Source organism: Triturus cristatus, chromosome 11 (assembly GCF_964204655.1).
Source record: "Triturus cristatus chromosome 11, aTriCri1.1, whole genome shotgun sequence".
Taxonomy (NCBI): Eukaryota; Metazoa; Chordata; class Amphibia; order Caudata; family Salamandridae; genus Triturus; species Triturus cristatus.
In genome coordinates, this window is record NC_140594.1 from 131,352,247 (window position 1) to 131,496,425 (window position 144,179).

Sequence of the window (144,179 nt, forward strand, 5' to 3'; positions counted from 1 at the left end):
CCAGTGAATGGAAGGTGAACAGCATACTAGCAGTCAGCAGAGGTTTTTACTTTCTCTGTCACCTGCCTTTCAAATGGACACAGTGGCGTAGCTAGACAGTTGCCCCACATGGCGGTCCCTGCGGCTGCCAGCCCCGCAGAAGCTGTATGTAAGAGCAGGGGGTGCTGGCGATTCCTGCAACGGCAGCCCCGCGACGGCTGCAGATAAGAGTGGGGAGCTGCCGTCCCCATAACTTGTGCCGCCTGGGACGGCCCCCCCCCCCTGCTATGCCACTAAATGGACAGAGCCCCTCCTGTGAAATTAGCCTGCAGCCCTTATCACATGTTTCAGTGTGCCCCCTGCGGACTCTGCAGGCTGTTGAAAGGCACTCTCCCCCCACCCTCCACTGCACTCCTCTCCCTCAGTCCGCTCTGTCTTTTGTCAATCCCTAACCCACCCTCATCTCCTCTTTTTTTTTGTGTGCATTTGTTTTGCCGCCAACCTTCACTGCCCTCCACCCCCCAGACCCTGCTGCCCTGCATATGGCTGGGAACGCAGGTTGTCTAATGACAGAAAAAGCCAGTTTCCTATTGTAATCTGCTCTCTTTGGTATCAGACATCCTCCAATTTGTGTGGCACTATGCTTATGCTGCTGGAGACTCTGCAAAGTTACAGATTGTGACATAGCACAGTCTCCAGCAGTGACAGAGCACAGGCCTTGCAGTATTTTTGTGGCAGGCACAGTTTTGCCCAAATCAATATTACTGTGAATTTTGCGGTTTTGGGATACACATTTTCCTTTTTTGTGTCTCACAATTTGCCACACAAAGCTGCAAAATCCTGGGGGGTCTGTTCAATGTATATTGAATGAATAAACAACTATTGTGTTCAATCTGAAAAGCAGACAAACAGAGCCACCATGTGGCAGACTGTCATAAGTGCTGGTATTGACAAATAAGTGCTGGCGGCGAGCACCAGAAACCACAGGCTCAAATTAACCACTGCTTTCTATCGGAAGATAAGAGTTGTTTGTTTTTCTTACGAAGACCTCCTGCATTCTACATTTCTAGCACTGCTTATGGGTACAAACTAGAGCCGCTCTCTTATATGCAAACTTGAGAACCAATTCACATAAAGCATGCTAGAAGGATGCTAATTTTAGGGTTTGTTTTAGAGAAGTGCTTATTTTATTTTATTTTATTTAGGCTTGGTTGTGGAAAGTGCCAACTTTAGGCTTGGTTTTGGGAAGTGCTAATTTTAGGTGAAGTTTGTGCCATGGTTTTGGGCAGAATGGGTATTTTATCACCTTTGACCGTGGACAGATCATTATCGAGCTCTGCCATGAACTTTTGTTCTATTTCCCTCTGGCTTTCCTTACAAGTACAGTTGATTCTGGGGCACTTTCCACATTTCAATTGCTTCTTTTGTGGGTTACAGGTACTTGCATTACAAGCTGTTACTGATGATAATGCAGGCTGTAATGCAGCCTGGGTGGAGAACATGCAAAGTGCACATGACTGTTCGGCCGGCCCGAGAGCTGCAGCAGCTGCAGGAAAAAATAAAATGCTAACAACTAGTTATCACCATTTTATTTTTCCTTTATTTACACTGCTTAGTGGAGGAGCCGCCACTGGCTTAAAAGATATCAGTATAGGACCATTACGCCCAGTGAAAGGTTCACTGCACAATGGGCAATGGAACCCTCTTTGGACACGACAGAGACATGTGATGCACTCTCCCGCATCCAGCCCTACCAGACTTATCTAGCGCTGTTTCCAATGCCCTCGCCGGCACTTGCAGAGCAGCGCCTATTGCTGGGAGTGCAACAAGGCTGCTCGGGGAAATTATTGTGGGGAAGAGGCTTGATCAATAGAGGTCAATTTGAAAACGAATCACTAACTTTTGGATATCAGTTTGCTATGTATTTTAGGAAATGTGACAAAATCTCAGTGGAATGAGCAATGCTAGGATCTCAAGATGGAAAATTCAATCTGCAAATGCTAATTGCAGAAATTCACATTAGGAAAAAAGTATGAAATATTGTGTGTTCTTTACTTTAGAAAAACAATCTCCTTTCTTTAAAATAAAAATGGAGGACTTGGCTTCATTTTGAAGTAGAACTTCGACAGTTCTGGGCAAGTCTGATACATTTCAAGTAGTCGACTCACCCCTTCTGGCTGAACCCGCAGAACTGCCTCTGTGTCTTTCTATTTAAAGTTCTTATATCACTCTTGCTTTTGTCAATAGACTAAAAGAAGAAACAAACACCTTCAAAATGTCAAGTGAGTATATCTGCTATCTTTTGTATTTCATTGCATATCTCCTGTGTAAAATGGTAATAGATTTGGGCTTAGGTTACTCTTGAGAGCAGGGCGGTCTCAGACCATCTGCCAAAAATCACAGGAAATGTCCCATATCATATAGAGGTGGGGGAACCCCTTCGTTTCTGATGGTGAAGTCTCAGCTAGTTCTGTTACCATAAACCCTTTCAGAGGTGGCCAGCTGCCACAGGGCCACTGCTGAAAGGCATTGGAAATTTCCCCTATTTACGATGGGGCTTCTGGTGCTGTGTTTTACTACCCGAGACCACTTTGTAGAGCTTTGCAATGCAGGGTGTGGCAGTCCAAAGCAAACAACACACCCAGCGGCGGCTCCTCAACTAGGGCGGAGGAGCGTCGCCCCACTGCTTTCTAGCAGTGCGAAAAGCAGAAACATAAAATGGTAATAACTTTCAGTTATTACCATTTTATGTTTGGTTGCAGGCGGGCTGGGCAGCTCTGAGAGCAGGGGAGGAGCGGTGTGCCTGCCCATTCCCGAGTGTGCAAAGGCTGTTTGTTCAGCCCCCTGGGGTCGTCCAAACTAGTTATTCGCACTCTGCCCTTCTCCATGAAGGCTGCAATGCAACCTACATGGAGAAAAAGGCCTCCCCAAAAGGCCCTGGCTGGGCGGCGTCCCGACCAATTACAACGCTGCTTGCAGCATTGTGATTGGCTATGGGGAGGATGGCTGCCTGCTTCTGCTTCCTGTGCCTGGAGAGCAGAAGAGCAAAGAACATGCGAGACCCCGCTGGCGGAAAGGTAAGTTTAATTAAATATAATTTTTATCAAATGAAGCCCACTGCGAGACCCCCCTCTCCACGTGACCCCACTCCCAGCGTGACTCCCCCCCCCCCCCCCCACCTCCAACCACGAGTCATGCCGGTCGCGACTGAACACACCAACAAAGTCACCAAGGAACTGAGAAAAAATATCCGTCAAATCTTTTCAGAAACAAAGCCCCCACTTCTTTTTTTTTTAAAGGAAAACATGCCGACTGGTTCACCATTCCAGCGTGATACGGCAGAACAGTCAGCAATGGTCATTCTCAAAACCCAGTCCGACCCATTGGGAATCTCTCATACGGTGGATGTGCTGCAGCGTGGCTGGTAGAAAGGAGGACTTCAGCCGTCACAACAGCTCGACGGCAGCCTGCCTGCCTGTCAGCCTGCCTGCCTGCCTGCCTGCCTGCCTGCCTGCCTGCCAGCCTGCCTGCCAGCCTGCCTGCCTGCCTGCCTGCCTGCCTGCCTGCCTGCCTGCCTGCCTGCCTGCCTGCCTGCCTGCCTGCCTGCCTGCCAGGGTCTCAATTCCTCTCTAATAATCCAGGTGCCTCAGATGCCAAACTTGGCTACAGATCTCATTCAGTGCTTAATTTGTAAAAAAACATAAATGCCAGGTCTAGAAGTCAGAGTAGCTTGCACCACCCATTGCCCCTTCCAGCTCTGCCAATGAAAGTGCCAACACAATAATAACCATCGCACTTTTACAAGTCTGATAATTCAGGCTGTGCCAGGCCACAAAGCTATAAGAATGTATTCGGTCGCAGGTATTGGTCATGTTTGATGTGTATTGAATTAATAAACAGCTGTTGTACTCCTCTCTAAATTAGACAGACAGCGCCACGTTGTGGCAGTCTATCAGAAGTGCTGGTGTTTACAATCATGTGCCAGGGCCTGCACCAGAAACCACCGGCTCATATGAAGCACTGATCCCAATGAGAGAACTACAGTGAGAGAAGAGAAGGAAAGCGGATGCAGAGGGAAATAAGCAAAGGAGAGGATGCCTAAGAAAGAGAGGAGGCGAGATAGTGAGATAAAGTTGGTGCAAGAGCGATCTATGGCAAAAGATACGTAGAAGAAAGGTAACTCTCTTGGAGGGCAGAAGATGCTCTCACTCACCTGTCTAGATCATCGAGCGGAGTCCCGCTGCCTCCGTAGCCGCAGAAACAGCCGTAGTCGTTGTAGTCCAGGAGAGGGTTGCTGGAGGGGACGGCGCACTTTATCATGTTCCTGAAATTCAATAGTGAATTCAGGTCTGGGCTGCCATTTTTTGCAGAGGCCACTGCAGAGAAAGAACAGGACTTATGTCAGGTATCTTCCTGTCATCGGCAGCATGAGGAAAGGAAATGTGTAGACCTCAGAGTGCAGCACGAGGAAGGAGGGTGGAGGCCTGGGAGTGCAGCAGAGGTAAGGCCAGATGTAAACCAGTCTAAAGTTGGGGGCCTCACAGTGCAAAGCCAAAGCCATATGAGTCTACAGGTGGATCAAGAAATGGTGGCATGGGCCAGCGCCACTTAAGATCTGGTATGTTTGGGGACAAGTCTGCATGGTCAGCTCCACCCAAACCCTCTTGATCTTCCGGAGGCACTGAGCTGTCAGGAAATACTCTCTTTTTTGTTGTGTAGTTTGCCTCCAGGTGTGAGGAGCACCTCTACAATAAAGTGCTCAATGCGTGGAACATCAGAGGACCCCTCTTTTACAAGAGATCTGCAGGGTTAGTGAGTGTAATTCAGTCTTGCACACAGGGGCACATGTTTTATTAACCCATTTTTACAGGCCTCCATTACACTCAGTTAGCTCATGATGCAAGGGTGTCTGTGTTCGGGCTAGGCAGATATTTTTGGCACCAGAGTAAGGGAAAATACAGGGGTGCGTCATATTCTTGTGAATATAGTGCATCCCTGTGTTTTTTAAATGACACAGCACGGCGCTGCTAAACTGCTTGCGGCACCGTGCTGCACCATTTCTTTGTAAATTTGCCCCACTGTGCTCTGAAACTATAATGGTGTCTCCCTAGTAAGACTGTATTATGAACTAAAACACCTCACTGGTGAGACTATGCCATGAGTTAAGGACACCTCACTGGTGAGACTATGCCACAAGGTAAGGACACCTCACTGGTGAGACTATGCCACAAGCTAAGGACACCTCACTGGTGAGACTATGCCATGAGTTAAAGACACCTCACTGGTGAGACTATGCCACAAGGTAAGGACACCTCACTGGTGAGACTATGCCACAAGCTAAAGACACCTCACTGGTGAGACTATGCCATGAGTTAAAGACACCTCACTGGTGAGACTATGCCATGAGTTAAGGACACCTCACTGGTGAGACTATGCCATGAGCTAAGGACACCTCACTGGTGAGACTATGCCACAAGCTAAGGACACCTCACTGGTGAGACTATGCCATGAGTTAAGGACACCTCACTGGTGAGACTATGCCATAATCTAAGGACACCTCACTGGTGAGACTATGCCACAAGCTAAGGACACCTCACTGGTGAGACTATGCCATAATCTAAGGACACCTCACTGGTGAGACTATGCCACAAGCTAAGGACACCTCACTGGTGAGACTATGCCACAAGCTAAGGACACCTCACTGGTGAGACTATGCCATAAGCTAAGGACACCTCACTGGTGAGACTATGCCATGAGTTAAGGACACCTCACTGGTGAGACTATGCCATAAGCTAAGGACACCTCACTGGTGAGACTATGCCATGAGTTAAGGACACCTCACTGGTGAGACTATGCCACAAGCTAAGGACACCTCACTGGTGAGACTATGCCACAAGCTAAGGACACCTCACTGGTGAGACTATGCCACGAGTTAAGGACACCTCACTGGTGAGACTATGCCATGAGTTAAGGACACCTCACTGGTGAGACTATGCCATGAGCTAAGGACACCTCACTGGTGAGACTATGCCACAAGCTAAGGACACCTCACTGGTGAGACTATGCCATGAGTTAAGGACACCTCACTGGTGAGACTATGCCATAATCTAAGGACACCTCACTGGTGAGACTATGCCACAAGCTAAGGACACCTCACTGGTGAGACTATGCCACAAGCTAAGGACACATCACTGGTGAGACTATGCCATAAGCTAAGGACACCTCACTGGTGAGACTATGCCATGAGTTAAGGACACCTCACTGGTGAGACTACGCCATAAGCTAAGGACACCTCAATGGTGAGACTATGTCACAAGCTAAGGACACCTCACTGGTGAGACTATGCCACAAGCTAAGGACACCTCACTGGTGAGACTATGCCATGAGTTAAGGACACCTCACTGGTGAGACTATGCCATGAGTTAAGGACACCTCACTGGTGAGACTATGCCATGAGCTAAGGACACCTCACTGGTGAGACTATGCCACAAGCTAAGGACACCTCACTGGTGAGACTATGCCATGAGTTAAGGACACCTCACTGGTGAGACTATGCCATAATCTAAGGACACCTCACTGGTGAGACTATGCCACAAGCTAAGGACACCTCACTGGTGAGACTATGCCACAAGCTAAGGACACATCACTGGTGAGACTATGCCATAAGCTAAGGACACCTCACTGGTGAGACTATGCCATGAGTTAAGGACACCTCACTGGTGAGACTACGCCATAAGCTAAGGACACCTCAATGGTGAGACTATGTCACAAGCTAAGGACACCTCACTGGTGAGACTATGCCACAAGCTAAGGACACCTCACTGGTGAGACTATGCCATGAGTTAAGGACACCTCACTGGTGAGACTATGCCATGAGTTAAGGACACCTCACTGGTGAGACTATGCCATGAGCTAAGGACACCTCACTGGTGAGACAATGCCACAAGCTAAGGACACCTCACTGGTGAGACTATGCCATGAGTTAAGGACACCTCACTGGTGAGACTATGCCATATTCTAAGGACACCTCACTGGTGAGACTATGCCACAAGCTAAGGACACCTCACTGGTGAGACTCTGCCATAAACTAAGGACACCTCACTGGTGAGACTATGCCATGAGTTAAGGACACCTCACTGGTGAGACTATGCCATAAGCTAAGGACACCTCACTGGTCAGACTATGCCATGAGTTAAGGACACCTCACTGGTGAGACTATGCCATAAGCTAAGGACACCTCACTGGTGAGACTATGCCATAAGCTAAGGACACCTCATTGCTGAGACTATGCCATGAGTTAAGGACACCTCACTGGTGAGACTATGCCATGAGTTAAGGACACCTCACTGGTGAGACTATGCCATGAGTTAAGGACACCTCACTGGTGAGACTATGCCATGAGTTAAGGACACCTCACTGGTGAGACTATGCCATAAGCTAAGGGCACCTCACTGGTGAGACTATGCCATAAGCAAAGGACACCTCACTGGTGAGACTATGCCATGAGTAAAGGACACCTCACTGGTGAGACTATGCCATGAGTTAAGGACACCTCACTGGTGAGACTATGCCATGAGTTAAGGACACCTCACTGGTGAGACTATGCCATGAGTTAAGGACACCTCACTGGTGAGACTATGCCATAAGTTAAGGACACCTCACTGGTGAGATTGTGCCATGAGTAAAGGACACCTCACTGCTGAGACTATGCCATAAGCTAAGGACACCTCACTGCTGAGACTATGCCATAAGCTAAGGACACCTCACTGGTGAGACTATGCCATGAGTTAAGGACACCTCACTGGTGAGACTATGCCATGAGCTAAGGACACCTCACTGGTGAGATTGTGCCATGAGTTAAGGACACCTCACTGGTGAGACTATGCCACGAGCTAAGGACACCTCACTGCTGAGACTATGCCATAAGCTAAGGACACCTCACTGGTGAGACTATGCCACAAGCTAAGGACACCTCACTGGTGAGACTATGCCACAAGATAAGGACACCTCCCTGGTGAGATTATGCCACAAGCTAAGGACACCTCACTGGTGAGTCTATGCCATGAGTTAAGGACACCTCACTGGTGAGACTATGCCACAAGCTAAGGACACCTCACTGGTGAGACTATGCCATAAGCTAAGGACACCTCACTGGTGAGACTATGCCATGAGTTAAGGACACGTCACTGGTGAGACTATGCCATAAGCTAAGGACACCTCACTGGTGAGACTATGCCATGAGTTAAGGACACCTCACTGGTGAGACTATGCCATAAGCTAAGGACACCTCACTGGTGAGACTATGCCATAAGCTAAGGACACCTCACTGCTGAGACTATGCCATGAGTTAAGGACACCTCACTGGTGAGACTATGCCATGAGTTAAGGACACCTCACTGGTGAGACTATGCCATGAGTTAAGGACACCTCACTGGTGAGACTATGCCATGAGTTAAGGACACCTCACTGGTGAGACTATGCCATGAGTTAAGGACACCTCACTGGTGAGACTATGCCATGAGTTAAGGACACCTCACTGGTGAGACTATGCCATAAATTAAGGACACCTCACTGGTGAGATTGTGCCATGAGTAAAGGACACCTCACTGGTGAGACTATGCCATGAGTTAAGGACACCTCACTGGTGAGACTATGCCATAAGCTAAGGACACCTCACTGCTGAGACTATGCCATAAGCTAAGGACACCTCGCTGGTGAGACTATGCCATGAGTTAAGGACACCTCACTGGTGAGACTATGCCATGAGCTAAGGACACCTCACTGGTGAGACTGTGCCATGAGTTAAGGACACCTCACTGGTGAGACTATGCCATGAGTTAAGGACACCTCACTGGTGAGACTATGCCATAAGTTAAGGACACCTCACTAGTGAGATTGTGCCACGAGTAAAGGACACCTCACTGGTGAGACTATGCCATGAGTTAAGGACACCTCACTGGTGAGACTATGCCATGAGTTAAGGACACCTCACTGGTGAGACTATGCCACAAGCTAAGGACACCTCACTGGTGAGACTGTGCCATGAGTTAAGGACACCTCACTGGTGAGACTATGCCATAAGCTAAGGACACCTCACTGGTGAGACTATGCCATGAGTTAAGGACACCTCACTGGTGAGACTATGCCATAAGCTAAGGACACCTCACTGGTGAGACTATGCCATAAGCAAAGGACACCTCATTTCTGAGACTATGCCATGAGTTAAGGACACCTCACTGGTGAGACTATGCCATGAGTTAAGGACACCTCACTGGTGAGACTATGCCATGAGTTAAGGACACCTCACTGGTGAGACTATGCCAGGAGTTAAGGACACCTCACTGGTGAGACTATGCCATAAGCTAAGGACACCTCACTGGTGAGACTATGCCATAAGCGAAGGACACCTCACTGGTGAGACTATGCCATGAGTTAAGGACACCTCACTGGTGAGACTATGCCATGAGTTAAGGACACCTCACTGGTGAGACTATGCCATGAGTTAAGGACACCTCACTGGTGAGACTATGCCATGAGTTAAGGACACCTCACTGGTGAGACTATGCCATAAGTTAAGGACACCTCACTGGTGAGATTGTGCCATGAGTAAAGGACACCTCACTGGTGAGACCGTGCCATAAGCTAAGGACACCTCACTGCTGAGACTATGCCATAAACTAAGGACACCTCACTGGTGAGACTATGCCATGAGTTAAGGACACCTCACTGGTGAGACTATGCCATGAGCTAAGGACACCTCACTGGTGAGATTGTGCCATGAGTTAAGGACACCTCACTGGTGAGGCTATGCCATAAGCTAAGGACACCTCACTGCTGAGACTATGCCATAAGCTAAGGACACCTCACTGGTGAGACTATGTCACAAGCTAAGGACACCTCACTGGTGAGACTATGCCACAAGCTAAGGACACCTCACTGGTGAGACTATGCCATGAGTTAAGGACACCTCACTGGTGAGACTATGCCACAAGCTAAGGACACCTCACTGGTGAGACTATGCCATAAGCTAAGGACACCTCACTGGTGAGACTATACCATGAGTTAAGGACACCTCACTGGTGAGACTATGCCATAAGCTAAGGACACCTCACTGGTGAGACTATGCGATGAGTTAAGGACACCTCACTGGTGAGACTATGCCATAAGCTAAGGACACCTCACTGCTGAGACTATGCCATGAGTTAAGGACACCTCACTGGTGAGACTATGCCATGAGTTAAGGACACCTCACTGGTGAGACTATGCCATGAGTTAAGGACACCTCACTGGTGAGACTATGCCATAAGCTAAGGACACCTCACTGGTGAGACTATGCCATGAGTTAAGGACACCTCACTGGTGAGACTATGCCATGAGTTAAAGACAACTCACTGGTGAGAGTATGCATGAGACTATGCCATGAGTTAAGGACACCTCACTGGTGAGACTGTGCCATGAGTAAAGGACACCTCACTGGTGAGACTATGCCATGAGTTAAGGACACCTCACTGGTGAGACTATGCCATAAGCTAAGGACACCTCACTGCTGAGACTATGCCATAAGCTAAGGACACCTCACTGGTGAGACTATGCCATGAGTTAAGGACACCTCACTGGTGAGACTATGCCATGAGCTAAGGACACCTCACTGGTGAGATTGTGCCATGAGTTAAGGACACCTCACTGGTGAGACTATGCCATAAGCTAAGGACACCTCACTGCTGAGAGTATGCCATGAGTTAAGGACACCTCACAGGTGAGACTATGCCATGAGTTAAGGACACCTCACTGGTGAGACTATGCCATGAGTTAAGGACACCTCACTGGTGAGACTATGCCATAAGTTAAGGACACCTCACTGGTGAGATTGTGCCATGAGTAAAGGACACCTCACTGGTGAGACTATGCCATGAGTTAAGGACACCTCACTGGTGAGACTATGCAATGAGTTAAGGACACCTCACTGGTGAGACTATGCCATGAGTTAAGGACACCTCACTGGTGAGACTATGCCATAGGTTAAGGACACCTCACTGGTGAGATTGTGCCATGAGTAAAGGACACCTCACTGGTGAGACTATGCCATGAGTTAAGGACACCTCACTGGTGAGACTATGCCATAAGCTAAGGACACCTCACTGCTGAGACTATGCCATAAGCTAAGGACACCTCACTGGTGAGACTATGCCATGAGTTAAGGACACCTCACTGGTGAGACTGTGCCATGAGCTAAGGACACCTCACTGGTGAGATTGTGCCATGAGTAAAGGACACCTCACTGGTGAGACTATGCCATGAGTTAAGGACACCTCACTGGTGAGACTATGCCATGAGTTAAGGACACCTCACTGGTGAAACTATGCCATAAGTTAAGGACACCTCCCTAGTGAGATTGTGCCACGAGTAAAGGACACCTCACTGGTGAGACTATGCCATGAGTTAAGGACACCTCACTGGTGAGACTATGCCATGAGTTAAGGACACCTCACTGGTGAGACTATGCCATAAGTTAAGGACACCTCACTGGTGAGATTGTGCCATGAGTAAAGGACACCTCACTGGTGAGACTATGCCATGAGTTACGGACACCTCACTGGTGAGACTATGCCATGAGTTAAGGACACCTCACTGGTGAGACTATGCCATGAGCTAAGGACACCTCACTGGTGAGATTGTGCCATGAGTTAAGGACACCTCACTGGTGAGACTATGCCATAAGCTAAGGACACCTCACTGCTGAGACTTTGCCATATGCTAAGGACACCTCACTGGTGAGACTATGCCATGAGTTAAGGACACCTCACTGGTGAGACTATGTCATGAGCTAAGGACACCTCACTGGTGAGATTGTGCCATGAGTAAAGGTCACCTCACTGGTAAGACTATGCCATGAGTTAAGGACACCTGACTGGTGAGACTATGCCATGAGTTAAGGACACCTCACTGGTGAGACTATGCCATAAGCTAAGGACACCTCACTGGTGAGACTATGCCATGAGTTAAGGACACCTCACTGGTGAGATTGTGCCATGCACTGTGAACATGTCACTGGCAAGACAGTGAAATGAGCTAATGAACGAATGAGCTGAGAGCTGCACCCTGGAGAGGCCGTGCTTCTAATCTATAAGAGCAGCTTCCTGAGAGTCTGTGTCGAAAGTGAAGGCGCCTCCTCCTTCATGAACTAGGTGCACCTCGCTTATGAGACCGCGGCATGACCTAAAGGAATCTCCCTGGTGACGCTGCACCTTCCTCATGATGAAGGATGGTCTGTGGACCCTGCTCAATGGCTGTAGCAGCCTTTGCTTGTTTGACCATGGGAGGTGGGCGATGCCTTGGGCTGCCTCAACCCTTCTGTGCCGTGAAACCAGCAGATCCATAAACTCATCCACTTTCCAACTAAGTGGTCTTCTGTACCAGAGGCTTCTGCAGCCTGACTGACACTTCTGCTAGTAAACTCAAGAGTCAGACACGGAGATGGAGGCTTCTATAAAACAGAGAGGAGTGAATCACCAAGAAAGGTAGAGTTGAGATGCCCTACGGATATAGTATCCCCATGAAGCGAGCGCTGTGCCAGGAGGAGAGCTGGAGACTGCATTACCTGCCAGGAGTAGGACGGCTACGAGCAGCTTCATGGTGAGGGTGTCTTGGGTGTTCCAGCAGCAAACTGAAGGTGTCCCTCCAATCAGCCTATTTATTCCCTAACACTGACCTTCATTTCAGCTCTAGATAATATTTACATTTTTAGCTTTTTCCGCTCCTCTTCTGGCATTTGCAATGTTCCTGGTTTGTTGACAAGCATGTGGGCTTGGCCTTCACCACATGGGAAAATCTTGTCCTTGGGGAAGGGTTTGACATCTGAAGTCTTTCCAGGAATTGAAATTCCTCTCATTTGGCAGTCACCAAACTTTGAATTTACTGCTCAGGGTCTCACATTGTTGGAGCTGTCTCTTCATAGGATTTCTCTCCACTGTGTTTACTTTTGACTGTATGCGTCACATTCATGTACAGTACAACAACTTCCATCTAAACATCGACCAATCACTGGGTCTTGCAAACAAATAAGCACCTATAGTAAACATTATCAGTCCATGCAGCAGGGAACCTTAAAGGAAGTGGTGGAACAGGATGAACACTTAACTGCGCCTTAGGATTTTTTAAGGGTCTGGCGGCCAGTCCGTTGCTACATTAGGGTATCGGAGGCATTTACTTTGCTGCCCTTGCAGAATACTAACCACCATATTTACAGTTCCCCACCAGGCAGACGGAGATCTGTATACATTCAGCAGAGCCACTGTTACGTTGAAGCCATGTTTAACGAGGTGATCCAAACAGATTGTAGCTCTAGCAAATTCCCAAAGCAAGATTTTCTTTTTGAAAACAAAACATGAATGGCCCAGACATGCTGGGAGTATTTGTCCCAACATGAGAGCATTTCTTTTTTGTTTGCTTTCCTATTTGGGACCACAAGCCTTTCCCTCGCCATCCCGAACAGGGAAAAAATGCATCAGATCATCCCCCTAAATAGATTGGGCGGTCTGAGATACCTTGATCAACAGCCCAATGTCAGTCAAGCCGTCGGTCTAAGGTTTCTGCCGGAAGCGGCAGCGGAGGCTCTAATGGTGGTCACATGACTTTAAATGGAATGGGTGGACTGCCAGTTTGGCATAAAGGGCACTCCTCCAATTTTGTGGCAGAATATCCTGTCTGCCAAACTCTAGATAAGCCTCTCTATAAGAACCAGATTTGTGGGAGTCACCAGACCAATGCCATTCAAAGTCATGCCTTATATGCCCTGAAAAAGAGAATCTGATGCCACCTTCCCTTTTTGAACAAGCATTGGCAAAGCCACTAGTTCTGGATTCAATGCACATAGTGAACACAGGCATGCACAAAAGCTCACAGAATATTTCTGCTGTGTCACTATTTAACCTTGTGCATGGCACTGAAACTTTCAAAACACTAGCTGAACTGACTATCATACAAGTTTGTAACACTTTGTGAAGATTCATCAAACGTTGCCAACGTTATTGGCAAAAGAAAAAGCGCTTTTCCTATGGAAACTAGATCCTACCTATGACTACCAACGAAAGTTTCAGGGTGATTCGGCAAGCGGGGGCCGAGAAAAAAGGGGGGTCCCAAAACGTGTTTTCTCCATGTTAATTCCCATAGGAAACTTTAACACGGCTACAGCCCGAACTGCTGAACAGAATTACACCAAATTTGGCAAAAAGGTAGTGCTTGGTTCAGAAAGCACCCTTTTTTTAAAAATGGTATAAATCAGTTCAGTGGTTGCGGAGAAATCAATAAATAGAGGTCAAAAAATCAATTTCCCATAGGAAACTTTAGACACGGTTACAGCCAAAACTGCTGAACGGAATTACACCAAATTGGACAAAAAGGTAGTGCTTGGTTCATAAAGCGCCTTTTTTTTTTAAATGGTGTGAACCAGTTCAGTAGTTGCTGAGAAAATCAAAAATAAAAGTTTCGATATTTATGGCCGCGGTGGATCTGCGGACCCTCCCGACCACGAGCTTTATTCTAATTGGCTGTCAACACTCCAAACCAGGAAGTGTTGGCAGCCATCTTGTGCCTCGGTAACCGAGTCACAAGAAAACAGAAAAACTAACGCGCAAAACAAGAAAAGGGGGCAGGGTAGAAACACCCTGACCCCCTAGGCCTGCTCAGGGGAACCCACAAGGACCCCCAGGGCCCAAAAAAAAAATTAAAAAAAAAAAAATCAGCGAAATACGCGGAGGATCCATGGATCCGGCCAACATTTTTTAAAACAAAATGAAGCACGGGCTCCCACGCTTCATTTAATTGAGGCCCCCGGGTGGGCCAGGTCCCGGGGGCATTTGCTAAAAATGTAGGTGGGGGCCCACGGGGGCCCCTGCAGCCCCGGGGATCACCACCCCCTGGGGCTTGATTACAGAGTTGTGGGGGGGCACGCAGCCCCCCCGCAGCCCCGAGGAACGCCACCCCCCAGGGCTTCTTTTTTAATGGGTGTGGGGGCCTCCAAGGCCCCCCTGGGGACCACCACCTCCCGGGGCTTTCATTGGTAATAATCGTGGGGGGGCACACTGCCCCCCCTGCAGCCCCGGGGTAAATGGAATCGCAAGTAATGCCTCTTATTGACAATATGCCAGCACAATCTGTCATCAACCTTACAAATACATCATTGAGTGCATCTGAAGTACAAATACTATTGTTAGGGTTATCTTATAGCCCTGCCAGCAATTTCGATTATGCACAAACCCGCATCGATCTTTTCAAGTACACCAGAAAGTTACAATTACGGAAATTCTATTGTCTTAAAGGTAACAAAGCTTGTACTAGGATCGATGAAGAGAATTTGTCCCATGTTGAATCGCCAGTGTTAACTGTCAAAGACTTGCCACTCTTAATGGACTTACAATCTTTACAGAAGGAAAATACCTGTAGCAGCCATGGTGAAGAGTCAATCACTTTGAATAAACCTAGTGAAACTAAGTTTAAACCAAAGTCCACATTTACGCTAATTATGCTGCATGATAATCTGGACATTTTTCAAGAATTGGTTACAGTGGAATTAAAGAAATTATGTTCCAAAAACCAATCGGATACATCATAAACATACATCGCAAAACAACAAGTATATTCAATTGATGAAAAAAATACAGGAAAATGATAACATCATAACAAGACAGGCGGACAAAGGAGGCAATGTAGTGTTATGGCCCCGTGAATTATATCTTGAGGAGGCTTACAATCAACTAAACGATCGCCAATGTTACAAAAGAAGTGACATCAGGACAGTCAAACAATCATGGTATGATTTCTACAATAAATTGATAGCCTGGAAAAGTGCGGGCCTGCTAAGCCAAGATGAATTTAGGTTTTTAAAAAATGACCATCCGGTCATTGCGGCACTGTACTTCATTCTTATAGTTCATAAGAACTTTCAAAAACCGCCGGGCAGGCCTATTATCTCAGCACGAAAAAGCTTCACAGAGAACACTTCTAAATATGTGGACGCTTTTTTACAGGAGCCTGTGAAATCCCTGCCTTCTTATGTTCAGGACACTGGTGATTTTCTACGTAAGTTGCAAATGGTTGATTGGCAAGAAGGTTATATGCTAATGACATTGGATGTTACATCCCTTTATACTTGCATACACCATCAAGATGGCATCAAAGCGGTAGAGTTTTATCTGGGTACCAGGCCTATGTAGTTTCAGAACCATAACAAAATGCTGGTATCCATGATCTTGACTTGCCTCAATAACAATTTCTTTATGTTCTCTAGCCAGGTGTTCCAACAGATCAGAGGTGTTGCCATGGGGGCCTGCTTATTCCCAAGTTATGCTTGTTTGCATATGGGGCTTTGGGAGGAGCAGGTCCTCCGAAGTCAACTAGCAAAGGAGTTTGCTAAGCACGTGGCATACTGGTACAGATACATCGATGATCTATTTTTAATCTGGAAAGGGTCTGAACAACAGGCCCTTCAGTTCATCGATGTTATCAACAACAACCCTATTAATTTACACTTCACTGGCCATATTAGTGACAACATGGTGTGTTTTCTAGATGTAGAAGTAGTCATTCATAATAACAGACTGGAGACCAAACTTTTTAGAAAATCTACTGCAGGCAACACTGTGTTGCACGCCACCAGCCACCATCCAGGTCACCTCATACGCAGCATTCCCTTCGGGGAAATGTTGCGTATCCGGCGTATTTGCAGCACACAAGTGGAGTGTGATATAGCACAGCAGGCCAGCAAAGTCAGGTTTCTGGCTAGAGGATATACCAAGGAGTTGGTTGACAAAGCCATAAGCAAGGCTAATGGTATGTCTAGGGAAGTGGCTCTTATTAATAACAGCTCTAAGATAGCCACTCAAGTCATTGAGGACATGTCTGTCACAAGATTAGTATTGACTTATAACAGGCAACACCAGGCTGTGCGTAAAATCTTCAGAAAGAACTGGAGCCTGGTGCGCAATGATCCTGTCATTGTCAGTCTTATGTCTGCTACCCCAGATATCACATTTCGTAAAGCAAGATCGATGAGTGATGCTCTGGTTAAGAGTAGCCCTGAACTGTTAGTTTCCAAATCTTGGATCAACAAGAGAGAGGGGTTTATCAAGTGAGCTGCCTGCAAAGCTTGAAGACAGAGGGTAAACAAAACATCTTATTCGGTTCCATTCAAAGACACCCCTGTTTCCATTCCTAGATTGCTCACCTGCAAGACTGACTTTGCGGTTTATGTGTTGGAGTGTCCGTGTGGCCTGCAATATGTTGGCAGTACCAAGTTGCAGGTTCACAAGAGGATACTCCAGCACATTAGAGCAATCCGTGGTAGTGATGCCTCGTTTCCTGTGGCACGTCATTTTAAGGAGTCCCATAATAACAATTCGGAACTTCTTAGGTTCTTTGTAATTGACACTGTCATGCCACTTAGAAGAGGGGGTAATCGTGAGGCCATCCTCCGAGCATTGGAAACTCGCTATATCTTGATTTTCGACACTAAGACACCAAACGGTCTTAACGCCAGTGAGAATTTTTACACATGTCTATGATATGCCATTGCCTGATGTACACTGTTTTCTGTATAGCGTTTTTTATTAATTAATTTCTCTTATAACGCAGCCTCCTCTCATGTATATGTATATTTTTTTTATCTTAGGTGTTATAGCACATATTCACTTTTCACCATTGCACTTTATTCGTGTCCATGTCATTGGAATATTGAAATATTCTCTTTTGATCTGGAGTTTCTCTGATGGCATTATGTGGTGACTTAGGCACTTTAGGCTATGCCTTATTCTTAATTAACAATTTATTTATGCAAACTTTTTTAATTACAAACAAAGTTTTTTATATATTGTGATATTTATTCTTGTTTTAATCCTGATCAATATTTCTTACAGTTTTATTGACAAAAAACAAGGATTTTTATTAAGTAATTTTATCATAGCCTATATTAATACAGCCTATTGTTGGTCTCCTTCCTCATACCATCAATTTATATACCCACTGTGGTTTTATTTTTTGTATAGTTTATGATGGCAAGCGTCCAAATAATTTTTAGGAATGTTCAGGCAAATTTTATGATTGTTATTTATAATACATCATGAATTTGTTTTGTTTCTCCTTAACACATTGGCACCACGGTACATCAATGCCAGTTTCCAATGACAAATTTATGGCATGCAAAAGTAAACTCTTTTATGTGTTTGTTATTATCATTGTATTTTACATGATATACTGACATTTGCTGTTTACCTATATGTCATTCTTCTATGTCCGTTGACTTGGTGACACACCTTTTTTGCACCTAGCACTTTAAATTTGGTTCTTCCTCTTGAAAGCATCATGTGATCAAGGCCTCTTGCAGGCTGAAACGCGTCATGGCGGACAAAACGGGTCTACAATAAAGTAAACATTTGCACAGATATTGGGTCTGCTTTGTCGTTAACCTGAGGATTGCAGTGGCGAAGGTTTCTTTATATATATATATATATATATATATATATATATATTACCTACTGGCGGTCGCCAGTAGGTAGTTATAGTTAGGACCCCTTTTCCATAGGAAATCCGCAACATTCTATTTTGAATAACTTTGGCGCCGGTCGATGAATCCTCGCGAATTTCTCAAAATAGGTGGGGCGCTACGCTCCGCTCCTACCCTGAAAGTCTCGGGGGGATTCGTCAAGCGGGGGCTGAGATAAAAGGGGGGTCCCAAAACGCGTTTTTCCCATGCATTTTTCCATAGGACCTTTAGAACGAGCTACAGCCCGAACGGCTGAACAGAATTACTAGAAATTTGGCAGAGAGGTAGTCCGTAGGTCAAGGAAGTGTCTTTTGTAGGTTTGGTGTAAATCTGTTCAGTAGATTCTGAGAAAATAGCCTTTAAATCAATATATATATCTGAGCCCGCTTACGGTACGCTTACCGTACGCTTACCGTACGCGTACGGTGGCGTGCGCGAGCGCGATCCTGATTGGCTCTTAGATCTTAGTAAACATTCGAATCGGCCGAAACCAGGAAGCGGCGTCCGCCATTTTGTCTCTCGCACTGAGTGTTATTTATCAAACATGATGCCCAAAAACATGTTACGGGGCTGTTTTGACAACTCCCTCCCACATAGTCATGTTGAGGGAGTCCCCAAACATCCCCCAAGAGCAAAAACGGTTTTATTTTTTTTTCGGCAATTTCGCCGAGTACGCTTACCGTACGCTTACCGTAAGCGTACGGTAAAAAATCGAAATAAAAAAAACACTATCCACACTTACCCCACCCCCTGTGCTTTTGGTGGCCGTAGGCCACCAAATGTACAGGGCTTATTACATCAGTAAAAAAACTATATTTTGGCAACATGAAATTATAAAATCGAAATAAAAAAAACACTATCCACATTGACCCCACCCCCTGTGCTTTTGGTGGCCGAAGGCCACCAAATGTACAGGGCTTATTAAAGTTGATAAAAACCGTGCACGGAACGCACTGCGTTAAGTGGGCGCGCACGCCTCGAATGGCGTAAAGTAACTTAGCATTTAAAAAACCGTACAAATTCACTGTAAAAACCATAGGTTTCACACACGTTATAGTTAGGAATTAGCATTTAAAAAACCTTGCAAATTCACTGAAAAAACCATAGGTTTCACACATGTTATAGTTAGCGGAAATTTTACTGATAAAAAACCAATGAAATTGCCCCGTTATAGTTAGTGCTGGCAACTATAACTCACGCGACCGCAATCTTCTGCTGATGACATATGTGTCTTTATAAAAAAAAATATTTGTAATATATGTATAGCTAAAATTTAATGGAAGAAGACATGGGCAAATAAGTGTCTAAATACAGTATTAGCATCAGCAGAGGATTGCGGTCGCGTGAGTTAAAGTTGCCAGCACTAACTATAACGGGGCAATTTCATTGGTTTTTTATCAGTAAAATTTCCGCTAACTATAACATGTGTGAAACCTATGGTTTTTTCAGTGAATATATATATATATATATATATATATATATATATATATATATATATATATATTCTTTTTTTTTTTTTACCTACTGGCGGTCGCCGGTGGGTAGTTATAGTTGGGACCTAGTCTCCATAGGAAAAGGGGTTATTGTTTTCCCAATAACTTTGGCGCCGGATGACGAATCTTCGCGACATTTTCAAAACTAGTGGGGCGCTCCGGTCAGCTCCTATCCTGAAAGTTTCGGGGTGATTCGGCAAGCGTGGGCCGAGAAAAAAGGGGGGTCCCAAAACGTGTTTTCTCCATGTTAATTCCCATAGGATACTTTAACACGGCTACAGCTCGAACTGCTGAACGGAATTACACCAAATTTGGCTAAAAGGTAGTGCTTGGTTCAGAAAGTGCCCTTTTTGAAAATGGTGTAAATCCGTTCAGTCGTTGCGGAGAAAATGAAAAAATAGAGGTCAAAAAATCTATTTTCCATAGGAAACTTTAGACACTGTTACAGCCAAAACTGCTGAACGGAATTACACCAAATTTGGCAAAAAGGTAGTGCTTGGTTCAGAAAGCGCCCTTTTTTTTAAATGGTGTGAACCTGTTCAGTAGTTGCTGAGAAAATAAAAGTTTCGATATTTATGGCTGCGGTGGATCCGCGGACCCTCCCAACCATGAGCTTTATTCTAATTGGCTGTCAACACTCCAAACCAGGAAGTGTTGGCAGCCATCCTGTGCCTCGGTAACTGAGGCACAAGAAAAAAAGAAAAACTAACGCGCAAAAGAAGAAAAGGGGGCAGGGTTGAAACACCCTGACCCCCTAGGCCTGCTCAGAGTGTCCCACAAGGACCCCCATGGCCCAAAAAAACATTTTTTTTTTTTTTTAAATTCAGCGAAATACGCGGAGGATCCGCGGATCCGGCTGACATTTTAAAATAAAATGAAGCACGGGTTCCCGCGTTTCATTTAATTGAGGCCCCTGGGTGGGCCAGGTCCCGGGGGCAGCCCCGGGTACTGGCACCGGGGCTTCTTTTTTAATGGGTGGGGGGCCTCCAGGCTTTCATTGGTAATAATTGCCGGGGCACACTGTCCCCCCCGCAGCCCCAGGGACCGCCACCCTCCGGGACACTAATATTTAAATGCGGGGGTCCGTAACGGACCCCCGAGCCCCGGGGACCACCACCCCCAGGGTTGTTCTTTGGATGGAAGGGGGGCCACGCGGCCCCCCCCTCCTGGAGCCAGTGATGGCCCTGGGGACCGCCACCCCCCAGGGCCGGCTCCTGCAGTGTCCCGGGGTGCCCACCCCCGGGACACTGCTGTTTGCTATGACAGGGCGGGAGCCGTGAGGCTCCTGCCCTGTCATAGATAGATAGATAGATAGATAGATAGATAGATAGATAGATAGATAGATAGATAGATAGATAGATAGATAGATAGATAGATAGATACATGAGGAAAAGGTGAAGAAAAATGTGTTTACCCATTTCTTTTTTGTGTGCATTGTGTACCAAAACTCCTGCTGTAATTGTTAAAAACAGGGGGGCAGATTTACAATAACTGGCGCATCCCTGCATATCAGCAGGGATGCGCCAGTTATTTTGCGTTACGGCAGACACCTCTTGCGCCACCACGGATGCACCGCATTTACAATGCGGCGCACCATGGTGCAAGAATAGACAGATGCGTCACGCATCTGCTGCCATAAAGGTGACGCATTGCTGGAGTCACATCGCAAGCACAACGCAGTTCCATCAAGGCTCGGGGTGCCCCTATGCCTAACATGCTGCGTCAATCCTTACGCCTGTTTCAAGCAGGCGCAGGGTTTTGACGCAGCATGGCCGTAAAAGTGACTGAGTGCAATCTTGTAGATTTCACTCAGCCACTTTTAGGAGGCGTTCCTGCGCCGGAACGCCCCCCACTACGCCGGAACGCCCACATGTGGCGCAGGGCTTTGCAACGTGATGCATCTCCCTAGATGCGTCACTTTGTAAATACCCCGCAGCACGGCGCTGACTTTGCGCCGCCGCTGCGTCACAAAAGTGACGCAATGGCGGCACAAATGTGGCGTACGGGGCTTGTAAATCTGCCCCAGGATGTGTGACTCTTGAGTTACTGCCTCCTGAAGAACAACCCTCGATTTAGTGGGCGTATCCTTTTAGCACATTAAACCAAGACCTATTGGGTTTGCCAATGCTTTTTTTAAATGGAATGTGGCCCCAAACTCTGATTTTTAGGGCATATGAGGGTTGGCTTTGAATGACAGTAACCTGGCAACTCAAGTAATATCTTGCCCTTACACAGTGCTGTTTGGTATTCAGCTTGTTTATTGTCATTTTGTTGATGCTTTGCTGTTATCAGTGCTTAATTTGATGGGGTGGCTTCCAGTGCTGGGCACCAGCACTTGGGGGCATATTATCAAGCACGGCGTTAAAATTATCGCCGGTTTAGCGGCAGAAAACTGCCTCTAAAGCGGCGATTATGGGCTTGATAAAATGCCCGTGAGAATTCCCATAGAAGCCCATGTTGACACCAGAACCTGGGCTTCTATGTTAATTCTCTGTGGCATATTCTCAAGCCCATTATCGCCGCTTTTGCGGCAGTTTTCTGCCACTAAAGCGGCGATAATTGTAACGCCGTTTCTTGATTATATGCCCTTAATTGTCAACACCGGGGCTTGTGACAGTCTGACACACAGTGGCCCTGTCTCAGATGACCACAACAACAGTCCATTATTAATTCAATATACATTAAAAATGACTATTACCTGCCGGCCAAGCCTTTCCTATAGCTTTGGGGGCCTGGAATAGTCTGAACTGTCACACTAGGAGGAGAGTGTTGGTTAGTGGTTGTGTTGTTACTATCTTTGGCAGCATGGCAGGAGCAATGCGTGGTCGAGCTGTAGTGGCCTCCTGACGTACTTTGTTTACAAATCAAGCACTGGCTCTTACGAGGGCGCGCCTTTCTGCCGAAGACCCAGAGACCGTGCGTTCTATATCCATGGCTTGTGCTATACTCGAGTGTGTCCTACACAAACACAAGTCACCGCAGTGGAGCGCCTGCCTAAGAAGAGACCGCCCCACCGTAGGGAGCCCCTCAGCAGCGCGCTCTTGTTGCAGGGACCGCCTCCTGTGACGCATTTCTATTCCTGGAAAAGACTGCAGGTGTCAGACCCTCCCCCGAGGAGGATATTTTCCCATGTGTCGAAGGCCGGGCCCTCGTGCCAGTGTACACCGCAGGTCAGGTGAGGAGTGGAAAAAAGCTAAAAACTACACTGTTATCTGGTGCTGGAGTGAAGGTCGGTGCGGTGGAATAAATAGGCTGGTGTGGACAACCCCTTCACAGAGCTCCCTGCTGGAAGTGCACAGCATCACAATGCGGACACTCCTGGCCGTTCTACTCGTGGCAGGTAACAGCTATCCCATGCGAGAGGTGCTCATACGTCACTGTACTGCCCCGTCAGTCAGATGCTCGTAGATCGTTGCGCCCCATCCGCGAGCTCCTCCCATCTCTCAGAGCCACTGTCCCATGCGTGAGGTGCCCCTTGGCTCGCTGCCCCATCAGTGAGGTGTTCCTAGTTCACCGTACTCTATCATCAGTGAAGTGCTCACCCGCTGTACTGTCCCATCTGTGTGATGCCTGCAGCTCAGTGCAGTCCCCTAGCGCTGAGGTGTTCTTAGCTCACTTCACTGTCCCATTAATGGCATGTCTGTGGCATACTGTACTATCCTGGCAGTGAGATATCCATAGCGCTCAGAGCACTGTCCCATCAACTAGGTGCCTGTAGCTCACTGTCCTGTCCACCTGTGTGGAGCACCCCACAGTCACTGTCCCATAAATGAGTGCTTGTAGTTCAATGCGCTCTCCCGGCACGCTCCCTCCAGTAAGCTGCTCTTATTACGCAGTGGCACTGCCCTGTCTCCGATGGTTGCCTTGCTTGGGCAGCCCCTGTAATGCACATGTTGGTCCAATGGAACCCTCTCAATAGCCCATGGACAGGCTCCTGAAATCAAGCAGTGGCCGCCCATGCATGACACTTCAGGGATCTGTAGGCGAATCAGTGACAGGCTGTGCTTATAGAAACCCAGATGCCTTCAAGCGAAGGGCCACCACACATGCGCCTCAGCGACTCCCAACATTGGCTCCCACCAGATCACTATAACTGAGTGCAATGGAGGCCTTCAACGATGGGTTGATAACACGTGTGCCCCTGTGTGCAAGACTGAGTTACACTCACCAACCCTGCAGATGTCTTGTAACAGAGGAGTCTTCTGATGTCCCATGCATTGAGCACTTTATTGTAGAGATGCTCCTCCCAACTGGAGGCAAACTACACAACAAAAAGAGAGTATTTCCTGGGAGCTCAGTGCCTCTGGAAGATCAACAGTGTTTGGGTGGAGTTGGCCATGCTGACTTGTCCCCAGAGATACCAGATCAGACCTTAAGTGGCACTGGCCCATACTACAATTTCTCGAATTGCTCATAGGCTCATATATGGGACTTCTGCACTCTGAACAATCAGCCCCCATTTTCCATACTGCACTCTGAGGCCTTCATCCACCCTTTCCTCATGCTGCACTCTGAGACCTCCACCCACCCTTTCCTGAAGCTCACCCTGAGACCTCCACCCACCCTTTCCTGAAGCTGCACTCTGAGACCTCCACCCACCCTTTCCTCATACTGCACTCTGAGACCTCCACCCACCCTTCCTCATGCTGCACTCTGAGACCTCCACCCATCCTTTCCTGAAGCTGCACTCTGAGACCTTAACCCCCCTTTCCTCATACTGCACTCTGAGACCTCCACCCACCCTTTCCTCATACTGCACTCTGAGACCTCCACCCACCCTTCCTCATGCTGCACTCTGATACCTTCACCCATCCTTTCCTGAAGCTGCACTCTGAGACCTCCACCCCCTTTCCTCATACTGCACTCTGAGACCTCCACCCAACCTTTCCTCATACTGCACTCTGAGACCTCCACCCACTCTTTCCCTATACTGCACTCTGAGACCTCCACCCACCCTTTCCTCATACTGCACTCTGAGACCTCCACCCACCCTTCCTCATGCAGCACTATGAGACCTCCACCCACCCTTTCCTGAAGCTGCACTCTGAGACCTCCACCCACCCTTTCCTCATACTGCACTCTGAGACCTCCACCCACCCTTTCCTCATGCTGCACTCCGAGACCTACAACCACCCTTTCCTCATACTGCACTCTGAGACCTCCACCCACCCTTTCCTCGTGCTGCACTCTGAGACCTCCACCCACCCTTTCCTCATGCTGCACTCTGAGACCTCCACCCACCCTTTCCTCATGCTGCACTCTGAGACCTCCACCCACCCTTTCCTCATACTGCACTCTGAGACCTCTGTCCACCCTTTCCTCATGCTGCACTCTGAGACCTCCACCCACCCTTTCCTCATGTTGCACTCTGAGACCTCCACCCACCCTTTCCTAATGCTGCACTCCGAGACCTCCACCCACCCTTTCCACATACTGCACTCTGACACCTCCGTCCACCCTTTTCTCATGCTGGACTCTGAGACCTCCACCCATCCTTTCCTCATGCTGCACTCTGAGACCTCCGCCCACCATTTCCTCATGCTGCACTCTGAGACATCCGCCCACCCTTTCCTCATGCTGCACTCTGAAACCTCCAGGCACCCTTGCCTCATTTTACACTCTGAAACCTCCATCCACTCTTTCCTCATGCTGCACTCTGAGACCTCAGTCCACCCTTTCCTCATGCTGCACTCTGAGACCTCAGTACACCCTTTCCTCATGCTGCACTCTGAAACCTCCATCCATCCATTCCTTATGCTGCACTCTGAACCCTCTGTCCACCCTTTCCTCATGCTGCACTCTGAGACCTCCATCCACCCTTTCTTCATGCTGCACTCTGAGGCCTCAGTCCACCCTTTCCTCATGCTGCACTCCGAGACCTCCACCCACCCTTTCTTCATGCTGCACTCTGAGGCCTCAGTCCACCCTTTCCTTATGCTGCACTCTGAAACCTCCGTCCACCTATTCCTCAAGCTGCACTCTGAACCCTCCGTCCACCCTTTCCTCATGCTGCACTGTGAAACCTCCGTCCACCCATTCCTCGTGCTGCACTCTGAACCCTCCGTCCACCCTTTCCTCATGCTGCACTCTGAGACCTCCACCCCCTTCCTCATGCTGCACTCTGATACCTCCACCCACCATTTCCTCGTGCTGCACTCTGAGACCTCCACCCACCCTTCCTCATGCAGCACTCTGAGACCTCCACCCACCCTTTCCTGAAGCTGCACTCTGAGACCTCCACCCACCCTTTGCTCATACTGCACTCTGAGATCTCCGTCCACCGTTTCCTCATGCTGCACCCTGAGACCTCCACCCACCCTTTCCTCATGCTGCACTCTGAGACCTCCACCACACTTTCCTCATAATCCACTCTGAGACCTCCACCCACCCTTTCCTCATGCTGAACTCTGAGACCTCCACCCACCCTTTCCTCATGTTGCACTCTGAAACCTCCACCACACTTTCCTCATGCTGCACTCTGAGACCTCCACCCACCCTTTTCTCATGCTGCACTCTGAGACCTCCACCCACCCTTTCCTGAAGCTGCACTCTGAGACCTCCACCCACCCTTTGCTCATACTGCACTCTGAGATCTCCGTCCACCGTTTCCTCATGCTGCACCTTGAGACCTCCACCCACCATTTCCTCATGCTGCACTCTGAGACCTCCACCACACTTTCCTCATAATCCACTCTGAGACCTCCACCCACCCTTTCCTCATGCTGAACTCTGAGACCTCCACCCACCCTTTCCTCATGTTGCACTCTGAAACCTCCACCACACTTTCCTCATGCTGCACTCTGAGACCTCCACCCACCCTTTTCTCATGCTGCACTCTGAGACCTCCACCCACCCTTTCCTCATGCTACATTTCAAAGTCCACAACTTCTCTTTCCTCTTGCTGCACTTCTAGACTGGCTTCCATCTCCCCTCGCTTATGCTTCAATCCAAGGCGCCTTCTTCCCTTTCCTCATGCTGCACTCTGAGGTCCAAATGTTTCATTTCTGCATTCTGGTGATGTCAGCATGATACCTGACATGGAACCTGTTCTTCCTCTGCAGTGGTCGCTGCTGAGCATGGGGCCCCGGACATGAATTCATTAATCAATTTCAGGAGCATGATCAAGTGCGCCATCCCCTCCAGCAACCCTCTCCTGGACTACAACAACTACGGCTGTTTCTGCGGCTACGGAGGCAGCGGGACTCCACTCGATGATCTGGACAGGTGAGTGAGAGCATCTTCTGCCCTCCAAGAGAGTTACCTTTTCCCTAATTTTCTCTTTCCATAGATGTTTCCTGCTCCACTATCTCTCTTCATCTCTTTCTTATCCATTCTCTTCTTCCTTGCTTTATTCTGTCCCACACCAGGTGCCTTCTCTGTTCTCATTGTTGTTCTCACTGATTTATTGTTATGTGGTCCTACCTGTAGCACGTTTGTCAACTAAGACACATGGGTTCTTAGGGACTCATTAGTCCCTGGCAGGTGGGCAGTGGATCTGCTGAGGCAGTGGATGCCCCACCTCCACCAGTCGTGCAGCAACCCATCCAATGGTGGAGGCCCAACCTCCACCAGCCATGCAGCAACTCATCCATTGCTGGAGGCCCTGCCTCCACCAGCTGCACAGCAACCCCTTCAATGGTGGAGGCCCACCTCCACCAGCCGTGCAGCAACTCATCCATTGTTGGAGGCCCTGCCTCCACCAGCTGCACAGCAACCCATCCAATAGTGGAGGCCCTGCCTCCACCAGCCGCACAGCAACTCATCCATTGCTGGAGGCCCACATTCACCAGCCAAGTAGCAACCCATCCAACGGTGGTGGCCTGCCTCCACAAGCCACGCAGCAACCTATCCAATCCAACGATGGAGGCCCTGACTCCACCAGCCATGCAGCAACCCATCCAATGGTGGAGGCCCAACATCCACCAACCATGCAGCAACCAATCCAATGAGGAAGACCCCACCTCAACCAGCTCTGCAGCAACCCATCCAATGATGGAGGCCCCACCTCAACCGGCTGTGCAGCAACCCATCCAATGTATTAAAGATCCCCACTAGGTCAGCAGGGATTTTTCACCAAACTTTCTAATGCCTGTAAGAGCCATTTCAATGCTGACTTGGTCTGCCAAGGAAAGGGTGAACAAAACTGATAAATACAGACCCAGTCAGTGCTGTATTAGTTAAACGTGTCCGGCCGGACAGAGGTTCAATGTTTAATTTTTCAGCAATTCTTGGAGATATGTACAAGACAATATACTGAGAGTGGGACACAAGCCTGCATTCCACTACAGAAACGTAGAAACATATAAAACATATAGTCTGGGAAACATTTAAGCAAGGCTCTGGCAACGCTCACGGTTTGTTCTCAGGAAAAAAAATCACAGTTATAGGTAAACAAATCGCAAGGAACACCTCTACATGAAAATAGTAACATCATAGTGTATGTATGAGGTGTGTTAGGGTGTCGACGGCTTTTCGATCCAGGAGACAAATATGTGGATCATCTTCAGGACATTAAATAAGCATGCCTGAATTATAGGTGCCTTAAATTACTATATAAACAAAACAGTTTGGGAGAAAGAAGGGATTATGGGGAGAAAAACAAGAAGATTGGAATTAGGAGGATTTATCTTGCCAATTAAAATAAGCTACCGAGGTCTCATAATAGTGTTGAACCAATATTGTTTTCACTAAGTCAGTGCGCCGTTTTTTGTAAATATGCACGTTGTCACAATACCTACTTGTTGACGTAGCACTTGTTGAAAAGTCTTTTTTGCCACTTTCTTGCGCCAACTTTCAATGCTGAACTCCGTGTTATTTGGCCTAATCTTGCAGGTTGTTCCAATTCAATGTTAGTCTCTAGAGGTGCTAATTTTCCAGAATGACATACAAAATAAACTAGGTTACGTTGTCAAGATATATCCTCCTAATTCCTAATAGGACGCAAGAGGACCTCAAGCAAAGCTAGAGCCTGGCATCTGGCCCCAGCCTTCAGTGGCTCACCTACTCCCATAGTTTACTCTGTGCCCAAAATAGGCTATAGATTCTGCTGCCAGCATGATAAATATTTTTTATGTTGGCATATCTTAGCTTGCATTGCTGCTGACCATCTTGCAGCTATGCTGTGTGTGAGGAGAACTTGCACTGATGCCAAATGCTGCATATTGTATGTGTGCTTGGACTGCCACTGCAGATGATGTCCGTGTTCTGTGCATGTGAGAGAAGTTTGCATTGTTTCTGGCCAGATTGAAATGTGTTCTATGGGTGTAAAGGAAGGGTGTTGTCCTGCCCGCTGCTGTGACTGTTTTGAATGTGGAAATCCTGCTATGCGTGTGAGTCATGCTTGCACTAATACACACCGGTGCTGTTCCTTACACTTGCACCAAATCTGAAATGCTGCTTAAAATGCTGTATCTAAGAGAGGTGTTAAATGGTGCTGCACAGTGTCATGCTTGTTTCATGTCTTTGAAGGAAGCCTGCAGTGGTCCAGCAGTACCATACATTTGCCATTTTGTAAAGGGAAGCTTGCTCTGGCTGGCCCTACAGTACGACACTTGTTCCATGACTTTGAAGCAAGCTTGCACTAGCCCTACACTACCACACTTCTTCATGTCTGAAGGAAGATTTCACTGACCCTGAATTGCCACATTTGTTGCATGTCTTTGACGGAAGCTTGCACAGACTGGCACTGAAGTACCACACTTGTTCCATGTCTATAAGAAGCTTCCACTGGCCCTGCAGTGCCGCACTTGACCCATGTTCTGAATGAAGCTTTTGCTGTCCCTGCAGTACCACATTTGTTCCATGTTTTGAAGGAAGCTTGCACAAACTGGCCCTGATATTGCAAAGGTGTTTCATCTCTTTGCAGGAAGCTTGCACCAGCTGGCACTGCAGTATCACACTTGTTCCATGTCACTGGCTGGCACTGCAGTACTACACCTGTGCCATGTCTTTGAAGGAGACTTACACTGGTCCTGCAGTACATAGTTTGTCCCTTGTCTTTCAGGGAGGATTCTGATGCTCTTGGCCAGTGCTGTGTGTCTTATGTGTGTTAGCCAAGGTCCCGCTGTGCTCCTGTTTACTGTGTTTCATCTATTTCTGTGGGTTTTAGGTCCGGCCACTTTTAGCTGTCTCACCCGTATCATATTGTCTCCAAATAATACTTAATCCTGCTTAGTGAACATGGGCTTTAGATAATACTACTACAGTTATTCATCAGACAGAGTGTCATTCAGCTATTGGTTTAGCCCTTCAGGACAGAATACATACAATTGGGCTGTGGATCAGCCCTGTTCAGCCATTGGCTTTGTTACCGATGTTTGGCTCTGCCTAGTAGGCAATCGCTGGTCTTTAGGACGTCAGGTAGTCTGAGTAACAGTATTTTGCCTGCTTACTCAGTGATACTCTGCATATAGAGGAGTTCAGCCTCAGGAGACACTTCATTTAGTTCACCCCTCCCACCCCCAGAAGCTCACCTGCAGATGTAGACTAGTGCCATTTGAGTCATGAAGGTACCAGCAGCTCTACTGCCATTGCTCTTGGACCACAGCTTTCTAATGCAGAGCGCCAGGCATCTCTGCTGCAAGCTTCAAAACCATGCCACCATTTTGAAACAGTATATTGAATGTTCTATCATTTTTTATTGTTCCAAGATGGCAGATCAGAGTGAAGCTTTTTAAAAAATGTATTTAATGAAGCACATGCCCTTCACATTTAGTTGGCATATTTATTTGTTTCTTTCATTGTTTCTTTGTTTCTTTATTTGTTTCTTTCTTTGTCTCTTTGTTTCTTTTCTTTCTTCATATGCTTGCTTTAAAAAGAAAGCCACCACCTTGTGTCTTTTGAAGGCAAGTGAAACTTTGTTTGATGCAAGACTCTTCCCCACAAAAGTCTACAAAGATCAGACTCACAAAGCAAGCAGTGCTGACCTAAGTGTGATCGTGGAGAGACTAAATAACCTCAGTGGACATTCAAGCTTCACTGGCGCTTACCTCAACATCTTTGAATTGAACTAGAGCACCAGATACTCAACTTGTGCCTTCTATGCCACCATCTGTCCCAATCCTGCTCCTGCCTAGAGAGTGGAGTAACTGTGTGTGAGCAATGTGCTTGTTTGAGTGCAGGATAGCTTTCATGTATTGTGAGTACAGTGTGAGAGATGTACCAGTGTGAATGAAGAATTAACATTGCCATTTACGAGTGCAGATTAAGTGGTCTACAAATTTAAAGTTGTGCCTGTGTGAGTGCAGAGTGAGACGTGTGCCTGTGTGGGTGCATCGTGAGGGGTGTGCCAATATGAGGGTAACAGTGTGAGTGTGGGATCCCTGCACATTATATTTTTGTTTACATGAACATTACAAGGGCCAAACCTTTTGACTTTGGTAATGCTTTTAAGGGTTGTGACTTTGACTTGCATAAATGCAATGCAGGGATTGGTAATATTATAGTGTGTGTATTAGAATGTCAGTGAGTTCTGATATGGCAGATGCAGGCTATGTCAACGGAGGTTGAGGAGTGTCGGGTTTAGCTGAGAGAGTGATATGTCACCCTAGTGGACCTTCTACTAGAGTTACCTAGTGAGGGGGCCTAGTTACTTTTCTTGAACTAAGGCACATGACACACGAGCTACGCCATTATCTCAATGCTTATATTTGGGAATGCGTGCTTCCTTTTGACAACATTATCCGGTCAGTATTTGTCTATCAATATCTGTCTTTTTTAATGTCACCTGATCTGCATTTGTCTGATAATAACTGGCCCTTTCTGACAGTATCACATGGCTTGTATTTCTTTGTCAATATCTGTTTTAAAAAAAAATATTACATGGTCTTCATATGTTTGATAATGATTGCATTTTTAACAATATCACTTCACCTCTTTTGGCCGGGATACGGGTCTGTTATGGTTTATATGAAGAGCATCGATACCTGCCCTTCCCCAAGTCAATAATGCAGTAAAACATAGTTGCCTTCATTGTAGTTTGCTAAAGAAGCTGGTCCCCTGTCTACCTTAAGCGCTAAGGCAATTCTTAGAACACATGCTCCTTGTTTAGGCATATCTTCTTTGTTTGCTTTAACACCTTTAAATTGTTCCTAGAAGCTATCAGATTCACCGTAAGGCTCAGCACCATGTACACTTCGCACCGGATCCACTCACTCAGATGTCAGTGAAAAACAATCAACCACTGACTAACAAAAAAACGTTCAGACAATAGCTTAAAACTATTTTTCTACTATTGTTGCTCAATCTACATAGAGGTTATCAGTTGTACCTACCATTATTGAACTATGCCAATGCCATGTACTGGTATATAAAGACCCATTGATACAACAAAACCCTTTCATAGCCCAGTTCTGTGCCAACACCATCACAGCGATGAGCTCATGGAAATATTAATCGTAGCTCAGGATGAATATTTCCTTAATGTGTGTATCCTTAATAATGATGTCAGAATATCAATGGTACTTAATGTCTATCCTATAATATTATTGGTGCAATAAGATTAAAATTTGGAATATCGTTGTTAAGTATATATTTTTTTATTTTTCTCAATGATGTCAACATTTTAAATATCTATTTCCTAAATATAGTGGTGTTTAATATGGTATTTAAGCATTTTATTTCCTAATAATATTTAATTTCTTTGATCTTTTTTATATAATGTTCTTCCATTTTAGATGTTTACATGGAGCTGTTTTTTTAAAAATTAGTTCATTCTTTTGTTAATATATATATTCAAACAGCTCAAAAGGATTACTCCAGAGACGGCACTCCCGTGGTACGGCAGATTTTATTGAAAATCAAAAATAGCATGGAGACAGACAAACGTCTATGCGTTCCAGCTAAACTAGCCTTGTTCATGACGTTTAGTAGTCCAAACAGCAGACATTTTATATTGTTAAACATACATCAAAAAGAAAACGGCTTTACCACAATGGCAACGAATGTGTAACAGCGTCGGCCATCTTGTAACATATAATCAACAATAAATCCTTTTATGAGTACGCTTGAATTTAAATAAATAAAAATGGAACAGTATTATTTGCTACATATAAAAAAATTGTATAACTTCCAAAATAATTCTACAGTAAGGTAATTATAAAGGAAAAGCAGCACTGAAGCAATTTCTTCTCGCAGTAGCACAAAATATTACGTGTCATGCCGTCTAGATAAAGCATTACATTGCGACTTTCAACAAGCTTTGTACCTTGTAAAATCTTAATTGTAACAATCACTGGAAATAGAACTTTTCAGAAAATACAGCCCCATTGGGCAATGCTAATATCTATACAAGTGAACAAAACTACAACAGCAGTTTCATAAGGCGTCAATATAAGATATGCATATTGTGCTGCCAAACTTCATTAAGGAAAGATTTTTGTTTGAGATGTAACAAATTTCCAAGCAATAGTTACCTTCTATTGCCCAGAATTGAAACAAAACAAGTTCCATTAGATTAAGCCCCATTGGGCATACAAGTGCCTTTATAAGTGAAACCAATATGGTAGAGCCTGCAATAACAAGCGGTTGTTCTGATAGTAATTGTTCATGATACAAGAACTCATAAATATATTCAAATCCTGTAGTAAATACCGCCCCATTGGGCATACAACTACCATGACTCGAAAAAAGACAACAGGAGGATATTTTTCATAAGAGTTCAAAAAGTATATAAAATAAAAAGGAAAAAAAGATATTTTAGCTCTCTTGCATCCGTGTCACTGTGTCCTCCTTGAACAACCTGAAATAAACAAAAGATATCTGGATTACTCCTGTGCTGCTGAAAGAAATATGCATCCAATAAAAAACAGATTAAAATAAGTTCAGTGTCTGTGCAAGCTCTTAAAGACAATATAAAAGCTGTTGAGAAGCAGAGACGTTTAAGCAAAAATAGATATAAATCTTTAGAGAAAAGTATACAACTCCTCGTCATTCATGCCTTTTGGCTCCTTGGTACCCACCCCAGGATGTATCTGCACTCTAATTGCCTGAGGGCTTTTTCTCTACCTCCTCCCCTGATTGATTTGTCCATCTGATCAAGGATGCTGTATGTGAGCAGAGTGGGGTCACTATTGTGGTACTCCATGAAGTATCTAGCCACCGGATATCTGGTGTCAGAATTCTCAACTCTTCGTAGGTGTTGAAGGATACGTGGGCCTCCGGTTGGTGCTCCCTATGTCTCTCATGGGGCAGGGACATTCTAGCAGGTACACTACACACTCAGACTTACAATTCAATGGTTTAGAGATAGTTCACCTTTCCCCAAAACAGATTTTTGTCTCAGTGAGGTTTTTGCCATGTTGGCATGCCTTTCACTTAGTGCACTTTTTATAGCCTTTACTTGGTTTCAACCACTTTTGTTTTGTGTCTATATATGTTTTTAAGAGTTTGTTGCCCATTGATGGTGGTCTACGGCATGTTATGTCTGGCTTAACATTAACATAACCACCTATAACTGGATCTCTTTTAATCAAATGCTAATGTCTGTTTAGAGTTTTTCTGAAAACTTTGTGTTGTGTGTGATATGTAGTAATGAATCTATTTGTCTGGGTATTCCTCTTATCTGATTGGCCTTGTTTGAATAATAGATCCATTCTATTGACCTTACTGACCTTGGTATATATATATGTGTGTGTGGGTGTGTGTGCATGGGTGTGTGTGTGTGTGTGTGTGTGTGTGTGTGTGTGCGTGTGCAGATGTAGATATACCGAAACCAAACTGTTGCTGTGTTTAAACAACAAATGACCTGCACTCAGTGATGATTTAAAGTGGTTTAAATTATGCAAATTCACATGATAAAAGCCCCCAATGCGTTTCGGCCTGGTGTGGCCTTGATCATGGGTTAAACAGCGGTATTCGTACAAGCGCCTTGAGACCCTTGCGGGTGAGTAGTGCGCTATACAAGTATCAATTTACATGCAGTCCCTTCTTACTGTTCATATTCATGCCACAGTCAACTACATCATTTCCTGTTACTGTCTTCCTCATAGGAATTGTAGTTTTTCATGAGCAAAGTGAGTGAAAAGTGCAAAATGATAACAAGGAAAGGAAAGAAAAGAAAAAGGGTACCGTGTAGTCTTTCTGTTGCCTTGCATAGCATTCATTGGTTCATTCAGTGCATATAAAACATTTTGATATTGTAAATATTGTTTGCAGGCTACAATTTTCATGTTGGACTAAGAGTGTCACTTGCCTTGCACAGTTCAGGGAATTGTAGGACTCATAATCTTTGTTTGAGTACATGGGGTTTGGGCTTACTCATGGTAGTTGTCCTGCACATCTGTTATTTGTATTTCCCAGCTCAAGTGCAGTCTTTTGATCTACACGATTTGCATTCATTCAATCTGCTCACATTCGAATTAATTATATTTTAATTATTGCGGTCCTGAGCACAATAATGTTATCAACATGATTTCCTTGCCATTTGAGGCCATGGCCACTGTTCTTGCCCTCTGGTGGGCTGTATGTCTCAGATTCTATGTTCATCCTGATGGGGTCCCTACATGTCGCAAGGTATTTAAAAAAAACTCAACACTAGCTTATGTGTTGCTACCCATTGTATATTCTCCGGGGTAGTTTGTTACTTCCCCAAGGTGTGCAATCTTGGACTGTGGCGCTCTTCATCTCTTCACGTTGCAAGATGCAAAAAAAAGCTATACACTAGCTCATGTGTTACTATCCATCGTGTATTTTCCGTGGTGGCTTGTTACATCCTCACTCATGACTTTTAAACTAGTTTTTGCTCCTCAGCGTGTGTGAACTTTGATTGTGGCGATTCTCATACTATTGATTGGTGTCACTCATGTTTTTTTTTTTTAAATAAACTTTTTATTAGGTTTAGTAGTGGGTATGCATACATTCATGGTCATCGGTTCAGCATTGTACAGTATAACAATACAGTTTGGAGGGGTAAATAGCATTCACATAGATACAACATCCAGAACTCTGTTACGTCCCAGTTCTAATTCTATCGATGGGGAAACACATATACCGCCCATGTAATCATTCCAATTGCCCTATTTCTTATCCCACTTCTTCGGGCACCCACGTGTCGTAAATACTTCCTTTTCGGCGACCATGCATTTGTCAAGTTTTTCATCCATGTCCGTGATCAGCATGTATCAGGAGCTTATATCCCCACCGTGTCAAGGCTTTGTTTTTGTTACCAACCATATGTGTCTCCTGTAGCAGTACTATATCTGGAGCCTGGCGTTTTAGGTATTGCTGGACAATCCCCCTCTTAATTTTGTCCCCCATACCGTTCACATTCCAAGTAAGGATGGAGAGCGACGATTCTCGGTCATCCCCCATCATCCGACATGAAGACAGTACAAGTTCGGAATATTGGCAGCAACATGTATAGAACAATCCAGCCGATCAGAGCTAGCAAGACGTGACATCTCCCTTTTCTCTTACTAGTATTGTGAATGAAGAAATCAATAAGGAATGGTATGCAAGCACCACTTTTGAAGTCCAACAGTTCTTGAAAAAAAAAACAACCATCCCTCTGCTTCTCCCCCTCCCCCCTCCCTGCCCCCCTGCCCGTGGATTCTGAACTACCCACAACCCAACTTGGCAGAGTGCCTCTCTCCCTCCCAACAATAATGAACATTGTTGGGTCGGTTATCTCCCAATCCCCGCTGAGGACTATTGGTATTGCCCCTGCTATCTTTTTGTCCCTTAGTCCACCCAGTGTGTGATGTCAATCTCACAATACACGTGTGGGGCTGTATAAGTGCAGTATTCCGAGAATAGGTCTCTTGAAAACCCTAAGGCAGACAACATCATACAAACTGTCTCACCACTTCAGCAGAGCAAGTAGACGTGTCCTGTATCCTGTAGGCTCAATTGCAGGCACGGGCGTGGTTTCCGCACATCGTCTACTTGCCTTGTGTACCAGCAGATCCGTTCGAGGGTAAGGCCTCACCGCTCTTCATTTGCGCTCGTGTTCTTTCGGTCTGCTCTCCACGCTGGCCCCCGACATGAAGAACCATGTTTTGCTTTCTGATTCCACTCTAAGTTTTGCCGGAAAAAGCATGGCGTATTTCACCTCACGGTCCCCAAGCTCTTTCTTCACCGCTTGGAAGCTCCGTCTTTGAGCCTGGACTTTGACCATAAAGTCCAGGAAAAACGTTATTTCGCCGTTGTCCAGTTTGAGTGGTGGGTTAGATCGTGCCGTTTGCAGGATAGTGTCCCTATCTCTATAATTACATGGGCTATAAGCGGCCGCGGAGGAGCTCCCGGTTTCAGCCTACCTCCCGGCACTCTGTGCGCTCTTTCAATCGAGAAATAACTGGACAGTCTCTTGGGTTGTAGGTGCGTCGTGATTAGGTCTTCCACATAGAGGTCAGCGGCCGGCCCCTTGGCCCATTCCGGCACCCCTAGAATACGTATGTTGTTGCTTCGGGCTCTCCCTTCATACTCATCTAGTTGTTGTGCCATCTGAGCTTGTCGACTTTGGAGTTCAGCTACTTGGGTCTGGAGTTGAGCCGTGTCCTCTTGTAGCGTGGACGTTACTATTTTGAGATCTTTCCCTTTCTCTTCCATTTTACAGAAGTCAGCTCGTTAGAGGGAGACCTCGGTGGTCACTGAGTCGAGAGAGGACCGCACTCCCCCGATAGCCGCCATGACATCCCGCAGGGTTGGTTCTTGTGACTGGTCTTGGTCCCCCTGCGATGCCGGAGTTTACAGTTGTTGTTGTGGGCTGTGACTCTCTCCCGATTTGGTCCAGGCGACTTTGGCGAGTTTGTTGTGCGCCGTTGTTTTTGGCCCCCTATTTGTTGCCATGATTGGACCACAGTGCAGTAAGGCAGGTATTTGGCGTAACACACAATCTGGGTATTCCCCCCCCGCCTACCCGGCGTATTTGCTATTTCCGCCTGTGGCCTGTCTGGTTTCCCACAGAGCTGTCGACAAGGGCCACTGCGACCAAGCCTCCCCAGCTTCACACTGAAAGTTCTCATTTGATTTGGGGGGCCCCAGCGTCAGGTCGCCGCTGCAATATTGGACAGTGGTGGATGGAGCAATAGGTCAGTCCCTTTTCCTCCTCACTGTGCACATCGACTAGGGCACTCCAATTGTGGTAAGAAGTGGACCTAGGGTGATGCAGGAATCACACTCTTTGTCCCTGGGGCAGGTTGCAGAGCACCCAGGAAGGGCATCCGGCAGCGCCGATAGTTACTCTGGGTGTGGTCTATAGGTCCGTTGGTTTCCTGAGGGTCTCATCACCATTATCATGTGTAGCACCCCTTTCACGTCTGTGGAGTCGTCTCCGTTGCCCCAACAGGTTCAAATGCAGCTCCAAATCCCATCCCCCTCCCACCTTCCCACTAGGAGGATGGGACATGCGCAAATGTTCGTTGTATTCTGCCAGGACCAGAGTTAGTCAGGGAGGGAGGTGGCTCTCACATGTCACGATGTCCTGGGGCCTTTGCAGAGTACGCAATAACTGTGACTCTAGCGTCCAGAATAGAGGCCGTACCTGAGATCGTAGATCAGGTGGAGTCCGGTCCCCCGAATCAACGGGTGTTCCCCTCCTCAGTCGCACTGCTAGGTCCCAGACGACACACACCCTGGCAGCCATAATAGGCCAGCGAAGCCGGGGCCTCGAGTAGCAGTTTCCTCGGAGGCAGTCCCAGCCACGGCGCCGCCTCACCCCCGCATCGGCACGCGAGCGCCATTTCAGCAATCGATCGGGACAGCTGGAGGGCGTGTCCCGGATGGGGGGGAAAGGTGCTCACGCACAGTGCCCGGCCGTGGCCTGCTCCCGAGTCTCGGGCTCCGAAACCCGATCGGAGCCTATGACGCCGCCATGTTGTCTTCCTGGCTCCGCTTCACAGTCCGTCTCGTCCCTCTCGTATTTGCTGGGTCGGAGAGGCATAATCGGCGATAGCGGTGGGCTCCGAGGTCAATGGGGTCTCGGCTGCTTCAACATTTAAGATTGTCTGGCACAGGATAGTGACGGATATTGAGTGGGAATGCAGGAGCCTCTCTATCCAGCCGCCATTCTCTTCGGCTGCTAGCCACGCCCCCCATCACTTAAGCTAGTTTATGCTCCCCAGCGTGCACGATCTTTGATTGTGGTGCTGCTACTACTAATTGATTGTTGTGCCTATAATTCACCAGCTTACATAGGTACATACAACTCTTCATCTTGATTTAATCCTTTGGGAGTCCCGCTTTGGAATGAGATTATGTGTTTTGATTCGAATTGACATAATTTTCTCTCTCCTGTCACCACCTTTCTCTGATTTTGGCACATACTCGATTGCATAATATTCGAGGTTGTTCTAATTACTGTCCAATATATTTCAATGTGCTTTGTTGTTGTGTAACTCTTATCATTATTTCTTACTGCTCAAATATGTTTGAATACTCTTTTTTTCAGTTGTCAGTTTGTGCTTCCTATTTATTGTAGTTTGCATGGGCACACAATTACATACACTACATACTTGCTCTTGCATGTAATATAATCCATTATTGTGTGCTCCTACCTTGTTCTAGTTGCAAATTCCTTTTGCTAAAGCCTATTTAACAAGCTTTACATGTAGTGCAGTTCCAAAAGCCATTGTGTATTAGTTAATGGCCGGTCATTGTTGAAGTGGTCATGTGTAAATGTGTTCTTTAGCCTCCTTACCCTTCTATATGTTATTGTTGAATGATTTCCAGCTTTTCCACAATGGTTGTGTTCATAAGCAATCTTTATGCATTATGCATTTTGATTAGTGCAGATCCTAGAAAGACCTTTGCTATCATTCTTATTTTGTTGGTATCCTCCTGTTTAGTCTTCATTTGCAATCTTTCCTCCCTGCTTTTAGAGTTTGCTGTTTTTCAACCAGGATTGGATTATTTTCTCCGTGTAGTTTCTGACTATAAGTCACTGTGTGAAATCACACAACTAAACCACTTTAAAGCATCACTGAGTGAGGGTCATTTATTGATTAACCACAGCACAGTTTGTTTTGAAATTCAGAACAGATAGCTGCACACCCACCAACAGTGCCAAGCTGTCCGATAGGATATTTAGGGGCATATTAACAAGGAACAGGGAAAATTAACGCTAAAGGCGCTTAGCGTTAATTTTTTTAACGCCCTCTATCGCTGGATAATATCGTCTGGTTATTGCGTTATTAACAACGCTAACCGCCTAGGCGATAAAAAATCCAGCGATAGTGGCATTTTGGGAGGTTATCGCTGGTAATGCAGCGATAAAACTACAAGGATAGGTATATCCTTGTTGATAGCCCATGGTGGATTTAGCCATGTAATCCACCTTCCATTAGATTACATGGCTAAGTCTGAAAATTAGCAGACGTAAAAAAGCAGCGTTAACCGTGGTTAGCGCTGCTTTTTTTGTCTCTAACAGGGTTAGCGCGAAGCTTGATATTAGGAGAAATGTCGCTTAGTGACATTTCTCCTATTATTTTGCTCTGGAACGCCCACTTTGCATCTCATTAGAGATTCAAAGAGAAGCGTAGTGAAAAAGGGTGCTAACGTGCGATTTTGCATGTTAGCACCCTGTTGTTGATAGGGCGATATTTTTATCTCCGCTTCTTTGGCTTTTAAAGCCAAAAAAGCGGCGATAAAGCCCTTGTTAATATGGCCCCATATAAATTATACAAAAACGGAAGCGGGAGCTCTGGTGGTGCTGAAGCCTTTTGACATTTTTACAGCAAAGTCTTTAAGCATAGGATTAGCTAGTGCCATTTGCGCCGAACTGAAAAATAACAAAATCCTTCGGCCACTACAGACACAGTATTACAGCTCTGGATTGGTAAAACACCATCAAGGCCAACCTGGAATGCATAAAAGCAACCCATGAGACATTTTTCACCTGCCCATCAGAAAGTTGTAGCTTTGTCCATCGAGTAAAGAGGCAGCCCTCTGCTTCCATGTTCGCTTCTTTATAGGAAGCAGTCTGCATTTACAGATCAGACTCTCTCATTTGCTTAGTGAATCAGCTATTGTTATGAAAGCTCTGTACTGGTCAGTACATTGGGCGTGATGTGGCTTCACACAACTATTTTATCATGAATGAGAATTTCTTTCCTTCTCTTACAGGTGTTGTGAGGTCCATGATGCCTGCTACGACTACTCAATGGTGCACCCCAGCTGCAAGGGCATCTTTGACAAACCCTACATTGAGAATTACACCTATTCCTGCTCTGGGACCGACATCACCTGCAGCAGTATGTACCGCAGGCTCTTTTTACTGCCCTATTCCTGGTTCAGTGGGTCTACGCAGTCCTTCACCCCTTCACCACCAGTTGTAGGTTTTCCCTGGCCTCTCTCTTAACTCTCTATTTTCTGCAGGAGGGCGTGCAGTTGTGAGTGTCACATCACACCAGAATGCCACAAAAGTAGCTTCAAGGTACTTTGACCAGGGTCCCAGAATAATAAGCATAACCTAGGAAAGAGACACAAACTATAATAAACTTTTGGTAAAGAAGAGAAACTGTCACAGGCTCATTACAGATGCCCCGGAGAATTCTGATCCCTGCGCAAAGAGGAGTTGTGCAGGGGTCAGAATGATAAATTATCCAGAGTTTACTGTCTTCAGTAATTACTTGATGCACTACAACGCGCACTCTACAACTGTCCCTGGTTCATGTAGGTAGCTCAAACCTGCCAAAATACACTAGAGGGCAAAAATGCCCTGAAAACAATGGAGTAGGATGATTTAAAGCATAAAAATTCAAATACTGTGCTCCATTTTTGGACAGAACTCGCAATATGTGCTATCTGCGGTGTAGTAAGATACAAGGAATATTAATATTGCATTCGTAGTCAGGGGTTAAGTTTAAATATTTTTCCTTCCTGCTTGAGGAAAAACAATTAGGGACAAAGAGAAAATCCATTTGTACTAAATAGGAGGCAAGGATGGAGAACAGAGCAAGCCTGTTGATCAGGTAGTTAGGTCTCCTCAGCATAAGAGAGCTAAATAGGATTAGGATTAACAGGAACCTCCTGTACATGACAGACCTATGGTCAGGCCCTATACTCTCTCAAGTCAGAACACAGGATTACTGATACTTAATCGATGGTGGGTGCAGCACTACACCAAAGTTCTGCACTCTGAAGGCAATCCGGTGTCAACAGCTTCCAAGGCTAAGTGGCAGCGATGAAGATTGTTCTTTACTCTACAATGTGTTGAGAGCCAGAAGATAATACTACCCTGTCATGCACCATCCAGCCAAGCCCACAGATGCCAGAGACTCAGAACAACTAGCAGGGCTGGGGCAGAGCCAGACACCTACCAACTAGGATCTCAATTCCTCACTAATGTGCCCTATTCCAGAAGATTTTACCACAATCTAAGATCCGTCTTCTTCTCTTCTTTCTCCAGGTAAAAACAACCCTTGCGAGGCATTTATCTGTCAGTGCGACCGAGCTGCCGCCATCTGCTTCTCCAAGTCTAAGTACAACCCCGAGTACAAGAACGTGGATGTAAACAAATACTGCAAGTAATGACTATCGATGAGCAGGACCTGCCTGAGAAAATGCCCCTTATCCTATGCCTTAAGATCCAGGACATGTCTAAGGAATGGGACCTCCAGATTCCAGAATGGTTCCATGATTTATCCAGCAAGTGGTGAAGTTATGCCATCTGTTGATGGAGCTGGGTTAATGCCCTTTGGCATGTAGCTTGAAAAAGTGTGTTTTGTGTATGTCTGCTCATGGCATGTCCATGCCATAGTGCACTATTGGGGATTCTTTATTTAATGTATCTGCTTGTTTTCACATTCAATAAATATGTTTCATAACTTGCCATCAATGTCATTGGTTCGTTGCTCTGTGTCTGCTGGATACTCTATGGGCAACCACAGAAGAAAACCACCCAAAAGTTCTTATTCACAGGCACAAGTGCAGTGCACTCATGGTGAGTATTGCATGCATAAGTGTACTCGACAGCGATACCCGTGCACAAGCCGGGGGTGATGAGGTACAGTCAACTGAGGGTTTTGGGGGAGTGGGGGCAGTGGTCCATGAACTGGACATGATCTTGTCTGAGCATGACATGGGTTGGCCAAGGATGAAGGTAGGTATTGTTTATTTTTGTAGATGATGGAGAGCACATGAGATATTAGTTGAGGCTCAAAGCTGCTTAATAAGGAATCTGACCAAAGACAGTGGGCGAGGCTGATGAAAGCCTAAGGTACTTTGAATGAAGACCAGTAATATTTACACACAAGAGAAACAAAGAGAGCACTTGAAGCGCTTATCAGTAGGCCATAGCCAGAGGTATTCATTTCCGGGTATATGGCCTCCAGTACTGACAACACGAGGAAAGGTTCGGACTGTGAGGTGGAGGGGGGCTTGTTGTACCTCTTACAACTGTGATGAACAATAGTGCAATATCATTGAGATTTAATAGCACCTTCCTGCACATACATAATCTCCCCCCCCAACTCATACACCCTTGCACAATGGTGCAAGGGCTCCTGTGTTGGTGCTAGGCACCGGAACTCAGCGGCGCCAGCACTAGGGGGACGCAGAGGTGCACCGCATTCTTGTGAATAAGGCACATTCCTGCGTTTTCAGAATGGAGAAGCGTGGCGTTAGCAATGTTTGTTTAACGCCACGCTTCTCCATTCTGCCCTAAATATGCCCCGATGAGTTTTGGTTTGCATCCTTCGTCTGCAGTTGTTTGCTGATTTGGTGAACTTGTGGGAGAAATAATGCATTTAGAAAGCATTTTAACTCATCAATTTGGGGTTTATCCTGGGAATTGTTGGTAAAATGAATGAACAGTGGTGCACATCAGATCAGTGACCCTTGTCAAACTGGATAACACTTAAGGTCAACTTCAGAAGGGATGTAGGGACTTCCACGTGTGAGTTTTCTCAGAGGTTGTGACTGATGGAACATCACAAAGCATACGGAACCGGTAACATTAGTCAACACGGAATAGAATTAGAATATATCCGTGCAGGGGATTTCGGAAATGTTCGCTAATAGATGAGGAAATCATTAGCACATGGTCAGTGGCACTAGTAAAAGCTAGGTAGGACTAAAAGAAAATGCATTCTGTTCGTGTGTCAGTCTGTCTTGCTATCAATTAGTTCTGTCTATCAAGAAGAGTTTATGTAAAGATCAACTCTATGGGTAATATATTATTTGTATAATGTAAAAAATAATGATTTCACATTGTTTATGTTCCCCTTTGATTGCATAAAAGGTATACACAATCAAATAATTAAAAGAAACTACATAGAACTACAAAAAGATTATAGATTGTGGCTCTTCTTCAAGAACTGTGTGTAAGAACCTATGAGACAAATACTGCATTTTAAAATATTTTAAGATGAAAGCATCAATGCAAACTGTGTGGGTTTCTGTTTCACTTCTACAGAGGGCTTGCTTGAGCTTGCTAAAAAACATTTATTTGTATGAAGAAATCTGAGGGGCCAGGTGGGAAGCCTTTGGCATACATCTCTCTAACGTTGGACTTACCCTTATTATTACAGGGAGTAACTAAGGTAGTTTGTATGCTGTGTATGCAATGTAGTTTACGCAAACACTGTGATCAGACGTATAGTGTCCAGGAACCTTTCAGTAAACATGATATTGCAAATATTAGCCAGATGTTACTGTCTTACAGAAATTGTTGTTATACATGTGCTGGCTGATGCTGTTTGTTTTAGCTGCAAAATAAAACAAATTATTCACAATAGGGACAGTTTCCCTTCTCTGGGCCCAAAAACATGTGAGAATACCCAGTACTTTTTCAAAACCTCCACACGGACCAAACATTTCCAGTCGTACATACCAGCTTTCTAAGTACTGTCATGGGATGTTTTTAGATTTCAGAAATATGTACTGTAGACCTACTCAGATGCAGTACACATCCACTCTTAAGTCACTTATTTTCCACAAGCACGGATTTCATATTTACATAAAGAAACTGCATTTTCCCCTGATAAAAGCACTCCGGTTACATTATTAGTAAACCACTTGGGTCCAGATTCACTAAGGCTTTTGCGCCTGTGCAACTCAACGCAAAGTCTTGCAAGGCTTTTTACTAGTCAGCACCAAAGGAGGCCTATTCACAAACTGCATTTCATTGAACATTTAGTAGTACTAAAGTGGAACTACTAAGGTACTACAAAATACTATTCACAAACCTATGAGTGTAAATCACCACTATTACCTCTCCTATATTTTCTATGGGGAGATCCTCACACATATAACTTAGGGCCCGATTACGATCTTGGTCGGATAACCTCTGACCAGAGGTCAGAGGCTTTCCGACTGAGATAGTAGGTTTCACTACCGACTGCCTAATTACAATTTAGGTGGTCGGAGGTGAAAAAGGCTTGTCATTCCGGCTGGATTTCGACAGGTTCAAGGAGCTCGTCGGGCAGTCGTAGACCGGCCCGTAATCCATACAGACAGCGGTTTACGTCATCCGGACTACGATGCTCGGTCTCCGATAGCCTTTCGGAGAGTGAGTTTGGGGGCCCAATGGGGTAAAGGCCTTCGGAGCTTTGGCCATTGGCGACCCGCCCAATTTAGAGAGGGAGGTCCAATGGCCAGTTTTCACTCTCCTTTAGCACTGTGAAAACATGGCAGTAAGGGACAATAACATTGGTTAAATGACTCCCAAACTATGTGAGAAAGCTCCCATGGTCTTGGGATCAATCGTATTTTATTTGGACACTCCGAGGGAGTACTAAACATATTCTGTAGCCTAGATCAGGACCTTAGTCTGCCTTTGGGGACAGAAATCAACTAATGCAGGTCCAGGTAGTTAGAGAGGCTTGGTCAGAGCAGAAGCAGGGCAGCGTGAAGCAGGGCAGTGGGCAGGAATGAGGAAACCAAAAATACAAGCCCACTGCACACATGCTTCTCTGACCCACTTCAAATGTTGTCTTTGTTTCTATCTTCCAGTGAGGCTTGCAACTTTGTGACGTTAAGATTCACAGCAGTGGCAGCCCCAACCAACCCAATGCATGCCTGGAACTGGGTGTGGCCAAAAGCAGAGATATGGCAGGCTCTTCCGAGTTCATTACTGGGGGCAGCCACCAGCAAGACATCATGAAGTACCACCCACCAACTCAAATTAACCATTGGCTAGCCACTGCCGTCACGCCTTTGCACTACAACATGAGACTCAACGTCATGTCATGCACAGCCAGATTTAGTGCAATTGCCACAGATGAGGTCATTGGTAGGCGACTCTTACTAAATATGGTGCTGCACTGTTGTCAGCTCTTCACAAAGCCCAGCAATGCAACTTCTCAAGCAGCCATAAATCACCATTGCTAAAAGGAGATGAGGGTAAAGTAGCTTCATTGTTTCCTTGGTGAATGCTGCGAGCCATGGAACTCAGCATTTGATGTTCAATCCAACTCCCTCACACCCACACTCCAATGCTCATCATTACATCACTGGTTGCACCACCTTCAGGACTCAAGATGCTGAGGGTCAGACAAGGCTTCAAGGGCCCTACGGTCATGCCAGTAGCATCCAGAATGTGCACCTGTGTGTTATCTCACTCCAGGCAGCTTCTTTGTCTACATACAATATTCCCTGCACTACAGCCCTGGCAACAACTCTGCTTATCTGCTTCAGCTCTTACCGTGGTACTGCACTACCTACCTAATACCTATTAACTACCTATTAAGAAACCAAGGGGCATATTATCAAGACAGGCGATAAAATTTTTGCCGCTTTGGCGGCAGAAAACTGCCGCTAAAACGGCGATAATGGGCTTGATAATATGCCCTTGAGAATTCCAATTGAAGCCCATGTTAGATGTGAAGGACATCTAACATGGGCTTCAATTGGAATTCCATAGAGCATTTTATCAAGCCCATTATCGCCGCTTTAGCGGCAGTTTTCTGCAGCTAAAGCGGCGATAATGTTATCGCCTGTCTTGATAATATGCCCCTAACATTCTGTAGCAAATAGTCAGCGCATACACCAACAAAGCCTACCGTGGACCTTTTCGGCCAATGACTTCTTGCCAGATAGACAAGTCAAAGCTTGTGCCGGGGGTTCTGTTTTACAACAGCCAGACTACTCCCAAGCGGGCCTAATCTCGAGTATTATTGGTAATTTTGTATTGCAATTGTATGTGAAATTCCTAAAATTTGCTGTTATGCCACATCATGCTATGCGCTATTCTCGGCAAACATTTAGGGCCTCACTTATGAAAAGTGACGCATCGCAAAAACAGCGATACGTCACTTTTCATAGCGACATACTTACGACACCATGGATGCACTGTATTTACAATACGTCGCTCCATAGCGCATGGATTTGCATAGGTCAGGAATCCTGACGTATCTGGTGACACAAAAAAGGACGCATTGCTGGAGTGTGTTGGATAACTGATGCAACTCCAACAATTTGTCATTGCACGTGGGCGAGTCCCATGTGAAAAGCCATGCGTCCCTCCTTACGCCTGCTTGAAGCAGGCATAAGACGAAGTCAAGGTGTGGAAGTGGTGCAGTGAAATCTCATAGATTTCACTGCGCCACTTCTACGAGGCTTTTTTAAGGGGGAACGCTTACCCTGCATACATTATACCTGATGCAGTTATAATGTAGCGCAGGCCTTTACAAAGTGACGCATCTGCCTAGATGCGTCACTTTGTAAATAAAGTGAGTGTGGCGCATTGTTTACACTGCAGCAGTGTTACCAAAAAGTGATGCAACAACAGCGCAAGCCCTTCATAAATAAGGGCTTTAGAGTGAGGACATAGGAACAATGCCAACAACCAGAACATGACCGGCTGCTGTGTGCAGCATATGTTTTTTGCACTATTTTTGAAGTATTCTCGCTAAAATATAACTCCAGTTTTGCATTTAGAGTAACTTCAGTTAATTTCAGGTAATGTTTCTAAAATTGTGCATAATTACACAAAAGCCAATTACATATATATTGCACACACCCCTAATAAAATTCCTAACAGGGTGGGAAATTTGAAGTGGAAAAACAGAGGGGGATATTCTCAAGAACGTGTGATAACTACCGCAAAAGTAGCTTAACGCAACTCTACACAGCGCAGTCTATCGCGGGAAAATAACACCGTGGTAACGCGGCATTCTCAAGCCGGTGGCACCATGCGATAGGCTCACAATAACGTGTCAAAAGTCGGCGACAAAGTCAACGCGATGCCGCAAAAATGTGAAACACGAACGCAAAAAAAGCTGCGATGAGGCCAAGTGCAATACAAAAATCCGTGAAAACCAGCCACAGGCCTGGAATTCCCACGAGTCATGCGGGAAAATGCACTATAAAAGCAACAAAAAAAACACACCAAATCAAACTGTGTAGCACCATGGATGCAACCGGACCGAGTGCAGAGGACAACCCGAACCCCACAAGTCCCACGGAGGACCAGCCAGGAACCCCGTGCTCGGGGACGGGCAAGGAGAAGAGAAAGACGGGGTTCAGTCCGCAGGAAGACCGGATCATCGTCACGGAGGTGAAAGAACACTACCAACAACTGTTCGTCACCTCCACTGCCGCATTGGCAACACAAACAGAAATATGGCAGTCCATCGTCAACAGCGTGAATGCAGTCAGAGTATCGAGGAGGTCAATGGAGGCGGTCAAGAGGAACTGGCATGAAGTGCACAGCCAAACCAAGGAGAAACTCGCTGCCAACAGGAAGGTAGCAAAGGCAACTGAAGGTGGGCCTCCTGCGCCACAGGAGGAGCTGGATTAGCTGGAGGAAATGGTGGCCACAGTCATCAGTGTGGAGACGGTGCAAGGAGTTGGTGCTCTGGACACAGCTCGATATGACCTGACACAACAGCAACAGGGTGAGTACCGACCAGCGCCTGGAGGACGGAGGGAGATGGGCACAATGGCACACATGCACAATCATGCGCAGCACACTCCACACCCACAATGAGTGTGGAACATGTCCCTGACACCCTTGGCACACTGCAGCACACATAGAAACACCAAGTAGGCCCCCGTCCACAATGTGCACAAATGGGCCCCCCTCCATATCACCAATGCCACAACCTACCCATGCACATGTGCTGAATCCAGAAAAGCAGCGGCTCGGTGAGCCACACGGACTAAGTGACACTGCATGACAGATTGCATGGCTGCAGTCACAATACATGACATGGTGCACGAGACGACTTTGAGATGGCTGAGTGTGGACCACATCCGTAAAGTAGCAGGTCACACTCTGACACATCCACTTGCACCTACAACCCATGACGTCAAAAACACATCTGCAGAGAAACAATGCACAAGAGTACAAAATATGTCCAAGAGCACAAATGACCCAAGTCGCAAACATCACAGCACCTGAAAAGCACACAAGTCAAAGGCACACCGACTCAAAGGGATAAGAGGACGCCAAATCAGAGCTGTAGGGCAGACTCGCCAACAATGCAGCACACACACATAGCAATCACAGCACATCAACATTGACAACAATGTGGTACAAAGTGCAACACTTACACCACAGGACAGAGGACACAACTGGTGCTGCTCGTGTGTAGAAACTGACCAATCACATCTGTCATTGCATGACACTGTGAGATGATAATGTACAAGTACAACCTCGCATCCGTCATGCAGTCGAAATGTCCACTGTCTCCCATCAAATAGCCAGCTCCTCCAAAACAGTCACAATGTACATTGTCATGCAGTCTGTATGTAAACATGTACAATGCGTGAACATACATGGAACACACTGTTAACCTGCATCCCCCTGTTACATTGCAGAGGGACAATCAACACCTCCTGCAGAGCAGACCCCACATCTCTACAGTGATGATGAAGAGGACACCCTGCACATTTGCCCAGACACCCTCCAATGGCTCGTGGACATCCTCCGCACCCCACCCCCAGGAGCAGGGCAGCCCAGCTGCATCGTGGTGACCCCACCCTCTGCACAGACCACACAGCAGGAAGCACACACCACCATGGCTGGCTCACAGGACCCCCACGACCAACACATGGAATTCCAACGTCGTGTGTTAGCGTGCCAGGAGGAGTTGGCTGATCAGCTGCGGGTGGGTTTCGACCTCGTGGCAGACAAACTCGATTGCCATACGTGGGTGTCTGAGTCCCATCAGGGACCACGTACAGTCCCTAACAGACACCCCCTGTCCGCACTAGGCTCACAGGCAATCCTTGGCTGACCTCGCTGGGGCCATTACTCGAATACAAGAACTAGCCAGACAGGCTCCAGCAATGACAGCACAGAGTTGGCACAGATGCGCAGGACAATGGAGACCATGGAGCGGATGCAGGCTGGAAGTAGGGCTGCCACGGCTGAACACCAGCGACATGTAGCTGGGATCTTCCAGGCCTTGCAGATCCTCATCTTGCCATTGCTGCCACAGAGCCTGTCCCAGATAACTGCTGCTGGAACTTCTACACACACATCTCCGCCCCCTGATGTGTCATTGGCACACAGTGATGCAGCCCTATCACCTTTGCACCCTGATGTGTCAGTGGCCCACAGTGATGCTGCCATAACACCACCACACACACCTGACACAGAAGACGTCTCAGAGGAGTAAGATGTGGAAGGTAATGACTGTGTGAGGAAGGAGGTAGTAGCATCCGTACCCGCCACATGGCCTGTCCCTGCATGGTTCAGCCCTATGCATCATGCCCTGGAACAACACCTCCCACTGTCCCCCGAAACACTCTGCGACATTCACCTGGACCCCGACATGGACTGCCACATCTGCTCTGGTACCAATGACAAAGCAATCTGGCTGTGGACTGAACTCTTCCTCTTCAGATTAACTTTGCATTCCCCCAAGGACTCTGGTTGGCCCACCACTGGGCAACCATGTCCCGTAGGCTTGAACTGGCCATGTACCCCTCCGGCTCCGAGACTCCCCAGAATGTGAATAAAACATTCCAAATCACACAGATGTGTCATGTCTATGTTCACTCACGTGTACAAGTATGCATGAATGTAGGGACGTTGATTGCACTAAAAGGTACACCCTGGTAAATGTCATCAATGCGCATGTTTGACCCTGACCCACATGGCCAATTTGATGAATGTGAAGGTGTGAACTAGCTGTGGCCTCATTGCACATGCACAACAATCTCGCATCCCCCAACGTAGCCCGATGTCCATGTATTACATAGGGCTCTGTGTGTAAATGTCAGAATCGGTAGCCTGCCTGAAGTAGTGTCCCCCATCGCGAGACACACGCAACAGTTGGCATGTATGTGACAAGGGCCCGATTGTCCTTGCACTCCTTGTTCAGTCTCTCTCTCTCTCTCTCTCTCTCTCTCTCTCTTTCTCTCTCTCTCTCTGTCCTTTGATGAGTGCCTGACACACCTTCTTATCTGGGATATTGTCTTACAGGTTGTCACTTTCAGATTGTCCAGGGATGACACGCCATGACTCTTCTAAATAGTTGTTTGGTGAACAATTTGATTGTGATATTTTGTTTGGACTCTCAATGGTGAATGATTGATTCTGCTTTTTCTGTACTCACATGACTGTTAGTTGTTGTGATTCTGCAGCATCAGGCGAATGATTTTGTTCATGATTTCGTGACTTTGATGTGCAATCTCTTGGTCCGGGGGAGGTGGGGTGTGCTTGGGGTGGGGCACCGGGGGGGGATAAGGGTGGTTCGGGGGTGGGTGGCGGTGGGTGTTGTGGCCCTCTTGGGTGTCCCAGCTGCATGATCGTTGGCTCCATGGCATTTATTGTTCTTCAGGTGTGGCTCTGGGCTGGACTCCCTTTTCTGGTTCAGGTTGTGGTCCGACTTTGCACCAGGTCAGAGCGGGTGTTAATTTCCTGCTGCTAACGCACCTTATTGCATGTTTTGTGTTCTTATCGCCGATCTGGCTGGTCTTTGAGAATGTTGAGGAGTGGTGTTTTCTCGGAAACACCTACTCTGCATCTCATTAGGGATAGTTGCCGGGTCATCCGTGTCGATGTTTTTTGAGGATGCTATTGCCAGAAAACTGGTGGTATCGGCTGTTTGCACCAGCTTGTAAATGAGGCGGTATATTTATCGCGACTTTGGCTACACTAAAGTGCCGATAACTCGGCGATAGCTACTTGAGAATATATGCCCCAGAGATTTCTTGTTTTCAGGAGCATTTCAAACATAGAAAGGACAGCAATGAAAAATAAACTGTGGCAATCTTTTCGTTGGTATATTGAACTTAACCGAAGACTCTCCCCAGAAATGCAGTCTCTTCTGCGGAAGTCAATGTCGTTGAAAGATTTGTGTCGAAATAAATCAATCAATCAGGACTTGCAAATTGCAGATAATCACCTCTGAGGGTATCCAGGCACTGCAAACCATGCGGCAGGGGGTTAGTTGGGATGGGGGTCAGTTGCACAGACATGCCTTGAGTCCCTCTCTAAATTCCAGCAGAGTGGATGAGGTTAAGAGGTGAAGAGGGAGGTCCTGCCAGGGCTTGGCAGCGAGGTAGGAGAGGAAGGCAGAGAGCAGGTGTCTGGAGGGTTGGTGGAAGCCCAGGCGTTAGTTGATGTATGCTGGTCCAATGTTGTGTAGAGCTTTGTAGGTGTGGATCCGCATGTTGAATTGACATCTCTTCAGAATGGGGAACTTCCTGTTGTGGGGAGTGATGTGGGTTTGTCAGGGGAGGTCGAGCATAAGTCTGGTAGCTGAATTCTGTATGGTCTGCAGCCTTTTCAGGAAGTACACCATGATTCCTACGTAGAGTGCCTTCCCGTAGTCCAGCCGGCTGGAGACTAGGGCTTGCGTGACGGTTTATCTTGCTTTGATGGGGAGCCATTGCAAAATCTTACGGAGCATACGAAGGGTGATGAAGCAAGAGGAAAGGACTACGTTGATTTGTTTTTTCATGGAGCGTTTGCTGCCAAGGATGATGTAAAGGTTGCGGGCATGGTCTGTTAGAGTTGGTGAGGGTCCTGGTTCGGGAAGGCCAGCAGGAGTCATTCCGCAGCGAGGTTTTTTTCTCAAAGATCAGCACTTCCGTTTTGTCTCTGTTGAGTTTTAGGCAGTTGTTTTTCATTCAGTCGGTGACGCTTGACATGCATCTGGAGAAGTTGGCCATAGTGTTGGAGGGGTCTTCCGATAGCGAGAGGTTGAACTGGGTGTCATCTGCTGAAGTTTATTTGGAAATATTGACTATACTACCAGCTTTAAAGAGACATTAACAAATTTAAGAGAAGACTTTCTTCATAATGTTGTCTATTCCAGTTTAGAAATGTCTGCTAATTATGTTCTCATCTGTGCACTTTGCAGCATGTCTAAGTAGGACGTGTTGAGGTAACAGATGTATGCTTTTCGTAAAGCACAAATTGGCCAGATGCAGACGCAGTGGTGGTGGGTCAAGCTGATGGAAATTAGGACTTGTAAAGGGAAAGTGTTTTTTTGTTTGACGAACTACGAATAGGACATTCAGGTCAGGTTGTTGCACACACAGAGTGCAGCAGTCCTTAGCGTGCACGTGAGCCACAGCCTGTGGTGCTGAAGTAACAGGTGCTGAAACGCAGCCTCACCCAGTGCGCTCATCACTGCGCTCCTCTAGTCACGCCCTCACGTGGGCAGGACCCATGACCCCATGGTGCCACTGTCCTGGGCTGGTGGGGACAGTTATCAGGAGGGGTCAGGGCATGCCTATTCCAAAGCAGTTTCAGCTTAGCAGTATGTGCATTCTGAGCCAGTTTTGGGCTAGCAACCGCTCAGTGTCAGTCAGTGCCACGGTAGGAAAGAAAGCCTTTGCAGTGGAAGAAAGGGTGATTTGCTTTGCAAAGGTGCTCTTTTCTCAGTGCAAGAAACACTTTGCTTCTCTTTACGTCAAATGGGTGTCACTGGAGCGGATTAGAACAAACACCCATAGGTTTTGACACAAAGACTGATCTACTAAAATAGCCAGGCCAGGCTTTGCGTTAAAAATTAATGGCTACCTAAAGAAGGCACAAGTGGAGGAAAATGTATTAATTTCTCAAAACAATAACACATTGCATGTGTGCTGCAGTACACAGCACAAATTAAATGTGTGGGACCCTTATATCATTGTTTAAGCATGTGAATTTGCACTTGAAGGGTATGCACCCAGTACAAATCTTATGCTAGGCAGTGCACACTCACCTCTGCATCACGGTGTGAGGCTGTGCCTTACACAAGTTAATCTTGTTAAAGCAAACACACACAAGGTAATGCTAGGAATGCCTTCAAAAAGTCTACATCATTGGTAATTGCTCTGGGTTGCATTCCCACCCATTGTTTTTCACACACTGAGCCACTCTAGACAGAGGCATGCCTATGCAAATCAGTACTGACCCTGCTACTAATGGGAATTGTCCAGTGTGGACTTGCAGGCGAGGCCCCTCCAGAAAGGATCCCAAGCATCTCTAGGGGTATATTCACAATAAAGTGACAGAGCGTGGCGTTAGTCTGCTTGGCTTAACGCCGCCCTCTGCCACTTTAGAAATGCAGGGCTGCACCATATTTGCAATAATATGGTGCAGCCCTGCGTTTCTCCCTGCGCTGGCACTAAATCCAGCAGCCTAGCGCCAACGAAGGCCCCCTTGCACCATAGTGCCTGTGTTGAGGGGAAGATTGTTTATGTGCAGGAAGGTCACCCTTCCTGCACATAAACAATCTTTAAATGGTTTTGTAACTGCTTTGTTTGCTGCTTAACACAGCACACATAGGGGCAGATTTACAAGCCCCTTGCAACACATTTACGCCGCCGTTGCGTCACTTCTGTGATGCAGCGGTGGCGTAAATCATGCGCCATGTTGCGCCGTATTTACAACGTGACGCATCTAGGGAGATGCGTCACGTTGTAAAGCCCTGAGCCACATGTGGGCGTTCCGGCACAGGGGTGGGGCGTTCCGGCGCAAGAACGCCTCCGAAAAGTGGCTGAGTGAAAGCTACAAGATTTCACTCAGTCACTTTTGCGACCATGCTGCGTCAAAACCCTGCGCCTGCTTGAAGCAGGCGTAAGGATTGACGCAGCATGTTAGGAATAGGGGCACCCCGAGCCTTGCTGGAGCTGCGTCGCTCTTGCGACGCTACTCAAGGAATGTGCCGCCTTTCCGCCGGGGGATGAGACACGCATCTGCCCATCTGTGCGCTAGGGTGCGCCGCATTGTAAATGCAGCGCATCAGTGGTGGCGCATGCGTGGGCAGATGCGTCGCAACTCTTCTGGCGCATCCCTGCTGATTAGCAGAGATGCGCCAGAAGTTGTAAATCTGCCCCATAGAAGTTACAAAATGACGTAATTTTTTTTAAGATTGTTTCTGTGCAAGAAGGATCACCTTCCTGCGCATAAACACTCATAGGCAATTTGCTGTTTCTATGTGTGCTGCACAAAGCAGCACACATGGAAACAGCAAAAAGGAGGAGAAATAAAGCATTTCTCCTTGTTTCGCCTGTTTAAGACCAGGTTTTTCCTGGTCTTAATTTTGGCACTGCCCCTTATTTACTCTGCCCTTATAAAAAGGGGGCAGTTTCAAAATCAATGGGTGTTGTGGTGGAACGCCCACAGCAACACCCATTGCCCACCCCGTTCATGCTAAGTACAGTGTGAAAGGGGGCCTTATTTACATGGTAGTGCTAAGCCACGTTAACGCTACTTTGTAAGTAAGGCAAAACACATATCGCCACAGGAACGTCGCTAAAAGTGACGTTCCTGTGGTGATAGGGGCTTGTAAATATGCCCCCTAGTCTGGCTTCACCCTTGTTAGGCCTCATCAGTGTACTTTGTTTTGTTTTTTGCAGCTTTAAAAAGCGCAAACTTGACGCAAAGGTATTGGAGTGCTTATCAAGAGCACAAGTTACGTTGCACAAGCACACATTCATTTTTGGTAGGCACGAGGAGATTAAGTGATTTGCCCAGAATCACAGGATGTTGAGCTGACGCTGAGACTCGAACCTGGTTGCCCAACTCTAAAGTCGGCAGCTCTGGCCATTACGCCACATCCTCTCCACTATAACTTAAATCCTGTGGCACACTGAGCAAGGGACTCAGGTCTGGGCATACTCTTGGCCACGTTGGGTGTTAAACCAAGCACACACAAGGTGATAGGAAGCATGCTTTTAAATAGTTTGAATCACTGGCAATTGCTCAGAATAGCATTGCAATTTATTGATTTTTTTCCCAGTCTGCCACTCTAGATAGAGGCCTGCATAATGCAAATTAGCATCGACCCTGCTTCTCATAGTAAGGGAACCAGTGTGGGCAATTTAAATGGACCACACTAATATTCTGTAGGATTTAAGCAAAGGGCTTGCTTTCAACAGGACCAACTTAGGTGAAATGTTGGATGAAAAACAATGGATTGGGATGCGGCCCGAGCGATTGCTAGTGACTGTGCTTTTTTCAAGTATCCCACACATCATCTTGTTGTTGCAGTTGGAACTCTAAGTTGGACAGGTATGCCAGGACGTGGGTCCTATGCTCACTGTGCCACTCGAATCAAGCTGTACTTGGCTGATCAGGCCTTATGAGGGCAAAACCAGTCCAAGGTTGCTTGTATTCCAGTTCAGGTCGGACACGGCTTCGCAGTTCGAGCTGGACCTCTCCCATTGGAGCAGGGTCAAGACTGATTTGCATATGGCTGGGATCAAACTGAGGTGGCATTGTGGTACAAAAACCATGGATTGGGATGGGGCCCGAGCGACTGCCACTGGCTGAGATTGAATCAGACACTCCATCCATCACCTTGTTGTTGTTTGTATTCAACAGGATAAAACAAATCACAGGGCCCTATTTACAAAGATATTCTCAGCTGTAAACATAGCATAAGTATAGAGAGAAAAATACCTCCATGTACACCGGAATTTGTAAAAGGATTCCGGGGAATCATAAATGTATTTACCACTGCAGATTTCTCCACTATGAACGCCTAGAAATCCTCAGTAGCAAATCCAACTCAAGGGGTGTAAAGAGGGGGTTCCAAGGCATGGTTTGCTTGGAGGATTGGGGACACCAACAATCATGTTGTCAGTTAGCACAAAACCTGTGCACAAGATCCAATGGAAGCAACATTCTTTTTCCTTTCTTATCATCCCCACCAGTGACCGCATACTCTAAGACATGACGGCAGCGGTAGAGCAGGAAAAAGGGGAAGGAATAAGAGAGAATATAGAAACACAGGACTCCTCACTCTGCCTCGTTAGTTTTGTGGCAAAGGAGGTCTTCAGGCTGCAGTGGATTTCTACAAGACAAAGGGGCATATTAACAAGGGCCTTATCTCCGCTTTTTTGGCTTTAAAAGCCAAAAAAGCGGAGATAATCTTATCGCCCTATTTGCAAGCCGGTGCTAACATGCATTTGCGCATGTTATCAGCCGTTATTCAGACGCCTCGCTTAACGTCTCTAATGAGATGCAAAGTGGGCATCACTGGGCGTACCCCTGACGGACTACCTTGTAAATTATCGCAAAATGCACATCGCAATATTTACAAGGTGGCCCTCAGGATTTTAGCAGACGTTAGTTTTTGGCGAAAACCGCGGTTTTCCCCAAAAACTAACGTCTGCTAAAATCCTTACTTACCTATTCACAACATAGGGGGCGGATTATGCTGATACGACCACAGGGTCGTATCAGCAAGGTTATCGCTGTTTTCCATGGAACATCTCTGGAAAACCAGCGATGTTCCATAGAAAACACCACTATCGCAGAAATAATTATCGCCATTGCACTATGCGTTGTTGATACAGCGCTAGCGTAGCGATCATTTCCTGCGATAGCCTGCAATAAGAAATCTATCACTAAGCGCGGCCAGTGATAATTATCGCTGGCCGTTGATAATATGCCCCAAAATGATTACTTTAGTAGCTTGTGACTGGAATATTGAACATATCTTGTAATTGAGAAGTGGTGTACCTTAGCAATACTGCTGAATAATCAACCTGCTACGCTTTGCCAGATAGCTGGCATTTTCTGAAAGCTAAATATAAAAACCCACAAATATCCTACTAAACACATGTACACAAAATACGAAATATATCCCTCTAATATTAGAATAACTACCTCAAGCTATGCCACTATATTCCCTTTTGTAGAAGATGAGTATGGTTTCTACTTAGCATCTGTAGAACTGGAAAATAAGAAACATCATTAACGTACTGTGATTCCATACACTTGGCATTATACTCAAATTAATAATCTAATACTTTATGCACTATATTAGTAATATTTATAATACATGTGAAAGTTCAACTTAAGAATTTATCCTATACCTTCACAGCAACTATTCACAGAACATGCAACCCTAGTTTTTAAAGTTCAAATAAGTGCGCAAGAAATTGTTCAAAGTTTGTTTTTAAGTCGTACACAATTTAAGGATACTTCTGTGTAGACCAAAATGTCCATAATCCAATCATTTATGATTTAGAGATCTTTAAGCTTGAAAGCTGACATCTGTGTATTGAGATCTGGCTACAGCACCATCGTACAACAATTCCTTTGCAAAGACTTCAAGCACCATAAGGAAAGTCATGCCATAAGTCCAAGATGACTGCCATCTCACTAGACATGTGAGAGTCTGTGGCCCACTGAGAAACTATGGGACATATTTACAAGCCCCAATCGCCATCACAACATCACTTTTTAAGATGTTGTGGTGGTGATAGAGGCATAGCCTTATTTACAAGGCAGCTTTAAGCCATTTAACGTGGCTTAAAGCTGCCTTGTAAATAAGCCCCCTTTCACGCTACAATTATTGTGAAAGCGGAGGGCAATGGGTGTTGCGGTGGGCATTTCACCGCAACACCCACTGATTTTGACACTGCTCCCCTATTTACAAGTGTGGCTCAAATATGGAGCAGCACCAAAATTAAGGGAAAACCTGGTCTTAAAAAGGTGAAATGAGGAAAAATGCTTTATTTCTCCTTGTTTTTGCTCTTTCCAGGTGTGCTGCTTTGTGCCGCACACATAGAAACAGCAAAACACCATTGATTGTTTATGTGCAGGAAGGTGTCCCTTCCTGCACACAAACAAGTATTGAAAAAAAAATGATGTTTTGCTGCTTGTATGTGTGCTGCATTAAGCAGCAAACACAGAAGTTGCAAAGCGCCATTAAGGATTGTTTATGTGCAGGAAGGGACAAAAACTGAGACAAAAGTCTCACTATACTACTCATAAATGCCCTTTGTGAATAGCTAGAGTCGTAAAGTTAGGCTTTCGTCTCGGTTTACCTTTGTGAATCGGGCCCCTTGTGTTTGCATCTGGCTGAGTACATGCGTGAGGAATATTTTGCTCACAGGAGCACACTTACTGTGGCAGGAAGATTTTGAGCATGATTAGTAAAAGAGTCATTGACCCTAGGTTAAGGTCATTCAGTATGAAAAGGAAAGAGTAACTTCCTATGTCAGCATGGCTACTGATTTTCTGCTGGACCAATTGGCTTGTCTCTGTAGCACATGCAGACTGCTTACTTGTTGATATCGACATTCTCGAAAACGATAAACAGGTAGAAAGATTCAGGAGTTGAGATAACTTCATATGTGGGAACAGCACATGGGCCCCACCTGCCAGGTGACTGCCATTGAATAGGTTTCTGGGTCCATATAGAGTTCACAGAAGCTTTTACAGGTCCACTCTTTGGGGTTCATGCACTGCAGATTTGCATCAAAGATAGTAATTATTATTAATACTTTTTTAGGAGGTGTTTTTGCAAACTTTCTGTCCACAACCACATTTGAAGTGAATCTCTCAGGTAGCATAGCAAATCTAGTAGGAGGTTTCCACTACTATGTAGGGTGATAAGTGAGCTCTAGTGCGCAGATCCTAACAAAGAGTGACTGTTTTTAACTTTCTTAGCAACTTTTACTCCATGTTGAAGGGTTTCCTCTCTTGGCAGATACACCTTGCCCTCCAGCAGCATCACTCTAACATAATGCTCACTAAAGAGCCTATTCACAAAAGTAAGTAAACATGTATATTTGTTATTACACCTAAGTGTAACTCTACATTTTTTTTGCCATTCTCCATTACCAAGAGTAATGTTATACCTAGTTGCATGGCCCCACCATACCAAATCACAGAGTGGACCCTCTTACAACAGGATTTAGAAGTGTAAAGTTACTTTTAGCAACTTTACGCTTGTCGTTGATGATGTCCACTAGGCTGGAGTACACTGAAACCTGTTTTGACCCTTTTAGGGCTATAGTAAGTGTAGTTTGTGAATAGCAATGGCCTTACTCATTTGTGGGTGTGTGGTTGTATCAGCATGTCTCTCCCTAAACCATTCCTTAAATTACCCTTAACCAATCCCATTTGGTAGTATCGCTTTGTAGAAGAGATTATATTTTACAGAAAACTTTAGAAAAGGTTTTTGGTCATCGTCCCCTAAGATTTGCGAGAGCTTAAAATGCCCTACTTTACTCTTGTGGTGGTTCCTTTCTTCTGGGAGTAATGAAGGCCCCTTTGGAGGAGTACTCCCAACTATTCTCTTTCTGAACTTTTTTCAGTGTTGAAAACTTTGCTGGACCCCAGGGTTATCTCAAATAAGCAGTTTGGTTTGAGAACATGTGATATGATGTATAAAGTAAGGCTTAACATGGCAAAAACTGCCGAAAGGAACCCCCCAGAATGTAAAATACATGTGCAGAGCCACTCCACGGGGCATATTATATAGCCAGGCGATAAAATTATCGCCGCTTTAGCGGCAGAAAACTCCCGCTAAAGCGGCGATAACGGGCTTGATAATATGCTCTATAAAATTCCAATTGAAGCCCATGTTAGATGTGAAGGACATCTAACATGGGCTTCAATTGGAATTCCATAGAGCATATTATCAAGCCCGTTATCGCCGTTTTAGCTGCTGTTTTCTGCCGCTAAAACGGCGATAATTTTATCACCTGTCATGATAATATGCCCCCACGTCATTTTGCTAACAGCGCACATAACACCAACCACCAAACCTGAGACAACACTCTGTGCTATCAGAGACACTTCAGGAAAAGGTAGGGCCAGGCAGCTTTCTTTCATAAATTAAAATTGCCTATTCACCAAAGTCTTCATAGCGGCCCGAATGCCGAAACTACCTGCATTGCCTCGACAGCACACCTGCTGTGTCTTATTCTTGGCCACCACCCCTCACACGCTTACCTTTTGCTCAACTATCTATCTGCTTCAGCCTTCTGTTAACCCAGGCACTCTCTTTAATTGACCTGCTCATGAAGAAGCTTTAACTTTCGGGGGCAGATTTTTCCAAGAAAGTGACGCATCTCTAGAGATGCGACACTTTCCCTGTGCCACCATGGATGCGCCGTAATTACAATACGGTGCACCATGGCGCAAGGATTGACAGATGAGTCAGAACTTCTGATGCATCTGTTGGGGCAAAAGTCACACATTGCTGGAGTCATGTCGCAAGCACGATGCAACTACAGCAATACATTTTTAGGCCTATTCCCACTACACTGCGTCACTCCTTACGCCAGCTTAAAGAAGGCATAAGGTTTTGATGCAGTGGCGTCCTAGAAGTGACGCAGTGAAATCTTGTAGATTTCACTACGTCACTTTTACAAGGCTTTCCTGCGTGGGAACACCCACCCTGCATACATTATACCTGACGCAGGTATAATGTGACGCAGGACTTTACAACGTGACGCAGCTCCCTAGATGCGTCACGTTGTAAATTGGCCACATTTTTTACGCCGCTCCTGCGTCACAAAAGTAACACAACGGCGGCGCAAAAGTGTCGCAAGGGGCTTGTAAATCTACCCCTTAGTTTTGGGATTTACAGACACATCACTATTGTGTGTCACAAAAGTGATGCAAACTGGTGAAAGTCTTGTTTTGAAATTTACTTTCCAACACAAATCTTGATTAGTGTTAGAAAATGGCCCCAAAGTAACACAAAGGTGGGCTTGCGCTACTTTACGCCAAGGGTGCATCCAATGGCTGGTATATTCTTGTTCCCATACGACCAGCTATAGTTTTTGACATGGATCCCTATCTACTAAAAAGGTAGACAGGACTTTGTGCGAACAATTAATGCCTTCTTGAGGAAGGCTAACATTTTAGAAAACCTTTCTTTTCCAGCTTTGCATATGTGGCCTTCAGTACAAACATATACTTGTCATCACACACACCCTTCTACCATGGTGCAAGGGTTTGTGCATTGATCACGGTAGCCAAAAGTGACCCAGTGCAGATGGAGACAGCAATATATCTTAGTAGACATGGTGGTGTTCTGGTCTCTCCCTTTCACACAATGCAGCACAGCAACCTTTGTCTTCTGCATACCCCACAATTGTAAATAAACCACCGAGTTGTCTGTTTTGCTGATTTTGACTCTGAAGTATAGTCAAAAAACAAAATGTTCCCTTTCTGTGCGGAAAAATACAGACGATGGACGCGACCGCCCAGACAATAGCTGTGCACAATGAGCGCATAGGCAGTTACAAAATGTATTCAAATTTGCAGTAAAGCATAAATACCTGCGTACCTGCACATGCGTTAGCCCTAAAATGCAGCTATTTTCATGTGACTGCATTGTTTTATCGTATGGCTATGTGGCATGGTTAAACCTTACAGACATCAAAGTGTGAATGTACATTTATCAGTTAAAAAAATGCGGAAATATATAGAGGAAACTGCATTTTTTCACCAAACAAAACTTAATTATGGGTAAACACCAGCAAGCAAGATGAGAAAAATAAATGCTAATAAATGCAATTGGAAATGTCAAATATATACATACCATAAAACAGGACTTATGGCGCTGGCTTGGGCTGTCAATATTGCCACCCAGCATCCTTGTGCATATGAATGAATGAAATCCAATTTGTAATGCGCTACTAAGCCCAATGGGCGTCAAGGCGCATATGATACCAGGGAAGCTGCACCTGTATCCGATGTGTTCTTAAGTTGCTTGCACAGACAGGAGACCACATAGACCGCTTTAGTGATTATTTTATTGATAGTTTGCAAAACAAATATATCAAATGTGACCGCAGACATTTGCAAGGATGATTGACTCCAGTTCTAGAGCACCAGTACTGAGCTGCATTTTCTCAGGCAGGTCCTGCTATCCAGGGGTCCTCACTTGCATAATTTCTTCTTGTTCACATTCTTATTGGCAGAGTTGTACTTAGAGTTGGCGAAGCAGTTGGCTGCTTTGCGGTCGCAGTCACAGATGAATGCCTCACAAGCGTTGTTTTTACCTGGAGAAAGTAGAGAAGAAGTTGTGATGACTTGTGCACTACAGGTGGGAACATATGCAAGGTGAACTGGGGGACAAAAGCAGCTCAAACCAGCCCCTCTTCCTTGGTCTTCTCACACAAGATCTCTGTTTCCATCCATCCAGGGCCTCATTTACAATTGAATGGCACAGCGCAGTGCCATAAACAATTTAGCGGCGCTGCGTCATTCTAAAAGTGCAGGAATGCGGTGCATTCCTGTACTGACCCCTGCGCCTCCGCTAAAAAAACACAGCCTAGCACCAATGCAGGCACCCTTGAAACATTTTGCAGGGGTGCCTGCTTTGAGGGTATGATTGATTATGTGCAGGAAGGAACACCTTTCTGCACAAAATCAATCAATGGAGGTGATTTCCTCCTTTCTAGGTGTGCTGCAGAATGCGTGCAGAATGCAGCGTACATAGAAAAAGGAAAAAACGAGGAGAAATGAAAATCCCTGGGGTGGCGTTAAATTCGAATGCATTTCCAGGTTTATGATTCCTCGTAAATCTGGAAATGCCTCAGATTCAATGGGAGTTGCGTGGGAACACCCATAGCAACACCCGGGGAACTCCACTTCCACACAGTGTTTTGCGTGAGAGAGGCACATATTTACAGGTCCATGAAAAGTCACGTAAAGTGGCTTTGCGTAGCCTTGTATATATGCGGCTGCACATTGCGTCATTGGAGCGTCAAAAAAAGTGACGCTCTGGAGGCACAAAAGTGCTAATAGGGCCTCGTAATTGGGATACCCGTTCTCTTTCTCTCATCTTCCTCTTCTCCCTGTCTGATCGACTTCCTCTACCTTCCTCTTCCTCCCTTTCCCTCTCTCTTGAAGCCTCCCCATGCCTGCTGCAATGATTCTATGGCAGGACCGGAGGTTCAGATTATGCTTTCTCAATTTCTTTATTACTCACAGCAGCCAATGAGAAAAAAGTAAACTTTACACAAAAACTACATTTCCCATGAGGCTTTGAACCACGCCTCCTTCATCAACCAATAACATGAGAGCTAATAATACAAAATAATGAGGCACCATCTTGGCTTCCTCTTTCTTTGCTGCTCCGCAGTCAAGATAAGTGACTCATTATGTTGCTTATGCTTTACCTGTGATACATTGTATTGCGAATTATATATATTTACTGGTTTTATGGTATTATTGTTTACGTACGATTATTGCCGTGTTTTAATGTGCTTAAAACGCTCTCGCGCTGCTCTGTATTCGGCGCACGCAATCGCGCCCTTTGCCGTTTATTCCCTCTCAGCACGTGTTGCGCTGCAACTTTCTACCGCTTTCATTGCTCAAAAGTGTTTTATTTATTTGAGATGTACCCGCATTGAATTTTCTCTCATGGTGCGAGTTTAACTGCTTTCCGCACTTCACGCGCTGCCGGGGTTGGCCCCCCCCCTCCAGGGAGCAAGGCGCATGCCGGCTCCTAATCAGGAAGCCTGTGTGCGTCTCGGGAGCCTGCACGCGTCATTGCATGCGTGCAGCCCGTGTTACACAAGCTGGAAGGACGCCTCTCCCTGGCTGGTTCTTGGGAATAATAATAATGCAGCTGGCAGACGGCGGAGCCGGTACCGGCCCTCCAGGCAATCGGGCAGTTTTTTTTTTCACCGCTTGTGATTAATTAGCCCCTGCAGTCCCAGTTACCTGGGAAAGATAATTTTTGGAAACTATTAGCCATCTAGGCAGACAGGGTTCTTACACCCACCATTAGTCCTATTGGCAAGGGCTTTTTTGGTACCTGTGTGGCCCCCACTACCCCAGCTTTGGTCCCGACCGACACCTGCTCTCTTTGGAGGGTGGGTTGTAAAATTTGGCTTCTCTCTGGAGAGTTTTGGAGACGTATATATACCTTATATACCTTTTACTATGTCAGACTGCGAAGTCTACGAGGAGGAGGTAGCTGCGTTTGACCTTCCTGAGGATGATGATTGCTATTATGAGGAATCTATGGAAGCCCTCATTGATAAGAGACTTGATTCCAAACTAGATAAAGTCCTCTCCTCGGCCCTACTGTCTATCTCTCAATGCCTGGAACAACTAGTTGGTAGTAACCCTGCCCCCTCGGGCACTCCAGCTCCTGCACCCCTCCCTCCCCCGAGCCAGCAGGGGTTCCTTGGACCCACGTTAAAGCCGGAGCAAGCAGGTTTCTACCCCTCCAGGTCTCGAGGGTTCTGTGGATGTTTCAACAGTGTCAACGGGGGTTACAAGAACTTCGATGCCCAGTCATCAGGTAGGTCCGCCAAGCTTTCCTATGATCCCCCCTCAGGGGCAGACTGCTGCATTTTGTGATGAATTGGACACAGTTAACCAAAGATGCGTGGGTTATCCACACGGTTCAGGGTTACCAGATAGAGCTCATAGACTCTCCTTGCCAGGCGACCCCTCCTCTTCCCCTCCTTTTTTCCCTCCAAGAGCAAGCTTTAATTGACTCCAAACTTCAGGAGCTTTTGACCAAGCGGGCTATTGCTGTAGGACCCTTCATTCCCGGCAGGTTTTGCAGCAACGTCTTCCTGGTACAAAAGAAAGGAGGAGGTCAGAGACTGGTCTTAAATCTCAGCGAGTTCAACCCCTTTGTGGCATACAGACACTTCAAGATGGAAGGCATCCATCTGTTGAAAGATCTTCTTTTGGAGAACGACTGGATGGTCCGGCTGGACCTAAAGGACGCTTATCTCACGGTTCCTATTTGCCCCTCCCATCATAAATTTCTCCAATTCTCCTGGAAAGGGGAATGGTACCGCTATCTTTCCCTCCCTTTCGGCCTGTCATCAGCCCCTTGGGTGTTTACCAAGCTACTAAAACCTGTGGTCACTCGTTTGAGGGAATTGGGAGTTCGCATGATCGTCTATCTCGACGACATGTTAATTCTGTCTCAAGACCGGGACCTTCTGCTCACACACCTAGAGTGGACAATCTCCCTGCTACAAGAGTTAGGGTTCGTGATAAATCTCAAGAAATCGGTGACCACCCCAAGTCAACAGATGGACTTTCTGGGGTTTTAGATAAATGCAGTCACCTCACAGTTACTTCTGCCCATGACCAAGATCAAATCTATAGAGAGATCCGCTCCATGCTGTTGAAACAGTTGATCTCATTGAGGGTCCTAGCAAAGATTGTGGGCCTTCTGGCCTCATCTATTCAAGCCATCTTCCCAGGTCCCCTTCACTACAGAGCATTACAGCATCTCAAGATTTACTATCTTCAAAAGAGGTTTTCATACGACCACCTGATTCCCCTGTCTCCAGAGGCTCAGGAGGAACTCCTTTGGTGGCTGGAACACATGAAACCATGGAATGGCAGGGCAATTTTTGGCGCTTCTCCGGACTTCATCATAGAGTCCGACGCCAGCCAGTGGGGCTGGGGTGCAAGATGAGTAGACTAGGCCACCGGCGGACGATGGTCCACCGACAAGTTAAAGTTGCACATCAATTGCCTGGAGTTGATAGCGGGCTCCTTTGCCATTAAATCGATCTCCCCAGTGAAGAGCAATTGTTGCATCCTTCTCAGGATGGACAATATTTCAGCGGTGCGGTGTATCAACCGCCTAGGAGGGACGAAATCCCGATTGTTGGCCAACATTGTGAGGGACTTTTGGCATTTTTGCCTGGATCAGAATATCAGTGTGATAGCGGAATATCTGCCCAGCAAGCTCAATCAGATAGCAGATTGGAATTCCAGGTTCCTGCGGGACTTGAGACTTCATCCATCGATTTTTGTAGAGATCATGAATATGCGAGGTCCATGCAGGAGAGACCTCTTTGCCTCACGCCTGAATGCTCACCTCCCACGTTTTTCCAGCTGGAGGCCGGACCCGATGGCGATGGTAACGGATGCGTTCCTTCAACATTGGGGATCCCAGAGGAATTATGCTTTTCCCCCCTGATTCAGAGGGTGACAGCCCAGGTCCGTCGACAGGTGACGTCCGTGGTGTTGGTCACACCATTATGGAAGACTCAGTCATGGTTTCCAACGCTATTGGAATTATCAGTGGACCTACCTTTTCAGTTACCTGTGTTCCCATTAATTCTCCAGGACCCAGTGGGATCCCCTCAAATCCTCTAGTCCTGCAGAACCAGTTAACCCTCATGGTTTGGAAGATCTCGGGAAACACAAAAGAATTGAGGGCCTTTCATCGGCGGCTGCTGAGTTTATAAATCAGGCATGGGCTCCAATGTGCCGAATCAGGTCGTGCATACAGGTCTGTTAATAATTTCAGGTCAGCTATCTCCGCTGGTCACAATCACATCGATGGTAAGCCGGTGGGGATGCATCCCCTTGTGTGTCAGTTGTTGAAAGGTATCAGAGTGGCTGGTCCGCCTCATCCTCGTTACAATATTTTATGGGATGTTAATAAAGTTTTGTATTTATTAGAATCTTGGCCAGACCACAAAGATCTATCGTTAAAACAATTGTCTGCTAAATTTACTATGTTACTATGTTTAATCTCCTGAAGGATTTAGCAGGAAGGTTGTTCTCTCCAGAGGGTGTTTCTTTCGTCATTTCTAGTAGGACTAAGACCATGTTACATTCGGTTGAGTATCCTGCATTTCCTCACAATGATAAATTATGTGTTCTAAAATGTTTTAAGGTATATGAGGAACGTACATTACCTCATAGATCTGACCCCTTGGGTCAATTGCTGTTAGCTATACAAAAACCTTCCCGTCCTGTTTCAGCGGCCACCTTGGCGCGTTGGGTCAGGTGGGTTATGTCTGAAGCAGGGATTGACATTTCTGTTTATGGTGCGCACTCCACCAGAGGAGCTATGGCCTCTAAAGCATATGTTCTAGGGTCTCACTTAGAAGATATTCTGAAAGTGTTTTATTCTAAACCTATTACGCATGTTTCTTCTGTTGTTGTTGGTCAGCTTTGAACCAGCATAATCTGAGCCTCCGGTCCTGCCATAGACTACAACATTTTCCAGCTATCGCGACAAGAATTTTAGATTCTATTAGGGACACGGAGGCGAGGATTATCGCACCCATTGGGACAGGTATGATGTCAACTGTCATATTGCAAGATGTTTACCTATGCAATGTTATTCTCCCTCCCTAAGACATCAGACCCTTTGGGTTCCCTATTTTCAAACTTGTTTCTATTTCAGGAACTGATTCCAAACAGAATTAAACCTGTGATGATCTTTGATATTGATCTACTCGTCGTTGGAGGATAGCTGTCGTTTCCAGGACTGTTTGGACGTACTCTCCGTTGAGAGTTGGCTATGCTGTTTTTGCTCTCCGTTGAGAGTCAGGACTGTTGTTAATTTTTGGACACTTTAAGGACTGTTTTTTGCATAGAAAGAGGAAGCCAAGATGGTGCCTCATTATTTTGTATGATTACTTCTCTTGTTATTGGTTGATGAAGGACGTGTGGTTCAAAGCCTCATGGGAAATGTAGTTTTTGTGTAATGTTTACTTTTTTCTCATTGGCTGCTGTGAGTAGTAAAGAAATTGAGAAAGCATAATCCTCGCCTCCGTGTCCTTAATAGAATCTACAATTCTTGTCGCGATAGCTGGAACATTTTGTATTCACAGGGACCTGGGAAAAGTGACAGAGGCAGCAGGAGCAGCTCTGGGCTTTCAAAACAGGATTCCAAGGGCTCCAGCCCATGAGGGAAATGCCCGTGGAATAGAAGACCTGTATGGGCACATGTGGGACTAGGGTTCATCAGGGCAATCAGCCCTAGCCTTACCAGCCTTACAGAGTCAGTACTCCTATATTGCCGTAGACCGCACTGGACCAGGTTGAATGATGCATAGCAGGGTATACTCTCTTCTTGCTCTCCAGGCTTTAAACGATAAGGAACATGGGTGCACAACAGATACTAAGCTCCCCATACTTAACCACTCTCTGTATTCCTCATAGCGCCTAATATGTTTCACATTATTTAAATGTATTGACTTGATGACAAGCCTCAGGTGTGAACCTCGGTTCATCAGAGAGCGCTTTATGGGCCTCGAATTTGGATGAAGGTCCTATAATGTGTAGTAAATTGTCGTTACGTTTGGCATTGTGTTATTCCATGCCAGCGTTGGCAAAATTCCTTAGTAAATACATCCATTCCTTTGCTCTCCATACTTCTTTCTTATTTAGCCAAGATTAACTTTTTCTAATTATAAGGCCAAAACAACATTTATTTAAAGTTGAGAGAACCCACAGAGATACTCCCCGTAGTATTTTTTAGTTTCAGTCTCTTTCCTTGGTTATCTGCTGCCCCTGTTATTCTTTGGTCCTGATAGAAGCACCTTGAAGCTGCTTCTCAAGCACTCTGGTGTGGTATGCCTATCAGTGTTCCATCATTATGACGAAACCTCATAATGAAGTCTGCCAGCCTCACATAACAGGCTGATTAAATGCTATTTAGATATAGTTGATGAAATGCCATTTTCTCCCAAATTTCACTGATTATTAAGAAAAATGTATACTAGATCCCGGTAGAAAACCCATATCTGGTAAAATAATCATGCAAAAAAAAGTCTAAAAATTGGGACTTGTAAGGACAAAATGTTAAAAAGAGTTGAAAAAAAAGAAATAAACGTGCAGCGGTAGTCTTTCTTCTATATCTATTGTCACCTGGAAGGAAAGGAGCAGAGGTAAATGACAAAGATAAAAAGAAGAGACGAGCAATGGAGAGACACTAAAGTAAGTCAGGAAAAAGAGGGTGAGGGCGAAAACAAATTAGGATGGTTTGAAGTGAGAGGGCCACATCACCCACAGGACAAGGAGGACAGAGAAAGGGGAGGTTAAAGAAAAAAGAGAGGGTTTTATGAGGTGTTGTGTAACATCCCTAAGAAACCTAGAAATAAAATAAAATAAAAGAGAAGAAAAAAGAAACACTTGTTAAGGGGAGACCGCCTTTTTAAAATGAGAAATAGGGGAAAGAACCGAGAAAAAAGAATAGGTGGAGTTAAAGAAGGGAAAAAACAACCTTTATCAGAAGGGGGGACCCAGGGGGTGCGTGGCGTGAGCCGGTCGCCCCCTGGGTTGTTCGCACAGTGGTTGCGGCCACACAGGTGGGGCTGAAGAGGGATCAGGGAGGCGGGAGGCGCGTGAGGGGAGGTTTCAAATAGGGGGTAGGCGGGGCGGGAAAATCACTGTGCCCTAGGGAGCGGGGAGGAGGGGTTTTGGCCCTGAGTATTTTGTCCCACCCACCCTTCCCTCTCTGTTTTCATTTGGTTCTTCACATCTACTGGGATGTCCTTTTAATTTTGATAGCGTTGGTGCAATTGTTCTTTTCTTGCCACGTTAAGACAGGTTGTCATGTAGCTTTTAGTTTGTTTTGGTAGGCGGATATTTTGCTGGGGGGGTGGGCAGCCTTGAGCGGGATTGTCCATCCTCCAACGGGGGAGGTGGGGGGGACTAAGTCAAGGGGACAGGAAATGAGAATGAGGGGATGCTATCTACAGGGGTCAGTCATTCGGGCTCTGATTGGGCTTTACAATGGGGGTTTCTGTTTTTGTACATAGTTTGAAATAAAAGTGAAGAATTTATTAATGATATATTGAAAATGTTGGAAAAGAAATTGATTGGCACCTGTCTTAATAAAGTGGCCTTTTTTGCTATGCAAAGAACTGTGGGGCGTGAGTTATTGTGCGAAGGGCATTGACCAGATTGGTTTCGTCAGCCTGATGGAAGCCATTGTAAGTCAAAACATTGTCAGAGGGTTGGACAAAAGAGGCTGGTGAGAACCAGTTTCATAAAAAACACATCACTGTGCTTCTCACTACTACAGGCAGCAGAGGAGCTATCGAGCTAGGACTCTGAGCATCCTATGGAAGAGGGACAGGACAGTGCAGTCCCTGGATAGGCTCATTCAGGAATAGTGGTACATACTGCTGCAGGAAACGGTTTTCCCAGAGCACGAGAAGCTGTAGCTCTCGGTGTAGGGGTTGTCGCCGATGCCTCTGCAGCTGGAAAGCTTCTTGGCTTGAGAGTAGCAGTTGTCGTGGGTTTGGCAGCATCTGTAAGAGAAGGAACGAGGCAATCATTCATGGAACTTCAGATGGACACAAACATATTCAGTATTGATGATCCCTCTTGCCAATATCTACCTTCCTATCAAAACAGAGATTCAGATTCATACATGCAGCTTGGAACCTAGAGGACAGCGGCTCCCAAATTAGGACCAGGAGGGTCACAGCCATGGCAGGTTTATGGAATACCTACATAATATGAAAATGTATAGAATCAGTGACGTAGCAAGGGTGGGGCGGTCCGCCCTGGGCGTCACAAGTTTTGGGGGCGGCGGCCTCCCTTCTTACCTGCGGCTGCAGCGAGGTGGTATCCATGGGGCCACAGGTCTAGCTATGCCACTGTATAGAATGATTCTAAAGTAAATAACTTACCTACATGGGGCAAATGTACAAAGAAGTCACGCAAGACGGCGCAGCACTCATAGTTGCTGTGCTGCATTGTCTGAAAGTGAGAAAGCGGGGCAGCTTCATCTCAGCAAAGATATGGGCTGCTGCGCCCTCCTCATGGAGCCCTTTAGACTACTTTGCCACTGGTATTAAAGTGCAAGAGTGTCTGCATGATGTCGAGCATGGGTTTTGTACTGGAAGGGTGCCCTTCAAGTACAAAATACCATACTAAACATACTGTACAAGCTTTGAAAAGTTTAGAAACATTTAAGGAATATTTCAAATTTACACCGGCATCAAGGGGATTTTCATGTGCAGTAATGGCAAGGTATTTTGACACTTGGAGGTGGTTTAGAGTATGGTGGACAGAGGTAAGCCCGTAGGGATAACAGAACAAGTGCTTAATTTGAGCCTGTGGTTTCTGGTGCTCGGGACCAGCACTTAATTGTCAGCACCGGTGCTTATGACAGTCACGCACATGGTGGTGCTCTGTGCCTAATTTACGTTTGAGCAGTGGTGGCTCGCACAGGTAACGCTGTGGGGCGGTGAGGTGGGGCGGGGGCGGGCCGGGGTGGGGGTAGCGGAGTTCGACATACAACGGGAAAGATTAAAGTAAATAAAGAAATAAATCAAACCGCTTACTTTGTGCTCGGCGATGCGGCGAGAGCAAGTTAAGTGGTTTTATTTATTTATTTATACTACTGATTGATTCCTTGACTACTGTTTTGCCATTGTGCTTCCGCTTAGATTATGGTACTTATTTTGAGAGTGTGTATTGTTTGTTTGTATTTTCTTTTTACATGCTCCTATGATACTTTATCTGTTTTTAGGTCTCGCGACCTGCGTTGCACTGCGCAGCAGTGCTTGCGCAGGCGAGAGTCCTTTTGTTCTGGGTTTCAGAAATCGATCTAGGAATCGCACACGCTCGTGCGTGTGCGATTCCTTTTTAGCTCTCCCATTGGCCTTTGCGTGCGTCTTCCTCCAAAAGACTGCACGCAATTGGCCTGAGGCGCGCGCATAGCTCCTCCCATGGCCTATTGGTGTCTATTACGCGCACCAAGCGCGTAATAGACACCAATAGGCCGTGGGTGGAGCTCTTGATCATGCCGAGAGTCAGGCGTGACGCGCGCGCCACTTGCTTTTCTTTACTTCTGGTATAAGCACGGCACCCGCGCTTTACAGTAAAGCGCGGGTGCCGTGATTATACCAAAGGTAAAGAAATAGATTTGTGTTTCTATTTCTTTACGTTTGGTATAATCGCGGCACCCGCGCTTTACTTTTAATGTTATATGTAAAGTGCGGGTGCCGCGATTATACTAAAAGTAAAGGAATAGAAAAAAACATCCATTTCTTTTCCTTTGGTATAATCGCGGCACCCGCGCTTTACTTATAACATTAAAAGTTAAGCGCGGGTGCCGCGATTATACCAAAGGTAAAGAAATAGATTTTTGTTTCTATTTCTTTACGTTTGGTATAATCACGGCACCCGCGCTTTACTTTTAATGTTATAAGCAAAGCGCCAGTGCTGCGATTATACTAAAAGTAAAGGAATAGAAAAAAACATCTATTTTTTTACCTTTGGTATATTCGCGGCACCTGCGCTTTACTTATAACATTAAAAGTAAAGCGCGGGTGCCGCTATTATACCAAAGGTAAAGAAATAGATTTTTTTTCTATTTCTTTACGTTTGGTATAATCGCGCCACCCGCGCTTTACTTTTAATGTTATAAGTAAAGCGCGGGTGCCGAGATTATACTAAAAGTAAAGGAATAGAAAAAACATCTATTTATTTACCTTTTGTATAATCGCGGCACCCGCGCTGTACTTATAACATTAAAAGTAAAGCACGGGTGCCGCGATTATACCAAAGGTAAAGAAATAGATGGAACCGGGAAACAGAGCGATAAGGTGACGTGCCCAGGATCACACCATTTCTTGAAGTGAGGAAATGAGTATGAGAGTTTGGTGCAGGTTTTCAGTATGAGACCCTGCCTTCTGTTAATGGCACGAAGTGTTTGTAGCTTCTGTTTGCACTTTGGCAACACTTTTTCAGTCTAACGCATATTGGAATGCACATAAACGACCTAGATTTGCTTTTGACTCGGAACAACATTGCTTTTATTGTCAGGCCTCAAGGACAAAGCGCCTTCCTTGCTATTTTCCTGTCACCTTCACACTACATAGCATATCCATTTTCTTTGCGTCGGAGTCTGCTGATGTAAACCAAGTTGTTCTCAAATATAAAGCTCTAGATTACTGTTAGCAACTAGAGCACAATGTAAAAACAAAACATGTCAAAAACGATATATTATATGTGTGCTCAATGCTGGAAATCATTAGACTGGAATTAGCTTTAATGGAAGAAACCACAGCTGCTCTCTGCGATTCTGGGATGATTGCTTTATCTTATGCATTCTGTGGGTCCACCTCTTGGGCTATTGGCCTTTGCTGAATGGATTAAACTGATGGGGCAATATGGTTATCTTGGCGCATGGGAGATCACGATTAATACAAAGCTGATGGGGAAGTATGATGCTTATATTTTCAAAATGATGTGCATCAAAGCCATAGTTGTTGCTTATTTGTCTAATGCAACTAACAACCATTGACAAAGCCAACAGTCCTGGCTTGTTGTAGGTGTAATATTACTTGTATCTGGATGGAATGACGAAGCAGCAAAATATCAGTGGGGCAGCGCACTATGCTAGGCACGGGTTTTCAGTTCGGGGCTTTAAGCAACGCCCTTCATTACATTGGCCGCGTCCCTTTCAGAGCCCCCCCCAAGCCTTTTCATTCCACTTAAAGCCCTGCCTCCGTTATAGTGACTTCCTGCTGTAGAGGGAGAACAAGTTCACTCAGGTCATCATACCTGCCAACTTGTTATGAATATTACAATTAACATTTTAACAAACATCGCATAAAAAATAACACTAAACAATTTCTTACTAATGAAAAGATTACACAACTATTACCATACCCAATACGTATCACCTTCATATTCTTAAAAGTATTGCATAACTGTCACAGTAATCAAATTACAACTAATTCAATTTTTTTCAGATATTTAATATCATCTGCATAACCTGCTACATCTATTTGCATCTCTGACAATTTTTAATAGGTTGCTTAGCTTATAAGTACTTCATTTCTTTTTTTTAAAATAACAATTTTATTGAAAATAAAATCCACAACATTGCAGCAGTCATGACACTTAATTAGCTCCTTCACAGGCAAAATATACATCCGGGCTTTAGAGACAACAAGCGATACACTCAGGGTAGTAAGCTTTGCATCAGGCCGAACAGTGAAGCATTACAGAGGTGGTTACACACACATATTAAGTACTTCATTTCTTAATGCACGTACAAATAAAAAATAATAATAATCTCATTTTCAGTGCCAACAACTCAAACTTTAATAATGCGAGACCTATTGAAAATGCTTGTTTTAGATGTGTTTATGCCCCTTAGTTTTTGTTTTTTCTTCTTGGGCCCTCCCCTCCCACGCTCATTGTTTGCTTTCCCGATTTCTCAAAACAGCACTTTCAATTATGTCACTTTTCTCCGGCCAGTCTTTTCCAAACCACTTAAGAACACAGGGGCATATCATCAAGGACTGGCGATAATTATCGCTAAGCGCACTTAGCGCTAGGATAATTATCGCCGGGTAACGTGGAATTTTATTGCTGAGATAGCGTGCTATTAGCAACGCTTATCTCAAAAGCGATAAAATTCCAAGCGCTAACTGCCAAATGTGAGATTATCGCTGGAAACCCAGCAATAATTTCACAAAGTTTGGCGATAGCTTGATGATAGGGCAAGGCATACTTAGCCATGATATTCACCTTACATAGGATATCATGGCTACGTCAGTCTTGAAGCAGGCGTAAGGAAAGTAGCGATAACAGGTTATCGCTACTTTGCTTGTCGCTCTGCAGGTTAGCGTGCCCATTGATAATTGGAGAAATGTCGCTAAGCGACATTTCTCCAGTTATGTCAGGGCAGGAACGCCCACTTTGCATTTTATTAGAGATGCAAAGCTGGGCGTTCAGAAAACAGGCGCTAATGCAAGGTTTCATCCGATAGCGTGTCCTTGCTGATTAGGCGATAAAGTTATCGCCGCTTTTTGTCCGAAAACGGACGCAAAAGTGGCGATAAGTTTTTTATCGCCACGTTGATGATATGCCCCATAATTGGTTACATTTTAATAAAGTTACATGTTGCATTATTTACTAAGGGTAAATTTGTTCATGACTCATCCTCGTTTTGGTCGCATTATGTGTAATGCCACCTTCCTACCCAAATTGGGAAAGCCAACGTAAGTTATATGTTTTCAAATTGTACCAACTGGTGATATCTGTGCTTGCCTAAATGCAAGTGTATGCGTGCTGCTAGCAGCTCATAGGTTGTATGCCTGAATAACACGTCAGACTATGCTCCTACTACACTATACAACAACAGGCAGTGACATACCACACTGAACTATACTATGCAATAGCAGATCATGACATACCGTATTATACAATAACAAACCGCGAGGAACTTTGGTTGCTGCTTGCAGGGGGCTCCAGGTCCCAGGAATCACTGCTGCCTGAGGGAGGAGCTGCTCTGCTACTCGCGCTGAAAAGCGCGCAACGCCACCCGCGACGCGGGACGCGAGGAACCTTGGTTGCTGCTTGCAGGGGACTCCAGGTCCCAAGAATCTCTGCTGCCTGAGGGAGGAGCTGCTCTGCTACTCGCGCTGAAAAGCGCGCAATGCCACTCGCGACGCGGGACGCGCGCGGGCGGCGCCCAGGCGGCGCACGAGCCAAGGGCGGGCCCGTCATCGCCAGGAAGAGGCAGGGCAGGGCCTGACCTTTTTCGATCTTCCCCCCCGGAACACCTTTATCACAAAAACTTCAGCAGCTATCTCAAGGTACTGTGATGACTGTAGGACGAAGGCTGCTTAATTTATTGCAAAGGTTTGTTTAAATTGTTATTATTTGGGGTGTTACCAAATTGACCACTTCTTGTGTTTTTTTATTTTTCTTTTCTTTGAATCTTTTGCAAAATTTTAATTACTAGAAGTCAGTTTAAACTTGTTTTTTGATATAAAAAACACCTATACTGTTGTTTTATTTTATTTTATTTTATTTTTATCTCTTGCTTCTTGTTGGTGTATTGGGCGGCTGACTATCAGGTTGAGAATGGGTAGAAGGAAAGTTATGGAGAGTACAGGGGGGGCTACGGGTCCCGTTAGTGGGGCGGGTAAGGGGAAAAAGGCAAGGAAAGCAGTAAAGAATGTATCTGCCGCCAATAATTGTGTAATGAATAGAATTGATAATTTAATTAGGGAATGTGAAGGGCTATTAGGCGTTGAGCTCCCCTTAGATATTGTTGATAAGGATTCCACCCCCCTACGTTCAACCATAGTCCCCCAGATGTTTCAAAAATCTTTAAAAAAAGGAGCAGACGCCACGATAGTGGCGATCCCGAAACCTGACAAACCGACGCACGATTGCTCATCTTACCGCCCGATCTCATTACTGAATGCGGAGGCGAAGATCCTAGCCAAGGTGCTGGCGACACGACTACAGCCTTACCTCCCTACCCTAATACACCCGGACCAGTCGGGATTCATGCCCCACCGAAACACTGCTCTGAACATACGACGTCTGCACGGCATTGTTGCGTGCCGCTCCTCGATAGAGGAGGACGCGGCCATCCTGTCACTAGATGCGCGGATGGCATTCGACAGGGTAGAATGGCCTTTCCTGTTTGCTGCTCTTCGTCACATGGGACTGGGCCCCAAGATTTGCGCGTGGATCCAGCTTCTCTACACCCAGCCACTTGCGCAGGTAGTAGTTAACGGCCACGTCTCGGACGCCTTCCCATTGGGCCGGGGGACAAGACAGGGGTGCCCCCTTTCTCCGCTCCTTTTTGCGCTGGCACTAGAACCTTTAGCTGCATGGGTACGGCAGGACCCTGTGATACGGGGCCTCAAATGGACGATGGGATGGGAGGACCGTATCTCCCTATACGCCGATGATGTCCTCCTGTACCTAGCCTCGCCGGCACGCTCCATTACCTGTCTCCTCGACATATGTGCATCGTACGGGAGGAGGTCAGGCTATGAGATCAACTGGGAGAAATCCATCCTTTACATGCTCCAGGGCTCCCCGCCTCGCCTTCCGAGGAGTTGTAATATCCGAGTGGCCCCTGATGGCTTCAAATATCTTGGCATTTATGTGACGGCGGATCGCAACAAATTTATGGCTGAAAATCTCATGAAGCCCCTGCAAAGGCTACGTGCCGACGTCAAACACTGGCGCTCATTGCCCCTGACGTTGCTGGGAAGGGCTTCGCTCTTCAAAATGCTGGCCCTCCCTAGATTCCTATACATGCTACAAAATACCCCTTTCCCGGTGGCAGCCTCCTATTTCACGGCTATCAACGCAGAGGTTACCAGCCTCCTATGGGAGGACAAGGCACCACGAATAGCTCTACACAAGCTCACCAGCGGCTGGTACGATGGCGGTATAGCCCTCCCCGATATCAAGACCTACTATTGGGCGTCGCAACTTATGATCATAAACCAATGGCTCCATGCGCCTCAAGATGACCCTGCTTACCGCATGGATAGGCAGCTGCTGGGGGGGGAGGGGGCGCTGGGAGCCCTATACAACCCCAAAAAAGGTCACCCTCCGGAGGGGCCCGCGTCCCACACTCTCCGGATATGGTTCACGGCACAGCGCGCAATGGGCTGGGCCGGAAGGATTACCCAGGCTACGCCCCTCTGGGACACGAAACGGCTCGGGGTGCTCCGCACCACCAAGGGATTCCATCAATGGGACCTCATCGGTATCTCCAGGGTCGGGGACCTCTGGAAACGGGGAGAGGTGGTTGCTTTTCCCCAACTCCAGACGGAGTAGGACTTGGCTGAATCTGAATCATTCCGATACTTACAAATCCGCCACGCTCTCCGGGCGGCGATTCCACCAGGGACACGGCTCCCGGAGTCATCGCCCCTAGAGGACCGGCTCCTGACAGAACATCTTATTCAAAGAGCGACGTCCCTCACATATAGGAATATAATAAATAATCGCCCTGATCCTTTCCTGACCCTTAAGAGTAAATGGGAGGCAGAACTTGGGGACTTAGATGAGACGGAGTGGCAGTCCGCGCTATCGTCCCCCAGGGAGGTGGGCATATCGTCCAAGCTCAGACTAGTCCAACTCAAAATTTTGCACCGCACCTACTACACCCGCACACTCCTATTTAAACTACAGCGTGCGGAGTCCCCGCAATGTCTCAGAGACTGTGGTCACGAGGGATCTTTCTTCCACACCATATGGGAATGCCCTGCCATCAAGGTCTACTGGAGGGAGGTGATGCATACGCTCTCCCAGGTGACCAGAATCGTGACACCCCCTGAGCCTCGGCGATGTCTCCTTAACATATGGGAACAAACTGATCATAAGAGAATGATGCAGCTATGGGTTACGTTAGGGATTATGCTGGCAAAACGCAATATAGCCCAACGATGGGGTTCGGGGCAGGAGCCTACCCTGGCGCAATGGATACGTGACATGGACCAAGTAATGGTGGTTGAAAAATCGGTATATATACATAGGGGGTGCCCCCGGAAATGGACACAGGTGTGGAGCGGGTGGAATGTATACAGAGGGAATATTTGTGAGCCCCCACCAGACGTGTCGGATGCTGAACTCAGTGATCAAGAGTAAGGTGCTGGTCGGATGCACGGGTGCGGGCTGGGAACGGCGATATGCTACGTATTCCATGTCTTTATGTCTCACTTGTAACAATACTGCACTGTTGAATTCCGTTTGGAGTAACCTCCTGCTATGCCTGAAGATCGATGAGTGGTGTTCTTTTTCTTTTGTATTTGCAAATTTAATAAAAATATTTCAAAAAAAAAAAAAAAAGGAGCAGACATTGGCTGCGTGTCCTCAATGTTGGGTGGTGGGCCAGCTCTGCCCGACATTTCTCCCCCACTGTCCTTACCTCCCACTGACGACACTGTGGGAGACCTTGAGCCCTCCATCATCTGTACGAATCGTTATGACGTTCTGGCTAGGGAATTGGATACTTGTGGGGAAGTGTATACTACACAAATTATCCCCTCCAGTAATAAGAGTTTAAGTGTGGTAGTTCCTGCTAGCCCTCCTTCAACACAGACCCTTATTCAGATGGTTACTTCTTTAAAGGAGGAGGTTGGATCACTGAAAGGGATGATTGAGGAACTTATGGGCACTGTTAGGTTGTTAGCTCAGAATGGTACCCTACATACGCCTGTAGATTCTCGATCTCGTAATCCAAAAGAACCATCCAAAGTAGGTGATTCCACAACTTGCGAACAACAACACGCACCTATAACACAACCCAAACGAACCATTAAGGTCTCAACCCCCATCCTGATCGCCCCCTCTGCAGCTCAGCCTTGTAGCATTTAGCAAAAGCAATCTTATTCGCAGGTGGCCAAAAAACATGATAGGCCTACAAGATTAACATCAGACCCATTAATGGGAATTAATGCACCAGCCCAACAAAACAAACAATTCACCCACCCCCCACTTCAGCCACAGACAGTTCTCTAGTCAATGTCCCTAAGATTGCTCTTAGCAGTGGCTTCGAGAATGCTGAATCCTTGAAAAATAAATCTATTCATTGGTTGCGGTATGTTAGGGGTTGCCGCTCATTGATCAGGGAAGATATTATCAGGGCACGGAGATGCACGTCCAATAATAATTCTATGGATAGCATCGAATTAACCCTGATTAATTCTGATCTGGTGGAAAATCTTTTGGCACTAGAGTATAGGACCTGTGCCCCGGATTCTACATCCATCCAGATCAGGCGTTTTCAAACAATTACTGCAGCAAGGGCCCATGACAATGTGTTATCTTTGCCCAAATGTAGAGGGTCCTCACTTGAGGCGGTTGATTGACTATGGCAGGACTCATATGTTAGCCAGGTTTTAGAACTTTCTGCAAATCCCAACATCCTAAGTCCCCCTATTACTACTCAATTATGCTCTGTCCCTGAACAATCCCAAACTAGGGTAACAGCTAATAGAAACAGTAGTTCTCCGGTTTTTAGTACGAAGAACCACGGGTTGGCAGCAATTTGTGATACCTCTGTTCCATCTTCTACTGCGTCCCCTTTGGTTCAACCATCTTCTTTGGGGAATGGTTTTTCTATTTCCCAGCTCAAGATTCTTTCATGGAATGTGGCTGGGCTCCAAAATAAAATGTCTTTACCCGACTGGAATATTCTGCTTGAGGAACACCATATCTGTATATTCCAAGAAACATGGGGGCAGATCTATATTGGAGATGCGCCACTTTTACGCCGCCGTTGCGTCACTTTTGTGACGCAGCGGCGGTGTAAACCCTGCGCCACGTTGCACCATATTTACATCGTGACGCATCTATGGAGATGCGTCACGATGTAAAGCCCTGCGCCACGTAAAACCTGCGTCAGGTTTCACGTGGGCGTGTCGACAGAGGGGGGGGCGTTCCGTCGCAGGAACGCCCCTGAAAAGTGACTCAGTCAAATCTATAAGATTTGACTGAGTCACTTTCCCAACGCTGATGCGCCAAAACCCTGCGCCTGCTTGAAGCAGGCGTAAGGCTTGACGCACCATGTTAGGGATAGGGTAGGATGGAACAGTGCTGGAGTTGCGTCGCGCTTGCGACGCAACTGAAACACTGCGCCAACCTTACACCATCGGATGCGTCACGCATCTGTTTATTCCTGCGCCATGATGCGCCGCATTGTAAATGCGGCGCATCATGTGTGGCGCAAGGGTTAACTTGTGTGACGCATCTTTCCTGGCGCATCCTTGCTGATTTGCAGGGATGCGCCAGGAAACATAAATCTGCCCCATGGAGCCTAGTACCACTATATACGTCTGGCTATACCTGTTTTTTTACATCTGCTGTACACACGGGTAGGGGGCGGCCTAATGGAGGTCTCATTGTCTGGGCCAAGATTGATATGAACTGTGAAATAAAGGTGCAGCAATGTGCGAGCCCGGATATTATGTGGCTTTCGCTCAAGGGTGCTAATGGTGGTAAAACCCTTGAATTGTTTAATGTCTATATAAGGGGGACTTCAGGGGGCAAAGCATCAGACATTGTTATGTTGTTGGAACAAGAATTATCCAAACGCCACTTAGATTCATATGTTATGATAGCTGGGGATTTTAATTGCACATTTGAGCCTTTAAGTTCTGAAGATTTGTTGGGGGTAGACGAAGACGACGCCAAGTGGGGTATCCCATCGCTAAATATACCCCCTATTAAGAAATGGTCACAGGTAGCAATACAGATTAGTGCTCTTACCCTAGAAGTAGGATTAAGGGCTGCGAATGGCAGAACACCTTCTGATGTCGCTGGGGCTAATGCACATAACAGGGTGTCTTGCCCCTCACGAATCGATTATATACTAATCGATGTTAGATTTTGGAGATTTATAACAGACATGGAAGTGGTTCCTTCTATCGATAGTGATCATAATATACTAAGTCTGACAATGGATTCGCCCTGGGCTCCTTATATTCCTACAATTCAGGGGACAGGCCCTCTTATGAGGACAAAAGACTTGGTCCCCTCAAACTGCAGTAGGTTTCTCAAATGGCCACGAGTGGAGGCTCAAGAGTCTCGAATGGCTGAGATTAAGCGTATACTCAGCGAAAGTACATCTAAATTGCGTGAGGCCCAGAGTGAAGAGGATAGTCTGTCTAGGATCCCAGAGTTATATGGAAGCATGATGTCTCCGTTGGGGTCTTTATTTATTATAAAGAATCGCGCTGGCAACCAAGTCATATGTCGCAAAAATTGCCAGACGTGGTTCAATGCGGATTGCAGACAGAAGAAAAAGGCCTTGATCTTAGCGATAAAAAACAGACATTGTCCCTCAGTTTGGGAAACTAGAAAGGATTATAGAAATGCTGTTACTCAAGCTAAGCGTGAATGGGATGAGACACACTGGCAGAATCTAAAGGATGCAAGTGTAGCCAGGGATCCCAATCTTTTTTGGGACGCGGTTAGGCGGTTAGGCAATAAAGATCCCGATCTAATCCCTAACCATATCGCAAATCAGGATTGATTTAACCACTTTGGGAAACTTTACTCGGGGCCCAGCTTAACCCCTCAAGATGGGTCTGTCGGTCAAATAAGTAGCTACCCACTCAGGATGTCATTGCTCCCTTTAATACAAAGGAAATAGAGGCAGCCATTAAGAAAATTGTTCCAGCAAAAGCCGCAGGCCCGGATGGCGTCCCGGGCGACCTTTTCCTTGCAGATCCCCTTAATTGGGCAATTTATATTAAGGTTTTAATCAACTCGATTGTAGAGGGCAGTGCAGTACCCGACTCATGGAAAGATGCAGAGGTGGTACCTATCTTTAAAAAAGGTGCCAGGGAGGACCCTGCCAACTATCGTCCAATTAGCTTGATTGATGCTATGCAGAAAGTAGTTGGCAGGGTGTTGCTTCAGAGAATCCACCATTGGGTGGATGATAAGGATGTTTTTTCCCAGTATCAAGCGGGTTTTAGGGCATGCACAGGTACAGTGGATCAAGCATTTAGACTGCTGCTAATCTATTGGAAGGTTGTACTAATTGGCAAGGGCAGTCTTTATTTGGCCTTTATTGACCTGAAGACTGCCTTTAACCTAGTGCCCCGCGATCGGCTGTGGCAACTACTAGGCGAAATGGGGATTGATCCTATGATCCTGAATCTGCTCATTCGCCTTCACGCGGGCAATTATGCCCAAGTAAGGTGGGGATCTCAGGCACAGAAGACAGACAGGATCCCTGTAAATAGAGGAGTCCGCCAGGGTTGTGTATGGTGCCCACCCTATTCTCTTTATTTATTAATGGGGTGGTCAGCTTCTTACAAGAATTTCCATCGGATGCCCCGTCTCTGGCAGGAGACAAGGTTCCTACCCTGTTCCTCCTGTCTAAAACTCCGACTGGGCTCCAGAAGCTCTTAGATAGGTTCCATCTGTTTTGTGAATCCAGGGGGTTGGTTGTTAACACCACTAAAACTAAGCTTATGATGTTTAATCCCTACATTTATACTAGACGATACACGCTTAGAGCGAGTCCTAATGTTTGATTACCTGGGGATTCGGCTTGCTGAGAAAATGCATTGGAGGCACCATATTGACAAAATGCTCTTGAGCCATAAACGTGTGGTAGGAACACTACTTAAAGAACATCGCTCCTAGCAGAGCAGACCTGTGGCCCCTGCCCTCACGATTTATGCAGCTAAAGCTGTTAGCTCAGCTCTCTATGGTGCCGAATTATGGGGTTTTCGACAATGTCGATGGAATTAGCAGATCCGAACACAAATTTTTTAGAGATCTAGTGATGCTTCCCAGCAAGGTACCCCTAAAACCCCTGATGAGTGATCTGGGTAGGCGCTCTTTTAAGGATATTGCTAGGCTGGGGCCCCTGTTATTTTGGGCCCGCCTGCGTCGTACCCCAGAGCTTGGTAGTTATGCCTCTGCGCTCACAGAAGTGATGGCTATGGAGGGCAATTAAAAGATTAGTTGGTTATCTAACCTTAAAAAATTAGTTTTGGCGCTTGGCTTGAAGGACTCGTGGGAAAATCAAATCCCACCCAGTAAGGTCGATCTAAAAAAGCGCTACTGGGCTTGGGTGGACGCATAAGAGCATTTCAACTCAAGACTAGGAAGACTCACAGATGAATTTTATTTACATAAGCAGCGCATATTTTTAGAATCCTATTTAGATTTTATTCAGACACCACGTGACAGGGCACTCTACATCCAGTTCAGGATAGGCACACTCCTGATACGAGAATTAACTGTAAAATGGAGTGTCCCGCAACAGACAACAGTGGATTACCCATGCTGCAAGGCCCCAGCTGAAACCTTGGCCCATTTTATGTTTGCTTGCCCCGCTTATAAGAAGGCAAGAAAAAGATGGCTAAAACCTATTTGTAGCTCATTGGGCACTCGTGAACACAGGGTTGCCTTGCGTATACTGAAAACGGACCCACGGACCTTCTTGGCCTGCGGCGTAGCCAAGTATCTTGGCCGTGCCTGGATAGTAAGGCTTAAATACTACGTGCCACAACCTAGACGGGCTATTGCACTTATAGTGCATTTTCTGTTGCACTTCCATTTATATATTTGCTCTATAAATTGAAAACAAGTTGAAACTGAACAAACTTATGATTATACAAAACCTTTCATCTGAAATTGCCCACTGTTATCTTAGTATGGAAATTTTTAATTGCTGTTTTTATGGATTTTATATTTTTAGACCATGTCTTTTCTGATAATTCGTACTCTTATGATGTTTGTTTTTATGTTATTGCTTTTAAGATACTTGTTATCGAATAAAGCTACTTTTTGACTTTGACTTTGACAATAACAAATCATACCATAACATAGCATGCCATACTATACACTTAAAGGCAATACCATACCATACCATACCATGCCATACAATAAAATAACAGCTGGTACCATATCACACTACAAGACGAAAGGCCATATCATACCATACCGTACTGTACTGCACTATATACATTATATTATACTATACTATACTGAACAATGACAGGCCGCACCAGATCATACTATCAAATCAAGTCACCTTCACCTCTCTGCCCACCCCTGAACACTCAAGTCACCCTCACCTTGGCTTGGATACTGGATGCGGTCCTGCTGCCGAACACGGCTTGAACTTCTGAAACCCTTAATTTTACATATCTGATTGCAACCTAATGTAGGTCACGGAACATTAACGCCAAGACTACAACATTCTGCACTTACAAAGCTCGGACACATAAAAACTTTTTACCATGAAAAGCCATCACTTATCAGACGTTGGTCATTGAGCAGTTGTGTTCTTACCCAAGACCGCTTATTTTCTAAGCGCACCTGGGATTTCAGATCTGATTTGCTGCGATTTAAAACTAGGACTAAGGACTACACAACAACCTTTTACCTTGCCCTGAGGAAGCCTGCGACCAGGTGAAACGCATTGGGTGCGCTTGCTTGAAAACTTTGATGAAGAATAAAAAAAACAATTGCAAAGGATCTATATATCCTGCTCTGTGGTCGACAGACTTCCCTTACTATACTCCATTTTAGTGTTGCCTCTCTACTATGTACAGTTCGTACAATACAGTAACAGTCGGTACCATATCAAACTACGAAATGACAGGCCATACCATACCATACCACACCCTACTGACTGTACTGTACTATATATACTATACTATACTATACTATACTATACTATACTATACTATACTATACTATACTATACTATACTATACTGCACAATGACATGCCGGACCATAGCATACTATCCAATCAAATCACCCTCACCTCCTTTTACCTCTTTCCACCCCTAAACACTCAAGTCACCCTCTACTCCCTGTACTTCAGCTCACCCCTGAAACCTTAAGTTAACTTCACCTTCCTTTACCTCAAACCACCCCTGAACCGTCGTCACACTCACCTCCCTTTACCTCTACCCACTCCTGAGCACTGATCAGCCTCACCTCCCTTTACCTTTACCCACCTCTGAGTCATCAAGTCACCCTTGCCTCACTTACTCATCCATGAACCCTCATGTTACCTCACCTCCCTTTCCCTCTACCCAGCTCTAAGCCCTCAAATCACCATCACCTCCCTTTACCTCAACCCACCGCTGAACCCTAAAGTCACCCTTGCCTTCTTTTACCTTCACCCAACCCTCAGCCCTCAAGTCACCCTCACATCCATTTACTACCGTCAACCCTCAACCCTCAGGTTACCCTCACCTCCTTTTACCTCTACCCATGCCTGAACACTCATGTCACACTCACCTTCCTTTATCTCTACCGCGGCACACCCCAAACCCTCAAGTCACCCTCTCCTCCCTTTACATTTTGCCACCCCTGAACATTCAATTCAACCTAATCTCCCCTTACCTCTACCCACCCCGGAACCCGCAAGTCGCCTCCACCTTCCTCTCCTTCTACCCACCTGAATCCTATAATCACTCTCACTTAAACAATGCGCCACTATGCGACATATTTACAACATGAGACATCTGCTGAGATGCGTCACGTTGTAAAGCCCTGCGCTAAATTATCTATCTATCTATCCTTGCGCCACGGTGTGCCGCATTGTAAATGCGGCGCACCCATGGTGGCGCACGGGGTTTCTAACATCACACAAAATAACTGGCGCTTCCATGCTGATTTGCAGGGATGCGCCAGTTATTATAAATCTGCCACCCAGTTTATATAATAATACTGTTGATTGGCCTTTGTCTAAGCGCTTCCATATTGTTTTATAGTAAGGCTGAGACTTAAGAGATGCTGAGGGTTGCCAGGAATCACAGAATTTGATCGAGGGGGAATGTTGGATTAATAACCAAAGAGCCCAGGTGCAGCAGTCAGAGCTTCATTTGTAAAACAAATAAGTGCCAGGCCTTCATAAAGAGGCCGCTGCAGTTTGCACCGCACATTGCCCCTGCCAGCACTGCCAGTGGCAGCACCAACACAACTCCTAACTATCACACTCCTAGCAGTGTGGCAATCCAGACTATTCCAGGCCCCCAAAGCGATAAGAATAGCTTGGACAGCAGGTATTAGTCATTCTTCATGTATATCGAATTAATAAACAGCGTTTGCTGTCTACATCTCTAAATTCATCACACAGCGCCACCATGTGAAAGACTGTCAATCAATCAATCAATAAATGATTTATTCGATTTTAAAAGATAATAAAATCATAAAAGCACAAAATTCAATAAGATCAAATCATTAAAAAAAATTACATTAAAATATCTTAATAGGGGGAGGAGCCTAGCGCGCATCCAAGATGGTCGCGTGAGCACAGGGCTCCCCGGACCCTTTCTGCTCCTCGGAATAAATCCTGAGACTATCCTGAGTTGGTGTATGGAATCTGAGAGAAGAAGACCAGCTGACTATATATCTCTTTCCAAAATTCTAATCGGACCTGGGAATCCTGAGTTAGCGTCGCCGGAACTTTTGGGACCCACCCGACGGAGGAGGCCGGGGTGGAGGTGACCCGTGGGGCCGGGCTGCAATTGAACAACAGCGGCCTCAGCGCGGTGCCAGTCACCGATTCAGCACTTTCGGTTTCGATTTTGGCCTTCAGGAGATCAGCTGGCGTGCGTGCTCAAGGTGGCGGGGTGCCTCTTGGGCCTCTGCCCGAGGTTTGCTTCCATTTGCTACGGACGGGTCTGACGCCTCCGACCCCTACACCGACAGTTTGTGATCCTTTCTCTGGCACCCGTGCACCCCTTGATCGGAGGTCCCATTGAGTGACGGCGCTCACATGGCGGGCAAAGGGGGACCGGAGGGGCGCAAGACCAAGGCCTCACTACGCGGGGGAGCGGTCCAGAGCAACAACATGGACCGCTATACCCAGGGCAGGGGGTCCCCTGGCGCTGCTGGCCTCTCCCCGGATGCTGCGGGGGGAGGCACGACCGTCGCTGCGGAACCTTCCCTACAGGACATTATGGGCGCCATCGAGGGCATCAGGGAAACTATCGCGACGCAATATGAGGCCCTGGCCCGTAAGATCGACACTGTCGCGATCGACGTCACCCTGATTCGGGCCGACCTCTCTAAAACCAACGAGAAGGTCCAGGCCCTTGATACACGGACCTCCACCTTGGGTGCGGAGGTGTCGGATCTGCGGGCCGCGCTTGGGGACATTAGAGTGGTCAACGACCACATGGCCCGGCGGCTTGAGGACTTCGAGGGACGGGCCCGACGCAACAATATCCGTATCATTGGGGTACCGGAGTCCTCCGACAGCCGCCCGGTGGACCTCGTGGTCGAGGAACTTATCCTGCAGCAGCTGTCCCCGGTTGGCCTAAGTAAATTCTTCGCTGTGGAGCGGGCCCATCGGGTTCCTGGCGGCCGGCCGCGGCCGGGGGCCCCCCCGAGGCCTATCGTGGCTAAACTGTTCCACTACAGGGACCGCGATGCTATTCTGCAGGCTTCACGGACCCGTGGCCCGGTCCGCTACGAGAACTCGATCGTCAACTTTTACCCGGACTTCACGCAACTGGTCCAGAAACAGCGGATGGGATTCCAGGGGGTGAAGCGCCGTCTCCGCGAGCTAGGCCTGAAGTATTCGATGCTCTACCCGGCGAAACTTCGAGTGGAGCATGGAGAGCGGACAGTCTTTTTTGACACTCCTGTGGCCGCAAGTGACTGGCTGGACTCGCTGCCGGACGGGGGTGGCCGGCCCGGGCCCTCTGGGGGCACCGCAGGTGACGGGTCCCCTTAGACTGACCTTTGGTCCTTGCTTTTGCGTTTTTGCACTGTACAGTTGGGTCTTACTTCTTTTGCATACTGTGTTTTACCAGGACCCGTGAGGGGTGCGGGCGGGTTCGGGTCCCTTTCCTCCTCCGGGGTCTTTTTGTAGAATGGGGTTAGCGGGGCGACAGGCACACTGCAAGTTGGGGGGGGTCTTAGGCCCGCAGGGGTGCAGGGTGGGGGGCGGTGGACTTGGGGTGGGGTTGGGGGGGAAGAGGGGTTGTTTAGTTGTGTGTTTTTTGTTTACAGGGCGAGGAATTGATTTTTATCCATATTTGGGAGCGGTGCTGCGGGCTGGGGGCTTCTTGCTCTATTGGAGGGGATGGGGGGAGACGGGTTGAGGCTTATGTCGTGGAACGTCAATGGGTTGGGGGACCGTATTAAGCGGGGTGTTGTACTGCAATATTTGCGCCGTTTGACTCCTGATGTGGTGTTTCTCCAGGAGACGCATTTGGTCGGCAATGTCTGCCATGCGATGCACAGAGGGGGATACCGCCTCGTGGCCCATTCTGGTTTCACAACTGGCTCCAGGGGGGTGGGCATTCTCCTGCGAACCTCCCTTCCGGTGGAGATCACGAGGATAGTCTCGGATGACAGAGGGCGCTATGTGTGTCTGATTGGGAGGTGGGAGGGGCAGCCCCTTACCCTGGTTTCAGTCTACGTCCCCCCGGGCCTCCAGAACTCCACCTTTGCTGATTTGGGTCGAATGCTGCTTGACCTCCCGGACGGCCTCCTGCTCATGGGCGGGGACTTTAATTCTGTGGTTTCGGGTGAACTGGATCGTCACCCACCGAGGACCCTCCCCGCTGCCCAGTCATGGCTGGGTGGGATGTTGGAGACCTTCGGCTTGGTGGATAGTTGGAGACTACTGCATCCGACCCAGTGCCAGTTCACCTTTCATTCGGGGGCGCATGGGAGTCTCTCCAGGTTAGACTACTTCCTTATGCCAGCGGCGCAGACTGGTCGGATTCGAGAGGTCAGACACCTGGCGCGTGGTATCTCCGACCATTCTCCGCTGTGGCTTCTCTTTGACACCGGGCCGCGGTCCGCAGGGCGGATAGCTCCCATTAACCCCTGGTACCTGCGGGACCCTGTGACTCGTGACAGCCTGGTTAAGGCCATGGACCAATACTTCAGTGAAAACGAGGGGTCGGTGTCGTCTGCGTTGTCCCTTTGGGAAGCCTTTAAAACTGTTATACGCGGACACGCCCTCGCCCAGATAGTGGTGGCCAAGAAGGTCAGGAGCGAGGCGGTGGTGAAGCTGGAGACTGACGTCTCGGGGCTGGAGTCGGCCTTGGAGGCGAATATTACTCCGGACGGGCTACATGCCCTTAGCCTGAAACAGTTCGAATATAGGTCCCTGGTCACTGACGCGGCCCAAACTATGTATAGGGAGCAGCAGGGCCGATTGTATGACGCGGGGGACAAGGCGGGAAAGTTGATTGCGTGGCTGGACAAAAAGGAGAGAGTGAATCGCGTGGTCCCCGAGTTGCGTGCTGCGGATGGTGGGTGTGTGACTGAACCGGATGAGATTGTGGAATGCTTCGCTGACCACCTCCGGGCGGTGTACTCCCCGGTGACTGACAGGGACGAAGATGACTCTCGCCTCCTATTGAGAGATATTGCTCTGCCCGGCCTGTCCGTTGAGGACCGGGAGCGGCTGGACGCCCCCTTATCGTCGGATGAAATAGCGACCGCGATTCGTTCCCTTCGCTCGGGCAAGGCTATGGGTCCTAACGGTCTGCCCATTGAACTATACAAATTGCGTCCTGATAAGCTTGCGCCCTTCCTCGGCCGCATGTTCCGCGACTCTCTTGCGGCGGGTTCCCTTCCGGCCGACCAGCGCCTGGCCACTATAGTCGTTCTCCCCAAGGAGGGCAAGCCGCGTGACCGCTGTACCTCTTACAGGCCTATTTCACTGCTCAATGCAGAGCCTAAAATCCTGGCGAAAGTCCTGGCCAATCGATTGTTGAGTGTCGTGTGCGACCTTATTCATCCGGACCAATGCGGCTTCATCCCGCACCGCAACACCGCTCTTAACTTGCGGCGTCTGCACGGGGTCCTCGCCAGGGCGGAGCTCCTCACCGAGCCGGCCGTGCTGGTCTCTTTGGATGCCACGATGGCATTTGACACTATTGAGTGGCCATTCCTCTGGGCCGTCTTGGATAAATTCGGCTTTGGGGAGGGATTTATTGGCTGGGTGAGGCTCCTTTACACGGGACCCATGGCTCAAGTGGTGGTGAATGGGCGGGTCTCTCGGCCCTTTGCCCTCGGCAGGGGCACGAGGCAGGGGTGCCCGTTGTCCCCGTTGCTTTTTGCTCTCGCCCTGGAGCCACTCGCTGCCTGGCTCCGTTGGGAGCCCTCGCTTAGAGGGATCCGGTGGGGCCCGGGCTTTGAAGATCGGGTCTCGCTGTATGCGGACGACATTCTCCTGTACCTCACCTCACCGCGGCAGTCACTCAACGTCCTCTTTGACGTTCTGACCTCCTTTGGGAACAATTCGGGTCTCACGATCAATTGGTCTAAATCCTGCGTTTATCCCATCGCTGGTGGTCCTCCTCTCCTGCCGCCTCGGCTCCCGATTCAAATATCTCTGAGCGGCTTTAAGTACCTGGGGATATACGTTTCGCTGGACCCGGTGGCTCGCTACGAGCAGAATCTTCTGCGTCCACTTCGGCGGCTGCGGGAGGACACGGCCCGGTGGTGCAGGCTGCCCCTGTCCCCGCTGGGTCGGGCCGCGCTGTTTAAAATGATGTCCCTTCCCAGGTTCCTCTATGCACTCCAGAACTCCTTTGACGTTATCCCAGTGGCCTACTTTCGGGAGGTGGAGAGCCTGCAGAGGAGACTGGTGTGGAACGGCCGGGCGCGTATTGCTCTTGCCAAGCTCACTCTCCCCTGGTATGACGGGGGCATCGCGCTTCCTGACATTCGCAGGTACTATTGGGCCTCGCAGCTATCTGCCATTAACCACGCCACGTATGCGCCCGGCTTGAATCCGGCGTATGAGATGGACAAGTTCCTGCTTCCCGGCGGGAACTACAACAGGGCACTTTATTCCCGCCTGGCTGACCGGACCCTTACGGGTCCTACTAAGATTGCTGTGCGGACCTGGAGGGCTGCCACTGCGGCCACGGGCTGGAGTGAGCGAATGACATGTGCTACTCCCTTGTTTGCCTCCGACCGCCTGGGCAGCTTGTGGACCACCAAGGGGTTTGACCAGTGGGACACGATTGGTATCAGCAAAGTGGGAGACCTGTGGCACAAGGGCGCGGTCAAGACTTTCGCGGTGCTCCAGGCCGAATACGAGCTGACCGACAGGGAGTTCTTCCGCTACGCCCAGGTTCGACACGCCCTGCTCTCGGTCTTCGGGGAGGGGACCACTGTCCCTGTTTCTTCGCCCCTCGAGGACCGCGTACTTGACGGACATGTCCCTGATAGTACTATTTCTTTAATTTATAAAAAATTGATTAATCACCGGGCGGATCTCCTGGTGCGCCTTCGGGAGGCTTGGACTGGGGATGGGGTCGAATTGGATGACGAAGACTGGCAGTCTGCACTGTCGTCCCCCAAGGAGGTTGCCATTCCGGCTCGTCTCCGGTTGGTACAGCTCAAGATTCTCCATCGGGTGTATGTTACGGGTCCGCGCTTGGTCGCGATGGGATTTTCCGACGACGGGCTCTGTAAACGAGGCTGCGGGCTCAGCGCCACCTTTCTTCATATCCTTTGGGAGTGTCGCGAGGTGGCGGACTATTGGCGCCGGGTCCACACGGTTATGGGACAGGTCACCGGGGTTGTACTGCTGCCGGAGGTGCGTCGCTGTGTCCTGAATGTGTGGGAGCCCAATGACTACAACGCGGCTCAGACTCGGTGGGCGGCCCTAGGGAACATGATTGCCAAGAGGGATATAGCGCAACTTTGGGGCGCTCAACGGCCGCCCACCGTGTCAGTATGGAAGGAGAATATGGACTGGTGTATGTTTCGGGAGAAGACAGTGTATGTGGCCCGTGGCAAGCCGGGGGCATGGGGTAGAATTTGGGGCCAATGGAATGCGTATCGCGGAGGCATCTGTACGCCCCCCCTGGTAGACACTGATATTGCCATGTCCCCCTGACCCTCGACGGTTCCTGGCGCTTTTTGTAACAACTACATAGGGACGTTCATCTTCCTTGACCCCCCTTTCCCCCCCCCCCTCCGTCCCCGGCCTCCCGGTACTCCTCTCTTTAGCGGATTGCTCAAATGTTCTGACTGGAGTTTCCCGGGGGGAGCCTGCACCGCACTGGTATCCCTCGTAACTCGCCTTTTGTTTTTATTGTTTTTCTTTTGTTTCTGTTACTGTTGGACTGACGCTTGCTGTTCTTCGAGAACTATCTTGAGCCACTGCGGGGCAGTGCCCTGGGAACGGATTGCAACTTTGATATGTGTATATTTCCTTATGTACCTAGCGGCCGGCCCGGGTGGTTGTAGGCCCATACTTGTGACCGAATTGTTGCTCAATAAAAACTTTTAAAAAAAAAAAAAAAAATATCTTAATAATATACAGCTATTCCAATTATACATAATTTTACAGCATAAGGGTTAACAGGTTAAACTTCTTCTTTTCCTCATTATACTCTTCAAGAGCCCCGTCATAGCTCCAATACAATACACATTGTCCAATAATTTTAAAAAAAGAAATGCCGGACGACATTGCTGCCAGCGTCCCTGCTTTAAAATAGGCTTAATCCATCTGGCTCTTTTTTTAACATAAAATTTACAAAATAAGACAACGTGCATTGTAGATTGTGAAGCAATGTTGTCACAAGGACAAAGGCAGAGTTTCCTAGACCAATCATTTACAGTAGGAAAAGAAACTGAAAGACTGTCATAAGTGCGAGTGTCGACAATTTAATGCCGGTGACGACCACCAGAAACCAGTGGCTCAAATTAAGCACTGGCAGTAGTGGAGCAAAAAAAAAACACAGGCCACTTTGTATGAAATCAGAGAAATCTAGAAGGAGTGTGTAGAAGTTAATAGGTGAGGAGAGAGTAGAACCAGGACAGGAGAAGGACAAGGAAAATCAAGGCAAGAGTGGGCAGAGGGAAGAGTGAGAATTATGAACCAGAGATGGAAAGGTGGAGATAGAAAAATAGAGAGAGAGAAAAACAATGGAGAAGAGAAGTTATGGGAATAGACAGCTGGCAAATGAGAAACTCGCCAACATGGCCATCTAGGATGAAGAGGCTTTTACTCACTTGTCTAGAGCATCGAGTGGAGTCCCGCTGCCCCCATAGCCGCACCAACAGCCGTAGTCGTCGAACTCCTTTATGGGTTTGCTGTTGGGGATGGCGCACTTTATCATATCCCTGAACTGCCACAAAGCCCTCGTGTCAGGGGCGACATGTTCAGCAGCGACCACTGTAGAGGAAGAACAGGGTACTGTTATCACCACCATGCGAAAATGAAATGCATGGAGATCTGGTGTGCAGCACGAGGAATGAGCACCTCTCCGGTGAGGCTGTGCTACCAGTGGTCAAAGTGCATTAGAAAAAGTATAGGAACTGTGATGCTGCATGCACATGGGGGTAGAGTGAGTAAGCGTGGGTGCGGGGTCAAAGGCGTAGCTAAAAAAACAAAGTATTCTGTAACTTTTTTTGATGTGTCACCTTCAGGTAAGTACATATAAAATAACGCTCAGCATATATGAAAAATAAGTGCAAGTTAAGTTAATCAGTGTTAAATGCAGTATTGCACATTATGAAACCCCTGCTGGATAGTGCACTGCAGACGTCTGGGTTTGTAACCAGAAAACCACAACATTGAACCCTAGTTGGTACAGTGGCAAATAGTGACTTGTGTATCTTTAATGCTATGAGGTACCAGTCTGTGACATAAAGCTCTGTGAATATGTAAGTCATTATTTTAAACGTGCACTACAAGATAGGCTGCTATAAAAAGGAGCAAAAAGGTTTAATATAAAAAAGGGCTTCCAAAATATTGATTTTAGTAATACCCATAAGTGCAATTATTTGTATAACTGTCTTTTACAAGCACACACTTCACAACTCAGCTGGTAACTCCCTTACAATACTACTCAAAAATATTAAGAACCAACTTTATCAAAGAGTTTCAGCACCCTTGTGCCATGCACCAGGGTGCAAGAGCAACGCACCCCTTAAGTTAGATTTATCAGGCCATGCAAGATCACCCAGCATGGCCCTGAGTGGCTTGATAAATCTGGAGTCATACAGCGCAGCGAAAATTGATGCACATGTGTTATTCTGCCCCAGGGAGGCGTTCTGTGGGTGACGCATGGGTGTTTCCACGCACCCACCGAAGGATTTTGTCGCATTAGCAGATTTACCCTTACTGATAGACCTGAGAATGCGACAAAGTGCTATGCCTTCCCAGATGAGGCATGACGAGGAGAAAAATCTTTATTTCTCCTTGTTTTTTCTCTTTCTATGTGTGCTGCATTCTGCAGCACACATAGAAAAAGGAGAATGCTTCAGTGGATTGTTTTTGTGCAGAAAGGTGTACCTTCCTGCACAAAAACAATCCTGCTTACATCGCAGGCACCCTTGCACCATGGTGCAAGGGTGCCTGCGCTGACGCTAGCCAGCACAGTGTGCGCCTGTGCAAGGAAAAGACAGGAATGCGCTGTATAATGTTTGATACAGCATATTCCTGCCCTTTCTCTATTGCTCAGTGCAGCAAGGTGGTTTGCTGCGCTGCATTATTTCTTGATTAATTTGCCCTTAAATATGTGTCATCAGGAAGCTTCAAGTGATTCCATAAATTAAAGCCGATACCGGCTTCCAAGCACTTTTCTATTATTTCTTTCAGGCAAGCAGGCACCCTGGAAAGAAGACTTGTTCAGCTCTCTGCCCCTATCTTAGTTTCACAGCACAGGAGACTCCGTGCCTTGCATTTCAGTTAAAGCATTTCAACTCTCGGAATTAATCTTCCCATGTTGTGCCCCTCAGATCCTGTCCACTCTGGACACTATGTGCTATGAGTAAAGCGCAGCTCCCTGGTGAGACTGTGCAATGAGCTAAGAGCATCTCCCTGGTGAGAATGTGCTATGCTAAGAATATCTTCCTAGTATGGGTGTGGTGTGAGCTAAGAGCATCTCACTGGAGAGGGTGGGCAATACGCTAAGCGCACCTCTCCAGTGAGGTGTACTATGAGCTACGAGCATCTCTCTGGTGAGGCTGTGCTGTGAACTACGAGCACCTCTCCATTGAGATGTACTATCAGCTACGAGCGTCTCTCCGGTGAGGTGTACTATGAGCTACAAGCGTCTCTCCGGTGAGGTGTACTATGAGCTACGAGCGTCTCTCCGGTGAGGTGTACTATGAGCTACGAGCGTCTCTCCGGTGAGGTGTACTATGAGCGTCTCTCCGTTGAGGTGTACTATGAGCTACGAGCGTCTCTCAGGTGAGGTGTACTATGAGCTACGAGCGTCTCTCATGTGAAGTGTACTTATGAGCTACGAGCGTCTCTCCGGTGAGGTGTACTATGAGCGCCTCTCATGTGAGGTGTACTATGAGCTATGAGCGTCTCTCCGGTGAGGTGTACTATGAGCTACGAGCGTCTCTCCGGTGAGGTGTACTATGAGCTACGAGCGTCTCTCATCTGAAGTGTACTATGAGCTACGAGCGTCTCTCCGGTGAGGTGTACTATGAGCGCCTCTCATGTGAGGTGTACTATGAGCTATGAGCGTCTCTCCAGTGAGGTGTACTTTGAGCTATGAGCGTCTGTTCTGCTTGGGTTTTCGGATCAGATAGAACCCGCTCATCAGGGCCTCACTAACCCAGCCAGAACGTTACCCCCTCCCCCTCCCTAGGGCCTATTTACAATAGGTAACCACATATATCTACCACCTAAGGACAGGGAATTCCTACTCATACATACCAAGACCTCTTATAATCGGCGGCCTCGCGATCCCATACGGATCCAGACCTCTCTGCCCATACGACAGTATCAGCACAAGTGGCGGCCTCGCGATCCCATACGAATCCAGACCTCTCTACCCAGACGGCAGTCTCAGCACAAGTGGCGGCCTCGCGATCCCATACGAATCCAGACCTCTCTACCCAGACGGCAGTCTCAGCACAAGTGGCGGCCTCGCGATCCCATACGAATCCAGACCTCTCTACCCAGACGGCAGTCTCAGCACAATCGGCGGCCTCGCGATCCCATACGAATCCAGACCTCTCTGTCCATACGACAGTATCACAAGTGGCGGCCTCGCGATCCCATATGAATCCAGACCTCTCTACCCAGACGGCAGTCTCAGCACAATCGGCGGCCTCGCGATCCCATACGAATCCAGACCTCTCTGCCCATACGACAGTATCACAAGCGGCGGCCTCGCGATCCCATACGAATCCAGACCTCTCTGCCCATACGACAGTATCACAAGTGGCGGCCTCGTGATCCCATACGAATCCAGACCTCTCTACCCAGACGGCAGTCTCAGCACAAGTGGCGGCCTCGCGATCCCATACGAATCCAGACCTCTCTGCCCATACGACAGTATCACAAGTGACGGCCTCGCGATCCCATACGAATCCAGACCTCTCTGCCCATACGACAGTATCACAAGTGGCGGCCTCGCGATCCCATACGAATCCAGACCTCTCTACCCAGACGGCAGTCTCATACGACAGTTCATCCTATGATCACCATAACATACAAAAAGGGAATCAGTCTCACTATTCACCAGATCACACAAGGACTGCCAGTTCGAGCATAGCCTGTTCTCCGGTTCGAGGGGCTCCTCTTTCCCTTATTCAGTTACCACTTACCTGATCAGGGTTAACATCTGTTCATGTAGCCGCAGCTGACTAGAAGAATAGGCTACCCTCTCATACAAGAACACGCAGCACATGTTGGTTCACTACAAACTGGGTACTTTATTACTCATTACATACACAATCACATAACATTACAATATAACACATAACCTACAAAGAAAAGTGAAAGATTAAGTTGTACATTCTAATAAGAAAGGGTCGACATCACCTTAGTAGTGTGTAGCCTGCACTCAGTGGTCATCTAGGTTCCCTTCTCGTCTGTGCCTCGGCTCGCCTGGAAGTCACACCTCCGCAATCACGGATACATGTCTGCACCACTATGCGCTGTTCTCTTCACCCTTCTCCGAGTCACTGGGACCTCTTCCTTATCGGCTACTCTCTCCTCTCTGGCTATTCTGCTAGGAGAATATCTGTCTCTCGGTTCTTCTCCGCCTTCAAAATGGCGTCTGTCTTCCCTGGAATAAGTAGTAGCTTTACTGCTGACGGCTAGATGCCGCCTACGGACTGAACATGTAACTGCCTCAGACTTTCACTAATATAGAGGTGCGTTTCCTCATGGAAAGTTCCGTCCCGTAACCTGCCGCCCACCAAATTCTTGTACCTCCCCGTACCAAGGACACGTTCCCAGCCGGCCGGCCTGATGTAGTGTCTTCGGCATGAAGAAAAATACAATCCTTCGATAAGGGCCGGCCTGAACCGGTTCTCTCCAAGCGAATAACACCTCATAACTAAAACATTACATTTGACCTAGAAGCATCCCAAGCTGCCGGAGCAGAAAGAAAGATGGAGTCTCTCCCGTTTGAGGCCTACCAGGCCTGAATTCAGCACGGCTCCATGAAATACCCTCACTACAGGACAGGTTATCCCTAATACTAACGAATCTATCCCCTAGGCTATGTGTGCAAGCCCTGATCTATGGGGAGGAACACAGAATCATGTCGAAGTGCCTAGTAAATAGGCTCCATTCACTACTCTAACCCTTAGACTTGAATGGTAAGAGACTGAAGTCACATTCAATCATCTTTTCCTCACAAGAAGGCCGGGAAAATCGAGCAGAACATTTCACCCTTGACTTCAGTCTATTATACATTCATTAAACAGAACTAATATCTGTGGAAGAATAATATGAAACAAAACTAACTGATCTATGTCTAGTACCAGGTGTGCAGAATTGAAGTAGTGAAGGAATACACTGAATAAAGCAACAGATAGAAATCAAAATGCCGATAGTAACCAGAATACCTCCTAATATCGGACGTAACATATGCAAATCAGGTAACCAATTAAAGAGCCAGTCAAACCAGCCCTGGTCAATGTGTTTTCTAACTTCTTCTGTCAAGTCATGTAGTTTATCAATGTGAGCTTGAATGGATTTTGTATGATCCGACAAGTTAAAACAACAAAGACCCTCAAAATCAGCCATGTTTAAGCAGAAGATAATCAATGGCCGCTCGATTTTGCAAGATAGCTCTACGTTCACCCTGGGCGTCTAATAGCATGTCAGACAGGACTGTAGAAGTATGATTAATGGATTTTACCATCCAGCAGGCCATTTTCCCAATAGATTTGGCATTATAAACTGCCAAAGCAGGAACACCAACAATTGAAATAGCCAGGCTAAGGTATTCAGACTTGGAATATAAATGTAAAGATGAGTCACAATCCTCCTGTAACCTCACTGTATCTCGAATCACACGAGAGTTGGCATTCGGATGTGATGAAAACATCAACAAGCTCAGTCTAGTAATGGCACAAGGGCCTCCAGAAATATTTGCGGGGATATATGGCCAGGAGGTATTACCACATGAGAAAAGCCATCCGGCAGGTAGTAACATCGTGCGATAATGACTGGGGGTAACTACCAAACTCTTGCAAGTCATGTTATTCTGAACAGAAGTACATGTTTTCGGTGTCCTTTGAAGGCACAAAGTTCGTTCATGAGCGGTGAATGAAGTGGCACCTTTCAATCTTAAACGCATACATTCAGAAATCGCACTAGGATCACAAGTAAGGAAAAAACACAAATCACCCTGTGTGATATTATAGGTAACTATTTGGGACTGGATGGGAGGTATCGGGTCTGACAGTACAGTACACAAGGGGCAATACTCATGGGTAGCAAAATCGCCCAGAAGAACATTGGGGCGAGCATTCGATATATTAAAAATATGAGTCAAAGTCTCCAATGAAGCAGGGACAGCAACTAAACAAGTCGCTAGAATGTCAGTCACCGATCTCATCGGTGTCAAGCAGAAATGAGGGGCTTTAGTCACTCGTTTGGCCAACGTAATCCAAAAGTTCGACGACTAATCCCGCGCAGCGAAGGAACGCGACACTCGGGTTCTCAACTCAGCCCGGGTTGATGGGATCCCTCCTCTCTCGTCGTACCAGCCCAAAAGGAGTCCAACGCCGACACATCCTGCAGCAACAGTCCAAAGAATGATCTGAAAGAGAATCAAATACAGGCATTATTCATTCTCGTAAGTAACATTTGTCAGCCGGGACTGCTTCCCAGCTATCTTTCCCTGGTCTCATAACTAAAATGGTGTTGTCTTGACCGGTTGCAATGACCTCTGCTTGTTCAGGGGGATTCTTAGGCGACTGCACCCAAACTCTGGCCCCAGGATTATCTGTGGAGCCAAAACCTTTCTGGCCTCGTACAGTTAGCAACGTAGGGGCAGTGCCTTTTGTGATCTCACCACTGAAAACAGGCATTATTAGCAATTGAGCCACTCGGTCAGTTTGATGTATCAGTAAGTCAACCTCACTGCTATTCAGCAGGAGCACCTTAATCTCTCCCTGATAATCACTGTCAATGATTCCTCCAAGCACCTGAATGCCTTTTACAGCCAGCCCCGATCTAGGGGCGATTAATCCGAAATTCCCAGTTGGTATATGAACACCAACACCAGTTTCAATGATGACTTGATTCTTACTTTTTATAACGGTGTTATCCATGGCATGCAAGTCTAAACCTGCCGACCCTGGGGTCGCTCTACATGGGGCCAAAGCTCCGGGAGTAATTTCCCAGTACATCACAGTCTCTCTGATTTCATTGGGCTTAGCATCAACATTCGGAGGAAACAAACGCATAAGTGGGGATTCAGCATTTAGAAAAGGACGGTTATTCAAAATCAATAGCGCTTGAGGCAAAAAGTCTCGCCAATTCTTATACTTGTCATCTGTTAATTTACGTAACTGATCTTTCAGCAGCCCATTCAACCTCTCCACAAGACCCGAGGCCTGTGGATAATATGGTATATGAAACACCCATTCAATATTGTTTTCCACACAGAATTCCTGTACCAATCTTCCACGAAAATGGGATGCATTGTCAGATTGAATTTGGAATGGCACACCATAATACATCATAATCAATTCCAATGTTTTAATAGTATTCAATTGGGTAGCTTGCTTACAGGGAAGGGCCACCAACAGGCCACTGTATGTATCAACAATAGTGCAAACATATTGACAATTCCTACTCATAGGAAGTGGACCAATGTAATCAATCTGCCAAATTTGAGCGGCCAATTTCCCGCGATGTAAATGACCTTTAACAGTTTGGGGCACTTTGCGCTGCCTGATATGCTGACAAATGGGACAATGTAGAATAACATTTTTGATTAAATCTAGGGGAATATAAATTCCTCGATCAGCAGCCCACCTGCTAGTGGCTTTCTCTCCAAAGTGTCCTGCTTTCTGGTGGGCCCATTTCGCCAATCCCGCAATATCAGAATCTTGCCTGTCCACCACTGCCTCAGCAATTTTAGATTTCTCATCTGCAATGTTATGAAAGAATTTGTCAAGAGAGTCTATCGGGGTATGAGCATCCACATGGAAGATTGTAACAGTACTCTGTGGGAGCATTTCCCAAATCTCCTGCCATAATTCTTTTCCCCACAGTTCTTTTGAATGGATTTTCCAACTATGGGAATGCCAAGTCGGTAACCAAACTGCCAGTCCATTGGCAGTAGACCAAGAATCGGTGAAAATATGACATGTGCCAGGTAACTCTTGTTTCAGAACTTGATAAACAGCATAGAGTTCAGCAAATTGACTGCTCTTACCCTCACCAGTTGTACTCAGCAATTTTTGTGTGATCGGATTATAGGACACCGCCTTCCAATGCCGTTTCGTCCCTATGAACCTTGCTGAACCATCCGTAAACCAGACATGGTTTCTGTCCTCTGCGGACAAATCATCAAAAGGTCTACCCCACTTAACAGGAGACTCCTGTACTAAAGGTACGGAACATTCACTCTCAGTCTCAGTCGATGGCGCCCACGCCACCTGCTCATGCAAAGATGCAACTCCTTTTTGTCCCACATGTGCCCTGTCTTGTATATACCATTTCCATTTAATCACACTCGCCTCTTGAGCGTGTCCAATTCGGTGAGTTTTCGGCGAACTCATAACCCACTGCATGATAGGAATTTCAGGTCGCAAAACTATATCATGTCCCAAAGTCAATTGCTCGGTATCCACCAGAGCCCAATAACATGCAAGTAACTGTTTCTCAAAAGGTGTATAACGCTCACCAGCATCAGGTAACTTTTTGGTCCAGAAACCTAACGGTACTCTACTCTTGCCTTGTTTCTGCCACAAACTCCAATTCGCATAAAGACCTTGTACAGACACATTCAAATCCACATCACCATCACATACAGGCCATAAATCCAGAGCATGCTGAATTGCTTCTTTTGCCAGACTGAACGCATCTTGCTGTGGTTTATCCCATTCAAATGCATTCTTTTTACGAGTGACATGGTACAAAGGGGCCAATATTTGACTCAAATGAAGAATATGCTGGCGCCAAAAACCAAACAAACCAATGAAGCTTTGGGCTTCTTTCCTATTCCTCGGAACTGCAAAATCAAGAATTTTCTGTTTAACCTGAGGGATCACTTCTCGGTGCCCCTCATGCCAATTAATACCCAAAAATTTCACAGCCTGGGACGGACCTTGTAATTTATCGGGTTGATTTCCCAACCTTTCTCACGCAGGCACTCAATGACTTTGTCCAATTGGGTCTGAACTTCCTCTTGTGTTTCGCCTTGGATCAAAATATCATCAATATAGTGACATATCTGAATTTGCGGATGAACCGGTACCTCAGCCAAATGCTCTGCCACCAGCCGGTGACATATCGTAGGACTATGCACATAGCCCTGGGGAAGACTTCTAAACGTCATCTGACGCCCGTTCCACGTAAAACTGAATTGTTCCTGACACTCAGGGGCAATCGGAATCGAAAAGAAAGCATTAGCAATATCAATGGACGCATACCATGTACCTGGATGTTTTTGGATTCTTTCAATTAGGGTAATAACATCCGGTACTGCAACAGTCAAAGAGGGTGTGTGTCTATTCAATTCTCGATAATCAACAGTCATGCGCCAAGAATTATCACTCTTACGTACAGGCCAAACAGGATTATTCCAAGCAGAAGTAACTGGGGTTATAACTCCTGCATCCACCAACTCCTGAATAGTGGTACTAATCTCTTCATGACCACCTGGAATACGATACTGCTTCTGACGAACCACTTTTGTCGCCTGGGGAACTTTTATGGGGGGCATTCTTAAACGACCAACCCGTACAGGCCTGGACGATATATAATGTTTAGTTCCAAATTGGTAACATCCATCATCTAAGTGCAAAGTCATTCCTTTCAAAATATCAATTCCAATTATGAATTCTAAGAGTGGCACCACTAATACAGAGTATTCTTTTCTAGGAATTCTAACATTTCTTATTTCAAGTAAAGTTTGAACTGCGGGAGTTTCCTTTCCACCTAATCCGGTAATTGTAAAAGGCTGACCTTTAAACTTCTTTGATTTTCCATGAATAAGAGTGGCCTCCGCTCCTGTATCTACCAATGCTCGGGCCCTTTGGACATTACGATGTCTCCAATAAATATCAATATCTACATAGGGTCTATTATCTCTGTGAGCCCATCTGTGTACTGGAGCTTGACCTATTTCCTAGTCATTTTTACTGCGTTCTGTGTACCAGGATATATCAGGATAAAGACTCTCACGTTTCCCAGGTATCGATACCTCCTGTTCATATCCATCTCTATTACGAAATGGATTCCTGTCCTCTGCATTGTACTGCGGGTTTCGATCGGCCAATCTGTGTCGATCCTCTCTCCTTCTCAACTCAGGGGATTGATCCCTATCATCTCTACGTCTGCTGTTAACATAATCATCTCTCCCCCTTTCTCTTTCCCCCTCTCTCTCTCTGTCTCTCTCACGACGAGGGGACAAATCACGTACATAACGTCGATCATCACGACGATCAGAGCGCCCACGGCGGTCGTCATCACCGCTACCGTCAGAAAAACCACGATCACACTCAGTCGTTCGAACACGCCGGGCACACTCCTTACGATCCAAGCCACGTTTGCGAAACATTTCCCACAAACGAGAAGTAGTCTCACCGTCAATATCCTCCTTCCGCACACCATCGGCCATAAGACCAAAAAACATATCACGTCTAGTAAGTTTATTGTCACCAGGAGTACGAGCGTCAGGCCGGGACTGCCGTTCAGGTTTAAACCACTCACCCAACTCACCGAGTTGGCGTACCGATTCCAGCACCATAGATAATATGTTACCAGTCTGATTAATCAATAAAGTCATCATGACCTGCTTATAAGCAACAGGGGAAGAACGAATAATACGATTTCGCACAGAAGATGTCAACAAACCATCAAGCAACCTGTCAGCAGTATTCAGAAAAATTGCCGTTTTCATCACCTCCTCTTTGAGACGTTGTGCAGCATCGCGCAAAGTATACCACGGTTTGTCATTCACAGGCCAGTCAGACTCAGTAGGATATTTTTGATTACAACCCTCAGTCGCCAATTGAAGCAAAGTAATTTGACCACCAACATTAAAGTTACGAAAATGATCCTGTACAGTAGAATCCGAACTCAAGGAACAAAATTTCAAACAATCGCCAGCATCCAACATAATGCCAGCAGCGCCCAGTTCATAAAGGCGCACCATCCATGTGAGTAAGGTCTCACCAGCTCGCTGCCGAAATCGCTGCAAAATATCACTAATTTCTTGTTGAGTAAAATCCTCCAAAGAGTCTAAAGCAATACCATTCGGAGCACCGGGAGCCTGCTGCAACTTCCGCCGAAAAACTGGATGCACCGAGACCGCGGGACGAGCATCACAAGGAGCTCGACCAGTACACGTAGAGGAACAATCAGTGTAAGAAGCATCGACCCCACTCGAAGGACGAGCGCAATCACGGGGTGCACCATCAGAGGCGCAAGAAGCCGACTTACAATCACGGCCGGAGCGAGAGGACTCGCGCCTGGCAGACTCCTCACCCGAGGAAGGAGAATCACTCGAGTTCCAGATATTACCATCCCATTCATCAGGATTCCAATCCAGTCCGGCTTTCGCCACGACCAGACGCACCTTACGCGTCGAAACCCGACCACGCCGATTCTTGTATTTATAACAAGCAACTCGCACAGCCGCCCTCTCGGCAATAGTTTGGTACGTATCAAGTTTGTCAGCAAGCAACTTATTTTGACACCGCAACAAAGTATGAGCATTCTGAATCTCAACAAAGTTCGCTTCCACATCCTTATGCAAATTCTGTAACTTCAACAACCTCTCATGCAGGATCCTGTACGCAGACAGAACAATCCAACCTCTGCGCCCCAAAACGGGAAGCTCATCACCCTTAGATACCGGCGCCTTCTGTAAACAAGTAATCACATTAGCCGGCTCCGCCAACTCCAAAAAAGAATTCTAATTCTCACTCAAACCAGTAGAATCAGCCCACTCACGGGCTAAGGCTTCATAAGGCGTTGAATCCCAGCCGGGAATATCAACGGGCAACTTAAAAGTAGATTTCGACTTTCTAGAAAACATCTCGGAAAAGAAAGAAGAAGAAAAAAGAAAGAGAAGAAGAAGAGAAAGAAAAAAAAAACTATACACACAATTATATACAAATAATATACAAACGAAACCACGCACGCGCCGAAAGCAAACACGATACAACCACAACGCACACAGGTTTCGTAAACGGTTCGTGACGCCAAATGTTCTGCTTGGGTTTTCGGATCAGATAGAACCCGCTCATCAGGGCCTCACTAACCCAGCCAGAACGTTACCCCCTCCCCCTCCCTAGGGCCTATTTACAATAGGTAACCACATATATCTACCACCTAAGGACAGGGAATTCCTACTCATACATACCAAGACCTCTTATAATCGGCGGCCTCGCGATCCCATACGGATCCAGACCTCTCTGCCCATACGACAGTATCAGCACAAGTGGCGGCCTCGCGATCCCATACGAATCCAGACCTCTCTACCCAGACGGCAGTCTCAGCACAAGTGGCGGCCTCGCGATCCCATACGAATCCAGACCTCTCTACCCAGACGGCAGTCTCAGCACAAGTGGCGGCCTCGCGATCCCATACGAATCCAGACCTCTCTACCCAGACGGCAGTCTCAGCACAATCGGCGGCCTCGCGATCCCATACGAATCCAGACCTCTCTGTCCATACGACAGTATCACAAGTGGCGGCCTCGCGATCCCATACGAATCCAGACCTCTCTACCCAGACGGCAGTCTCAGCACAATCGGCGGCCTCGCGATCCCATACGAATCCAGACCTCTCTGCCCATACGACAGTATCACAAGCGGCGGCCTCGCGATCCCATACGAATCCAGACCTCTCTGCCCATACGACAGTATCACAAGTGGCGGCCTCGCGATCCCATACGAATCCAGACCTCTCTACCCAGACGGCAGTCTCAGCACAAGTGGCGGCCTCGCGATCCCATACGAATCCAGACCTCTCTGCCCATACGACAGTATCACAAGTGACGGCCTCGCGATCCCATACGAATCCAGACCTCTCTGCCCATACGACAGTATCACAAGTGGCGGCCTCGCGATCCCATACGAATCCAGACCTCTCTACCCAGACGGCAGTCTCATACGACAGTTCATCCTATGATCACCATAACATACAAAAAGGGAATCAGTCTCACTATTCACCAGATCACACAAGGACTGCCAGTTCGAGCATAGCCTGTTCTCCGGTTCGAGGGGCTCCTCTTTCCCTTATTCAGTTACCACTTACCTGATCAGGGTTAACATCTGTTCATGTAGCCGCAGCTGACTAGAAGAATAGGCTACCCTCTCATACAAGAACACGCAGCACATGTTGGTTCACTACAAACTGGGTACTTTATTACTCATTACATACACAATCACATAACATTACAATATAACACATAACCTACAAAGAAAAGTGAAAGATTAAGTTGTACATTCTAATAAGAAAGGGTCGACATCACCTTAGTAGTGTGTAGCCTGCACTCAGTGGTCATCTAGGTTCCCTTCTCGTCTGTGCCTCGGCCCGCCTGGAAGTCACACCTCCGCAATCACGGATACATGTCTGCACCACTATGCGCTGTTCTCTTCACCCTTCTCCGAGTCACTGGGACCTCTTCCTTATCGGCTACTCTCTCCTCTCTGGCTATTCTGCTAGGAGAATATCTGTCTCTCGGTTCTTCTCCGCCTTCAAAATGGCGTCTGTCTTCCCTGGAATAAGTAGTAGCTTTACTGCTGACGGCTAGATGCCGCCTACGGACTGAACATGTAACTGCCTCAGACTTTCACTAATATAGAGGTGCGTTTCCTCATGGAAAGTTCCGGCCCGTAACCTGCCGCCCACCAAATTCTTGTACCTCCCCGTACCAAGGACACGTTCCCAGCCGGCCGGCCTGATGTAGTGTCTTCGGCATGAAGAAAAATACAATCCTTCGATAAGGGCCGGCCTGATCCGGTTCTCTCCAAGCGAATAACACCTCATAACTAAAACATTACATTTGACCTAGAAGCATCCCAAGCTGCCGGAGCAGAAAGAAAGATGGAGTCTCTCCCGTTTGAGGCCTACCAGGCCTGAATTCAGCACGGCTCCATGAAATACCCTCACTACAGGACAGGTTATCCCTAATACTAACGAATCTATCCCCTAGGCTATGTGTGCAAGCCCTGATCTATGGGGAGGAACACAGAATCATGTCGAAGTGCCTAGTAAATAGGCTCCATTCACTACTCTAACCCTTAGACTTGAATGGTAAGAGACTGAAGTCACATTCAATCATCTTTTCCTCACAAGAAGGCCGGGAAAATCGAGCAGAACAGCGTCTCTCCGGTGAGGTGTACTATGAGCTACGAGCGTCTCTCCGGTGAGGTGTACTATGAGCTACGAGCGTCTCTCATGTGAAGCGTACTATGAGCTACGAACGTCTCTCCGGTGAGGTGTACTATGAGCGCCTCTCATGTGAGGTGTACTATGAGCTATGAGCGTCTCTCCGGTGAGGTGTACTATGAGCTACGAGCGTCTCTCCGGTGAGGTGTACTATGAGCTACGAGCGTCTCTCATGTGAAGTGTACTATGAGCTACGAGCGTCTCTCCGGTGAGGTGTACTATGAGCGCCTCTCATGTGAGGTGTACTATGAGCTATGAGCGTCTCCCCAGTGAGGTGTACTATGAGCTATGAGCGTCTCTCCGGTGAGGTATACTATGAGCTACGAGCGTCTCTCCGGTGAGGTGTACTATGAGCTACGAGCGTCTCTCATGTGAAGTGTACTATGAGCTACGAGCGTCTCTCCGGTAAGGTGTACTATGAGCGCCTCTCATGTGAGGTGTACTATGAGCTATGAGCGTCTCTCCGGTGAGGTGTACTATGAGCTACGAGCATCTCTCCGGTGAGGTGTACTATGAACTACGAGCGTCTCTCCGGTGAGGTGTACTATGAGCTACAAGCGTTTCTCCGTTGAGGTGTACTATGAGCTACGAGCGTCTCTCAGGTGAGGTGTACTATGAGCTACGAGCGTCTCTCCGGTGAGGTGTACTATGAGCTATGAGGGTCTCTTTGCTGAGGCTGTGCTATGAGCTAAGAGTATTTCTCTGATTGGATCACTCTCAGAATATCAGATACAGAAATATCGTGTAGACATAATATTGTCTCAAAAATATTGAGGACCAAAAGATTGAGAAGGTAAATGCAAACATATAAGAATAAATGTGCTATTTTTACCTCTACATCTATGTACCTTGAAGATATATATGTATCGTAAAGGTATATATATGTGGAGTTATATATAGTAAAACGTTGCTTACCTATAGAAACTTACCTTCATGATATCTGTTTCCTTGGTATTCTTGACACTATATTTTGTTTTGCTATGTTTTAGATTCAGATATTCTGTCTAAATACCCCCTGGTGAGGCTGTGCTATGAGTTAAGAGCACCTCCGTGGTGAGTATGTGGAATGAGCTAAGAGCATCGCTCTGATGAGAGAGTAACATGAACCAAAGGCTGAGGTTCTGCTGTGATATAAAATACCTTCCCTGGTGAAACTGGGCTAAGCCCTGAGCTCACCATCCCGGTGAGACTGTGCTATGATCTAAGGGCACCTCTCTGGTGAGATTCAGGGCCTCATTTACAAGAGGCCTGGTCCGCTGAAGCGTAACTTATCATGACCTTGCGGTGGCGCAGGCCTCTCAATCATATCTATGATGCAACGCAAAGACACCCTGAGTGACTTTGCGTGGCCGCATAGATATTGAGATAATGCACCGTCTTGCCTTACTCTATGTCGAGAAGACCTTCCCGTGGGTTTTCCCATGCAACACCAATGGGTTTTGACACATTCCCAGATTTACAAGGATCTGTAAACCTGGGAACGCATCAAAACTGTACGCCTCCCCTGGGGAGACGTAACGAGGAGAAATAACTTTATTTCTCCAATGTTTGTTTTTGTGCAGGAAGGCACACTTTACTGCACAAAACAATTGTGCAACAATGCAGACACCCTTGCACCATTTTGTGCGCCGGCAGAAAGGACAGGAATGTACTGTATCTCGTAAATATGGTGCATTCCTGCCCTTTCAAACTGGCGCAGGGCAGCGCAGCAAAAAGACACGGTGCCGCCTTACGCCAATTTTTCGTAAATGAGGATCCAGGGCTTAAGTTGAGCCGGTGGCTGCCAGCGGGGACCACCAGCACTCATGAGAGGAGAGAGAGAAAAACATGCAAAAGGGAAAGGAGAAGGAAGAGAAGGATGGAAAACACTTCAAGCAGGAGCCTGCACTTCTTCGATACAGAGGGAGGAGTGGTGGTAACGGATTGAAGAGGCATGAGGCGGGTTTAAGGCTACACAGCCTTGGTTTTTGATGCGCCGCCATTTAAAAGCACCAGCCGTGGGCTTCTGAGCAGAGATTTGGGCACCACAATCATTTTTTGAATCACAAATTAAGCACTGGCTGAAGTTGCTCCATGAGCCGGCCCTGCGCGCTCTGTGACTCTGCTTCATAAGATATCACCAGGCTGGGCAGACTGCACTTCTCTGGTGAGAAAAAGCATTACTTTAAGCAACTTACAAGCAGTGGCGTCGTGAACCCCCGCTTTGACAGCTTAAGTGGGGGGTAACTACTAAAAGTGTTAGAGTGGCCTCTGCAGGGCTGCAGACAAAGCTAGGGCAGGGCTAAAAATTGGGGGCTGAACGCTGCTATGTGAGACACATTCAGTAAAAGAGAGGAAATAAATCTTGCAAACAGAAAAAAGTTACAAAGAGAGCAGAAAATAGTGTTTTAGAAAGGCATGTGAGCAAAATTGAATATGAGAAAAGAAAGAATTGTGGGACTGTGGGAGTTAGAAACTGTAAAGGACGAGCGGGAGAATGCGGAAGGTGGATGTAATGAAAGGTGCAAAGAAGGAAGGAAATAGCAAAGTGAAAGGAATGGTTGAAAAGGAAAAATGAAGAGTGAGCGCAAGGATGGATGGTTGGAAGGATGAATGGATGGATAGAAGGGGAGAGGATCAGCTGGTGCAAGGATGGAAGAAAGGATCGATAGAGAAAGGGATAAGTGGATGGAAAGGTGGACAGAAGAGTGAAAGGATGGCAGATCTTGGTGTGAATTGAATGGTCATTGATTGGATGGATGGGTGGATGGATGATGGAAAGGTAAAAAGATAGATGGATGGATGGGTAAAATGAGTGATGAATAAGGGAATAGATGGATGTAATTTCAGTAGCTGGTTAGAATAATGTAAGGATGGATGAAAGGAGAACGGCTGATGGATGGATTGTTGGAAGAGCGGCAGGATGGATGGAGGGATGAGCGGATGCACGGGTGGAGCAAACAAATCTAAGAAGGACCGGGCTTACTTTCCTCTCTCGCTCGGTGTCATTGGAGGTGTGGTTCAAAGTGGGGGGTATTTGAATATTCTGGCTACTTCCCCCTTGCTTGCAAGGTCTACGGGAGCAAGTCGTGCGCCCCCGGGAGGTAACAGATGTCTTGGGTAGCTCGGGTGACTCCCTCATTATGATCAGTGCACACCTCCGACCACTGACTGGGGCTCGTGCCGCAGAACACGACAGCCTAACTTTGGACATGGCAGTCTGCTAGTACACCCAGAGGTCGCCCCATTGGGGGGGCGGACCCTTCAAATGGTGGGCAGTGAAGGACCAAGAGAGGCAGAGTGGAGATGGGAGGCCTCGGTGCCGGGAGCCGAGCGAGGGTGCCTGTCAGGAGAAGAGCGCCCAGAAGCAGCTTCATGGTAACGGTGCGTGAGGAGCTGTATGAGGGAGCTCTTCGGACCCCTCTATTTATTCCCTGACACGGCCTTCGGTTCAGCGCCGATAAACCTGTTTTTGTGCTATTTTCTACTCTTCACGTCACCGTCCTGTACGCACTCCCTGAGGTGTAAACAACAGGCACGGGGGTCCGGCCTTCATCACGTGGGAACATCTCTGCCCTTGGGGAGGGTCTGACACCTGGAGCCTTTCCAGAAGAGGGATACGTCACACGAGGCCGTCACTGCGCCGTACACAGCCCGGGGGTCTCCCTTCAGTGGAGCGGTCACTCCACAGGGACTCGCTCCTGGTGGGTTACATGTGGTTGTGTGTGTCACAGTCATGTACTGAGCAGCTGCCTGCGGAACTTCTAAAGGTGGGCGAGCCACTTCAAGCTCGAGCCAGGCTCGAGTAAGATGCGGGGCTCTGGCTCAGCTCATCGAGCCCAAAACGAGCCGAGCTTTCATGGGGCTTCTGCCTGCCACCCTAGTTCTACCCTCCTGGACAACCTTAAGATCAAAGCATTAGCATTTAACGCAAACAGGGAGAGACAAGTAGGTACCCATTTAGTGACTGATGTGTTTAATGTGAAACCAGAAAATTTAGGATTACATCCTGGCTTCTCCGCTTCACCAAAATGTATGATCAAACATTTTGTTTCACCAATCCCCCTTTTTTTTCTTCGTTACCTGTCAATTAACTAACCTATAATGTGACTTTTTAATGTCAAAGCTTCCACAAGTTAAAGAAATTCACTTTTTTGTACATTTTGGAGAAACTTTATCATACTTCAAGTGATGTTTGTTGCATGGTTTACATGGAAAAGATTTCCAGGAATGAGCTCGTTTCAAGGGCTTTTAGAGCTAAGCCAGAACACTGGCTCGGCTCTCTCTCTGGTTATTTTTTGGCTTGCCCACCTCCAAGGCCTAATCAGTGTTTCGGGGGTCTTGGAAATAAATTGGCATCTTATAGTAATAATGGCCCCTATAGGGCAACCTGCCAAAAACATAAATGAACAATCACGCGGAAAGCTTAGCAGCAACTTGGGGGCATATTATCAAGACAGCCGATAAAATTATCGCCGCTTTAGCGGCAAAAAACTGCTGCTAAAACGGCGATAATTGGCTTGATAATATGCTCTATGGAATTCCAATTGAAGCTCAGATTAGATGTCCTTCACATCTAACATGGGCTTCAATTGGAATTCCATAGAGCATATTATCAAGCCCATTATCGCCGTTTTAGCAGCAGTTTTCTGCCGCTAAAGCGGTGATAATTTTATCGCCTGTCTTGATAATATGCCCCTTTGTAAGGGACAAATTTGAGGGGTCATCAGGCCAAAGCCATCACATACCACTCTTCACTACGCCCTGAAAAGGGGGCATTTAGGAACATTCTCCCCCTTTAAACAAATAAATATTATATAAGAGCTTTTTATTTTATGGACGTGTTTGTGATCTTAGCACATTTGTACGAAGGGGTAAGTGAGTGAATGCGGTGGTTGAGTGAGTAGGTGGGTGAATATGCGTTTTTGGATAGAGTGACCGGGCCTCATGGATACGCGAGGACAGTCCTGGATGTACACTATCAGTCCCAGCCAATTTCATTAAATTTAACACATGTCCAAGATTTTAGAGATAACATACAGAACACAGAGGAAGGCAAGTTTTCATGTGTTCTAGGGAAAAAATGATTTTGCATTCCCCAACAAGAAGCATTTTAGTTAATACAGATGATACTCTGTGCAGAAAGTACAGTTAAAATCTCTTTAGTGATAAGGACTGCCCATTAGGTCATTCAATTACCTCAATGGATTCTAATTTGTAGTCCTACTTCCATGTTGTGAAATGCCCCAGTTTTTAATTTTCAAAATCTGGTCACCTGCTATTTTGGAATGCTGAAGAAGTAACTGAAAGCAGTGCCTTTGTCAACTGAGTTGCCTACAAAAAGTCGCCACTTTGGAACCGATTCGACGTGACGCAGACTGTGAAGAAAGAGAATAGAAGTTTTCAAGCACTCTTGCTTTGCTGCCATCTTGAAGATTCTACACCAACGCTGGGTAGTGTTGATTCCATGTCATGCTTCTTTAATCCACCACCAGACACCCCCTGCCTCTTTATCTCACTCTTCCGAGTTCTTTTTAGGTCTCCCTTGAGACGGTGCATGCTGTTAGCTTACAGTGGGCTTAGAGTCCACCCTTTGCTCACCGTGGGTTGGCTTTATCATCACTCTCATTTGCCTTGCTTCTATTTGGCCAGTGTGTGCCGGCTTCACTTCCTCCTCTTGTGTTGGGCCCTGCCTTGGGGCATGGCCCAAGTACTGGTGTCCTTCCAGTGCTAGTGCTTTTTTTGATACTTTAAAAAATATTTTGAAGCACTTTACTAAAGTGCATATGTTTGCAGGCTGTTTTCCCTCATTTGCTTCTCTCCTTAAGCCCCACTTCATGTCACTCTCACTCATGTGCTTTTGTCCCCCTCTTTGTTGTTGCTTACCCCAACCACCCTCTTTCCACTGTTTGTGTTATTGCTTGCCCCTCCTGCCCATCTCCCACTATCCGTGTTGTTGCTTGCCCCCTCCCACTGCCTGTGTTGTTGATTGCCCCTTCTACTCGCTGTCCATGTTGATGTTGGACCTCACCCAATGTCCGTGTTGTTGCTTGCCCTCTCCCACCTTCCATGTTGCTGCTTGCCCCCACTGGCTGTACATGTAAATGCTTTCTCACCAGCCTTCCTGCTACTGTCTGTGTTGTCCCTTGCTCTCTCCACAGTCTGTGTTGTAGCTTGCCTCCTTTCGCCCTCCTCCCGCTGTTCATGATGTTGCCTGCCACCTCCTGCACTCGTTGTTGCTTTCCAACTCCGTGATATTGCTTACCCCCTCCAGTTGTCTGTGTTGCTGCTTGCCACCTCCCGCTGTCTGTGTTGTAACTTGCCCCCTTGTGTCCTCCATGAAGTTGCTTGTCCACCCTCCCGCCCTCCATTTGTTTCTAGTCCCTCCTTTCTCTATCCACTGTCTTTGTTGTTACCACTCATCATAACGAAAAAAAGTGTCGACGCGGTCAGTGCTGACTGCGCCATTGCACCAATCCCCCCATTGCTGTTGTTTTGTTCCCCACCCTCTTTTTCCTTGCTTGTCCCCATCCACTAATTAAAAAATTACAATATGAAACTGGCCACGCCATAGCGTTTTTAAAAAAAAAATTCAACCATGCTTCACAGCAATGCAATAGGTCTCACATTTACGCTAGTTTGAGCTATTGACATTGCCTTTTTTCATTCTGGTCCACATCCGGAACACTTGACACTGCCATGAGGAGTGACAGCGCACAAGCTCTAGATCGAATTGGCAGACACGACCGTATCCTCACCCTGGAAAGACTCACGGCAGACATAACGACTGGATCACCATTATCATGGTGCATCTTTCACAGAATAGTCCATTATTTTAGGACTTTACATTGGCCAGCCGGGTCGCAATTCTCACTGGCGGAGCGATCACCAAGGTCATTTTTTTCATCATACAGGATACAGCCCTGAGGAAGTCGCGTAATTAATTTCCAATTGCGACGAAACACGTGTTGGCTGGTTCTCTTCTTGATCCATTGAAAACTGAAATAAAGACAAAGAATCTTTCTACTTACGAGGATAATTGACCTTTGTTTAATAATTCACTTGAACTTTGTTGACACAACCTTAATGTAAAATTATTTTGATGTGTGCCCAGGTCTTTGTTGTATCTGTAACAGTGTAGGATTTCCCACACTAAATCGAGTGGTTATAGGGCTTAGCCCCTTACTTGGTTGCACCATACACTACAGAGCATAACACTTACGTTTATAGAGCAGAGCGCCACATTTCCTGAGTTACTAAAAAACCCTTCATCTAGTAAAGAGTCGAAAAAGTGACCTCCATGTTGCCTCTGGCTAAGCACTTCAGAAATATTGACCGCTCACAAATCTTACTAGCTATATCTGGAGGCATAGTGTATCTATGCTCCAGTAAGATGGTTTAGTGCATCAAGGCAACGTTTTCACAGATCTGCGGATAATCTATTGAGTACAGATTTGAATGATCATAAAATATCTTAGAAACGTAATGTGTGTGCAACATAACAGTGCATGTAACCTGAATATCATATGTGAAAGATCCCCAAAATATAGCATAGTGGTTCTCAGTGCTGCTTAAAAGATCCCTGTGTAACCTGAAAGTCATCAGGTGAGTAGTTCAGCGGGTTATGGGCCTGCTACAGATATCTGCTTGTAACAATTAAGCAGGGGCGTACCAAAGGCCCTCAGAACTCCCGCCCAAAGTGTGGGGGGGCATCAAGCTTCCCCAGTATGGAGGAACATTATAATCAGGCCATAAAAAGAACACCAACTGGTGCCGCCGCCTTGTTGCAAACTGCTCTGGAACTGGGCATGTAATCCCCTATTAAGTCGGCAGGCAACCACTCCCAGTGCCATTGAGAGGAGAGGACGTACCTTGGCCAGAGGGGAAGATCAACAGATGCCGCCGCAACCCAGGACAGCTTGAGGGGAGTGCTCTTGGGGCATCAGGCTTGAGGACACAGTTGGGCAGGAGGTCACCGTGTCAAGGAAGGCTGTGGGAGGTTGAAATTACCGCTGTGGGCCTAGAGCACTGACCAGAGGCGAAATTCGAGCTCGTGAGCGTCACCCCAGGGGCCCGCCCGTGGGGAGTAAAGATGGTGTGACTGCTGCGGCCTGGGACCTTAATGAGACGGCGAGCAGAAATGTGGCCCATCAACCAGTTAAGACCGGCATCACCACTGCGGCCCAGGGCACTCGTGCAGAGGAGGAAGTCAGCACCCACCAGGGGCCTGTCTGCAATTAAGACCGACATCAAAGCTGTATCCCGGGTCATCCATTGGAGGCAGGAGAGAACAAGCGTCACCCGGTACTTGCCTACAAGTCCAAGACGAAGTGGCGATTTAAAGGTACAGACATCGCGGGGGAAATGTGCTGTGCGGGTGCCTTGGGAAGCATATGAGTTGAAAATTAAGACAGCACCCGAATTGCGGCGGACCGCGTACTAGTTTAAAATTAAGACAGCACCCGAATTGCGACCGTTTGTGCAGGGGGTGGCTAGAAACAAAGCCTGACGAGCAGCGAAGGAGGGGAACTGGTGGTCGGGTGAGATCACAGGACTGAAAAAACATAGTGCCTCCTGACTAATGAAGCCCACTGTGTAATGCCGCCAGTAAAAGATCAAATCCAGATGGGCAGAACTAAAAGGAGGCAAGGCGGTAACAAAAAACCCTGATCCTGAATCAGAAGCCAGCGTTTAACATAAATGATTACACTAGCCAATGATAAAGATGGGCGGAGCAGCAAGCCCACTACGGAAATCTTCTCTACCCTAATATGTCTCGCAGAGTGAGGAGCGCATGCGTGCTCCAGCGCTAGGTCAGCGAGACCTAAATTCAGTGATGAAGCCAATAGCTTGCGTAGGCGCTATGCTTGTTTTACATGCTCTGCTGTCAAGCTACAGTTTTTTAAAGTTATTGGTAGCTGCATCCTGAAGGCACGTGCGCACTATACAAACCATCAAATAAATGCTAAATAAGCATGTCACATACCATACTCAAAGTCAGCAAAATTTGTCTGTGATATTTGAGAGATGTTCAACACGCCTGTTTGGCAGTAAAATCCACAGTTTAAGGTCATGCTTGTGTATTCTAAGCTTATCATTGGCATCAACAGGGCTAAAATTTGGTGTTTCCCATGGAAAATTGTATGGTCACAGCTTTGATTATTGAGAGAAATACCATAGTTTATAGTATGTGCTGAATATCACATGATGTGTAGTGGTAGAGAAATTGGGTGGTAGTTACTGTGAGATTAGCAGTGTCTACATATCTTGTTGTACAAACCAACTGTTTTTTTACTCCAATCCCTTAAAAAAAGCCCTGGAAAAGCCAATAGGTTTCGCCTATGCAAGAACTTTTGACTTTTGACTGTTTTTTATAGAATAACTCTTTTTATTTGTTTATACATAAGCACAGCGTCAAAAAATGTAATAAGATATATAGGGGCATATGTATCAAACTCCCCTTTAGCGAATCTCAAATTGCGAGAATTTGCGATTCGCAAAATCAGATTCGCTAAACGGGATGTATAAAATTAATCGCTAATCATTTGCGATTCCTTAAATTTCGCAAATAATTCGCAGAATCCCGTATTGCGATTTCTTAATAGCGAAATTCGCTAAATAAGAAATCGCAAAAACGGGAATCTGCAAGCCTGGTGCAGGCTGATGACATCACAAACAGGAAACTGTAGTGATTGCCTGCACCTGCTCACCTGAGCCACACCCAGAGGCTGCTTGTGGAGTGTGAGGAGGCTTTCCTGGAGACAGCAACCAGCAATGGATCCCAAACAAAACCAGCAGGGCAAAGATGCAGAAAAAAGAAAGAGAAAACACAAGTTTTCAGAAAAGGAGCAGGAGGTCCTCATTGAGGAGATGGTCTGCAGCCATGAGCTCCTGTTTGGGAAGAAGGCACTCAAAGTCCCAGAGGCCAGGAAGAGGAAAATCTGGCTGGAAATACAGAGCAAGGTGAATGCTGTTGGAGTCACCACACGCACCATCGAGGAGCTGCGCAAGCGGTGGTATGATATGCGCCAGAGGTCCAAGGAGAGGGTGGCAGCCAGACTCAAGGATGCCAGTCAGACTGGAGGAGGACCATCCACTGCAGAGCAGCCAACCCCCCATGAGGAGCTTGTGGAGTCAACCCTCCTGCCTGAGAGCGTTGGTGGTGTGGCTGCAATCGACAGCTCCGACCCCTCATCCAGCAGACAAGGTAAGATGCATGCCAAATCACCCTGCACTCCTCCCCATCCCTTGCACACTCCCCCAAATGCGCATAGTTAACTCCCAACATGCCAATCCAGCCCAGGTCTTACAGCACACCCAGCAATGCATCATGGTACTCGTAGTACTGTGTCTGACTGTGTGTCCATGACAACATCACAAGTAAATGCAACATATGTGTTTTGGGGATCATTGAATAGAAATGTGTCAGAGATTAGCCGTCAAAGATTTGTAACTTTATTGAGTGCCACATGCAGACAGTAACACAAACTCATATAGTCCCCTTTACATCCACAGCACACGCCATGCCACAAGAAGACAGCGCTGAGGGAGAGGAGCCTGCAGACCCTGCGGACTCCAGCGATGAGACAGAGCAGCAGCCAATTCAGCGCAGGAAGCGCGCACATGTGCCCCCACTGCCTCCATTTGAGGATGAAGTCCCAGCAACAGGCGATGACACCGACAGGAGAGAGGGGAGTCAGGGTGTGACAGACATGCCCCGTCATGACGCACCAACACCAAGGCAAAGGGAACAGGCCATTTCCAGGTCAAGGCCCAGGAGCAGCACTGCAACAGAAGGAGAAGGCACCGTGTTCTCCGGCTTGGAACAGTGCATGTTGCAGGAACAGCGCCTGCAAAGCAAGGCAATGCGGTCAATTAATCGCCAGCTAGGCCGCCTACATCAGGACAATCGCAACATGGTAGCGGCAATACGAGAGCTCTGTGCCACTTTGAGGGACACCCAAGCTGCCAATGACAGGGCTGGACGACGTGCCAATGCACGGCTACACAATTATACCAAGGCAGTCAACCGCCTCTGCACTACCACCAGCGCACTCACACGCAGAAGCGTAACCATGCAGGTGGACATGGCACATTGCTGCCAGGACATAGCGCGAGGGCTGGCGCAGGTGACCACTGCTGTGGAACAGCTGCAGACAGCCAATGCAGGTGGCAGCGCACTAATGGCCTCTGCTGAGAGTGAGGACACATCGAGTCGCAGCAGCATCACTCCAACCTTGCCAGGTGAAAGACGCCGCAGTGGCAGACAGGTAGCAGGCCAAGGGCGCACCATGGGGGTCAACCACCCTGGACGTCACCGACGGAGGTGATCATCTGCGGGGACACTGACTGCAACACGGGTGCATTAACCCGCAAAAGGCTGTTTGCCCTATTTCTTGTGCCTTCTCTGCACTGTGTGTACAACATGTGCTGGGGACAATTACTATTTCTTGCATGTGAAGTGTGATTAAACACTTGACACATCATCAGGCTTTGTCGTCTCATTTCCTCCATACTCACCTAAAAGTAGTTTTGTGTGATCTCAGTCCGTCTCTGGCGTCCAGCAGCTGCCCCAACTCCTGGTGCTGGTCTGGCAGGGGGAGCAGGGCGCTCGTCATCCGAAGTGTCTGTATCGGTCACATCAATTGTGGTGCCTTTCCTCATTGCCATGTTATGTAGCATTGCACAGCTTGACACGATTTTACAGCAGGTCTCAGGGCTGTATTGCAGTGCGCCTCCACTCTTATGCAGGCACCGGAAGCGGCTCTTCAGGATTCCGAAGGTTCGCTCAATTACACAGCGTGTAGATCTGTGTGCCCTGTTGTAGCTCCTCTCACTTGCATTTGCAGGATCCAGGTATGGGGTCAGGATGAAGTCGCGCACTGCATAGGCACTGTCACCTGCATGGTAAAAAACACAATAGGTGAGTCAATGTCCCCCCCCTCAACTGATGTAGTGGATGTATTGATGTGTGCAATGTATTTACCGAGCAGGTACCCCTCCCCAAACTCTCCAGCACTCAGACGTCTGTGTATTCCGCTGTGTCGGAAGATGAAGGAGTCATGTGTACTGCCGGGGTATTTGGCTACGATGTCGGTGATGTGATACTTAGCGTTGCACACAATCTGTATGTTGAGGGAATGGTAGCGTTTCCGATTCCTGTAGACATATTCAGTTTCTGCTGGGGGTGTGATGGCCACATGGGTCCCGTCAATGCAGCCGATGACGTGGGGGAAACGTGCAATCTGGTAGAAGTCCAGTATCGTTTGTTGTAATGCCTGTTGGGTGGTGGGGAAGTAAATGTGATGTGGGAGCCTCAGTAGCATTGCATCTAGGAAGGCATGGAAGAAGCGCGAAAGTGCACTCTGTGACACTCCACCAACCTCCGCTATGACCCGTTGAAAACTCCCTGACGCGAGGAGGTGCAGGGAGCACAGGACCTGCACATGTGTGGGAATTGTTTGTGTCCTGCGAGTAGGGTGCTCCAAGTGGGGTTTCAGCTCCTCAATCAGGTCCATTATGGTCTGTGGGTGCAGTCTGTACTTGTCATAGATCTCCTCGTCAGTGTTCTGTAACAGGGTGATGCGCAGCCTGAAGATACGTTCCTGTCTCATTCTCCTGTGTGCAAGGGCCCGAATACGCAGCCTCCTGGCTATCACGTACATTGCAGCCATTGTGGGTGTGTTTGTTGCATTGTGGGCTGGTTTTTGTACCTTGCACCAGTTTACCACCTGCAAGCAATTGGTGTTAATAGCGATTTCTTAATTAGCGAATTTCGTGAAATCGCAATTTGCGATTTTTTCATACATGTGTTTGCGATTTCTTAGCTAGCGATTTCTTGTTAGCGATATTCGCAACGCTAAGGAATCGCAAATTAGGTATTCGCTAGGAAATTCGCAGTTTTCTTGTTTCGCAGCCTAAGAAATCGCTAATTTAGCGATTTCTTATTTTTCAGTTTGGAAGTGTGTCATACATATGAAATAGCGAAAAATCAGTCGCAAACGCTGTTTTTTGCGATTCGCAGCGTTTGCGACTAATTTTTGCTTTCATACATATGCCCTTATAGTCACTAGCCGACATTGGAAGCAGTGACCATATGAGCAACATCCCGGGGGCGGGCAGTGAAGACAGTGGGCTACAATCGGCTACTTGTCTAGAAATTCACTTTATTACCTTAGTACTTTTGAGCCGCGCCTCATGCAATGCTAGGGCAAAAATACACCACTTAACTGAACTTGTAATATGGCAAAGAGTCATAGAAGGATGTAAAGAAGCAAATAGGAGAAAAGGATGCAGAAAGAACCCGTTAAAAGACAGTATCCCCTCCCACCCCATCCCATTTCCTCCGCACACTGTATTAGTCCTGTGTCAAAGCTCCCGTGGGGACTCCTGTTCGTTCCTTGTCAAATCTAATATGGCTTAGGGTGTTGACCCGTGTCGGTGAGTCGTAAGATTTGTAAGAGCTTGGGGCAAGTCACTTCTCTGAACTCAGTGCTGAGGATAGTTATAAAAGGAGCCCGTAGTTCAAGGTATATTTATGCTTTGTTGTCTGCCACCAAAGATAGTCACTCCATTCACAACATCGCCCACAACCGTCTAAGCCAAGCAGAGTGGTCCGGGACTCTCTCGGAACCCCAGTGAGCCAGCAACTCTAGACGTGCGACATTCAGGGCTATTGCTATCTGTCTCCCTCTCAAGGCGCGCAAGGGGAAAGGTAAAGCGGTTGGGAAGACCTAGCATGATATACGCAGGGAAGTGTGGAATGTCCGTGTCAAAGGCTTCATTTATGTCTTGTAGTATTTGATCCCAGTACCTCACTAACTTGGGGCAATGCCTGAGTAAGTGTACTAGTGAGCCGGTCTGTCCGCATCCCCGCCAACAGTAGGCCGGGCGATCTTTGTTCCAGTGATCAAGTCGGGCCGGCGTTAAATACCAATACGCAGCTACCTAGTATGCAGCTTCTGCACTTGAAATGTCGTGAGGTGTATGGTGTGCTCTATAATAAATATCCTGCCACTCTTGTTTGTAAGGTGTCTGCCTAATTCTTCCTCCCATCTTATCTATCCTTTGGCATTTCGCGGGTGAGGTGTCTGCAGAGAGGAAAGCGTATAGTTCTGATATGAGGCGTTTGTCATTATCCTTAGTAATGAACCACTTTTTGAACTGCATTAGCCTTCGTGAGGCTCCCGGTCTTACCTCTGGAGAGGTTACCCAGTGACATGCTTGATGAAACATGTAGTAATCCAAAGCGGGCATTGCGTAGTCTGCCTGAAGCTGGTCAAAAAGGGAGCCTACCCTTTTGCAGCCCTTCTCACGCCACCGCTGAAATGCAAGGCTGCCTCGGGGGTTGCGCAGCAGCCCCCCTAACAGGGCGGCCGCCTTAGTGCCGCATGAAGGCACTGGGGGCAGCCGGTCTAGTCCCTGGGCTCAGCCAGGGAAGACGTCCGGCGAATGGATACTTCCGGCGGAGGGGGAGGGGGCAGGGGTAATTTAGGCTGTGCCCGCCCCTTCCTCGCCCTCTTGTCCCTCTCGTCTCGCCCCTGGGCTCAGCCAGGGAAGACGTCCGACGAATGGATACTTCCGGCGGAGGGGGAGGGGGCAGGGGTAATTTAGGCTGTGCCCGCCCCTTCCTCGCCCTCTTGTCCCTCTCGTGGCGGTGGCCACTCCCAAGGCTGTGGAGGAGTTACAGGGCGATCCAGAGTCTGCAGATACCAAGGGGTACTTCATGCAGCAGCACAGCGTGGTGCTAAGCCAGGATACCCAGGGATGTCTAGAGTTGTCCCCTGGAAGAACTACGGCGCCCCGTTAGTCCTACGGGCGGTTGTGGGTCTGAGCAACCGGGGGCTGCCAGCATACGCTCCGCCCACCTCTTTCGGGGGTGGGGGGGGCGTGAGTAAGCACGTGGACTGGTGGTTCACGGATGGGAGGGGTGGCCCCTCCCAAGATTTGGTATGCACCAATCGGCGACTGCCATGGTGTAATTTAGGCTTATCAGACGGGCAGGCTGCTAGGGGTTGGCCTGCCCTGAGATCGGATCGCCGGTAAGATAACCCACCATGTTTGCATATTGGTTATGCTAATAAACCTGCAGCAATATTTCTCCACTTACAAAAGGTGTCGTGTGGTTTATTTATGTATTTACTATGTGTAATGTGACAACAGTTGCCGATATTGGCACTATGCAAGGCTGCCCCGGCGGTTGCGCAGCAGCCCCCCTAACAGGGCGGCCGCCTTAGTGCCGCATGAAGGCACTGGGGGCAGCCGGTCTAGTCCCTGGGCTCAGCCAGGGAAGACGTCCGGCGAATGGATACTTCCGGTGGAGGGGGAGGGGGCAGGGGTATTTAGGCTGTGCCCGCCCCTTCCTCGCCCTCTTGTCCCTCTCGTCTCGCCTTGCCCGCCCCTCCGCTTACCCAGCAGACAGAGGTACAAGGAGGGGGGTTAGGCATTCTAACATGTTATTTTGTGTTGCAGAAGGAGTTACAGGGTGATCCTGAGTCTGCAGATACCAAGGGGTACTTCATGCAGCAGCACAGCGTGGTGCTAAGCCAGGATACCCAGGGATGTCTAGAGTTGTCCCCTGGAAGAACTACGGCGCCCCGTTAGTCCTACGGGCGGTTGTGGGTCTGAGCAACCGGGGGCTGCCAGCATACGCTCCGCCCAGCTCTTTCGGGGGGGGGGGGGGCGTGAGTAAGCACGTGGACTGGTGGTCCACGGATGGGAGGGGTTGCCCCTCCCAAATTTGGTATGCACCAATCGGTGACTGCCATGGTGTAATTTAGGCTTATCAGACGGGCAGGCTGCTAGGGGTTGGCCTGCCCTGGGATCGGATCGCCCGTAAGATAACCCACCATGTTTGCATATTGGTTATGCTAATAAACCTGCAGCAATATTTCTCCACTTACAAAAAGTGTTGTGTGGTTTATTTATGTATTTACTATGTGTTATGTGACAACAGTTGCCGATATTGGCACTAAGGCTCTTATTTACACCCTGGCGGAAAGTCTGGGTTGTCAACCAGCGGGGTCATCGGGGCGCGGAAGGAAGTAAACCCATGACGAGTCGCCGTTGCGTCCCTAACCCTTAGTGTTGTCGCCGTGACAGGAGAGGAGTACAGTCCCCATGCCCTATGTTTACGTGGGAGCCAGATTTCACGCCAAATATTTATTCCTGCTATCGTTTGATCTATGAACGTCCAGTGTTTCTCTGACAGAGGACAATTCCACTCCAGGATGAAGCATAGCTGGGAAGCTTGAAAATACCGTGATACCACCGGAACCCCTATCTCCCCTTCAGGTTTGGTCTTTGTAATTTGTGAAAAACTGAGTCGCGATTGCTGCTTCCCAGCCCAGATAAAGCAATTTATGGCTAGTTGAACGTTCCGCAGTGTGGCTGGGGGGTGGGGGGGGAGGGAAGGGCAATAGTTTGAAAGCTGTAGAGTATACGTGACCTAATCGTCATCTCGACTGCAGCGATACGCCGTGCCCATGAGAGACCCGATCGTGTCCATGTTGCTAGAGTTTTATTAGTCTGTTCCAGGAGTGGACTATAATTGGCCGGTGTACGCGCCAGGAGAATGCCTAGATATGGTATGTGATGAATAGCCCAGGAGAATGGAAATTGTCTAACCAGGGCTTCCTTGGTGGCAGGGGACGCAGATAGGTTTAGTATTTGCGACTTGTGAAGATTAATCTTAAATCCCAATACCTCGCTAAAGCCGGAGAACTTGCTTACTAGGGCCGTTAGTGAGGTAGCAGGATTCATCAGAGACAGGATCACATCAGCTGCGTATAATTCCAGAGATAGCGAGGTTTTCCAGCAATGTTCCCTGCAAAATGGCGATAACCTTGCTGATACGACCCACAGGTTCATATCAGCATAATCCACCCCAATGTTAGGGATAGGTGAGTCTGCATTTTAGCAGACTCACCTATCTCCAAAAATTAACGTGTGCTAAAATGCTGGGACAGCCTTGTAAATATCGCGATGTGAACATCAGTGATATTTGCAAGGTAGTCCATCCGGGATACGCCCAGTGACGCCCACTTTGCATCTCATTAGAGATGCAAAGGGAGGCGTTGGGAAAAAGGGTGCTAACATGCGATTATGCATGTTAGCACCCTCTTGTAAATAGGGCGATAGTTTATCTCCGCTTTTTTGGCTTTTTAAGCCAAAAAGTGGAGATAAAGCCCTTGTAAATATGCCCCTAAAACCATGCGATAATTATCGCTCAGTGCTCTTAGCGCGAGGATAATTATCGCTGGCCAACTCTGAATTTTATCGCGGAGATAGCGTGCTATCAGCAAGTTGCCAATTGTGCGATTGTCACTGGAAATACAGCGATAGTCGCACAAGGTTTGGCGAAAGCTTGCTGATAGGGCAAGGCATACTTAGCCATGATATCCACCTTACATAGGATATCATGGCTAAGTCAGTTTTGAAGCAGGCGTAAGGAAAGTAGCAGTAACAGAGGTTATCGCTACTTTGCTTGTCGCTCTGCAGGTTAGCGTGCCCATTGATAATTGGAGAAATGTTGCTTAGCGACATTTCTCCAGTTATGTCAGGGCAGGAACGCCCACTTTGCATCTCATTAGAGATGCAAAGATGGGCGTTGTGGGAAAGGGCGATAATGCAAGGATTCACGCGATAGTGTGACCTTGCTGATTAGGCGATAAAATTATCACCGCTTTCCGTCCGAAAACGGACGCTAAAGCGGCGATAATTTTATCTCTGGGGCTTGATGATATGCCCCTAAGTGTTTTAAGGATTGCCTTAGTTGTCTGCTCTGAGTGGAGTAGCGGGTCTCGAAGATGCCAACAGGACTGGCGGGGTTGGGCAGCACCCAGGTTCAGCGATAGCGTGATCAGGGCATGATCGGAAAGAGAGCGCGGCTCTATCGTTGCTTAATCTACGCATCCCACTAGGGCATCTGTGATTAAGAAGTGGTCGATTCGGGCATAAGTCTTGTGGGCTGCTGAGAAGTACGTGTAGTCTCTAGTAGAAGGATGTGTCTGCCTCCATACGTCATTGAGTGTGCTATTGGTAAGCCATTGATGTCCAGTCTGTGAGAGTGTCCCTGTTTGTGTTGTCTGTTGTCTGGAGCCGTCTAAGTCTGTGTCCATTACTAGGTTCAGGTCTCTCCCAATCACTGCCTCCCAGTCGGGAGTGACCAACGGTGAGCAGTCAAAATATCGAAAATTAAATATCGACCTACACTAATATCGAGGGGATATTATCGAAGGGACAGAATATCGATGGAAAGAATATCGATGGACAGAATATCGACCCTAAGGTAAGTAATATAGATTTTTTTATATCAATGTAATTAATATCGAAGTTAGTAATATCGATATCAAATATATCGATGGTACTAATATCGATGTTACTAATATCGATATTTATATTATTGATATGTATCTTATTATGTATTTAATATGTATGTGTTATATGTGTTTTGTTAAGTGTTCTATTGGTTTTAAAATATATGTATACAATTTTTATATGTTAATAATGTTTTTTTAAGATAATTTTGTGTTTTAGTACCGTAGCGGGTTGCGGGTTTATAGGGGAATAGGGTGGGAAGTAATTTAATTATACTAAATAAATTATTAATTTTTAGAAATTATAAATTAATTTTAATTAATTTTTGTGTTTAAGTTCTGTAGCGGGTTGTGGGTTTATAGGGGAATAGGGTGGGAAGTAATTTAATTATACTAAACAAATTATTAATTTTTAGAAATTATAAATTAATTTTAATTAATTTTTGTGTTTAAGTTCTGTAGCGGGTTGTGGGTTTATAGGGGAATAGGGTGGGAAGTAATTTAATTGTAATTAAGTAATAATTTATTTTCATTAATTGGTATTGATAATTATATTATTGTTAATTCATTATTAATTGTAATTAATTTTTATTAATTGATTTTATTATTGGAGTGTGTTGTGCATTTATAGGGAAATAGTGCTGGAAGTAATTGAAATCTAATTAAGTGATTATTAAATTTATTGTTGTGTATTGATAAATAATTTATTGGACATTAGGGTGCCGATTCCGATCCTGTAAAACCCACGTACAAATGGTCGTACTGAGCGTTTTCTCCGTACAACTCCTACCCGGGAATTCCACCGTACAAACCAGCAAGTACGATTCGCACAGAAATACCATTTCCGTACGAATCGTAAAAAACACCGTACGGCAAAAAAATACATACAATTCCAATCCTGGACAGGCAGCGTTTTACGGACCAGCAAGTACGATTCGTACCTACAGCACTCCGCACGGCTATATTTTTACGGGAGCCAAAAAGCACCGGAAAAGCTAAGTACGCTGCGATGCATGAGGAAAAGGGGGCCTGCTACGCGACGTACATGCCATCACCCACATCGTACGTGTCATCATGTACGGTGCGTACACGCCATACATACGGGGCTGGGGGGGTATGCGCCGTACATACAGGGGTGGGGGGTACGGTGCGGACGTACGCGGGAGGGGTGGGAGGCTGGGGGGGGGCCATACGACTCGTAATCCAGGCACAAGTGTACTCGGGGTAGGGCTCGTACAAAGTTCGCTCCATACGGAGCCTTTTTCATGCGCTTGTGTTTTCGGACGGGAGGTACGGATCGTACTTGCGCGCTCAGACTTCAGCTTTACGATTTGAATGTAAAACTGTCCGGGGACGTCTCATAGACTTTTCCCGAGGCGATTCCTATGTATTTTTCACGTACGAATCGTACTTCGCCGTTTGTACGGGACTTGTACGATTCGTATGTAAAAAAATACGGATACGAGTCGTACGGGAAAAAAAATAACCAGGATCGGAATCGACCCCTAATTATTAATTGGTAATTACTTTAAAATATGATGTTTTGGTTATGAAAATTAATATATTGCTGTTTCATCATTAATTGGAAAGTAAATATTATTAAATATTATTTATTGATATTTTTAATTATTATATCAATAAGTAATTATTAATTGGTAATTCATATTTAATTGTTATTATTTTTGGTATAAAAAATCATTTAATTGTTCAATATTTGTTAATTGGTAATTACGTTTGAATAAATAATATGTTTTTTGTTATTAAAAATATGTTATTGTTCAATATATATTATTTGGTAATTAATATTTATTAATTGTTATTTATTGGTATTTATTAATAATTTATTGTTAATTAATTATTCATTGGTAATTATGTTTTTAATAATTATTTATTGGTACTTGTAAATAGTTTAGAGTTATTTAATAATTAATTCATGAATTAGTTTTTAAAAATTATTTTATGTATAAGTATGTTATTTTTAACTTCTACGCTATCCAACACTTTCCCTACTGTTGCACTCTCTGGAGTGGGAATAGTAATTTTTACCCCTACGCTATCCAACACTTTCCCTACTGTTGCACTCACTGGAGTGGGAATAGTAATGTTTACACCTACCCTATCCAATACATTCCCTACTGCTCCACTCTCTGGAGTGGGAATAGTAATTTTTACCCCTACGCTATCCAACACTTTCCCTACTGTTCCACTTTATGGAGTTGGAATAGTAATTTTTACCCCTACGCTATCCAACACTTTCCCTACTGTTGCACTCTCTAAGTGGGAATAGTGATGTTTACCCCTAAGCTATCCAACACTTTCCCTACTGTTGCACTCTCTCGAGTGGGAATAGTAATTTATACCCCTACGCTATCCAACACTTTCCCTACTGTTGCACTCACTGGAGTGGGAATAGTAATTTTTACCCTCCCGCTATCCAACGCTTTCCCTACTGTTGCACTCTCTGGAGTTGGAATAGTAATTTTTACCCCTACGCTATCCAACACTTTCACTACTGTTGCACTCCCTGGAGTGGGAATAGTAATTTATACCCCTACGCTATCCAATACTTTCTCTACTGTTGCACTCTCTGGAGTGGGAATAGTAATTTATATCCCTACGGTATCCAACACTTTCCTTACTGTTGCACTCCTGGAGTGGGAATAGTAATTTATACCCCTACGCTATCCAAAACTTTCTCTACTGTTGCACTATCTGGAGTGGGAATAGTAATTTTAAGCTCTACGCTATCTAACATTTTCTTTACTGTTGGATTTTTTGGAGTTGGAATAGTAGTTTTATTCTCTCCACTATTTAATATTTTTTGTATTATTTTAGTTAATGTAGTATATAATTAATTTTAAAAATATGAAAAGTAAATTTAATTTTTTTAAATTTGTTATACATAATTATTAATTTTTTATTTATGTTATTGTTTTATGTGTATAGATGTATTTGTAATTTATAATATTTTTTAATAACTTATAAGTTATTAAAATAATTATTAAAACTGATTATTAAGGGGCCGATTCCGGTCGCAAAACGTACCGACCGACACGGACCCGGACCGAAGACCGATCGACACGGACCAGCGCCGTACGACCCGTGCAGTACCATGCAACGCGTTTGAATTACAACCGACACGTACGGAATACAAGCCATACGACCGAGCCGTAGGGAAAATAGTGATCCGGCCGGAAAACCGACGCGAGTTTCACCGACCGTCACGAACCCGGAATGAACCCGACCGACACGTACCCGCGATGTCCGACCTGTGCAGTATGATGCAATGCATGTAAAACCAGACCAAGCCGCACGACCGACATGCACAGAAAACCGGGCCCACAAGTAATAGAGATCTCTGCGACCAACGCGTATGAAACCCAGAAGATAGTCCGCGTGAACGAGGCGGAGAAGCCCGCACGAGCCAACATCAGCGTCCGTCTCGGTCAGAAGAACGTCTCCTTCGTGCCTAGAAAACCCAAAAGAAAAAAGACGGATTGGCCTCAAACTAAAGGTCGATGCATTTCAGATCCCTTTTCTTGAAGAGATCCTCATCAGGACCAGTGTAAGACTGCACTAGTGCAGTGAAAATCAGGAATGGGAGTAATTCCGAAATGGACTTGTGGTGTCCTGGCGGTTTGTGGACCCAGCTGTGGGCGGGGGATTGATCCTCGAGCTAAATCAAACAGAGTTCATTTGTGAATTATATATAATTTTTGTTGATGGCCTCCAGAATTTATCACGAAATATTGTGGCTCGTCCAGATATGATTTGTATGAATGGGTATGAGTGACGTATTTAATGTTTGTCCTGTGTGTCTTTTTAAAAAAAAGTCTTTAAAAAGTCAAATATGTCTACAAAAAAAACTATGTACATCATTTTGAGATGAGTCTTTAGGTTTGTGGTACAATGTAGTGTTATGTGTTTCTTATAAATCCAAGTCATTTATGATTAAATCTGACAGAAAAAGAAGTCATCAGTGTTAATTTTTCAATGATTACACTTTGAATGAAAATATGTGTTAAATAATGGGCAGCATTGGCAGCTCCCTTGTTTTTTGAGACTGAACACCCACAGCACAGGGACACAGGACCCTCCGGAAGCTACAGCAAACACCACCAGCAACACCACCCAAGAGGTCCCAGTGTCACCTGTGCGGCACGCCGCTGGTCCTGCCCGTGTGGATTGGGGTGCTGGGAGGGGTGGGAGGCAGAGGGCGTGCCTTGCAGAGGGGTCTGGACTGCATGATGACCACCAACTGGCACACATCATAGATGCGTACCAGGATAGCACCGGAGGATTTGGCCAGGTAGTGGGGATCCTCAAGGACATACAACAGGAGCAGGCTGCCCACCATGCCCGCATGAAGGCAAAGTGGGATGCCCTTACTGCGGTGCATCGGGACATACTCCAATGCCTTCACCAGATCAGCACAAACCTGTCCACACCTCCCTGTGTGGCCACAACATCTGTTGCAACACCATCTGCCAGCGCCACAGGGAGGGAGGAGGACTCTGGCGGAGAGTCCCCTGCACCGCAGAGGCCTGCACCTGAGGATTCCCCCCCCCCCCAAGAAGAAGAGGGGTCGTCCGAAGAAGGACATGTGGGAGGCAGATGTCCCAGTACATCCCCCAGGGCGTCTAAACCTGTTCTGGACAATGTTCTTTGTGCGCAACCCTTTCACCTTGTTCAATCGCACACAACTCGCCCACATGACATGGAGGGTTCATGTTGGTCCAATGTAGCAGATGACTGTGGACTTTACTCTGGACATTTCATCTGCCAGCACTTCCAACTCTAATGTGAACTTTGGATTCAAAAACCAATGTACAGCACCCACCATCCTGTGCACTTTCCTCACACATGTCCGAAAATAAACTCACCAGTACACTATACTTGCCTCTGTTGTGATTCCAACTTGTCATATTTCAAGGAGATGTCGATCTGCTAAATTACACAGTGCATGCCAAATACTACAACAATGTGACCAACGTTAAGTGAGTCATGGTGATGTGACACATGTGAGGGAGACACACCACTATGGCAACACAACACATACTCACCATGGCCATGTTACTCATCCCACACAATGATGTTGACCTGAAACACATAGGTATGCACAGACACAACACCTATCCACAGTCAGTGGTAACAAGTCCACAGGTGAGGTAACAAATGTCACTCAGATGTGGAAAGACAGACAACGCATCTAACAAAGCATAGCACAGGTTCAGTACACATCAGCAACATGTTTATTCTAAAATAGTTGCAAGGCAATTGTACGTTACGGTGGACACCCGGTCGCAGAGTGTCTGAGAATTGAAGTCCAGGGTTGTGTGGCAAATCACTTGATGGCAATTGACTACTCCCACACTGGTGTTGGATTCTGGGTGTTGGGGGTCAGTGTTGACCAAACAACTGGCAAATTACCCTGGGAAGGACAGACACAAGACACAGTCAAAAGCACAGCAGAACAGGAGAGAAATGCAATACACAAGCACAAAACATGTCACAATAAACCTACACAGAAACAAGTTAGCAGTACTACCCTATTGTGGAGTACACACCACCTGAATGGACACATCACTGCACGCATCCAGTCAAGTGGCACACAGACACACTCAGACAGCAACAGAGCAGCCACAACACATTACAGGCTAACTCCATACATTGACATAACAACCCTGGAAACTCACATTCAGGTGAAGAAGTTGTTGATGAGCTGTGAGCGGACGTCACCCTCATCCTCATCATCACTGGCATTGTGGCCCAGGCTGGGATCCTCCACAGGTGGCGGAGGTTGGTCATTGTTATCCTGGATGAGAGACACCTTCTTCCGCACTGCCATGTTGTGTAGGATGCAGCATACAAGGATAATTTTGCTCACCTTTGCAGGCTCATATTGGAGGGCCCCTCCGGTCTTGTCCAGGCAGCGAAAGCGGCTTTTCAGGAGGCCACATGTCCGCTCAATCACCCTCCTGCTCCAACCATGTGCCTCATTGTAGCGCATCTCAGCTGGTGTCACAGGGTTCCTGAGGAGTGTCAGCAACCACGGCATGTTGGGGTATCCGGAGTCACCTACACACAAAAAAATGAACAAGTAGCTGAGTTTTGTAGGAGTGCGGAATGCAACATTGCCAAACACACACACAATGGTAAACAGTTGGAACACACCGACAAGCCAGGCACGCTAATCTGGCATCTGTGACATCAGCGTTGCAATGCGACTACTCCTCATTATGTAGGCATCGTGTGCAGAACCAGGGAACCGTGCACAAACATGTGTGATACACATGTCTGCAACACATACCACCAGAGCATTGGTCGAGTGGAAATGTTTCCTGTACCGGTATGCCTGCTCATGTGCCTGTGGTGGTATCAGGGCCACATGTGTACCATCAATAGATCCAATGACGTTTGGCATCCTCCCCAGTGTATAAAAGGCATCCTTTATTTCAGGGAGTTCAGCTGGGCTAGGGAACTTGATGTACAGGTGAAGGAAATGCAACATCCCCTCCAAGACATCGAGTAGCACACGACTAAACATAGTTTGCGACATCCCACCTGCTGTAGCCACAGTGTACTGGAAGGTACCAGTAGCAAAGAAGTGCAGGGCTGCCATCACATTCACCTCTGGGGTCAGTGCTGTAGGGTATGTCCGGCCAGGTAGCAGATGTGGCGCCAACTGCTCCGCCAACTCCTCAATCAGTGGCCTGGTGAAGCGGTACCGTCGGATGCAGTCGCGTTCCGTCATGGTTTCAAGGTCTGGGAACGGTCGATGGACAGCTGGTGCCCTGCAGAACAGAGATGAACAAAGAAAGATTGTCGGTTCATCCACCCATGTGGCCATGACCAGGCTCAATATCACATGATACATCATGACATTACACAATGTACTGAGGTGTGTGCTGTTGGGCATGGACACATATGTCACCTACATGACCATCACCTCACATCTCAATTCCACATGTCCACATAAGTCCCATGTAGTGCAATGGCCAATCATTGGGCTGTGTCACCCGACCTATGTACTGCTGTGACGTTATAAACACACACCACAGTGACAAGTGAGGCCTGATGTCTCCCAGGCATCACAGATCTTTGCCATGCAGATACCCAGGGTCCCTGTATTGCCACATCGACACTAGCATGGACATGGCGTATCACGTACACACCACAAGGCAAGCGAGAGTCCCACAGGTAGTGGCCACTGTTGTCCCTGCAAGCCCTACATGTACGTCTCTTAGACACACACACACCATCAAGGTTGCTGCATATACCACATGGATGTGGAGACTGTCTCTCATTGGGCACATTTGATCATCTACATCTGAGACACAACATGCACACAGACTGTGGGTGAACATCTGAACTATGGCTACAGGTCTCACTGTGACATACATACCATCACCCCCAGGACTCAGGGTGTATGTGACATGTCCTAAACATTTCCAACCTGCAACTGTGTCCGTGGCTCATGCCCATTACTGTACAGTTGCACATCACAGTGGTAATGTGCACAACACACAAAGGATTGTGTACCCATGAACACGTGCACAGCCTGGGAGTGGCTGAACAAAAGTGCCACACAACAAACCAAATGTTGCCCCCCCCAACACACAGGGAATGCAGCCTTACATGCCATGGGACACTGTGTGGCCAATGCTGTAGTGTGGTAGGTGTGCACATGTGTCCCTGGCAAGTAATTCTGTGTTGAAGCTGTCAAATAGTCACACCAATGAGGTCCGATGCGGGTGACAATGCGTACGCATTGCACGGTTCATGACCGAGCCGGGCGTACGCTTTGGCATTGACTGCAATGAGGTCCGACGCGGGTGACAATGCGTACGCATTGGACAGTTCATGACCGAGCCATGCGTACGCTTTGCCATTGACTGCAATGAGGTCCGACGCGAGTGACTATCATGCATGCGCGTCGGGCAGGCATGGTCCGAGACAGGTGTACGCCTTGGCCATTGAATCGTATGTAGACGGGTGCATGTGTATTTTCAAAGCACGCGTTGTACAGTCAGTTGACCGAGCCAGGCGCACCCATTGGCTCTGGACTGTCATGGAGAAGGATTAAAAACTTGTACGAGTTATGCGCTGGAAATTCAGTTGGATGCCTACAACAATGTTGCAATTCCTAGGGGTTTAAGGTGAATATTTGAACGATGCGGAGGACGTGTACGAGTCGTACATTTCCATGGATTGGCCAGATTCATAGAATGCAACCATGTTGGACCCATCACTGGGGACACATGGCACAGAGTCTGCCTCTGCAGCACAGATATAAGGCTGGCTGGACCCCAGGGAGCTCACTTGCCTGCACTACATGCTACTGGACCACATCCCTGCTACCACTGCTGCTGTCTCTGCATCCTCTGGCTCCTGCTATAGCACGTACTCTGGAGAGGGCCCCAGCCTTCACTGAGGAGGAGAACCAGGCCCTGCTGAATGGGCTCCTTCCACAGTACAGCAAGCTGTATGGGAAACCAGGGGAGCAGGTGAGTTTGCAGTGGTGGGGGTCTAAAAGCGCCGGATCCGCAACTGCCAGAAGAGGTAGCAGGACCTTCGGGGCTGGACCCGGAGGATCGCAAGAGTCCAGCTGAAGCTGTCACCTCCTCGCAGGAGGGGCGAACACCGGGCCCTGACCCCCCACATGCTCCGGATACTGGCGGTGGTCTTCCCGGACTTGGATAGGCAGCTGAAGGCCAGACAGCAGCAAGGAGGGGGTAAATCCATGCCTAATCTGTGTACTATGTCTGACATGCTAATTGCAGTCTTTTGGCCTGGTCACACTTCCACATTACGTAGGTCTTGTAGTCCAATACTCAGGTCCCTCAATTGTGTGATGCACCCTCCTCATCTGTTCCACAGGTGTGGCCCCTACAGTCTGTTGCTTGTATCACTAGGGCACTGTGTCCCTGCAGTCAGCTATGCTTCAGCTTCCGGACAGCATCTGCCTCTGTGTCCCCTGCTGCCCTGAGTGAGGAGTCTGTAGACTTACTTAGACAGATCCATGTAGGGCAGACATCGATGCTGAGTGTCCTCCATGCACATACCAGTCTGTTGACACAACTGGTGTCGTTCATGGAGGGCATTTCATCGGGCATGTCTGCCCTACAGAGGACCAATCAGTCCGTGGCCTCCTCCCTGACGGCAGCAGTGTCCCTCCTCCAACAGTCCCGCACCCCTTCTACCCCTGCACCACCCACGATTCCTAGCAGCCTACCTGTTCCAAGCACACACACACCTGCACATTCTCACAAAGCCACAGACACGGGCAGCACACAAACACCCAAACCAAGGGCTAGACGTGCACACAAGCAAGCGCAGGGGACTGATACCACACTCACAGGGGATGGTTTGCAGACACACACACAGTCATCCACAACCACTCCGCAGTCCTCCGAAACCTCTCCCTCCCAGCCCCCTTCCCTTGCCTCACCTGCAACCCCATCTCCACAGAAGCTCTTCCTCTGTGACCTTGGCCTCTTCCCCACCGAGCCAGCAGATCCAGACTACAAAGGGAATAGGAAGTCCCCACACACAGAGGGGAGTGCCCCTCACACCCAGACACCCTCCCCCAGGTGCATTCAGACTGAGGACCCACCCGCAAGTCCCCCCAGAGCCGGAAGAGCAAGACCCCACTCCCACCACGCAGCTCCAAGACGAAGTCTCCGTCCTCCATCCCCCAGGCCACCACTCCAGAGGTTCCCCCACCACACCCTGCCCTGGGATCCCCCACCCACAGATACACCATCCCCAAAATGTTGAGGCCGTCCCCCCTACCACTTGCTCCTCCACACCCTGTCAGACAGTTAGTGCCACTGATGTGGGGACCGTGTCCCCCCCTCTGTCCTGCCGACCTCACCTGCACCCCATTCCGCTCACATGGATTTAGGCACTGCAGTAGAGTCCACAACCACCCCGTCTGACTTGGGCACTGCAGTGGGGACCCAATGCACTCCATCTGACCTGCCCACTGAAGTTGTGCCGGCACCCACCCCATCTGACTTGTGCCCCACAGTTGTGACTGCATCCACCACTTCAGTCAGTTCCACTGCAGTTGCAAGTGACTCTCCTGCATCCACCACCCCTTCACTGCCTCCTTCTGCTGCGCCCTGATCCTGCCCATGCGGTGCCTGACCTGCCCCCATGTATGCCCCTCCGAGGGGATGTCCCCTGTCCTTACCAGTGCAGGCAAGCAACGTGTGACAGTTGTCACTCAAGTTCACTCCTTGTCATTTGATAATGGACTGGCCATTGGCCTTTTGTTTGAACGGACGTTTAAATTTTCATATGCTGAATAAAGCTTTTTTCTTTATCCTTGTGAACTTGATTTAGCTGTACATTAGGTTGATGATGTTTAGCATGCCCTTGCACCTGTAATGCTTGGTTTCCAATGTTGAATACTGAGGTGTTGATGTGAGGTACTCCATGTGGTCCATGAGATATGTATCCTATTCTGGGCGGTATCCATGTCATCCTTTGCAGCTAACTGAGTGTGTCATGATCAACAATTTGTGGACATCTCTGTGAACATTTCATTTGCATGGTCACATCTGTGGCTTGCACCCATGCACATATGATGTGCTTCCCATTGTCCAACTTGTCTATTTCCCTGACTTTGGGCACATCACCACTGGACCTACAGGTGTGGGCATCATTGGTATAGGAGCAACTGGGTCCTCTGTGCAACTTGCTGTACATGTGTGTTGAGTATGTGCAGATGACTTAGGGGAGACTCACGTATGCAGGCTGTTGTGACCAGAGCCTTCATTGTGAGGTAACTGATGGCTGACTGACCAAGTGTTCTGCTGACATGAGTGAGATGTGCTGTGACTATGTTTGGCACAGCTGGGCTTCCACAGGAGTTGGGTCCCCTCAAGTAAGTGTGTTGTTCCGTGACAGCCTGGGCCCATGGTGTGTGTTGTGCGAGCATGTGTGTGTGTGTCCACATCCCTTTTCATACACAGGCAGTGTTCCCTTGATATGTTCCTGTTGTTTATGCTTGCTGAGTGGTACTGTGTTCATCCCACAACTTTGCCATGGGCTACCAGATGTGTGGGTGCATGACACACTACTGTTAATTGGTGTTTCATCATTGGGATTTGTCAGTTCTGAGTGGTGATGATGTTGTCAGATGCAGATGGGACACAGTCAGGGGTCCCCAAGGCACTTGTTTGTTCGCAATATCATGTAGTTGTCCCTAGGTGATACCTTTCAGTGATTGAGACATGTGTATGTGTGTGTGATTGCTCCCACTTGTCCGGTTCAGGGCTGCAATGTTTGCAGGTGTCAGCATGTGTGCCTTGTGGTTCGCCTTGGCTTCTGCATTGTCCTGGGACTGTGGTAGGTATTCTGACGGTTACGTGAGCTTTGACATCATGGCCAGGTACCGCATACTGTGCAGTATGTCTGTCATTCACCAGGGTTGTAAACTGTCCTTGTGTGATGAGTCTGTGCACCTTAGTTCCTGTCAACATTCCTGTGTTTGTCATTGGTGCATGTGCAATGTCACCTGTCCATGTGGGCTTCACAGATGCACATTGTTGCAGTTCAGGGTGTGTGGTGTTGAGGGTGGACTGATGTAAATGTTTGCATGGATGGGCCCCTAGCTCCTGTTTGTTCATGGATGACGGGCCATGCTGAGTGATTTGTGTTTGTGTAGATGTGATGTACGTTTTTGGCACAGGACACATGTCTGGTTTTCACAGTTTGTACGACATCTACCTTTGTCATCACAGTGGAGGTGTCATGCATGTTTGTGTCACCCCAATGTCTGGTCCCTGGGTGTAGTGCTGTTGTGTGTCAGTCTCTTGCTGTGTTAGTTTGTGTTAATTCCAGCTTGTGTCACGTGTCTTTTGTGCTCCCTCTCATCTCACAATGCCTGATTACCCACTAAGGGGGTCCCAATGATGGTTTACTTTTGTATGGCACTGTATCCACATCTGTGTCACTGTGATTCAGCCCCCCTCATGTGTTGTGTAGTTGCCTGGGGATACTGAGATGCACAAACACACATGTTGTGTCAGATGTGCAGTGTGAGATTGCCTCTTTGTGTTTGTGCATCTGCATCAGTGCATTGGTATTGCTGTTGTGGGCCATTGTCTGGATGCTGTTTTTGTGATTTACCCTGCTTTCCCTGTGAGTCATATCACATCATTCTGCACATTCATCCTGGTTGTTAGGTGCCATTGCTGGCATGGAATGGGAGTTTGTGACCTGACACCTACAGTCTACACAGGTTGTTTTGATTAGTGTGTCTATTTTCCAGATGTGTGTATGCTTTTGGATGGTCACTTCTGCTTTTGTGTCATTGTACACTGTATGCATTGTCAGGCCCCATGTGTGGTACTTGTCTGCACATGGCCGAAAGTATGTTTTGTTTTCACAGCACTGTTAGCCTCACCAAATCTCTGTGGGTATTGGACACAACCACTAGTTTGCCACAAAAGTGTTTCATGTGTTGGGAGCAGGGATCATACATGCTGTTTGGCATTTGCAGCTTTGACCATGATGACACTTACCTTTTGGTCACTGTGATTTTGTGTTATTTTTACATTGACACAGTGCTATTGTGATGCCTTGTGTAGGACACACTCATTTTTTGGTCACACATGTGCTGGTAGTTACATTGTATGTTCGAAGTCATAATCACTGTTGTGGGTATTTTTCACAGACTACACACTGTTTTCATGATGTTAGGGGGGATGTATTTTGCTGACATACCTAATGTTGGAGTATGATGGATGTGTGGCACATTACCCATCCTATGGGTGGGGGTGGCAGTGGTGCTGGGCAACAGGTCCCCTATGGGTAGGGGTGGCAGGGGTGATGGGCAACAGGTCCCCTATGGGTGGGGGTGGCAGTTGTGCTGGGCAACAGGTCCCCTATGAGTGGGGGTGGCAGGGGTGATGGGCAACATAAGCCCTATGAGTGGGGGTGGCAGTAGTGCTGGGCACAGGTCTTCTATGAGTGGGGGTAGCAGGGGTGAAGGGCAATAGGTCCCCTATGAGTGGGGGTGGCAGGGGTGATGGGCAACATAAGTCCTATGAGTGGGGGTGGCAGTAGTGCTGTTGTAGGGATTCTGCGTATGCACAGAACTATGCGCAGGAAACCAGAACCTTAGAGAATTGTGGTGTACCAGAAACTCCCCTCAGAACTAAGAACCCCTTATCCGACTAGCTTAGTGTCACATTCGTTATCCGAGATTTAGCTCGGCGGTCCCAATGTATAGACAACCCAGAACAAGCGACTTAGTTATTCTCAGGAATGGTGGGAACCCGAAATACCCGTTTGCACATATATATTAGTCCACAACAGAATAACTAAGACACAGTAAAGTTTAAAGAATTTATTCATAAACCTCGAGTCCTGTTATAAAGTACTTTGGCTAACATAAGTAGACAAATGGTTAAGATCATTACCATTAACATTGTTACAATACCATAGAATACAAAAGGAGCGATCATATTAATAATGACAGTGGAAAATAACCACCCTCCTTTCTCTAGCAACTAATAAAATATTATTAGACTATTAGAAGGTCTCATAGGCTTGCATAGGGGACCCCATACCGTATAGATCAGCTCAGGTGTGTCACATCACAGGATCAGCTCAGTGTTCTCTGCAACAGCTCTTCTATCGAATGCCCTAACAATATGCTGCGCTGTGATATTAAAGCACAAGACTTTCTGGTATTTGCAGCTACGTGCATGTTGTGACTAAACAGTGGTACGATCACCCTGAACACAATCAGCCGGCACCGTCTAGTGTCCTAGAACAGTTCTTTACTCGATGTACAGACCAAGGGCACTAGCAACTGTTAAGGATGTATAAATAACATTCCCTTGAGACAAGAGCGAGTCTGCATTTCTCAAATTAATAACATGTAACAACAGTGTCGGGTGCAAAGTCAGCAAAAGCAACAAGATGGCTTTCTAACAGCTAACGCGATTAAGCTAACTTAGCACTGTAAATAGGGAGTGGCCTTAATCCACGTGACATCCCCCTTTGATCGAACCACTGTTTAACCAGGGGCGAGTAAGTCTACAGAACGCAGAGTTCAAGATCAATGAAGCAGACTAAAGAGCTTGAAGTGTGAGTTCAGTAAATCAGAGGAAGAAGGAAAAAAATATAAAAACACAATCCATCGTTTGTGTGAAGGTAAAAAAATTAACTCCATGCAGCTTGTCGTCAGGCAGTTAATTTTGGAAAGTATAAGCAGCATATGCGGCTGCAGCTTCCAGTAGCAGATCATTTGAGTCATCAGCAAAATTGGCTGACATCCAATCCAGCAAAGAAAAAGAACACACGTGTTCCACAGGGAATTGAGCATCCAGCACTCCACGTGGACAAGAAGCAGGCATCTCGATGTAACTGCGTGTCAGGAAGTCAATGGCTGCTTTCTCTATATCCCATAACCCAAGGACTCCTTGCGCCGCACCCAAGGCCATAAACCCGACTCCAGAACAGTCAAACTCATGTACCACTAAGGGATACATCAGTTGATCAAAATCCAGGTCCGGTGACACCAAGTTTGACAGACACATATTCAGAGCCCATTGGAACGGACATTCGAGGCAGTGAAAGACAGGCTGTACACAAGTGAAAAACGGGAATCTGAAGGATAATCCATAAGCGACGCTCAAGGTAGCCAGTGGTAAAGTCCCATAGGCTTCCCACATTCGGCTACGCAGATGGAACATGTTGAAGCCGTGGTCGAGAAGCGCAAGTCGTGCAGCCATAGCGTAGTGCGCAGACCAACAGCAGTATGCCAGTAATTAATGCGAGTATCAGAGGAAACCCTCCGAAAACCCCAGAAAAAATAGAATGAAAAATAGCTGGTATTATACCAAAAATAGACTGGAAAGACGTCACAAGGCCAGAGCCTACAATTTTAAAAAAGTGCACCAGACCAGTCGTAGAAGAAGCATTGAAGATAGTGTGTATTAGTGTGCCAAAATGTAGGGGGAGGTCAGTATTCAAAAGCGCTTGAACTTCCGTGCGAGTGTTCGCAACTTGAAGGAGAAATGTTTCTTGTGACGAAGTCAATGCTACCTCCTTTTGAGACAAAAGAGCCCTTATTCTGCTCATCCTATTGAACTCTGCTTTCAAGGTTGGAATCGTCGGCCAGATGGATATATCAAGCCGGCCTTGCGGGGGTGGGAAAAGCACGTTATTACAGCAAACTACTCTTCGTGAAACTGAAACAATATAACGAATTCCAGCTAACATCCCACAGCAAGCCTCACTATTTAAAAGCAGATAACTACCATTAGCAAGCAACGTAAATGATGGCGTTATAACTTGTACAGGAATGCCCTTCAACACGCAAGCTAAATTAGGGGCATTCATGTTACATGATCCATGTAATTGGATATGTCTACACACTACCGAATGATCAGGAGCAGTCGTACACTCCTCACCCTTCAAATAAACTTCTTTGCCGTCTCTCTCACATCGATATGTAAATGGGAGAGACCAGACCTCATGCAAAAACGCAGAACCAAGTTTTTCAAATCTGCCTAATGCATAATGTTTCATGCAAGAACTAAACTTATACATAGAAATCGGTAAAGTTACCATTCCATGTACGAGCCAAACTTTATAATCCGACTCAGCAACAGAAAAAGGCAAAGGTTCTAACTTTTCTATACGTAATAGGGAATATGTAGCATCTTTCATGGACATGAATTGTTGTTTTGCTGACAGATTAAATGGGCGGAATAAAGACGAAACATTCATGTAATCCCATGGTACTTTCCCCGCCTTTAACGTCTGCAAAGTCCAAGCAAATTGCATAATCGATCGTAATTGATTTTGACCATGATACAACACAGACACATCGTCCTGGACAATATCTACAACAGATGAAACAATGTTATCCAATGTATATATTCTTGAAGATAAGGTATTAATACTATTATCTATTACTGCCAAAACTTTTTCCATATTGGCTTGGTCAATAGCACGGAGCCTGGAGGCAGCCTCAATTTGTGACAACTTCCAAACCTCGTTGTAAACAGCATACACCCATCTTTTGGATCTTCCTAATGCGGGACCCTTAACAAAATCATTCAAATCAATGTTGTCATGCAAACGTGACAAGTGAAGTTTAACAGAATCTAATGTGGAATGTTGCAACCATGTCTGACATAATTTACCAACCGAGTAGGTAGTGACAGTATGTGATGACAGAAAACGTGGGTCTACTCTATCCTGTATGTACCCAGGATTTACTCCCAAAAATCTACGTTGACAGGTGTCCGAATTTTTCTGCCATATCAACCAACCGGTAGGGTCTAATGCACTAATATTGAAGGTGGAATTGGAAATAAAAGACTGCAACATAGTAAGGGACAGATCTGTGTGATTCTCCCAACCAGGATAAGCTCCCAGATCCGGGATCGAGGGGGAATTTAAGTTTTTAGAGATAGCCAATCCAAAACAGGTTGTCTGGAAAACAGTAGAATTTAAAAACAGCATGTGGTTAGGGATCAGGCAGGCACGATGTAAAGCTTCTGTACCCTGCACCTGCCAAGATTTAGTACCCCAAACTGATTTGAGATCAATAGCCTGTTTCCAAACGTCATACCCACCAATTGCCAAATCATCCATGAAGGATTTAGAAAACAACAATTTAGTGTGGGTCAAACGCACCTTTGAAACAGGGTCATTATTAAGCTTAAAAAAAAAAGAAGCATTATTAGTTACACTAAAATCTGAAAAATATGAAAACTTTGCGATCAATGTTTTTGAACTTCCAATCTTTGGGGCCGGGCAATGTTCCCACTGTGTAAAGTTAACCAAACTACGAAATGAGTTTGCCCTATGGAGAAAATGTGTGCCATAATGTTGATAACAAAATTGTTCTGCATAGTTCTCATTATTCAAATACAAATCCTCAGCATCAAAAGCGGCATAGTATTTTAAATCAGAAAACAGTGTCTCTATAGTTTTAACATCCCAATCATCAGATCGAATGTCTTGCTTTACCACATCACCCATAGAGACACGATATACAGACGGCACATTAATCACTTCCGTGGGGCCATGAATTTGAAATTTAACAGCATCCCATGCTATTCCATCACGGACAGGCCAGGCGGTGATATTAACAAAGGTCTGGTCCCTCTTCATGATGTGCGATGATGAATGTGGGGCCAAAGTTCCATTAATAAATCCAATCGTAGAACGTTCATGCAGGTAGTGTCCATTTATCAATCTAAAAAACACCACCACAAAACCAATGGACATGAACAAAAAAATGCAAATGAGCACCAACCAGATGTAAATCCAGGGGGGAACCAAAAATTGTCTCTTGAACCAGGCAAAAAATTTAGAAAATTTGGAAGGGGCAGTGGAAGTCAATGATTCAGTTCCAAAGGAAGAATTAGACTGGACAATGTCAGTTGAATGCAAAAGGGGCAATGGGACATCAGTAGGATATGAATATTCAGCATCATCAGGTAAAGCACTATCCGCAGGTGAAACAGCAGAATCAGAAAGTACTTGCATTTCAATGGCAACCTCAGGTACTACGTCAGATGGTCGCACCACAACAGCACTGCGCATCATTGAAGGGCAAGAAACTGAAGGTGTCAGACTATGGAGTATCGGCCACCCTGTGTAGCTTGACATTGTCAACCGAAATGTACCTGTTGTCTCTGTGACCAGGAAGGGGAGGCAAAACAATTGTGCGGGTACCCTCAACTCCAAGCACCGGCACTGGTGCACGATAAGAGGGTCCAAACTCCTTCTTCTTCTCCACCTTCTCACGGACCAGATCACCAACTCGGGGTAGCCAGCCGACTACCGGAATCTGCAGTCCAGCCTCGGTCGCAGAAGACACGTGCTCTTTTGCTAGAGTATCTCTTGTTTCTTGAAGATTCTGTAAAACAGTACAGTGGTCATCTAAGTCAAAAGGCGCGGCCGCCGCCGCCATGTCGAGACCCTCTAGGTCAGGGACAAACATTCGAACTCCGAAGAGCATCATGTACGGGGTC

General features: G+C 46.9%; 3 protein-coding genes across 5 annotated transcripts in view; 1 reads left to right on the forward strand and 2 right to left on the reverse strand.

Moving 5' to 3' along the window:
• LOC146783516 (phospholipase A2, minor isoenzyme-like) overlaps positions 1 to 12,716 on the reverse strand; it is an 18,669-nt gene extending 5,953 nt beyond the window's left edge. Inside the window, exons 1-2 of the mRNA XM_085636399.1 lie at positions 12,578 to 12,716; positions 4,193 to 4,355 (exon numbers count right to left, since the gene is read on the reverse strand). Of these exons, the coding sequence (XP_085492525.1) occupies positions 4,193 to 4,355; positions 12,578 to 12,611 (197 nt within the window). The 5' untranslated portion in view covers positions 12,612 to 12,716. The remainder of the gene's footprint in view (positions 1 to 4,192; positions 4,356 to 12,577) is intronic.
• A 10,429-nt stretch (positions 12,717 to 23,145) lies between these two features.
• Positions 23,146 to 42,772, forward strand: LOC146783517 (phospholipase A2, minor isoenzyme-like). 2 transcript variants are annotated; one of them, XM_085636361.1, is made up of 4 exons: positions 23,146 to 23,347; positions 27,069 to 27,231; positions 41,065 to 41,192; positions 42,350 to 42,772. In XM_085636361.1, exons 1-4 carry the CDS (start codon positions 23,314 to 23,316, stop codon positions 42,469 to 42,471), a joined length of 447 nt encoding a protein of 148 aa, XP_085492487.1. In that variant the 5' UTR covers positions 23,146 to 23,313; the 3' UTR covers positions 42,472 to 42,772. The 2 variants fall into 2 exon arrangements, with proteins under 2 accessions (XP_085492487.1, XP_085492488.1); XM_085636362.1 differs by having other exon boundaries at positions 23,161 to 23,182.
• A 20,051-nt stretch (positions 42,773 to 62,823) lies between these two features.
• LOC146783518 (phospholipase A2-like) lies at positions 62,824 to 114,728 on the reverse strand. Of its 2 annotated transcripts, none has more exons than XM_085633760.1 (4): positions 114,604 to 114,728; positions 94,039 to 94,201; positions 70,949 to 71,076; positions 62,824 to 63,090 (listed from the first exon to the last, which is right to left on the reverse strand). In XM_085633760.1, the coding sequence occupies exons 2-4, from the start codon at positions 94,143 to 94,145 to the stop codon at positions 62,969 to 62,971; spliced, it is 357 nt and encodes a 118-aa protein (XP_085489886.1). In that variant the 5' UTR covers positions 94,146 to 94,201; positions 114,604 to 114,728; the 3' UTR covers positions 62,824 to 62,968. The 2 variants fall into 2 exon arrangements, with proteins under 2 accessions (XP_085489886.1, XP_085489885.1); XM_085633759.1 differs by lacking the exon at positions 114,604 to 114,728 and adding an exon at positions 111,189 to 111,340.
• Between the last annotated feature and the right edge of the window lie 29,451 nt (positions 114,729 to 144,179).

Coding starts and splice junctions, on each gene's coding strand:
- LOC146783517 (XM_085636361.1), top strand. CDS start 23,314: ATGCGGACACTCCTGGCCGTTCTACTCGTGGCAG. Junction 27,232..41,064: donor CCACTCGATGATCTGGACAG/GTGAGTGAGAGC, acceptor CTTCTCTTACAG/GTGTTGTGAGGTCCATGATG. Junction 41,193..42,349: donor GACCGACATCACCTGCAGCA/GTATGTACCGCA, acceptor TTCTTTCTCCAG/GTAAAAACAACCCTTGCGAG.
- LOC146783518 (XM_085633759.1), bottom strand. CDS start 111,222: ATGAAGCTGCTTCTGGGCGCTCTTCTCCTGACAG. Junction 94,202..111,188: donor GGGCGCTCTTCTCCTGACAG/GCACCCTCGCTC, acceptor CTTCCTCTACAG/TGGTCGCTGCTGAACATGTC. Junction 71,077..94,038: donor CCACTCGATGCTCTAGACAA/GTGAGTAAAAGC, acceptor CTTCTCTTACAG/ATGCTGCCAAACCCACGACA.